General features: G+C 40.3%; 6 protein-coding genes, 3 non-coding genes and 1 pseudogene across 10 annotated transcripts in view; 4 read left to right on the forward strand and 6 right to left on the reverse strand.

Moving 5' to 3' along the window:
• The window catches only part of LOC139310170 (L-amino-acid oxidase-like), a gene marked incomplete at its 5' end in the record, with an annotated part of 25530 nt that extends 10017 nt beyond the window's left edge, over nucleotides 1-15513 (forward strand). Inside the window, 6 exon segments of the mRNA XM_070934332.1 lie at nucleotides 1564-1778; nucleotides 4130-4242; nucleotides 5599-5800; nucleotides 9075-9143; nucleotides 11293-11429; nucleotides 14712-15513. Coding sequence (XP_070790433.1) covers nucleotides 1564-1778; nucleotides 4130-4242; nucleotides 5599-5800; nucleotides 9075-9143; nucleotides 11293-11429; nucleotides 14712-15513 — 1538 coding nt within the window.
• Nucleotides 15514-25139: 9626 nt separating this feature from the next.
• LOC139310171 (L-amino-acid oxidase-like) lies at nucleotides 25140-44096 on the forward strand (annotated as a pseudogene).
• A 5752-nt stretch (nucleotides 44097-49848) lies between these two features.
• LOC139310172 (L-amino-acid oxidase-like) lies at nucleotides 49849-69888 on the forward strand. Its single transcript, XM_070934334.1, has 8 exons — nucleotides 49849-49857; nucleotides 52012-52123; nucleotides 58170-58384; nucleotides 60693-60805; nucleotides 62178-62379; nucleotides 65419-65487; nucleotides 68191-68324; nucleotides 69087-69888. The coding sequence occupies exons 1-8, from the start codon at nucleotides 49849-49851 to the stop codon at nucleotides 69886-69888; spliced, it is 1656 nt and encodes a 551-aa protein (XP_070790435.1).
• Nucleotides 69889-73604: 3716 nt separating this feature from the next.
• Nucleotides 73605-73676, reverse strand: TRNAE-CUC (transfer RNA glutamic acid (anticodon CUC)). The gene has a single exon. It is a non-coding gene; the product is annotated as a tRNA-Glu (tRNA).
• A 1234-nt stretch (nucleotides 73677-74910) lies between these two features.
• Nucleotides 74911-75360, reverse strand: LOC139309428 (uncharacterized). Its single transcript, XM_070933495.1, has one exon. The coding sequence runs from the start codon at nucleotides 75358-75360 to the stop codon at nucleotides 74911-74913; it is 450 nt and encodes a 149-aa protein (XP_070789596.1).
• Nucleotides 75361-80626: 5266 nt separating this feature from the next.
• Nucleotides 80627-80698, reverse strand: TRNAE-CUC (transfer RNA glutamic acid (anticodon CUC)). The gene has a single exon. It is a non-coding gene; the product is annotated as a tRNA-Glu (tRNA).
• A 523-nt stretch (nucleotides 80699-81221) lies between these two features.
• Nucleotides 81222-81331, reverse strand: TRNAL-CAA (transfer RNA leucine (anticodon CAA)). Its single transcript has 2 exons — nucleotides 81294-81331; nucleotides 81222-81267 (listed from the first exon to the last, which is right to left on the reverse strand). It is a non-coding gene; the product is annotated as a tRNA-Leu (tRNA).
• Nucleotides 81332-82004: 673 nt separating this feature from the next.
• LOC139309429 (uncharacterized) lies at nucleotides 82005-82757 on the reverse strand. Its single transcript, XM_070933496.1, has one exon. The coding sequence runs from the start codon at nucleotides 82753-82755 to the stop codon at nucleotides 82306-82308; it is 450 nt and encodes a 149-aa protein (XP_070789597.1). The 5' UTR covers nucleotides 82756-82757; the 3' UTR covers nucleotides 82005-82305.
• A 1546-nt stretch (nucleotides 82758-84303) lies between these two features.
• LOC139310173 (histone H2B type 3-B-like) lies at nucleotides 84304-84615 on the reverse strand. Its single transcript, XM_070934335.1, has one exon. The coding sequence runs from the start codon at nucleotides 84613-84615 to the stop codon at nucleotides 84304-84306; it is 312 nt and encodes a 103-aa protein (XP_070790436.1).
• Nucleotides 84616-89609: 4994 nt separating this feature from the next.
• Nucleotides 89610-116356, forward strand: ZNF692 (zinc finger protein 692). Of its 2 annotated transcripts, none has more exons than XM_070936731.1 (11): nucleotides 89610-89716; nucleotides 102348-102780; nucleotides 103935-103966; nucleotides 104523-105050; nucleotides 106428-106479; nucleotides 109692-109832; nucleotides 110989-111051; nucleotides 112125-112254; nucleotides 113012-113126; nucleotides 113345-113444; nucleotides 114456-116356. In XM_070936731.1, the coding sequence occupies exons 2-11, from the start codon at nucleotides 102590-102592 to the stop codon at nucleotides 114772-114774; spliced, it is 1671 nt and encodes a 556-aa protein (XP_070792832.1). In that variant the 5' UTR covers nucleotides 89610-89716; nucleotides 102348-102589; the 3' UTR covers nucleotides 114775-116356. The 2 variants fall into 2 exon arrangements, with proteins under 2 accessions (XP_070792832.1, XP_070792833.1); XM_070936732.1 differs by having other exon boundaries at nucleotides 112125-112203.
• The last annotated feature ends 18548 nt before the right edge of the window (nucleotides 116357-134904 follow it).

Genomic DNA, 134904 nt, shown 5'->3' on the forward strand with positions numbered 1-134904 from the left:
TAACAGGGCCGATCTGGTGTCTGCAACGGAGAGCAAAAAAAACACCTCGGTATATTTGCGGCGCAAGGCAGCCCTCGTTTCCTGCCGACTCGGAGCGGTAAACAGCGTCTGGTTCGGGGAGCAGCGGGATTTTGCTCTCCATTCCTCTCTCGGCCCCCTGCAAGCTCTCCATCTCTCAAGAAGCCCAACCAAAGTTTCCCGCGCCACTTCAGGGAGCGCTCCTCGAGAGATGAGAGCTTGCAGGGGGCCGAGAGAGCAATGGAGAGCAAAATCCCGCTGCTCCCCGAACCAGATGCTGTTTACCGCTCCAAGCGACAGGAGATGAGGGCTGCCTTGTCCCGCAAATATGCCGGATTTTGCTCTCCATTGCAGACACCAGATCGTAATGCACCACCTGCAAAAATGCGAAAATTTCCAAATGTAGCCCTGCCCTCTTACAGCTCTCCTGATGTTCAACTGTTGTCTTTCAAGGAAGATACTTGGCCAGCTTCATGCTTGATGTCTCCCACCTTGGCAGCTTTAAGACTTATGGGCTTCAACTCCTAGAATTCTCCACAATTCCCCAGAATGGGCTAGGCGGGACTTGAAGTCCACAGGTTGTAAAAGAGCCACAATTGCCCAGCCCTGGGCTAGGGTAGGCTGACGCCGCGCGGATGGGAGATGGGAGGTGGGGCAGGGCGAGGGTCAGGCGAGCCAGCAATTTAACAAACGGTTCGGTGTGCTGCGGGGCCAATAAATTACAAAAAAACCACCGAACCGTTTGTTAAATTGCTGGCTCGCCCGCCCCATTTATTGGCAATAAATAGTAGTGCGAAGGGGCGGGGCGAGCCAGTAACTTAACAAAGGGTTCGGCGGAACCCCCAGAATCCCACCACTGCTTTCGCCCCCCCCCCAAGCGGTGTTCTTTTTATACAAAGTCAGCTTATTGCCCCCACAATCCAGGTTATATATTAAGAAATATTGTGGCTGAAGACAAAGGAAAAGACTTTGGAAGCACACTTTTTTCTTCGTGTCTTTTCTATCTGCCAGTAAAAACCCGAAAAGATGAGAGGGGAGTTGTCCACAAATGGAAACATATCCGGGGAAGCACTAACATCTATTTGAGCAGCATTTTCAGGCCAGATTAATTTCTTTTTAACTGTTTTAACAGCTACTTAAAAGGATTATCTTAAAAAAACTAAGCAAGTAAGAATTTGAATAGGAGTCCAATAAGAAAATCCTTGGATAGTGGACTAAATTGGGAAGCAAAAACCCTTCAAATTGTAACCCCTTTCCCACTGTTGCCAAGAAAAGAAGATGTTAAGGAGTTAAGGTTGAAGAGGACATATTTGTTATCAGATCCTTTGTGTGACCAGAGAAGCGGAAGGAATGACTGTGTGTCCATCTTTGCTTGTTTTATTGCGGTTTAGATGTAGTGTAGGAACTCTGGTTAGAAGTTGGTTCAATGACACACATAAAAGAATGGGACAAATGAACAGAGCAAGAGGCAATAAATCCAGAATAAGAAAAGCCAGGAAAATGCTACCCTCATACATATTCCATTTTTGTATGTGTTTTATCCAGTTATTTTCTCACTGCTATTCTTGGCTGCCTTGGGAAGCTGTGCAGATGACAGAAGCCCCCTAGAAGAATGCTTCAAAGAAGATGATTATGAAGAATTTCTAGAGATCGCCAGAAATGGTCTGAAACAGACATCAAATCCAAAACATGTTGTGGTTGTAGGTGCAGGAATGGCTGGGCTTAGTGCAGCCTACGTTCTTGCAGGGGCTGGACATAAGGTAAGCCATTGAAGAATTACTTTAGAATGATGCCTCTTAGTCCCAACTCTTGGGTAATCCAGAAGGATAACATGATGGCACCAAAAGCCAATGAAAGGTCGACCAGGATTATGAGAGCTGCATTCTCCCCTCCCAGGTCCCAGAAATTATACTTTAGAGCAAATCAGCCTGTTTCTATCACAATCATGAGTCTAGACCTCGGCTGAAAGGGATATAGATAATCCACTACCTCTAGGATCCTATATTATTAATATCTTCATCCTTTTCAACAACCTTCCTCACAACAGGAAGGTGGTAGACAGTGCAAAAGTCATCACACATAGCCAAGTCAAGAGAATTGTTTTAGGAGAGAAGTTCAAACCGACCGCCCTTTTAAAGACAATGGCATAATAACTTCCCACAATAAATCATTGACTACCTCCTAAATCCAGCCACCTATATACCCACCTGGCTGCTTATAAGAGCCAGGAAGGTCCTGGATCTAGCTGAGAAATGGAAGAATTTATGCTACAGAGAACTCAGTTCATTTCCTTGGGTTCCACAAGCTCAAATATATCCCAAATCATAACGCAAAAAGCTGCCTTCCCTTGATCTTGTCCAAATGGCATCCAAGAATAAAAATCAAGCAACTATCTGCAAAAATCCCTGCAAACTCATATGTGCCATTGCAGGTGTCCTGTTGTAACCACATTTTTTAATAAGGAGTTAGGTCACTCTGAATGGGTTATCAATCAGAAAATTCCAAATGCAATAAGCACAAAGAAGTATTAATGAGTTGCTGTTCTTAGTGGCAGTGACTCAAGTGTGGGTTCAAAAACACCTAGTAATCTCTAGTTTTACTTTTGTGCTATTTATGCTCTAAGAGTGTCTTCAGTTGCTTCATTCCTGTAGGAACCTAGAAAACAAAAGAGTTGCTTGGCCTAAGAAACTGGAGAGAGACTGTGAAGGGGCAATCTTCTCCATTGCCCTCCCATCTCTAGGAATTCACAAGGTGTAAGACCAAGCTGTCCAACTGTTTGTCAGGATAATCCCCAAACATCATCTGGAAACCCTGTAGATCAGGGGTCTCCAATCTCCAACTTCAAGCCTGGCAGACTTCAACTCCCAGAATTCTCCAGCCAGCAGAGAATTCTGGAAGTTGAAGTCCACCAGACTTAAAGTTGCCAAGGTTGGAGACTCCTGCTGTAGATCCATTAGACACTGAGATGGACATAGACCATTCAAATAGGGCATCCTACCTAGCAGAGATCCAGGATAATACATTTTGACCAGAAAGTGATCTGACCACAACAAAGCGTAGAGTCTTGTGACTGAATTTGAGGCTTTAGCATAGAACCTATTTTTGTGGCTGCAGAGATATGGGGCTATGAGTTTCACAGGAGGACGAAACTCAGTTTCTATTGCACAATGACTGCAACTGTCATCATGCTGTTTAGAATACTTTTCAATAAATAAAGAAAAGGTGACTAAATAAAGTTTAAATAGATTAAAACAATGAAGACAAAGAAAAGAAAAAGTCCTCCTGATTGCAAAGAATAGATCTCCTTAGATTCTAAGACACATTCAAGTGAGATATCTGAAGATGAAATGCTATTTCACACAAAATGTTCCCCGCACAAAATAAGGGTGGAAAGCAAATCCATGTGATAGAACTTCCAATAATCGTCAAGCGTACACATTTCAACATTGCAGTTCTGCTATTTGAACTGCTGGCTCTATTGGGGGAAGGTGCCTCAAAGAACATAGTGAGAAAGGTCTCTAGGTGTCAGAAGGGAAAGATGTCAAATGTTGAGAAGAACAGGTACCAGAGGTGGATTTCAGCAGGTTCTGACCAGTTCTGGAAAACCGGTAGCGAAAATTTTGAGTAGTTCGGAGAACCGGTAGTAAAAATTCTGACTGGCCCCGCCCCCATCTATTCTCTGCCTCCCAAGTCCCAGCTGATCAGGAAGAAATGAAGATTTTACAGTATCCTTGCCCTGGATTGGGGTGGGAATGGAGATTTTACAGTATCCTTCCCCTGGAGTGGGGAGGGAATGGAGATTTTACAGTATCCTTCCCCTGCTACGCCCATCAAGCCATGCCACACCCACCAAGCCACATCCACAGAACCGGTAGTAAAAAAATTTGAAACCCACCACTGGCAGGTACCGTAGAAAAATGCCAACTTGTGCTAAAGAACCTTAGGGGTGGGAAGAGGTGCCAACAGCCATACAATACTGACATCTCAAAGCCAAATCAATCATGCTATGAAGAAAAGTCTCCCCAAAATAAGTCATAAAGCAACCAAGCAGAGAAGTTTTAATAAGAAACAATTGTCAAAATGATGCCATGGCTTTCCTATTTGCCTCCAGGTGACGGTTCTTGAAGCTAGTGAACGTGTGGGAGGACGAATGACCACTTATCGAAATGACATAGAAGGCTGGTATGTCAATCTGGGACCCATGCGTCTCCCTGAGAGACACAGGTGAGATGTGAGATGATCATGTTTACTTATCTCTTCTCTTTGCATACCAAGAAGACTGGAGGGTCGTGGAGGTATGTCCCAAAACAACATTGCTATTTTAGATTCTGGGAATCCAGCATTAAATTCCACATATTTGTAAGGGTAGTTCATTAGCCACTTAAAACTTGGCAACAGAACCTACAGCAATTTATACTGAGTGAACATGATAAACGTGATGAGGCATGGAATGGAGTATTGCTGCTGGAGCATTCACAGGGTTGGTTAAGCTAATTTCCTTCAGAATTAAGAGGACAAATTAGCTGGAAATATCTAGCTTGGCTTTCAAAAAGCTAAGCAGGCCCAACCTGATATTGCTTAGTACTTGGATGGCAGACTATTAGGAAATCCTAAGATTGTATGCTCCACGGTGAAGTCAAAAAAAGCATCCTAAAAGCCAGGGCAAATAATTGAGAATAAAACAAGTTTAATTTGGATTGGAATCATTCTGTTTGATCTTATCTTTCTTCCAAGTATCTATTCATGGGAGAAAAATAAGCCCGAATGATTTTGGTAAGACAAATGACTTGTAAGAGTTTATCAAGCAATTTGAGAGTTGTTGTTGTTTTTCTGTACCGTTTTCTTCCCCTCTTCTCAATTGGTAGCTCTTTTTTACGGAGGGAAAAAGTTGTGTTGAAACTGGAAATTCTGGCTAAATGTGTGCAGTTTTTCTTTCTATATGTAAAGCAAAGTGAAAGAGAGACAGTGATACTCCAGAAATCATTATCATTGGCATCTTTCAGTCTCAAGAGACTATGGTATCGTGCTCTGGAAAGAGGTCCTAAAACAGCATCTAGTGTGACTAAAAAGGCCAATTCGTGAGTGGCGATCCCTTCCACACTGAGGGCAGATACATTCTGTCCCCTGCCCAGCCCCCAGATTTCACTGGTTCTGGGACTGCCTCTTTGCCTCAGCCTGCCGAACAAGTGTCTCTTCGAATTGGAGAAGGCCATGCTGCGTCTTTAGCCTCTAAGCTGAACGATCGGAGGTCAAGGTTTCCCAGTTGTTAATGTCCATTCCCTCTTGCAGATATCCTTATATCGCAGCTGTGGTCTCCCTCTGAGGTACTTTCCCTGCACTAATTCTACATACAGGAGATCTTTCGGAATTTGACCATCAGCCATTCTCATGACATGCCCCAGCCAGCGTAGACGTCGCTCTTTCAATAGTGTATACTCCAGAAATAATGCCAGAATAATTATTTCACCTTCACATTTACATGTTAATTTTCCTGATAATCGGATACTTTTCAGTGCACAGAACTACACATCATTCTATTTTTATTTTTATTTTCACTGTTTTCTCCTTTCCTCTCCCCAGAATTATCCGGGAATATATCAGAAAGTTTGGTCTCCGGTTGAACGAATTTTTTCAGGAAAATGAGAATGCCTGGTATTTTATTAAAAACATCAGGAAGAGAGTATGGGAAGTCAAAAAAGACCCCAGCGTCTTGAAATATCCTGTGAAGCCCTCAGAAGAAGGCAAATCTGCTTCACAGCTATATCGAGAGTCCCTCAAAAAGGTTCAGATAAGTCGTAAAATTTATCTTTAATTAGGAAATTTATGCTATGGCTTGTTTCAAGCATACATAGACGAAAGGTACCAAAAGCATTCGCCAAAACTTGTTTCTCTATCATCCAGAGCTGTCCTCAGGGTACGGTCAAAAAAGCCAAAATGAAGGCCATAATGGAGTGATTGAGGTTCTGTTTTTTAATGTGCAGGGAGGATTCCCATCTTGACAAAATGATAGCTGTTGAATTCTTGATTGTTTTCCTGCAGGTGCTTTGTTACCAGACAAAACTGATCACCGCAAGGGGAGAGTGGAGTTTGTTGGGCGATAATAGATGGTAGTTAGTCCCAGCAATCATGGTTGGAATGTGGTTTCTTCCTTGATAGTTTTTGATTGGGCTATTGTTTCTTCTTTGGTGAAGTTTACCTGGTCTTGTTTTGGCTTCTCTAGGTTTATTGCTAGGAAAGAATTATCCTGGGCTGTTTATTTCACTTAAAATGCATAAACTAAAGTCAAGGAAGGAATAGCCCATCTGCTTGATTTTGGCCCAGCCAACCCCTCTCTCTCAACCCAACCCATTTCACAAGGTTGTTGTGGGAAAATAGGAGTGAGCATTAAATATACTGTCTTGAGCTGTACAAAAATAAAGGTGGTATATAAACAGAAAAATAAGTAAAATTACTACTAATAAAATAATAAATTGGTTCTTATTTTAACAAATGTTATACTTGCTAGAATGCATGTATCAATACTACGTTCTTTTAATAAATCTTGCTCAGGAAAGCTCTGAGAGATCCTTGCTTAGGAATAAACCATTTTATTTCAGAGTAATTCCTAAAAACCAGCTTTCAAATGTGGGACTAAGAAAAATGGCATTCAGAAGCTAAGGCCTTAGCATCTGGGATTTCTACACCTCTTAATGTTGTAAAGGTTGGGAAACTCTGGTCTAGCCACTCTATGCATCTGATGGATTTATGTCTTTTAATAAAATGTGTTAGTCTGAAATGATGGTTATCAGACTCCATCTATCTGATTTTTAACATTATCCCTAGGTGTCTCTTGAAAATACAACTCCAGTTACCATCCTAAATACACCCTGAGCAATATTTAATTGCCATTGGGAGCAATTAAAAAGGCAACTCCTAGACTCATCTCCCTTTTCTGATCAGAATGTTCTTGCAACTGCTGGCCATACCAATCTCCACGACTCACAGAGAAAGGTTAGGGGGTCGGCCACTCAAAGCCAATACAATCTGGTATTTGTAGCCTCAGCAAATTAAAAGATGACCAGATGTGGATAAAGTTATTCAATCAGACATCAATGGTATTTGCACAGCTCTCAACCCACTTGCCAAATTAATCCATTTTCTGAATGGGTTTCAATTTGATACATTGAAAAGGAAATTATCTTAATGAACTATGTTTACATAAATATGGAATGGAATGGAATAAGTTTGGATTTCCCACCTGTATTCATTGGCTTATGTGCTGCAACTGTCATAAATGATCACTGGTTGCCAAATGCCCAAATCATGGTAATGTGACTCCAAGGATGCTGTGGCCAATGTAAGGACCTATTGCAAACCTTCTTTTTCAGCATTTTAGTGGCCATTCAAAGTTTCACTGTAAGTTTGAATGTTCACTAAATAGTGGAATTGTTAACTAAGGACTACCTGTAAAAGCTATGTGGGAACCTTGATCTTTTCTAAGTTTGGTTGTTTGCTTGCATCATTACCTGACTAGGTAATATCATCAGTGCTAATGAGTGTGTAGTTTGCTCCCTGTTTACATACAGTACTGTGTCCTGCCAGTACTGGCAAAACTGTGGTTTCCTCCTTGATTAGTTTATTTTTTTTTCCTGCTTGATTGTTTGTCTGATATCAATACTTGCTTATCTGGGTGTTGTTTGCTGGACAGGATATGTTCTGGTCTTTTTTATTTCTTTTTCAGCTTTTTTATTTGAATGGTATGTAAATGTGATTTAAGTCTATGTGTCTAGTGATGGCTGCTTTGTAGAATGCCAATCTTCCAGGAATTCCCTAGCATTTTTGGATTTAGTTTGGTCTAGGATACTCACAGTTTCCTAGTTGAAAATATGACTGAGTCAGTCTATTAAGATTAAGGAGATTGCTAGTTGGTATTCATGGATGCGCTCTGCTAGTCTCCTGACTGTATGTCCTACACGTTGGCTGTAACAGTCCTTACAATGTAAGTTGTACATGACACCTGTTTTTTGTTCTTGGATTACTGGATCTTTTGCTTTATTTAGGATGGTTTTGGAGGGCCACACAAGCACAAGTTGGCTTGTGTGCTATTGCAATGGCATGTGGTTGTAATAGTCTGTTGGCTGTTTCTGAGATATTATTGGTGTATGGTAGCGTTATTCTTTTCACAGCTTATGTCAGTTGTGCTGTGGTGGGTTGAGTGGTCAGGCACTTTTTGATAAAATTGCACAATTATCCATTTTGTTGGAAGGTGGTTCATTTTCCCAATGTTCAAGGTTGCTGCAGTGTGTTTGTGCTTAACTAGTGTTCTCACACAGCTTTTCTTATGGGAGGTTAGATTGTTACTGTAATAATGGATCACTTGTTTAGTATTGGTTGTTTTTCAATAGGCTTGGGTTTCTAATTTGTCATCGTTTCCTGTGCTGTTGAGGATATCCAGAAAGGGTAGCAACAGGGGTGAAATGCAGCAGGTTCTGGAGAACCGGTAGTGGAAATTTTGAGTAGTTCGGAGAACCGGCAAATACCACCTCTGGGTGGCTCCAGAATGGGGTGGGGAATGGAGATTTTGCAACATCCTTCCCCCACGAGTGGGGAGGGAATGGAGATTTTGCAGTATCCTTCCCCTGCCACGCCCACAGAACCAGTAGGGAAAATTTTGAATTTCACCCCTGGGTAGCAACATATTGTTTTTTCTCCCCATGTGAATTTTATCACTTGGAATATGTTGTTGATTGTTTCATGTGCATTCTCTACTTGTTCCTTTTTTATTATAACAAAGCTGTTATCTTCATATTGGATCCATACTTTTGGCTGTATGTGTGGGAGTGCCATAGTTTCAGTATAGCGCTATAGTTTTATTATACCATACTGACTTTAATAATTTTTCCCATTTATCATAAACATAGTTCTAATCTGTACAATATAATGATCTATCAATATTGAGTCGACATTTGTCCTTTTTCGGTGTGGCTTTTTTGTTTGGTTTGATGTAATACATTTTTAACAAGATACTTTCTTTTCCTTCTCCTATGTCTCCTTTCTCCTTTCCAAATCATTCTCAGGTTATAGAAGAATTGAAAAGGACTAACTGCAGCTACATAATAAATAAATATGACACCTACTCAACGAAGGTATTTGGATTGTGCCCTGAAACCAAGTCTCCAAATAGTACAGTTTGAGGGGGGGGGTGTTTGGGGGAGGAGTAAGAGGGGTGGGCTTCAAAAGTTTTAGCAAGGGATTCTCTGCCTAGTTGCTGTGTGGGCGTGGCCATGGTGGGCATGGCCTAGTCAACCTCCTGCACCACGGCGAGGGGGGGGCACTTTTGCACTCCCTGGACTCTGGAAGCTCTCTTTGAGCCTCTGGAGGGTGAAAATAGCCTCCCCAGGCTTTGGAGGCCAAAAACTGGTCCCAAACTTCTGGTAGGCCTGTTTTTTGCCCTCCCCGAGCTTCCGCGCGCACCCTGCACTTACCTGCATCCAAAACAGGCCGCGTTGGGACTCCTGGGGGGGTGGGCGGGGCAGGGCCAGCCATGAGTGGGATTTGGGGGTTCTCCAAACTGCACAGAATCTTAGCTAGAGGTTCTCCCGAACCCCTGCGAACCCCTAGCAGCCCACTCCTGGCGAGTCATGTTTAAGATGTATTATCATGTTCTTCTTACTGTATTATTAGAATATGAGACAAATTACTTACTGAGCCTGAGAGTTTCAAATACTAAAACAGATTGCGATCCAAAGGGCAAGATGGCAGTCAATGACAATGGTGTCATTTGAAGATCCACCTGTATTTTGATGAGGTTTTTATTTTGCACATGCAACACACCTGTAGTAAAACACAGGTTGGAGGGACCTCTTTGTCATGCCTCTGATGATCGCACGGCTCAGCTGGGATTGTCAGAGGCTTTTCAAAGCATTTTTTTCTGCAACCTCTTCGGCCGAAGAGGTGGTAAAAAAAATGCTTTGAAAAGCCTCTCTGACAATCCCAGCTGAGTTGCCTGATCGGCAGAGGCTTTTCAAAGCATTTTTTTTGCAACCTCTTCAGCCAAAGAGATTGTAAAAAAAATGCTTTGAAAAGTTAAAAAAAAAAAAGTTGGCCACGCCCACCCAGTCACATTAACCCCCCCCACACACACACACCACGCCCACAGAACCGGTAGTAACAAATTTTACATTTCACTCCTGATTTGATCTAATGGAGAGGGTGGCCATATTATACAGTATTTAATGAATGAGATGGAATATAATTAGGTTAAACAGCAGGCTACCATGTTGACTCACAGACTGAACAATCCCCTTCTGTTTTCTCCTCCCAAATTCTGGGTCAGAATTGTCAATACTTTCTTTTTTGTGGGTAAATCTTAATAGGCATATACACTTTTATAAGTGTATCATTAAATTAAATGTATATATGCAAAGTTAAAGTAGTGAAATGCAGGCACAACTACAAAATTTAAAATATAGACTACCTTCCTATTATAACCCTACTTGAGATTTCCTCAGGCATTGGTCATATCATCTCAAGCTTTATCCCCTTTATTGAACATAATGTAAAGGTAGTCCTCAACAGTGGTGGGATTCAAATTTTTTTACTACCAGTTCTGTGGGCGTGGCTTGGTGGGCATGGTGTGGCTTGGTGGGTGTAGCTTAATGGGCAAGGCAGGGAAAAGATACTGTAAAATCTCCATTCCCTTCCCACTCCAGGGGAAGGTTAGTGCAAAATCCCCATTCCCTCCCGATCAGCTGGGACTCGGGAGGCAGAGATAGCATCTCTGTGGTCATGTCATCAAAATTCAGACACATGGCAACTGACTCCTATTTATGATGGTTGCAGTGTGCCAGAGTGATGTAAATCACCTTTTGCGACCTTCTCACAATCAAAGTCAATGGGAAAACCAGATTCACTTAACAACTGCAGTGATTCACTTAACAACTGTGACAAGAAAGGTCGTAATATGGGGGGAAACCCATTTAACAATTGACTTGCTTAACAACAGAATTTTTGGGCTCAATTGTGGTCGCCAGTCGAGGATTATCCGTAAATTGCTTTCAACAAAATGGAAGTTATTTAAGAGACAGATTATTTCCCTGGAGGTCATTAAGTGGAACAATAACAGAATGATTCTGCTTTGTTCTTAAACCTCTAACTCAACATCTCCTCAGAATTAGAAGAATTTGTCCGATTTGCAGCCCACCAGTTTCAATCTGAAATCAAGCTCCTTTCTCTGAAATGATGTTTTTGAACAATGTATTGCAGACGAATTTAAGGATTTCTCTCCTCAAACAGGAGTATCTAATTAAAGAAGGAAATCTGAGCCGCGGAGCTGTAGATATGATTGGAGACTTACTGAATGAAGATTCTGGCTATTACTTATCTTTTATTGAGAGCCTGAAAAACGATGATATCTTCTCTTACGAAAAAAGGTAAGCAAACTTATATCACTTGGATTAGATGACTTCCTCATCATTGTCTCAATTTAAAGATGAAACCCTTGTTTATCCATTGAAGGATCCATGGGAATCTGCAAGGAACTGGAGATAAGAAATCTTCGGGAGGGCAGGCACATACACGGTCACAGTCAAATCCTCCCTATATTGGTGAGGGAATGTACACAAACTCTTAACTCTTTGCTGCCAAATAAAGTCATGGCATAGCTATGTTGGGCATAGGTTATTATTTATTTATTTATTTTATTAGTTCGATTTATATGCCGCCCTTTTCCGGGGACTCAGGGCGCCTTACAATGTGTTAAGCAATAGTCTTCATACTCTTGTATATACCTGCTTAGTAGGTCTTTTCCCCCCCACCCCAACCCTAACCCAAACCACAAGCTGGCAACTGAAACCAAAGCTAACATACTATTGCAGTTGCAAGAAATGGCAATTATCAGTAATCAGTAATTATCTTTTAATTTTCAAAGTTTAAATCTGTTTTAAATTGATTGGGGTTTTAATCTGTCTGGGCCAAATTATTTAATTTGATTTTATTTCTGTTTTTTAATTTTTTTTTAACATAAACAAACGTAAAACATAAATACATGCAAACACATATACATTAACACAGTACTAAAACAAAAAAGAAACAAGAAGTCTATCGACTAGCTCTTAAGAAACTCTCGCATCAGTGGTTAATTTCTATTTCCCTTATTTTTCCCTTATCTTACAGTTTTCAGATTAGTTTGCTTTCACTTTGATATATTTATACATTTTGAGCTGTATCTTTCTACAGCCATGTTAACCATTTATTTATACCATCATACAACTCTTCTCATGTGTCTAGTTCTATGTTTCTTAATTTAAGTTCTCCTAGTGTCCTATGTTGTTGGCCCTATCCTTCCCTCTAGCCATAAGTACCATCTTTGCCAAACTAAATAATAATCGGTATCCTCTTTTTCTTGAAGCTCCTTAGTGAGCTTATCCATCTCCACACATTGTTATTTTTGCAATTATTTTTTCTTCTGTTGGTAATAGTTCGGATTTCCAATTTTGAGCGTACACTATACATGCCGCTGTCAAAATGTGGATGATAAGATATTTTATCTCTTTAGTGTATTGTGGTGTAGTCATTCCAAATAAGAAAAATTCCGGTTTCATTTCTACTTTTTGCCTTGTTATTTCTTCAATTATTCTCTTAATCTCCTGCCAGTAGTGTTGTGCCTTCCTGCAAGACCACCAGAGATGGTAGTATGTCCCCTTTTGTGTCTTGCATTTCCAACACATTGGTGATGTACTTGGAAACATTTTAGCCAAACGTGCCGGTGGGAGATGCCATCTATGGAATATCTTGTATAGATTTTCTTTGTATGGGATTGACATTGTCATCTTGAGATTTTCTGCCCATAGCTTATCCCATCTGTCCAATTCTATATTGTGACCTATATTTCTTGACCAACTTGCCCAAAGAAAACATGATGTTTTCTTTCACCGTTTCCTTCTCTAATTTATACTTTATTACATATCCATAAATTTTAGTTATCATTTTCTCATCCTTGCCTTTTAATATTTTATCCAATTCGTTCGGTTGGCTTTGGAATCCATATTGTGTCCGGTCTGCCATAAATCTTGACTCTATTTGGAGATACGGCCACCAATCGATAATTATACCCCGTCTTTCCAATTCTTGTCTCGTACATAGGTCTTTTTAAATTTTGTATGTATCTATTTTATTGTTGGCTGTTCACCGCCCTGAGTCCTTCGGGAGAAGGGCGGTATACAAATTAAATAAAAGTAAAAGTAAAGTAAAGTAATGGTAACATTATCAGTAGATATTAATTTTTATATCAGTTAGAAATGGCATATGAAGTAGATTGTCATTTGTGCGGACTTGTTCTATATGTAACGTCTCCTCTGTGTTAGTTTAAAACAGGGGTCTGCAACCTTAAATACTCAAAGAGCCATTTGAACAGAAAAGAAAACACTGGGAGCCACAAAACCTGGGTGGGCGTGGCCAATTTGATATCACTCACTTCCACCAGTCACATGACTCCCCCTAGCCACGCCTACCCAGACGGTCATTGGGACAGAGAACCACTTGTTAAAAAACACCACAAAATCATTTTGACATATCTCTCTTTCCCCTCTCTCCCTCCCTCCCTCTCTCTCTGTATCTCTCTATGTCTCTCTCTCCCCCAATCTCTGCATCTCTCTGTCTCTGCCCTGGCCACTTCTCCATCCCCCATTGTCGCCCTTACCTTCTCAGGCCAGGCAAGGAGTGACTGAAAGGGGATGGCGAGGGGCGGGACCAGCCAGTGGTGGGATCACCTGACAGGGAGCCACAGCAGAGGGCCCAAAGAGCCGCATGTGGCTCCAGAGCCGCAGGTTGCTGACCCCTGGTTTAAACCATTAGGTTAACAGTTGCCAGATATCCTTTTTGAAGCATTCTGTAAAACAAACCTTGGGACTAACATTCTGGATTGTAAAGACAGCATTTCATGTTAAATCATTCTGCAAGGCTTAACCCATTACTCTTTGTATTTTATTAAAACACAATTAATTCTAAAATAGACAAAAAAGGTATCGGAATTTTGCAAACTTTGCTTAGTATTGCAAATATTCACACAGTCAGTTTCTATATCAAGACTTGTATAGTATTTGCTTATCCAAACTATACACAACTCAATAAGAACTAAATTGTTCATTTCAGCTCAGGTATAAATTTCCCTTTTTATATTCTCCCTCCTCTCAGATTTATGGAATCATATTTGACAGCTATTGCTGAGTAGACAACTTGAGATAATGCCATCTTCTCTTCCAAACATAAAATGTGTTTACATAAAATACATTAAAAATATAAAATTATTTTATCAGTGTATATTTTTCTGGGATAAATTTGTATAGATAAAATAATATTGCCAATAATTTTGAAAGGCATTTTTAAATCAAACTTATTTCATATTTCAGGTGTCTGCTTATCGAAGAATTAAACAAAAGCATTATGATAGTGGTATCTTTTGTTTAATGGCCCTTCCTGGTGAGATCCCTGATATGGTATCACTAGATATTGTAACATTGTAAGCCGCCCAGAGACACCTCGTGGTGAAATGGGTGGCAAACAAATCTGATAAGCAAAAATAAGAAATAATAGATAGCAAATTCAAAGTAAGAATAAAGCATGTTCACTAATATCATTATTATTATTCACTAATATCATTATCCAATTTTAGGAGAGCAGGTTTTTACTTCCTCTGTCCCATTTTGGTCTTGCAGATTTGATGAAATTGTTGGTGGATTTGATCAGTTGCCTATATCCATGTATCAAGCCATTGCGGGAAGTGTGCATCTCAATGCCCGAGTAATCAAGATACAACAGAATGCTGAGAAAGTCAGAGTGGAATATCAAACCCCGGCAAAGACCTTGTCAAATGTGACAGCTGATTATGTCATTGTGTGCTCCACGTCAAGGGCCACCCGTCGCATCAATTTTGAACCACCCCTTCCACCAAAAAAAGCACACGCTTTGCGGTCTACCCACTACAAAAGTGGCACCAAGATCTTCCTCACTTGCACTAAGAAGTTTTGGGAGGCTGATGGCATTCATGGTGGGAAGTCCACAACTGATCTTCCATCCCGATTCATCTACTACCCTAACCATAACTTTACTAGTGGTGTTGGGGTTCTCGTGGCCTATGTCCTTGCTGATGATGCCGATTTCTTTCAAGCTCTTGATATCAAGAGCGCTGCTGATATTGTCATTAATGACCTTTCATTCATCCATCAGCTGCCCAAGAAAGAGATCCAGGCCCTCTGTTACCCCTCAGTGATTAAAAAATGGAGCCTGGATAAGTATGCTATGGGTTCTTTAACCGCCTTCACTCCCTACCAGTTTCAAGATTTTAGTGAACCACTCGCTCAACCTGTAGGCAGAATCTACTTTGCAGGGGAGCACATTACCAAAGTTCATGGTTGGTTGGACAGCACAATTAAGTCAGGGCTGACAGCAGCAAGAGATGTGAATCGTGCTTCTGAAAAGCCATCAAAAATCCGCCTGATCAGTGACAATCAACTTTAAGAAGGAGGTCAACAAAAGGAGAATTATAAACAGAGAACTACAGCCACTTTCCCTATTCTAGCAACTTCCAGATGTTTCAGACTAAAATTTCCAGAATACTAACTGGGAATTCTAGGAGCTGTAGTCCCAGGAGTTTGGAGCCAGAAGGAATTGGGGGAAGTAAGCTGATTTGACTAAATTATCAAGTTATATCAGCCAAAACATGTCAAACTATCTAAGAGCATTTTAGAGGAAACAAAAATAAACCACAGAATGAAAAGGATTATTAGCGTCCCACCCCAATTTGGAAAGGAAATCCTCTCAGGAAAATCTATATGTATTACTAAAACTCTCATTTCTGTCATCTTTAACAATGGCGAAACAATGCATCATAGGGCAAGAATTTTCAAACCAAAATACCTCTAATGGGCTAACTTACAAAACACACCCAAAATCCAGAACCCATGATTCTCCTAGTACTAAAATTTGGCAAATTTTATGGAACATTTTATGTCATTTGTTTGAAATGGTATAGCATTTCCTGCTTGAGCAGGAGGTTACATTAGAAGACCTCCAAAGTCCTTTCCAACTCTGTTATTCTGACAGAAAAATTATCATAAAAACAGCTTATGTTATAATACAAGATACCATAAAACATTTCCTGTGCTGATGTTTTACTGTGCTATAAAGTTCACCATGCACTATTTTCAAGCCAATTGTATCTGTGAATGTGTCCCAACTTTTCCGTGAAGATAGTACATTAGCTCTGCCATTGTTCAAGTGATTGAGGAATCTAGTAAAGAACTGTCTCTAACGGGATGACCAATAAGTCATGGTTGTCTAAAGATAGGGTCCTTCTGTTGCCCTTTTCAAAAAGGAATGGAAAAGAAACAGACAGCTGTTATTAAAAGTGGCTTTGTGAGTTTATGCTACTACTTCATTTTAAAAGATCTCGTATGTATGACCATATTTCTTTGGTACGTCAAGCATCTACTGTTCCTAAGCTTTGATTCTATATTTCCTGCAACCATCAAAAATTGTCAGAGCTACAGGTTCACTGATGGGGAAGAAAACACATTATGGCATCAAGCAGGCCTGTAGACAGCCTTAATTTGTAATTTCTCCAGTTTGCAACCCTCCTCTGATTAGAGTTCTGGAAAACCAGGAATACAGAAAATGATAATAAAAGCATACATTATAATTTTCCCTGCCTCTTCAATTTTTTGGTTTGTTCGTTTCTACTTTAAATTGGGCCTAGAGATGGAGAAATCCCTGGGACTCTAAACTGCATAAACCAGTTTAAAATAATCTGGTTTTAAATTGAAATAAAATTATTTTTTAAAATTTATTTATTATTTATTTATTTTGTCGCATTTCTATGCCGCCCCACTCCCAAGGGACTCTGGGCGGCTAAAATTAAATTAAAACCACTTTAACAAAAATGCAACATGCTGACTGCACCCTTAAAGAGATAAAGTTATCTGGCTAGTACTGCATGTTGTCAACGTTCACAATCCAATTGTGCAGCCCAACTGTCAGAATACCCAGGAGTAGACAGAAGTGAACAGCTAAAATAGGAGAAGTTACTGTCTCCTTGAAGTTTCTCCAAACAATTATGTATCTTCTTGTTAACTTTCAACCACGTTACCTTTTCTGATGAGCAACTTTTGAACCACCTGATGTGCTATTGTAATTGTGAGTTTTTCTAATAAAGTTACTGCCTGCATTAGAATTTATATATGGTCAGGGTGGCTACTTTTGTGCTTTTAATAGATATTTTATATGATCTTTGATATGAAGAATGGCAAAGAACTATTCACAAGGCAGTTCCTTTGCTTTGGAGGAGCTCTTTATGTTTCTGCAGGTTAATTCTACAAAATTATTTCTCAGTTGTTTATATACTAAACTTTATATGCCAATAAAGACAATTGTTGAAGTTATCATCATGATTCCATGGTCCTTATCTGCCATTATAAGGACCAGAAAATCATGATAGTGACTGGAACAATTGTCTTTATTGGCACAGTATAAAGTATTCTAAAGTTTAGTATCTATTAAAAGCACAAAGGTAGCCACCCTGGCCATACAAAAATTCTAATGCAGGGTGCATGTGAATGTGACCCTATACAAGTAGTCCTCAATTTACGACCACAATTGAGTTCAAAATGTCTGTTAAGTGAGTTTTGCCCCATTTTACTATCTTACTTGCCGCAGTTGTTAAGTGAATTACTGCAGTTGTTAGTAACCTGGTTGTTAAGTGAATCTGGCTTCTTGTGAGAAGGTGAGAAGGTCACAAAAAGTCATCACATGACTTTGGGACACAGCAATCATCATAAAGATGAACCAGTTGCTGAGCATCTGATTTTTGATCGTATGATCATGGGAATGCTGCAACTGTGAAAAACAGTTGTAAATCACATTTTTCATTGCTGTTGTAACTTTGAACAGTTACTCAGCGAACTGTTGTAAATCAAGGATTACATGGATAGCCCATGTAATTGTTTTGGCAAGTTTATGGAAGAGGTTTACCGCTTTTTTCTCTGATTTTTCAGTAGTCTCCCACCCAAACACTTATCAATTCCCACCTTTCTTAGCCTGCTTGGGATTAGCGAGAGGGGGGGGGGGGGGAGAGTGAAAGAAAGAGAGGGAGAGAGAGGGGGGGGGAGTGAAAGAGAGGGAGAGAGAGATGGAGAGAGAGAGATGGAGAGAGTGAGAGAGATGGAGAGAGTGTGTGTGAGAGAGATGGAGAGAGTGAGCAAGGGAGAGAGAGAGAGAGATGGAGAGAGTGAGAGAGAGAAAGAGAGAGATGGAGCAGAAAACTAGAACTACTGAGCAAGGGGAATTACTATTATTTGTATACTATTGTAAGATCACCTGCTACAGGAAAAATACCATGCATTGCATGCAAACCTGGCCATAGTTTTATCTGGCTTTTTTTTTTAGATATTAAGTGACTTTTAAGTGATCTTGTTTTGGTGATGGATTCTTTACTTTCATGCCTTGTTTTGTGTGGTGAGTTCTAGCAGGAAGGAGTGATAGAAATTGTAAAAAATAAATTATTCTGAGTAAGGAAAAGATAATCCATTAAGTAACCCATGGTTATAAAATGTATACATTTAAGAAATGAACTCTCCAGAAATCTGTTGAAGTTGTTATTGATACTTGAAAAGAAAATTGATAAACAACTCTTACGTTTCAGAAAACAGCACCTCGAAGAATTACTCCATTTTATAAAATGTAAACTCGCACTCAGGGTCTTGAAGGATTATCCCTATTTCATAAAAATATACCTTTGGGCTTTTTCCAAAATGTGTTATTTATTATTTATTATTTATTTATTATTTAAATTTGTATACTGCCCTTCTCCCGAAGGACTCAGGGCGGTGCACAGCCAAAATTAAAATACATGCAATACAAAATTTAAAATAATTTAAAAGCAGAATTAAATCGAATTTGCTTCCCAAAATATTAAAACCCATTACCCTTAAAATAACCCATTAAAATTTTAAGCCAGCCCAGTTTGCTGAAATAGGAAGGTCTTCAAAGCTCAACGGAAGGTACGGAGATCCGGGATTAGTCGTATTCCTGGGGGTAGCTCGTTCCAGAGGGCGGGTGCCCCCACAGAGAAGGCTCTCCCCCTGGGGGTCGTCAGTCGGCATTGCTTGACCGACGGCACCCTAAGGAGGCCCTCTCTGTGGGACCAAGTTGGCCGGTGGGAGGTTATCGGTGTTCCCTGACCGGGAATCGAACCCAAATCTCAAATGACTCTCCCCAGACTCAACTTCCTCGCAAGCGCCAGTGCGGCAGCCTCTCTGTTTCCAAAGAAAGCTACAGGATTTCTATTGCCCGATCACACCCGCAGACTGTTGCTCTCTTTTATTTAGCAAACAGCTCGAACACAAAGCAACACTCGACTTAGGAAAAACGGGGGCCAAAGAAAGCCAGCAGCCCTGCAGATATCGCAGCTGAACCTCTCGTTCCGGCGAGAGTTGATTTAACAAGCTGTAAATTCGCTCTTGTCTCGAGTGATCCCTCCGGCGCGTTCCTGGGGGGGAGCGGGAGGGGGCAGGTAATCCGGAGGCAGTTCTATGGGCCATTTGGTCCCTTAACATGGATGGTTGAGTGAGCTTTGATACCTTCTTTTCCAAAGAGAGAGAAAAGGTGGATTCAGGATTTAGGATATTTTTGAACCAAAATAAGATAACGAGCCAGTTATCCAGTGCATACCAACCAAAGGCTCTCTAGCCTCTCCTGGAACGCACGTGGGAAATGATTTTACTGCTAGCCCGTTGGGTTTTTGTTTTTTTCCCTTCCTTAATTTGCATCCTTTCCTAAAGAAAAATCAGCCCTGACAGTCCTTTGGAAGGACAAATATTGAAGCTGAAATACAAAAGGAAAGCAAAAGGAGAAGGAGACGGGGACAGCAGAGGATGCGATGGTTAGATAGTGTCATTGAGGCAATGAGTATGAATTTAAGATTGCTTTGGGGAACAGTGGAAGATGGCGGGGGGCTGTTAAATTGGGTGATTGAAGAGGGAGGACGCAGAGTTCCAAATAAACAGCTCTTTATTCTGCAAACAGATACAATACAAACTCTCTGCCTGTCCGACATCTTGCCCTTTAAAGGGGAGCTGTCAGACAGCTCAACCAATCAGATTTACTTATTTTCCCGCCGGATAGGTGGACCTGAGTGAAGACTACGTTCCTTGGCTTGACTCCTCATTAGCATACATAACGTGGGGGAGGAGGAGGAGGGTTGTGCTATGGTCCGTGGTGTCGGGAAGAGCTGCGCACAATGTAGCGACTGAATAACAACAAAATTTGCCTCCCTGCATTTCAAATTCATTATTCCGTGGTTCTGAAATCTGGGACCAAGTGAGTTAGCTCTCCACCTGCTCTGGCCCACCTTGCAGAGATTGGTGAAGTGTTATAAGTGTATATTTGCAGTTCTGCCAATCTCTCTTCCCAGGATTTAGTTCCTTGTAGTTTGGGATGCTGCAGATTGGAAGGAAAATTGTTCTCTGGATTACAGATAGCCCATGATTTATAACCATTTATTAATTAACCATTCAAAGTTAAAGTGGCACTGGAAAAAAACAGGACTAAACACCCTTTTTCACGCTGTTCTGAGCAACAACAATACATACACAAATTATATGCAGGGAGGCAAATTTTGTGGTTGTTCAGTCACTACATTGTGTGCAACTCTTCGCGACCCCATGGACCACTGCAGCATCCCCACAGCCATGTGATCAAAATTCAGGTGCTTGGCACCTGGCATGTATTTATGACAGTGGTCCTGAGATCATGTGATCACCTTTTGCGACCTTCAGACAAGCAACAGTCAATGGGGAAGCCAGGGTCACTTAATAATCGTGTTATTAACTTAACTGCAGTAATTAATTTAATAACTATGGCAAGACAGGTTGTAAAATAGAGCAAAACTCATTTAACAACTGTCTTCTTTAGCAATGGAAATGTTGGGCTCAATTGTGATCGTAAATCAAGTTCACACAGCACTTCCCAGCTCTCTTTAAAGCAGCCACCACCAATCTTCTCAGGAAACATATTTTGGTTTACTGTAAAGGGTTCCCAACTTTATTCTTCCAAATAACCTTTTTCATCATACACTGCAAGGATTGTCTGCAAGGTGTAGTCAAAACGTCAAGATGGTGTCCTCAATGGTGCGACTGAAGCTCTGCATATAAGAACAGAGTCTTGCTAGCACCACTACAGCCATCATCTTGACTTTTTTGACTGCACTTTGCTAGGGGCGGCAAGTTCTACTTTCTAATCTCCTCATGGTCCCTATTGCTCTTTTTGTAACGTTTTCCAATCATCTGAATCCTTCTTAAAGAATGATGCCAAACTGGACAAAGTACTTAAGGTGGGAGTTGGACTATTAACGTGAAGGAAGTTATTATCTGTTTTTTGTTTTTTGTTTTTTAATTTGATTTATATGCCGCCCTTCTGAGACTCAGGGCGGCTTACAATGCATTAAGCAATAGCCTTCATACTTTTGTATATTTATACAAAGTCAGCTTATTGCCCCCACAAACTGGGTCCTCAATTTACCCACCTTAGAAAGGATGGAAGGCTGAGTCAACCTTGAGCCTGGTGAGATTTGAACTTGCAGTAATTGCAGGCAGCTGATGTTAATAACAATGCTTTAGTCTGCTGCGCCACCAGGACTCTGGGGGAAGCAGAAGAGAGGGAGAGGTATCAAGTCAACCAGTACCTATTGCTTCAGCCACAACGTTTCTAGGAACACCCTGGCACAGTAAGATTTGGAACGCAATCATGGAAAGGCCTTTTAACAAAAGAATTGATGATGTTTTCTAGTTGGGAAATGCAAATTTGGTTTGCAAGTCAACAACCAAAAATTCCCCAAGGCAAATAGCCTATTTTCTCAGGTAAGGACAATCATAATTTATTAAATGTATATGCTGCCTGATTTCCAGTTATTCTGACGGTTATTTGGGAAGCACAGGTAGCCCTTAAATTATGATGTTAATTGAACTCTGCAATTATGGTCATAAGTGGTGAAAGTCATTAAGTGGATCACTCCATGATTGGACCTGATTTTATAATAAGGATACACAAAGGACTAGAGACTGTCATAGGAATGATTGCCACAACACAACGCTTCTTTTGCAAATGATCAAGGTGTTACACATTGAGAGGCTTTTCAGAAATTGTTTGCCATTGCCTTCTTCCTAGGGCTAAAACAGTGTCTGATCCAAAGTCGATATTCTTTACTTTATAATAATACTGAGTCAAAGGTTACTGGAGAAATCGCAAAGCTGCTTTTTCAAGAGGCAACTGGACTCTCTTGTTTTTCCTTTGAAGACATTTCACTTCTCATCCAAGAAGCTTCTCCAGCTCTGACCGGGTGGTGGGCAATGGAAGGATTTATATTCCTTGCAAACAGCTAGTCATTTGCATGGGGCAAGGCTTTTCAGAAATTGTTTGCCATTGCCTTCTTCCTAGGGCTAAAACAGTGTCTGATCCAAAGTCATTTAGCTGGCTTTGTGCCTAAGGTGGAATTGGGATTCCCAGTTTCCCACTTTCTAGCCTGACGTTTTCAGAATTTAAGAACTAAGCCAGACTGTGTGATCTTTACATACATTAAATAACTGATTTGGAAAAATCATACTGTCAAGTTTTAGCTGCCTAATTTTCTTCTAAATATAAATGCCAACATTTTGGCAAGGCCTTGTTTATCCATCCTATGCGGTCTAGTTTTAAAAAATGAAACCAGCTTTGAATAATGATAGAATGCAAACTGATAATTCTGATCTTCCTTCAGAAAAAAAATGAATTTATTAGTGGCCTTGTTAGATACAAAGCATATTCCTGAACAAAATACAGAGAGCTTTCTATTTTTGTTAATTGGATTCAAACATATTCCTCTAATCCTTCAACCAAGATAATTTACTCACCAATTAAGATGTCTCATGAAATTTATCGAGAACATCCTTAATCTCTCATGTTTAATATGTTTATGTTAGAAAGCTAGTTTAGTCTAATGGCTAAGACTGGAGTACTAGTCCTTCCTTAGGCATGAAAGCCAGCTGGGTGACTTTGGGCCTGTCACTAACCGACCTCACAGGGTTTTTGTTGCGGGGAAAGTACAACAAAAAAAGAGCATGAGATATGTTCTTTGACTTGAGTTATTTATAAAAATATTAAAGGCAGGATTTTTATAAACAAATAAACAAATGTTCAATGTAGCAATATTTATCAACATTAAGTTATGTTTAATGGAATATTGACTGGCTTTGTCTGATCAGAGTATCAAAGCCACCCTGAGCATAAACAAAGCTGAGCTGGTCATAGATTGTTCTCTGTGCCAATAATACATTAAATCTTATTCACTGTTACAGTATAAATGATCCATACCAAAATAAATTGATACAGCTTTTGCATATTATTAGGTTACTCAGGTAATTAGTCACATAAATTTCCTGTAGCCTCTAAGATATTTATGCAAATCTAAAACCTGGGGCTTTATTTGATGTTTTAAATTTCCTTTATTGTCTCAGATAAATTTAAATATAAATAAATGGTTAAAATCTACAGTAGTGAGATTTTGGGAAAAGCTAAAAGTTGTAAAATAAATATATTATATTATATATATATATTTATATTATATATTATATTATATATTATATTATATATTTATATAAATATAAATATATTATATATATACATGTATAGATTTGGAGGAATCCCCATATTGATTTATTGATTATTTATTTATTTATTTATATTTATTGGTTCGATTTATATGCCGCCCTTCTCCGGAGACTCAGGGCGGCTTACAATGCATTAGGCAATAGCCTTCATACTTTTGTATATACCTGCTTAGTAGGGCTTTCGGACCCTCCTAAGCAGTGTTCTTTTTTATACAAAGTCAGCTTATTGCCCCCACAATCCAGGTCCTCATTTTACCTACCTCGGAAGGATGGAAGGCTGAGTCAGCCTTGAGCCTGGTGAGATTTGAACACGCAGTAATTGCAGGCAGCTGGCATCTAAGTGGCTACTTAACAGCACTTTAGTCTGCTGCGCCACCATTATGTTCCATCAATTTAATGGAATGACAAACCATTAAATTTTCTTTATCTTAATTATAGCTAGAATACAACAACAGGATTTTTTAAATCTTTCCATCATTCATTTTTTTCTGATTGGCCATATATACCGGTATGACCTCTATTTTTCTAAAGAATCCAATCTATTAAGTTTGAAACCCACTATGGACACAGTTAGAAATATATTGTATGACCTCTCTTGTATCATCACAGAAATTGTTCTGTATTTCCTATATTAAAGTTTGCAACATATATTTGGAGGGTATTGGAACAGATGTATAATTTTGACTCTTATCAATATACTAAATTTACTTTCGAATAATCCCAGTCTGAAAATTGAAGGGGGAATTTGGAGGGAATTCACAGGACATTAATACTGCAGCTTTTCTCAACTGGGATTCCTCAGACCCAGAGATTCTACAAGAGATTATGACAGAAAAGAATACTGTAAATCTGATTTTTTTTTTTAACTTTTCACATTGAACTATGCTATTGCTCACACTGGTGGACATTTTTAAGTGCTGTAACTTAGCTGCTAGCTCTTGTAAAATATGTATTATCTAGGTTAGAAGTTAACTATATTGCAATGTTTTTATATTTTTGTTATCTTTATGCAGACGTTTTTCAAGTAAGACTTGAAATTTATTATAAGCATTCCTCCAAGATAAAAAGATTGAGAAAGGTTCCGGTAAATCAGTGTTTTTCAACCTTGGCAACTTTAAAATGTGTGAACATTTAACTCTCAGAATTCCTCAACCAGCTTGCTCAATCAAGTGTTTTAAACTATTTAGATTATTGCAAGAGGAATTAGGATGTGAAATGACAACTGAAACTTATTTTCATTTTACACTTAGATCCAGATATATAAGCAGCATCTAAAATTGCTTAATTCTGTAACTCTCTGAATTAATATGTTCCTTTCATGTGTGTTCCTCATGGGTGTAAATCCAAAAGAGCTGACTTCCTTGTTCCTTGTTTTATGTATCATTAGAATGGGAGGGGAGGATAAAAGTGTAGGCGAGAAGGTTAGGGTATAAAAGCATTCTCCAATGCATGCTCTCGACATGTGAATCAAAAGTGTTTTGAACACTTTACATAGCATCAGTAAATCTTCTTCCAAGCATTGCCATTGACAGTCTCCAAGCCAACAAGATGAAAGTCTTCTGTAAGTACCTTTTTGCCTAAGACTCACTAACTGAATTATGGCTTGAATGGAATGTATTATTTAATATATTATGGCTCAAAGCATAGTCAGGCAAATGTTTAGGCTAGATTAGACATTTTTAATTACTGGTTCATCACACAATCAGCCAGATGTTCAGATGGATTTGGCATTTTTGTCCACTTATCAAGTCCTTCCTAAGGACTTGGGATAGGCAGATACCAATGTTTTATGATGTTAGAGCAGGGGTGTCAAACTTGCGTCGTCATGGAATCATCATGTGACATATCGGGACTTTTTCCCCCTTCGCTAAATCAGGTGGGAGCGGGGCCAGCACATGACGCATCCAGACTGCGGGCTGCGAGTTTGACACCCCTGTATTAGAGGTATTTTCACAGGATGTCAGCTGTTCCAAGTAAAGCTGCCTTTTGCAATTGACTGATGGTGAATTGATCCATGATGATGATGATCATGATGATGATGATGATGATGATGAAGATTAGTTCACCACAATGTGAAGTCAAAGGTGTATTATTATTTATTCCATAATTAGATTTCAAAATTTCATAACCTTTTATCATTTAAAATCAGTTGACATTTAATCAAGTGGTCAAATTCATATTAATGAGATGGGTTATAGTCAATTTGCCTTGATACATTTCCAATATTTGTAGTAATAAGAGAAGAGCATACTAAAAACTAGTAAGTTAGGTTTGTCACAAAGTCTTTGGTGGTACAAATGATCTTGGTCTGCGCTCGGCCTCCCAGGTCCTGCCCCATCCTCTGAGGCATCCCTTGCATGCTCACTTACAAATGCTAGGAATGAGATTGTCCCAAAGGTGCTTTTTCAGGAGGCAACTGGACTTTCTTGTTTTCTCTTTGAAGACGTTTTGCTTCTCATCCAAGAAGCTTCTTCAGCTCGGAGTGGATCCCTGCAGCAGATCCTTTTCACACTGAATTGAATTAGTTTTAAATGGGATTTTTAAAGGTTATTGTGTTATATAACGATTTGCCTTCTTGTAGTTGGACCCTCCAATTCTATTAATTAAATTTTATGTATGAATGTAGAAACTTGTTCTGTAAGGCAATTCTAATTGTTATACAAAAGCAAACTCTTGCAGTCAATGCAACAAAAGGACAATAAGCTACGTAATAAAATAAATACATAATTACAATTAAAAGGTAAAGATAAAGGTTCCCCTCACACATATGTGCTAGTCATTCCTGACTCTAGGGGGCAGTGCTCATCTCCGTTTCAAAGCCGAAGAGCCAGCACTGTCCGAAGTTGTCTCCGTGGTCATGTGGCCGGCATGACTAAACGGCAAAGGCGCACAAACGCTGTTACCTTCCCACAAAACGTGGTCCCTATTTTTCTACTTGCATTTTTTACGTGCTTTTGAACTGCTAGGTTGGCAGAAGCTGGGACAAGTAACGGGAGCCCACTCCGTTACGTGGCACTAGGGATTCAAACTGCTGAACTGCAGATCTTTCAATCGACAAGCTCAGCGTCTTAGTCACTGAACCACCTTGTCCCTATTAATTATAATTAAGCACTACTTAATTAATAGAAACTGAATAACTGCAAATCCCAAAGATCTTTATCTTTTAGTTACATTCTGACATTGTTTCTGGGCTTTGTTGAGGGGCACTTTATCCAGACACGGGTGGTGATTAGAGTCAAAAGTCAGGAAAAGAATTTAGACAGCAGAACATGAGGAAACAGGGTGGGGAGTGCAATTTAGAATTACAGATTATAAAGTTTCTAAGATGAAGAAAACAGAAGTCATAACCACCCTTTATAGAAATTTCTTCCTCAGGGCTTTTAGGTAACTTCCCCAGGTCTGACATATTCCGGGCACCTCTAATGAAATTCTTTTAAGAAAGAAGTTGGGTTTCGACATCAGCAGCAAGAAGGAACAGTCATCATTTCAGTTCAGTCGGGTCATCAGTTGGAGCCTGGAGCGATTTTCTGGAAAAGTTCAAGACCTTCTTTGCGTTTGTGGCCAAATGCCATCTGACTTTGCTTATAAAGGGAGTGAGTATGTGACTGAAGAAGCTAACTGCATAAGCAGCAAAACGCTTCAAACCAAAAAGAAAAGAAATCCAGTTGTCATGATTCAACTTTCAGACTTATAAAGGGAGTTTTTTAAAAATGCAGAAGGCATCCATCTCATGGAGGAGAGGAGACGGGTTAATTCCCAGGACTGAAACAAACATGGAGAAGGAATGTAGTTATTTTTTAACTTGGAACGCTTGGATAGAATTGCTTTGAACATAGAAGGAAACATGTCCAAGGAAACAATGTGCATTCCACATTGGGATGCTTTGGAAAAACATTTGGAGCCATCAGCAGTCCTAGAAAGCTGCACCTCTATTTTAGAATGGAATGGAATGGAATGGAATGGAATGGAATGGAATGGAATAGAATAGAATAGAATAGAATGGAATGGAATGGAATGGAATGGAATGGAATGGAATAGAATAGAATAGAATAGAATAGAATAGAATAGAATAGAATAGAATAGAATAGAATAAACAGAGTTGGAAAGGACTTTGGAGGTCTTCTAAACCTTTGGATTAGGATGAGCAAAAATTCCAATTTCCAAGAGCTATATAGATGGTCCTCAGCTTACAAATGAAATTGAGCTGGCCATTTTGGTCATAAATTGTGACATTCATAAAGTGTGGTTTTTCAGCTTTTTTTGCAGTGGCCATTAAGCAAATGCCACTGTCATTATGCAAACTCATTGTTTGCTATGCATTGGTTTTTCCAGGAACCAGAAATAAATGCCAGTTTCCAGGAAAAAAACCACCGTAAATCGCAGTCACTGCAAATGATCCTAAATGCAGGTTCGTTGCTGAGTGCCCAGAATGTGGGCATGGAAATAGGCAGATGTTGGAACTTTGAATCCAGCTCATAAGTCCCTTTTTTGCTTTGTATCATAACTTTGACAAGGACTACCTGTAGTATATTTCAGTTCCAATCTACATTTAATTGTTTCAGTTTTTGATGTGTGCTGTTTTCTTTTGTGTTTTATGCTTTTTGTACATCTCCCAGAGTCTCAACTCTTTCTGAGTTGGACAACCTTTCATATCAGTGCTTTAAATAAATAAATGTGGTCTGCAGGTAACATAAAATCCAGATGCCTTTGAATCTTTTCTGAGAGATGTCAGTAATTGTTCAGTGTAAGGAAATTTTTTAAGACAAATATTCCCAAATTTGTTTAACCAGAAAACGGATGTTGATTAACAGCTCAATGAAAATATCAGCCCAGGTGAATTGAATGCATGGGATTTGTTAGGAGAAGAACTGAAAATATAACTGACAGTATGATAATACTTTTGGAAATATCTGCGAAGGAAACACACTTGGTATATTATGTACCGTTCTGACTATCACTCCTTAAAAAGGGTAGCATAAAGCTAGAAAATAGTTGTGTTCAAAATCAATTAGCATCAATACATAGGCAGTTTGAATGATAGTGCTGGAGGAGTGTCAAAGTAGCCAAATATCCACTTGGCAAGAAATACGTTGAATAGAACGATGTCTTGAATTCTGTAATCTTTGCAGAAATATAGGAATCAGGATTGTCCCACAAATCAACTTTCAAGTATTATACACTAAATGGCACATCATGAGACGTAGCCAATCAGAAATCGTCCAAGTGGCGTAGCAGCATGAGACCTAGCCAATCAGAAAACCTACAGATATAACAGGATAATAGAATTGGAAGGGACCTTGGAAGTCTTCTAGTCCAACCCCCAGCTCAAGCAGGAAACCCTATGACATTTCAAGGCAAATAGTTGTCCAAACTCTTTTTAAAAACCTCCAGTGTTGGAGCACCCACAGATTGGAGGCAAGTTGTTCCACAGATTAATTGTTCTGTCAGGAAATTTCTCTTTAGTTCTAAGTTTTCTTCTTTTATTAGTTTCCACCCATTGTTTCTTGTCCTGCCTCTGGGTGCTTTGGAGAATATATTGACCCCCCTCTTCCTTGTGGCAGCTCTTTAGATATTGGAACACTGCTATCATATCACCCCTAGTCCTTCTTTTCATTAAACTAGACATATCCAATTCCTGCTCCTGTTCTTCATACGTTTTGGCCTCCAGTCCGCTAATCATCTTTGTTGATCTTCTCTGCACTCTTTCCAGAGTCTCAACATCCTTTTTATCTCATGGCAACTAAAACTGGATGCAATATTCCAAGCGTGGTCTTACCAAGGCATTATAAAGTAGTATTAACACTTCACATGATCTTGATTCTACCCCATCCAACCCATCCTGAGGGTACTAGGTGATAGAAACCTGACATAGATCTGCCGGTATATATTTGGAATTGTACTTTTTCTCTGATGTAGCATCCATGCCAACGTTCCTTAACCTGGTTCCTTCCTCCATAAAGAAGATAGAAGCCTATCAGGGGCAAATGCCTGGTCTTATGGCATCTGGATGGATTTTCTTTCTGTAACCAAATTATTTATTTATTTATTTATTTATTTATTTATTTATTTATTTATTTATTGGTTCAATTTATATGCCGCCCTTCTCCGGAGCCTTCATACTTTTGTATATACCTGTTTAGTAGGGCTTTCGCCCCCCTCCCCCCAAAGCAGTGTTCTTTTTATACAAAGTCAGCTTATTGCCCCCACAATCCGGGTTATATATTAAGAAATATTGTGGCTGAAGACAAAGGAAAAGACTTTGGAAGCACACTTTTTTCTTCGTGTCTTTTCTATCTGCCAGTAAAAACCCGAAAAGATGACAGGGGAGTTGTCCACAAATGGAAACATATCTGGGGAAGCACTAACATCTATTTGAGCAGCATTTTCAGGCCAGATTAATTTCTTTTTAAGTGTTATAACAGCTACTTGAAAGGATTATCTTAAAAAAACTAAGCAAGTAAGAATTTGAATAGGAATCCACCAAGAAAATCCTTGGATAGTGGACTAAATTGGGAAGCAAAAACCCTTCAAATTGTAACCCCTTTCCCACTGTTGCCAAGAAAAGAAGATGTTAAGGAGTTAAAATGAAGAGGACATATTTGTTATCAGATCCTTTGTGTGACCAGAGAAGCGGAAGGAATGACTGCGTGTCCATTTTTGCTTGTTTTATTGCGGTTTAGATGTAGTGTAAGAACTCTGGTTAGAAGTTGGTTCAATGACACACATAAAAGAATGGGACAAATGAACAGAGCAAGAGGCAATAAATCCAGGATAAGAAAAGCCAGGAAAATGCCACCCTCATACATATTCCATTTTTGTATGTGTTTTATCCAGTTATTTTCTCACTGCTATTCTTGGCTGCCTTGGGAAGCTGTGCAGATGACAGAAGCCCCCTAGAAGAATGCTTCGAAGGAGCTGATTATGAAGAATTTCTAGAGATCGCCAGAAATGGTCTGAAACAGACATCAAATCCAAAACATGTTGTGGTTGTAGGTGCAGGAATGGCTGGGCTTAGTGCAGCCTACGTTCTTGCAGGGGCTGGACATAAGGTAAGCCATTGAAGAATTACTTTAGAATGATGCCTCTTAGTCCCAACTCTTGGGTAATCCAGAAGGATAACATGATGGCACCAAAAGCCAATGAAAGGTCTACTAAGATTATGAGAGCTGCATTCTCCCCTCCCAGGTCCCAGAAATTATACTTTAGAGCAAATCAGCCTGTTTCTATCACAATCCTGAGTCTAGACCTCGGCTGAAAGGGATATAGAAAATCCACTTCCTCTAGAATCCTATATAACTAATATCTTCATCCTTTTCAACAACCTTCCTCACAATGGGAAGGTGGTAGACAGTGCAAAAGTCATCACACATAGCCAAGTCAAGAGAATTGTTTTAGGAGAGAAGTTCAAACCGACCGCCCTTTTAAAGACAATGGCATAATAACTTCCCACAATAAATCATTGACTACCTCCTAAATCCAGCCACCTATATACCCACCTGGCTGCTTACAAGAGCCAGGAAGGTCCTGGATCTAGCTGAGAAATGGAAGAATTTATGCTACAGAGAACTCAGTTCATTTCCTTGGGTTCCACAAGCTCAAATATATCCCAAATCATAACGCAAAAAGCTGCCTTCCCTTGATCTTGTCCAAATGGCATCCAAGAATAAAAATCAAGCAACTATCTGCAAAAATCCCTGCAAACTCATATGTGCCATTGCAGGTGGCCTGTTGTAACCACATTTTTTAATAAGGGGTTAGGTCACTCTGAATGGGTTATCAATCAGAAAATTCCAAATGCAATAAGCACAAAGAAGTATTAATGAGTTGCTGTTCTTAGTGGCAGTGACTCAAGTGTGGGTTCAAAAACACTTAGTAATCTCTAGTTTTACTTTTGTACTATTTATGCTCTAAGAGTGTCTTCAGTTGCTTCATTCCTGTAGGAACCTGGAAAATGAAAGAGTTGCTTGGCCTAAGAAACTGGAGAGAGACTGTGAAGGGGCAATCTTCTCCATTGCCCTCCCATCTCTAGGAGTTCACAAGGTGTAAGACCAAGATGTCCAACTGATTGTCAGGATAATCCCCAAACATCCTCTGGAAACCCTGTAGATCGGGGTCTCCAACCTTGACAACTTTAAGCCTGGTGGACTTCAACTCCCAGAATTCCCTAGCCAGCAAAGAATTCTGGGAGTTGAAGTCCGCCAGGCTTAAAGTTGCCAAGCATGGAGACTCCTGCTGTAGATCCATTAGACATGTTGCGTATTTTTGAGGATCAGACTCAATAAATGATTCAGGAACAGAGTATTTAAACAAAGCACTATTTATTTACATTAGGCATTCTATATTCTCTGAATTATCGTAGATAGAAGCGAGGAAGGAGGTGCATACATCCCCTTTTATATCAATGAGGCAGAGTAAAGGATGGGAGTGGTTACATATGAATATATTAAGGAAGGAAGAATAAATTAACCCCTGATACCCTGTGTATGTACATTTTCCCCTTTTGAGAATAAGGCATTTACTTGTGACAAGACACTGAGATGGACATAGACCATTCAAATAGGGCATCCTACCTAGCAGAGATCCAGGATAATACATTTTGACCAGAAAGTGATCTGACCACAACAAAGTGTAGAGTCTTGTGACTGAATTTGAGGCTTTAGCATAGAACCTGTTTTTGTGGCTGCAGAGATCTATCTTGATATGGGGCTATGAGTTTCACAGGAGGACGAAACTCAGTCTCTATTGCACAATGACTGCAACTGTCATCATGCTGTTTAGAATACTTTTCAATAAACAAAGAAAATAAAGTTTAAATAAATAAATAAAGTTTAAATAGATTAAAACAATGAAGACAAAGAAAAGAAAAAGTCCTCCTGATTGCAAAGAATAGATCTCCTTAGATTCTAAGACACATTCAAGTGAGATATCTGAAGATGAAATGCTATTTCACACAAAATGTTCCCTGCACAAAATAAGGGTGGAAAGCAAATCCAATGTGATAGAACTTCCAATAATCGTCAAGCGTAACACATTTCAACATTGCGGTTCTGCTATTTGAACTGCTGGGACTCTATTGGGGGAAGGTGCCTCAAAGAAAATAGTGAGAAAGGTCTCTGGGTGTCAGAAGGGAAAGATGTCAAATGTTGAGAACAGCAGGTACCAGAGGTGGGTTTCAGCAGGTTCTGACCAGTTCTGGAGAACTGGCAGCGGAAATTTTGAGTAGTTCGGAGAACCGGTAGTAAAAATTCTGACTGGCCCCGCCCCAATCTATTCTCTGCCACCCAAGTCCCAGCTGATCGGGAGGAAATGGAGATTTTACAGTATCCTTCCCCTGCCATGCCCACCAAGCCACGCCCATTAAGCCATGCCACACCTACCAAGCCACACCCACAGAACCAGTAGTAAAAAAATTTGAAACCCACCACTGGCAGGTACTGTAGAAAAATGCCAACTTGTGGTAAGGAACCTTAGGGAAGGGAAGAGGTGCCAACAGCCATACAATACTGACATCTCAAAGCCAAATCAATCATGCTATGAAGAAAATCTCCCCAAAATAAGTCACAAAGCAGCCGAGCAGAGAAGTTTTAATAAGAAACAATTGTCAACTTGATGCCATGGCTTTCCTATTTGCTTCCAGGTGACGGTTCTTGAAGCTAGTGAACGTGTGGGAGGACGAGTGACCACTTATCGAAATGACATAGAAGGCTGGTATGTCAATCTGGGACCCATGCGTCTCCCTGGGAGACACAGGTGAGATGTGAGATGATCATGTTTACTTATCTCTTCTCTTTGCATACCAAGAAGACTGGAGGGTGTTGGAGGTATGTCCCAAAACAACATTGCTATTTTAGATTCTCGGAATCCAGCATTAAATTCCACATATTTGTAAGGGTAGTTCATTAGCCATTTAAAACTTGACAACACAGCCCACAGCAATTTATACTGAGTGAACAGGATAAACATGATGAGGCATGGAATGGAGTATTGCTGCTGGAGCATTCACAGGGTTGGTTAAGCTAATTTCCTTCAGAATTAAGAGGACAAATTAGCTGGAAATATCTAGCTTGGCTTTCAAAAAGCTAAGTAGGCCCAACCTGATATTGCTTAGTATTTAGATGGCAGACTACTAGGAAATCCTAAGACTGTAGGCTCCACGGGGAAGTAAAAATAAAGCATCCTAAAAGCCAAGGCAAATAATTGAGAATAAAACAAGTTTAATTTGGATTGGAATCATTCTGTTTGATCTTATCTTTCTTCCAAGTATCTATTCATGGGAGAAAAATAAGCCTGAATGATTTTGGTAAGACAAATGACTTGTAAGAGTTTATCAAGCAATTTGAGTGTTGTTGTTGTTTTTCTGTGCTGTTTTTTTCCCCTCTTCTCAATTGGTAGCTCTTTTCTACGGAGGGAAAAAGTTGTGTTGAAACTGGAAATTCTGGCTAAATGTGTGCAGTTTTTCTTTCTATATGTAAAGCAAAGTGAAAGAGAGACAGTGATACTCCAGAAACCATTATCATTGGCATCCTTCAGTCTCAAGAGACTATGGTATCGTGCTCTGGAAAGAGGTCCTAAAACAGCACCTAGTGTGACTAAAAAGGCCAATTCGAGAGTGGCGATCCCTTCCACACTGAGGGCAGATACATTCTGTCCCCTGCCCAGCCCCCAGATTTCGCTGGTTCCGGGACTGCCTCTTTGCCTCAGCCTGCAGAACAAGTGTCTCTTCGAATTGGAGAAGGCCATGCTGCGTCTTTAGCCTCTAAGCTGAACGATCGGAGGTCAAGGTTTCCCAGTTGTTAATGTCCATTCCCAGAGCCTTTAGGTCCCTCTTGCAGATATCCTTATATCGCAGCTGTGGTCTCCCTCTGAGGTGCTTTCCCTGCACTAATTCTCCATACAGGAAATCTTTCGGAATTTGACCATCAGCCATTCTCATGACATGCCCCAGCCAGCGTAGACGTCGCTCTTTCAATAGTGTATACTCCAGAAATAATGCCAGAACAATTATTTCACCTTCACATTTGCATGTTAATTTTCCTGATAATCGGATACTTTTCAGTGCACAGAACTATACATCATTCTATTTTTATTTTTATTTTCACTGCTTTCTCCTTTCCTCTCCCCAGAATTATCCGGGAATATATCAGAAAGTTTGGTCTCCGGTTGAACGAATTTTTTCAGGAAAATGAGAATGCCTGGTATTTTATTAAAAACATCAGGAAGAGAGTATGGGAAGTCAAAAAAGACCCCAGCGTCTTGAAATATCCTGTGAAGCCCTCAGAAGAAGGCAAATCTGCTTCACAGCTATATCGAGAGTCCTTCAAAAAGGTTCAGATAAGTCATAAAATTTATCTTTAATCAGAAATATATGCTATGGCTTGTTTCAAGCATACATAGATGAAAGGTACTAAAAGCATTGTCCAAAACTTGTTTCTCTATCATCCAGAGCTGTCCTCAGGGTACGGTCAAAAAAGCCAAAATGAAGGCCATAATGGGGTGATTGAGGTTCTGTTTTTTAATGTACAGGGAGGATTCCCATCTTGACAAAATGATAGCTGTTGAATTCTTGATTGTTTTCCTGCAGGTGCTTTGTTACCAGACAAAACTGATCACCGCAAGGGGAGAGTGGAGTTTGTTGGGCGATAATAGATGTAGTTAGCCCCAGCAATCATGGTTGGGATGTGGTTTCTTCCTTGATAGTTCCTTGATTGGGCTATTGTTTCTTCTTTGGTGAAGTTTACCTGGTCTTGTTTTGGCTTCTCTAGGTTTATTGCTAGGAAAGAATTATCCTGGGCTGTTTATTTCACTTAAAATGCATAAACTAAAGTCAAGGAAGGAATAGCCCATCTGCTTGATTTTGGCCCAGCCAACCCCTCTCTCTCAACCCAACCCATTTCACAAGGTTGTTGTGGGAAAATAGGAGTGAGCATTAAATACGCTGTCTTGAGCTGTACAAAAATAAAGGTGGTATATAAACAGAACAGTAAGTAAAATTACTACTAATAAAATAATAAATTGGTTCTTATTTTAACAAATGTTATACTTGCTAGAATGCATATATCAATACTTCATTCTTTTAATAAATCTTGCTCAAGAAAGCTCTGAGAGATCCTTGCTTAAGAATAAACCATTTTAATTCAGAGTAATTCCTAAAAACCAGCTTTCAAATGTGGGACTAAGAAAAATGGCATTCAGAAGCTAAGGCCTTAGCACCTGGGATTTCTACACCTCTTAAGGTTGTAAAGGTTGGGAAACTTTGGTCTAACCACTCCGTGCATCTGATGGATTTATGTCTTTTAATAAAATGTGTTAGTCTGAAATGATGGTATCAGACTCCATCTATCTGATTTTTAACATTATCCCTGGGTGTCTCTTGAAAATACAACCCCACTTACCATATGAAGGCTTATGGCATCCTAAATACCCCCTGAGCAATATTTAATTGCCATTGGGAGCAATTAAAAAGGCAACTCCTAGACTCATCTCCCTTTTCTGATCAGAATGTTCCTGCAACTGCTGGCCATAGCAATCTCCAAGACTCACAGAGAAAGGTTAGGGGGTCGGCCACTCAACGCCAATACAATCTGGTATTTGTAGCCTCAGCAGATTAAAGATGACCAGATGTGGATAAAGTTATTCAATCAGACATCAATGGTATTTGCACAGCTCTCAACCCACGTGCTAAATTAATCCATTTTCTGAATGGGTTTCAATTTGATACATTGAAAAGGAAATTATCTTAATGAACTATGTTTACATAAATATGGAATGGAATGGAATAAGTTTGGATTTCCCACCTGTATTCATTGGCTTATGTGCTGCAACTGTCATAAATGATCACTGGTTGCCAAATGCCCAAATCATGGTAATGTGACTCCAAGGATGCTGTGGCCAATGTAAGGACCTATTGCAAACCTTCTTTTTCAGCATTTTAGTGGCCATTCAAAGTTTCACTGTAAGTTTGAATGTTCACTAAATAGTGGAATTGTTAACTAAGGACTACCTGTAAAAGCTATGTGGGAACCTTGATCTTTTCTAACCTTGATTGTTTGCTTGCATCATTACCTGACTAGGTAATATCATCAGTGCTAATGAGTGTGTGGTTTGCTCCCTGTTTACATACAGTACTGTGTCCTGCCAGTACTGGCGAAACTGTGGTTTCCTCCTTGATTAGTTCATTTTTTTTCCTGCTTGATTGTTTGTCTGGTATCATTACTTGCTTATCTGGGTGTTGGTTGCTGGACAGGATATGTTCTGGTCTTTTTTATTTCCTTTTCAGCTTTTTTATTTGAATGGTATGTAAATGCAGTGGTGGGATTCAAGTAATTTAACAACCAGTTCTCTGCCCTAATGATTTCTTCAAACAACAATTGCTCAGAAAGTTAACAACCGGTTCTCCCGAAGTGGTGCGAACTGGCTGAATCCCATCACTGTGTAAATGTGATTTAAGTCTATGTGTCTATTGATGGCTGCTTTGTAGAATGCCAATCTTCCAGGAATTCCTTAGCATTGTTGGATTTAGTTTGGTCGAGGATGCTCACAGTTTCCTAGCTGAAAATATGACTGAGTCAGTCTCTTAAGATTAAGGAGATTGCTAGTTGGTATTCATGGATGCGCTCTGCTAGTCTCCTGACTGTATGTCCTACACATTGGCTGTAACAGTCCTTACAATGTAAGTTGTAGATAACACCTGTTTTTTGTTCTTGGATTATTGGATCTTTTGCTTTATTTAGGATGGTTTTGGAGGGCCACACAAGCACAAATTGGCTTGTGTGCTATTGCAATGTCATGTGGTTGTAATAGTCTGTTGCCTGTTTCTGAGATATTATTGGTGTATGGTAGCGTTATCCTTTTCACAGCTTATGTCAGTTGTGCTGTGTTGGGTTGAGTGGTCAGGCACTTTTTGATAAAATTGCACAATTATCCATTTTGTTGGAAGGTGGTTCATTTTCCTAATGTTCAAGGTTGCTGCAGTGTGTTTGCACAGCTTTTCTTATGGGAGGTTAGTTTGTTACTGTAATAATGGATCACTTGTTTAGTATTGGTTGTTTTTCAATAGGCTTGGGTTTCTAATTTGTCATCGTTTCCTGTGCTGTTGAGGATATCCAGGAAGGATAGCAACAGGGGCGAAATTCAGCAGGATCTGACCGGTTCTGGAGAACCGGTAGTGGAAATTTTGAGTAGTTCGGAGAACCGGCAAATGCCACCTCTGGCTGGCTCCAGAGTGGAGTGGGGATGGAGATTTTGCAATATCCTTCCCCCACGAGTGGGGAGAGAATGGGGATTTTGCAGTATCCTTCCCCTGCCACGCCCACCAAGCCATGCCCATAGAACAGGTAGGGAAAAATTTTGAATTTCACCCCTGGATAGCAACATATTGTTTTTTCTCCCTATGTGAATTTTATTCCTTGGAATATGTTGTTGATTATTTCATGTGCATTCTCTACTTGTTCCTTTTTTATTATAACAAAGCTGTTATCTTCATATTGGATCCATACTTTTGGCTGTATGTGTGGGAGTGCCATAGTTTCATTATAGTGCTATAGTTTTATTATACCATACTGACTTTAATAATTTTTCCCATTTATCATAAACCTAGTTCTAATCTGTACAGTATAATAATCTATCAATATTGAGTCTACATTTGTCCTTTTTAGGTGTGGCTTTTTTCTTTGGTTTGATGTAATACATTTTTAACAAAATACTTCTTTTTCCTTCTCCTATGTCTCCTTTCTCCTTTCCAAATCATTCTCAGGTTAAAGAAGAATTGAAAAGGACTAACTGCAGCTACATAATAAATAAATATGACACCTACTCAACGAAGGTATTTGGATTGTGCCCTGAAACCAAGTCTCCAAACAGTACAGTTTTTTTTGGGGGGGGGGATTTGGGGGGGCCTTCAAAAATTTTAGCAAGGGGTTTTCTGCCTGATTGCTGGGTGGGCATGGCCATGTTGGGCATTACCTAGTCAACCTCCTGCACCATGATGGGGGGGTGTCGTTTTTGCCCTCCCTGGACTCTGGAAGCTCTCTTTGAGCCTCTGGGAGGGCGAAAATGGCCTCCCCAGGCTTTGGAGGCCCTTTGGAGGCCAGAAACTGGTCCGTTTCCGGCCTTCCCAAACTTCCGGTAGGCCTGTTTTTCGCCCTCCCCGAGCCTCTGTGCACACCCTGCAGTTACCTGCATCCAAAATGGGCTGCGTTGGGACTCCTGGGAGGGGTGGGCGGGGCAGGGCGGGGCGGGGCAGGGCAGGGCCAGCCAGGAGTGGGATTTGGGGGTTCTCCGAACTGCACAGAATCTTAGCTAGAGGTTCTTCCGAACCCCTGCGAATCCTCAGCAGCCCACTACTGGCGAGTCATCTTTAAGATGTATTATCATGTTCTTCTTACAGTATTATTAGAATATGAGACAAATTACTTACTGAGCCTGAGAGTTTCAAATACTAAAACAGATTGCAATCCAAAGGGCAAGATGGCAGTCAATGACAATGGTGTCATTTGAAGATCCACCTGTATTTTTATGAGGTTTTTATTTTGCACATGCAACACACCTTTAGTAAAAGAAGGAGCCTGGTGGAGCAGTGGACTAAAGCGCTGTTAAGTAGCACTTAGCTGCCAGCTGCCTGCAATTACTGCAAGTTCGAATCTCACCAGGCTCAAGGTTGACTCAGCCTTCCATCCTTCCGAGGTAGGTAAAATGAGGACCCGGATTGTGGGGGCAATAAGCTGACTTTGCATAAAAAAGAACACCGCTTAGCGGAGGCTGAAAGCCCTACTAAGCAGGTTTATACAAAAGTATGAAGGCTATTGCTTAATGCATTGTAAGCCGCCCTGAGTCTCCGGAGAAGGGCGGCATATAAATCGAACCATTAAATAAATAAATAAAAACACAGGTTGGAGGGACCTCTTTGTCATGCAGGATTGATGGCAAGTGATTGTGTCTCCCCTAAAGCCACACAATGGCCTTCTTAAAAAGTATCCAAGCCTGACTCAGACACAGCCAGAGATAATGCCTGTTTGGCCTATTTGAACTAAGTTCTTGAAGTGGTGAGTGAGAACTTGAGACTCCCCAAATCAATTTGAATTCTAATTACAACAGGCTTGCCATAAAGCATCACAGTTGATGACAAATGTAGTAAAGCACAACAAAAAAGTCATTAAGGGCATCACAGAAGTACCAGATTTTCGTTTTAGGACATATAGTAATTACATTACATGCTTAACTTTTCTTTGCTCATGCTGGCTTATCTCTAAACTGGCTAACAAGCATTCTGTCTGGACTGAGACACTTGGACAACAGTTGGTAAAGGATTTGGTCTAATGGAGAGGGTGGCCATATTATATTTAATGAATGAGATGGAATATAATTAGTTTAAATAGCAGGCTACTATGTTGACTCACTGATTGAACAATCCCCTTCTGTTTTGTCCTCCCAAATTCTGGGTCAGAATGGCCAATACTTTCTTTTTTGTGGGTAGATCTTAATAGGCATATACACTTTCATGAGTGTATCATTAAATTAAAGGTATATATGCAAAGTTAAAGTAGTGAAATGCACGCATACACATGGATGCATAAGAACAAATTTTAAAATATAGACTACCTTCCTATTATAACCCTGCTTGAGATTTCCCCAGGCATTGGTCATATCATCTCAAGCTTTATCCCCTTTACTAAACATAATGTAAAGGTAGTCTTCAACAGTGGTGGGATTCAAAAATTTTACTACCGAATCTGTGGGTGTGGCTTGGTGGGCGTGGTGTGGCTTGGCTTGGTAGGCGTGGCTTAGTGGGTGTGGCAGGGAGAAGATACTGTAAAATCTCCATTCCCTCCCCACTCCAGGAGAAGGTTAGTGCAAAATCCCCATTCCCTCCTAATCAGCTGGGACTCGGGAGGCAGAGAATAGATGGGGGTGGGACCAGTCAGAGGTGGTATTTACCGGTTCTCCGAACTACTCAAAATTTCCACTACCGGTTCTCCAGAACTGATCAGAACCTGCTGAATACCACCTCTGGTCCTCAACTAAAAACAGTTTGTTTAGTGACTGTTTGAAGTTACAACAGCAGTGGAAAAAGTGACTTATGATTGTTTTTCACACTTATGACCGTAGCATCTCTGTGGTCATGTCATCAAAATTCAGACACATGGCAACTGACTCCTATTTATGATGGTTGCAGTGTGCCAGAGTGATGTAAATCACCTTTTGCGACCTTCTCACAATCAAAGTCAATGGGAAAACCAGATTCACTTAACAACTGCAGTGATTCACTTAACAACTGTGACAAGAAAGGTCGTAATATGGGGGGAAACCCATTTAACAATTGACTTGCTTAACAACAGAAATCTTGGATTCAATTGTGGTCGTCAGTCGAGGATTATCCGTAAATTGCTTTCAACAAAATGGGAGTTATTTAAGAGACAGATTATTTCCCTGGAGGTCATTAAGTGGAACAATAACAGAATGATTCTGCTTTGTGCTTAAACCTCTAACTCAACATCTCCTCAGAATTAGAAGAATTTGTCCGATTTGCAGCCCACCAGTTTCAATCTGAAATCAAGCTCCTTGCTCTGAAATGATGTTTTTGAACAATGTATTGCAGACGAATTTAAGGATTTCTCTCCTCAAACAGGAGTATCTAATTAAAGAAGGAAATCTGAGCCGCGGAGCTGTAGATATGATTGGAGACTTACTGAATCAAGATTCTGGCTATTACGTATCTTTTATTGAGAGCCTGAAAAGTGATATCTTCTCTAACGAAAAAAGGTAAGCAAACCTGTATCATTTGGATTAGATGACTTCCTCATCATTGTCCCAATTTAAAGATGAAACCCTTGTTGATCCATTGAAGGATCCATGGGAATCTGCAAGGAACTGGAGATAAGAAATCTTTGGGAGGGCAGGCACATACACGGTCACAGTCAAATCCTCCCTATATTGGTGAGGGAATGTACACAAACTCTTAACTCTTTGCTGCCAAATAAAGTCATGGCATAGCTATGTTGGGCATAGGTTAACCCAAACCACAAGCTGGCAACTGAAACCAAAGCTAACGTACTATTGCAGTTGCAAGAAATGGCAATTATCAGTAATGGTAACATTATCGGTAGATATTAATTTTTATATCAGTTAGAAATGGCATATGAAGTAGATTGTCATTTGTGCGGACTTGTTCTATATGTAACGTCTCCTCTGCATTAGTTTAAACCAGGGGTCTGCAACCTTAAATACTCAAAGAGCCATTTGAACCCGTTTTCCACAGAAAAGAAAACACTGGGAGCCACAAAACCTGGGTGGGCATGGCCAATTTGATGTCACACACTTCCACCAGTCATCCACATCCCCTCCAGTCATGCCTACCCAGCCAGTCTTTAGGGCAGAGAACCAGTTGTTAAAAAACACCAGGAACCACAAAATCATTTTGACATATCTCTCTCTCCCCTCCCTCCCTCCCTCCCTCCCTCTCTCTCGGTATCTTTCTATGTGTCTCTCTCTCCCCCACTCTCTGCCCTGGCCACTTCTCCATCCCCCATTGTCGCCCTTACCTTCTCAGGCCAAGCGAGGAGTGACTGGGAGAGGAAGGCGAGGGGCGGGGCCAGCCAGTGGTGGGATCACCTGACAGGGAGCCACAGCAGAGGGCCCAAAGAGCCTCATGCGGCTCCAGAGCCACAGGTTGCTGACCCCTGGTTTAAACCATTAGGTTAACAGTTGCCAGATATCCTTTTTGAAGCATTCTGTAAAACAAACCTTGGGACTAACATTCTGGATTGTAAAGACAGCATTTCATGTTAAATCATTCTGCAAGGCTTAACCCATTACTCTTTGTATTTTATTAAAACACAATTAATTCTAAAATAGACAAAAAAGGTATCGGAATTTTGCAAACTTTGCTTAGTATTGCAAATATTCACACAGTCAGTTTCTATATCAAGACTTGTATAGTATTTGCTTATCCAAACTATACACAACTCAATAAGAACTAAATTGTTCATTTCAGCTCAGGTATAAATTTCCCTTTTTATATTCTCCCTCCTCTCAGATTTATGGAATCATATTTGACAGCTATTGCTGAGTAGACAACTTGAGATAATGCCATCTTCTCTTCCAAACATAAAATGTGTTTACATAAAATATGTTAAAAATGTAAAAATATTTTATCAGTGTATATTTTCCTGGGATAAATTTGTATAGATAAAATGATATTGCCAATAATTTTGAAAGGCATTTTTAAATCAAACTTATTTCATATTTCAGGTGTCTGCTTATCTAAGAATTAAACAAAAGCATTATGTTAGCAGTATCTTTTGTTTAATGGCCCTTCCTGGTGAGATCCCTGATACGGTATCACTAGATATTGTAACATTGCAAGCCGCCCAGAGACACCTCGTGGTGAAATGGGTGGCAAACAAATCTGATAAGCAAAAATAACAAATAATAGATAGCAAATTCAAAGTAAGAATAAAGCATCTTCTTTGCTTTCTATCAAATCTGCTGCCAACTTCTTTCCAGAACTGTTTTCATTTCATTGTCCTGTGACCTTTTATTCACTAATATCATTATCCAATTTTAGGAGAGCAGGTTTTTACTTCTTCTGTCCCATTTTGGTCTTGCAGATATGATGAAATTGTTGGTGGATTTGATCAGTTGCCTATATCCATGTATCAAGCCATTGCGGGAAGTGTGCATCTCAATGCCCGAGTAATCAAGATACAACAGAATGCTGAGAAAGTCAGAGTGGAATATCAAACCCCGGCAAAGACCTTGTCAAATGTGACAGCTGATTATGTCATTGTGTGCTCCACAGCAAGGGCCACCCGTCGCATCAATTTTGAACCACCCCTTCCACCAAAAAAAGCACACGCTTTGCGGTCTACCCACTACAAAAGTGGCACCAAGATCTTCCTCACTTGCACTAAGAAGTTTTGGGAGGCTGATGGCATTCATGGTGGGAAGTCCACAACTGATCTTCCATCCCGATTCATCTACTACCCTAATCATAACTTTACTAGTGGTGTTGGGGTTCTTGTGGCCTATGTCCTTGCTGATGATGCCGATTTCTTTCAAGCTCTTGATATCAAGAGCGCTGCTGATATTGTCATTAATGACCTTTCATTCATCCATCAGCTGCCCAAGAAAGAGATCCACGCCCTCTGTTACCCCTCAGTGATTAAAAAATGGAGCCTGGATAAGTATGCTATGGGTTCTATAACCGCCTTCACTCCCTACCAGTTTCAAGAGTTTAGTGAACCACTCGCTCAACCTGTAGGCAGAATCTACTTTGCAGGGGAGCACATTACCAAAGTTCATGGTTGGTTGGACAGCACAATTAAGTCAGGGCTGACAGCAGCAAGAGATGTGAATCGTGCTTCTGAGAAGCCATCAAAAATCCGCCTGATCAGTGACAATCAACTTTAAGAAGGAAGTCAACAAAAGGAGAATTATAAACAGAGAACTACAGCCACTTTCCCCATTCTGGCAACTTCCAGATGTTTCGGACTAAAATTTCCAGAATACTAACTGGGAATTCTAGGAGCTGTAGTCCCAGGAGTTTGGAGCCAAAAGGAATTGGGGGAAGTAAGCTGATTTGGCCTAACTAAATTATCAAGTTATATCAGCCAAAACATGTCAAACTATCTAAGAGCATTTTAGAGGAAACAAAAATAAACCACAGAATGAAAAGGATTATTAGCGTCCCACCCCAATTTGGAAAGGAAATCCTCTCAGGAAAATCTATATGTATTACTAAAACTCTCATTTCTGTCATCTTTAACAATGGCGAAACAATGCATCATAGGGCAAGAATTTTCAAACCAAAATACCTCTAATGGGCTAACTTACAAAACGCACCCAAAATCCAGAACCCATGATTCTCCTAGTACTAAAATTTGACAAGTTTTATGGAACATTTTATGTCATTTGTTTGAAATGGTATAGCATTTCCTGCTTGAGCGGGAGGTTACATTAGAAGACCTCCAAAGTCCTTTCCAACTCTGTTATTCTGACAGAAAAATTATCATAAAAACAGCTTATGTTATAATACAAGATACCATAAAACATTTCCTGTGCTGATGTTTTACTGTGCTATAAAGTTCACCATGCACTATTTTCAAGGCAGTTGTATCTGTGAATGTGTCCCAACTTTTCAGTGAAGATAGTACATTAGCTCTGCCATTGTTCAAGTGATTGAGGAATCTAGTAAAGAACTGTCTCTAAAGGGATGACCAATAAGTCATGGTTGTCTAAAGATAGGGTCCTTCTGTTGCCCTTTTCAAAAAGGAATGGAAAAGAAACAGACAGTTGTTATTAAAAGTGGCTTTGTGAGTTTATGCTACTACTTCATTTTAAAAGATCTCATATGTATGACCATATTTCTTTGGTACGTCAAGCATCTACTGTTCCTAAGCTTTGATTCTATATTTCCTGCAACCATCAAAAATTGTCAGTGCTACACGTTCACTGATGGGGAAGAAAACACATTATGGCATCAAGCAGGCCTGTAGACAGCCATAATTTGTAATTTCTCCAGTTTGCAACCCTCCTCTGATTAGAGTTCTGGAAAACCAGGAATACAGAAAATGATAATAAAAGCATACATTATAATTTTCCCTGCCTCTTCAATTTTTTGATTTGTTTGTTTCTGCTTTAAATTGGGCCTAGAGATGGAGAAATCCCTGGGACTCTAAACTGCCTAAACCAGTTTAAAATATTCTGGTTTTAAATTAAAATAAAATTATTTTTTTAAATTAAAACTACTTTAACAAAAATGCAACATGCTTTGCATTTAGAACTGCTAATTGTTAGAAATTCTGTATAAAAGCACCACATACAGCAAACAAAGAGTACAGTCACCATGTGCCTTACTGCTCAACTATGTAACTGTAACAGGAAACAGGAAACTCCTTAGACCAAAAGAGCATAGAGTATATACCATGGATCCAAATCTGTAACCATTGACTATCATCTACTGACTAAATACTGCTGTAGTTGTTGCATAAAAATATATTCCAACAATGAGTTCCAACACTAATGGATAGTCTATGGGTGGGAAGAAATCTTAAATGAATGAAGACTGCACCCTTAAAGAGATAAAGTTATCTGGCTAGTGCTGCATATTGTCAACGTTCACAATCCAATTGTGCAGCCCAACTGTCAGAATTCCCAGGAGTAGACAGAAGTGAACAGCTAAAATAGGAGAAGTTACTGTGTCCTTGAAGTTTCTCCAAACAATTATGTATCTTCTTGTTAACTTTCAACCACGTTACCTTTTCTGATGAGCAACTTTTGAACCACCTGATGTGCTATTGTAATTGTGAGTTTTTCTAATAAAGTTACTGCCTGCATTAGAATTTATATATGGTCAGGGTGGCTACTTTTGTGCTTTTAATAGATATTTTATATGATCTTTGATATGAAGAATGGCAAAGAACTATTCACAAGGCAGTTCCTTTGCTTTGGAGGAGCTCTTTATGTTTCTGCAGGTTAATTCTACAAAATTATTTCTCAGTTGTTCATATACTAAACTTTATATGCCAATAAAGACAATTGTTGCAGTTATCATCATGATTCCAGGGTCCTTATCTGCCATTATAAGGACCAGAGAATCATGATAGTGACTGGAACAATTGTCTTTATTGGCACAGTATAAAGTATTATAAAGTTTAGTATCTATTAAAAGCACAAAGGTAGCCACCCTGGCCATACAAAAATTCTAATGCAGGGTGCATGTGAATGTGACCCTATACAAGTAGTCCTCAATTTACGACCACAATTGAGTTCAAAATGTCTGTTGTTAAGTGAGTTTTGCCCCATTTTATGATCTTACTTGCCGCAGTTGTTAAGTGAATTACTGCAGTTGTTAGTAACTTGGTTGTTAAGTGAATCTGGCTTCCCCTGCTTGTGAGAAGGTCACAAAAAGTCATCACATGACTTTGGGACACAGCAATCATCATAAAGATGAACCAGTTGCTAAGCATCTGACTTTTGATCACATGATCATGGGAATGCTGCAACTGTGAAAAACAGTTGTAAGTCACATTTTTCACTGCTGTTGTAACTTTGAACAGTTACTCAGCGAACTGTTGTAAATCAAGGATTACCTGCATTAGCAGTTTTCGGTTCTTCACATTAACAAAAAGTCAGTTCTCCCTCAAGTCAGTCTCAACTCCTGATGATTATATGGATAGCCCATGTAATTGTTTTGGCAAGTTTATGGAAGAGGTTTACCGCTTTTTTTCTCGGATTTTTCAGTAGCCTCCCATCCAAACACTTACCAATTCCCACCTTTCTTAGCCTGCTTGGGATTAGCCAGAGAGAGAGAGAGAGAGAGAGAGAGATGGAGAGAGAGAGAGATGGAGAAAGAGAGTGAAAGAGAGAGAGATGGAGTGAGAGAGAGATGGAAAAAGAGAGATTGAGAGAGAGATGGAGAAAGAGAGATGGAGAGAGAGAGAGAGAGAGAGAGATGGAGAGAGAAAGAGATGGAGAAAGAGAGATGGAGAGAGAGATGGAGAGGGGGGAGAGTGAAAGAGAGATGGAGCGAGAGATGGAGAGAGACAGAGAGTGAGAGGGGGAGAGTGAAAGAAAGAGGGAGAGAGATGGAGAGAGAGTGAGAGAGAGAGAGAGATGGAGAGACTGTGAGAGAGAGAGATGGAGAGAGTGAGAGAGAGAGAGAGAGATGGAGCAGAAAAACTAGAACTACTGAGCAAGGGGAATTACTATTATTTGTATACTATTGTAAGATCACCTGCTACAGGAAAAATACCATGCATTGCATGCAAACCTGGCCATAGTTTTATCTGGCTTTTCTTTTTAGATATTAAGTGACTTTTAAGTGATCTTGTTTTGGTGTTGGATTCTTTACTTTGATGCCTTGTTTTGTGTGGTGAGTTCTAGCAGGAAGGAGTGATAGAAATTGTAAAAAAATAAATTATTCTGAGTAAGGAAAAGACAATCCATTAAGTAACTCATGGTTATAAAATGTATACATTTAAGAAATGAACTCTCCAGAAATCTGTTGAAGTTGTTATTGATACTTGAAAAGAAAATTGATAAACAACTCTTATGTTTCAGAAAACAGCACCTCGAAGAATTACTCCATTTTATAAAATGTAAACTCGCACTCAGGGTCTTGAAGTATTATCCCTATTTCAAAAAAATATACCTTTGGGCTTTTTCCAAAATGTGTTATTTATTATATATTTATTATTTAAATTTGTATACCGCCCTTCTCCCGAAGGACTCAGGGCAGTGCACAGCCAAAATTAAAATACATACAATACAAAATTTAAAATAATTTAAAAGCAGAATTAAATCGAATTTGCTTCCCAAAACATTAAAACCCATTACCCTTAAAATAACCCATTAAAATTTTAAGCCAGCCCAGCTTGCTGAAATAGGAAAGTCTTCAAAGCTCGACGGAAGGTCCGGAGGTCTGGGATTAGTCATATTCCTGGGGGTAGCTCGTTCCAGAGGGCGGGTGCCCCCACAGAGAAGGCTCTCCCCCTGGGGGTCGTCAGTCTGTGGGACCGAGTTGGCCGGTGGGAGGTTATCGGTGGCAGGTTATCGGTGTTCCCTGACTGGGAATCGAACCCAAATCTCAAATGTTTCTCCCCAGCCTCAACTTCCTCGCAACCGCCATTGCGCAGGCGACAATACAGCAGCCTCTCCGTTTCCAAAAAGAGCTACAGGATTTCTATTGCCCGATCATACCCGCAGACTGTTGCTCTCTTTTATTTAGCAAACAGCTCGAACACCAAGCAACACTCGATTTAGGAAAAACGGGAGCCAAAGAAAGCCAGCAGCCCTGCAGATATCGCAGCTGAACCTCTCGTTCCGGCGAGGGTTGATTTAACAAGCTGTAAATTCGCTCTTGTCTCAAGGGGGGGAGCGGGAGCGGGAGGGGGCAGGTAATCCTGAGGCAGTTCTATGGGCCATTTGGTCCCCTAACATGAATGGTTGAGTGAGTTTCGTTACCTTCTTTTCTAAAGAGAGAGAAAAGGTGGATTCAGGATTTAGGATATTTTTGAACCAAAATAAGATAACGAGCCAGTTATCCAGTGCATGGCAACCAAAGGCTCTCTAGCCTCTCCTGGAACGCACATGGGAAATGATTTTACTGCTAGCCCATTGGGTTTTTGGTTTTTTCCCTTCCTTAATTTGCATCCTTTCCTAAAGAAGAATCAGCCCTGACAGTCCTTTGGAAGGACAAATATTGAAGCTGAAGGTGAAATACAAAACGAAAGCAAAAGGAGAAGGAGACGGGGACAGCAAAGAATGCAATGGTTAGATAGTGTCATTGAGGCAATGAGTATGAATTTAAGATTGCTTTGGGGAACAGTGGAAGATAAGGGGGGGTGTTAAATTGGGTGATTGAAGAGGGAGGACTCAGAGTTCCAAATAAACAGCTCTTTATTCTGCAAACAGATACAATACAAACTCTCTGCCTGTCCGACATCTTGCCCTTTAAAGGGGAACTGCCAGACAGCTCAACCAATCAGATTTACTTATTTTCCCGCCGGACAGGCAGACCTGAGTGAAGACTACGTTCCTTGGCTTGACTCCTCATTAGCATACATAACGTGGGGTGGGGGGGTTGTGCTATGGTCCGTGGGGTCGAGAAGAGCTGCGCACAATGTAGCGACTGAATAACAACAAAATTTGCCTCCCTGCATTTCAAATTCATTATTCCGTGGTTCTGAAATCTGGGACCAAGAGAGTTAGCTCTCCGCCAATATAAATTTGATTTATATGCCGCCCTTCTCTGGAGACTCAAGGCGGCTTACAATGCGTTAAGCAATAGCCTTCATACTTTTGTATATTTATACAAAGTCAGCTTATTGCCCCCACAATCCGGATCCTCATTTTACTTATCTTAGAAAGGATGGAAGGCTGAGTCAACCTTGAGCCTGGTGAGATTTGAACATGCAGTAATTGCAGGCAGCTGGCAGCTAAGTGGCTACTTAACAGCACTTTAGTCTGCTGCGCCACCATTATGTTCCATCAATTTAATGGAATGACAAACCATTAAATTTTCTTTATCTTAATTATAGCTAGAATACCACAACAGGATTTTTCAAATCTTTCCATCATTTATTTTTTTCTGATTGGCCATATATACTGGTATGACCTCTATTTTTCTAAAGAATCCAAGCTATTAAGTTCGAAACCCACTATGGACACAGTTAGAAATATATTGTATGACCTCTCTTGCATCACGTCAGAAATTGTTCTGTATTTCCTATATTAAAGTTTGCAACATATATTTGGAGGGTATTGGAACAGATGTATAATTTTGACTCTTATCAATATACTAAATTTATTTTCGAATAATCCCAATCTGAAAATTGAAGGGGGAATTTGGAGGGAATTCACAGGACATTAATACTGCAGCCTTTCTCAACTGGGATTCTGAGATTTTTTTAACTTTTCACATTGAATTATGCTATTGCTCACACTGATGGACATTTTTAAGTGCTGTAACTTAGCTGCTAGCTCTTGTAAAACATGTATTATCTAGGTTAGAAGTTAACTATATTGCAATGTTTTTATATTTTTGTGATCTTTATGCAGACGTTTTTCAAGTAAGATTTGAAATTTATTATAAGGGTTCCTCCAAGATAAAAAGATTGAGAAAGGTTCCGGTAAATCAGTGTTTTTCAACCTTGGCAACTTCAAAATGTGTGAACATTTAACTCTCAGAATTCCTCAACCAGATTGCTCAATCAACGTGATTGATCACGTGTTTTAAACTATTTAGATTATTGCAAGAGGAATTAGGATGTGAAATGACAACTGAAACTTATTTTCATTTTACACTTAGGTCCAGATATATAAGCAGCATCTAAAATTAATTCTGTAACTCTCTGAATTAATATGTTCTTTTCATGTGTGTTCCTCATGGGTGTAAATCCAAAAGAGCTGATTTCCTTGTTCCTTGTTTTATGTATAATTAGAATGGGAGGGGAGGATAAAAGTGTAGGCGAGAAGGTTAGGGTATAAAAGCATTCTCCAATGCATCCTCTCGACATGTGAATCAAAGTGTTTTGAGCACTTTACATAGCATCAGTAAATCTTCTTCCAAGCATTGCCATTGACAGTCTCTAAGCCAACAAGATGAAAGTCTTCTGTAAGTACCTTTTTGCCTAAGACTCACTAACTGAATTATGGCTTGAATGGAATGTATTATTTAATATATTATGGCTCAAAGCATAGTCAGGCAAATGTTTAGGATAGATTAGACATTTTTAATTACTGGTTCATCACACAATCAGCCAGATGTTCAGACTGGATTTGGCATTTTTGTCCACTTATCAAGTCCTTCCTAAGGACCTGGGATAGGCAGATATTGATGTTTTATGATGTTAGAGCAGGGGTGTTAAACTTGCGTCATCATGGCATCATCATGTGACATATCGGGACTTTTTCCCCCTTCGCGCCACGGGCTGCGAGTTTGACACCCCTGTATTAGAGGTATTTACACAGGATGTCAGCTGTTCCAAGAAAAGCTGCCTTTTGCAATTGACTGATGGTGAATTTATCCATGATGATGATCATGATCATGATCATGATCATGATGAAGATTAGTTCACCACAATGTGAAGTCAAAGGTGTATTATTATTTATTCCATAATTAGATTCCAAAATTTCATAATCTTTTATCATTTAAAATCAGTTGACATTTAATCAAGTGGTCAAATTTATATTAATGAGATGGGTTACAGTCAATTTGCCTTGATACATTTCTAATATTTGTAGTAATAAGAGAAGAGCATACTAAAAACTAGTAAGTTAGATTTGTCACAAAGTCTTTGGTGGTACAAATGACCTCCCTTAACCGCCACTTACTCAGTAACCATTTGAAATTATGAAGGTGATGGTCAAAGGAAGTTATGACTCATGCTGCCTAGAACTACTTAAAACTAAGGAGAAATTTCCTAACAGTTAGAATAATTAATCAGTGGAATGACTTGCTCCAGAAGTTGTGGGTGCTCTGACAATGGAGGTTTTTAAGATGACATTGGACAACCATTTGTCTGAAATGTTATAGGATTTCCTTCTTAAGCAGGGGGTTGGACTAGAAAACCTCTAAGGTCCCTTCCAACTGTTATTCTGCCCAGAGTTACAATTTTGCCGCAACCCTGCCGTTGTGTGATAAAATGTTGAGCCCTTGAAGGCAGGCAGCATAAAGCAGAGGCAATAATGCCCTTCTCCAAGGCACATGAGCTTTGGAAAATTATGTGATTGTCCCCACCGCCCAGCCCTCTGATCTGCTGGACACTCCGGGCACTTTGCTCCTGCTGTTGAGAAGCCCATGCAGGCCGATCTGATGCTTTAGAAGATTTTCAAAGTCCTGTTGGAATTGGCTCCAAGGCAGCTTTGGGAAAGGAGGCCTGGTGCATTGGATAGGCCACATGAGCCTCTCAACAGCAGGAGAAAAACACCTGAAGGTAAACTATGTGTGGCATATTCTTGGGAGCGCTGGGTGATGGGGGCAAACACGCTATTCCCCAATGGTCAGATGCCTTGGAGAACAATGCGAGCTGGCATTTCTGAGGGGCAATGGTGGTGCTAGGACTAATGTTGGGGCCTGGGTAGTGGCAGCAGGCTGAGACTGCAGAAGGCCCTAAGGACATGGACTGTTCTGCTTGGTGGACTCGATAAGAGAAAAATAGGCGGATATGTAAAATTAGGCAGCGCTCCTTAGAAGCAATGGTGGCACTAGGGCTGAGATTGAGGCCTGGATGATGGCAGTTCACTGAGACTGCTGAAGGCTCCAGGCTTCTACTTCAGGGCTAGGCCCAGTGCTTCCACCGAAAGCGCTGCACTGCAAGGCCAGACTGGGGCGGCTTATGCTATATACTGCATTGCAGCATCTCTCCAGCTCATGCTTGGTCTGCCCTCGGCCTCTCAGGTCCTGCCCCATCCTCTGAGGCATCCCTTGCATGCTCACTTACAAACGGTAGGAATGAGATTGTTCCATAGGTGCTTTTTCAGGAGGCAACTGGACTTTCTTGTTTTCTCTTTGAAGACGTTTCGCTTCTCATCCAAGAGGCTTCTTCAGCTCGGAGTGGATGGTGGGAACGGAAGATTGCTGAAGAAGCTTGTTGGATGAGAAGCAAAATGTCTTCCAAGAAAAAACAAGAAAGTCCAGTTGCCTCCTGAAAAGGCACCTTCAGGACAACCGTGACCTGGATGACTGGGAATCTCCATAGACTTTTAGGAATGCGATTGTTGAGCAAAGCAGTCATATGGGCATCTCGCTTAAGGACCGCAACAACTCACAACTGCAATTCTGATCTCAGTTGTGGTTGTAAATTGAGGACTACCTGTAAAAAATGAAAAAGCCATTCTTTGATGAGCATCAACTGAACAAGGGAGAACTTAAAAGTAAAACGGCTCAGCAACCTGTTCACAAATTACATTTCAGATAATTGAATCAAAATTTTAGAGTGGTGGTTCAAGCTGAGCTAGAAAAACAATCGTCAGAGAAAACATTTAATCATCTGCACAGTGTTGTACCTGCTATTTTCAGACTCTGTTTCCCACATTTCCAGTTTTACGTCGAAGAATCAAACCAGTCTTAGAAGTCTTTTAATGCACCCATATATGTTACAGTTCTGTTAATAGGGTAAATAGAGTTTAAAGGATGTTATTTATTTTATTTTTATTTATTCATAGTCATTTGAGGTCACTCATAGCCATTGACATATCTGTCCTCCAGTTTGGCCATGCATCTCTTCCAGGATTTCTCAAGCTTGGCAACTTTAAGAAGTGTTCAACTCCCAGAATTCCCCAGCCAGCTTGGAATTCTGGGAGTAGGAGAATTCTGGCAGTTGAAGTCCACACATTTTAAAGTTCATAAAGTTGAAGAACTGATTTATTCTGTTAAGTAGATTATTCAGTGAAAGTCAACCTAAAACATCCACTAAGCTTCATGACTGGAGGCTATTACCTCTAAGGGACAGCTACTTAAGTGGGAATTCTGCTTTTTTTAAAATTTCTTTTCTCTTTCCTTTTCTTTTTTCTTCACCCTTAGCCTTTTGCCTATGTCCTTTGTGCCCAAAAGCTGGAATCAAGTGATCCCTGCAGCAGATCCTTTTCACACTGAATTGAATTAGGATCTTGTTTTAAATGGGATTTTTAAAGGTTATTTTGTTATATAACGATTTGCCTTCTTGTAGTTGGACCCTCCAATTCTATTAATTAAATTTTATGTATGAATGTAGAAACTTGTTCAGTAAGGCAATTCTAATTGTTATACAAAAGCAAACTCTTGAAGTCAATGCAACAAAAGGACAATAAGCTACGTAATAAAATAAATACATAATTACAATTAAAAGGTAAAGATAAAGGTTCCCCTCACACATATGTGCTAGTCATTCCTGACTCTAGGGGGCGGTGCTCATCTCCGTTTCAAAGCTGAAGAGCCAGCACTGTCCGAAGTTGTCTCCGTGGTCATGTGGCCAGCATGACTAAACGGCAAAGGCGCACAAACGCTGTTACCTTCCCACCAAAGGTGGTCCCTATTTTTCTACTTGCATTTTTTACGTGCTTTTGAACTGCTAGGTTGGCAGAAGCTGGGACAAGTAACGGGAGCTCACCCTGTTACGGGGCATTAGGGATTCAAATCGCTGAACTGCAGATCTTTCAATCGACAAGCTCAGCGTCTTAGTCACTGAACCACCGTGTCCCTATTAATTATAATTAAGCACTACTTAATTAATAGAAACTGAATAACTGCAAATCCCAAAGATCTTTATCTTTTAATTACATTCTGACAATGTTTCTGGGCTTTGTTGAGGGACACTGCATCCAAACACGGGTGGTGATTAGAGTCAAAAGTCAGGAAAAGAATTTAGACAGCAGCACATGAGGAAACAGGGTGGGGAGTGCAATTTAGAATTACAGATTATAAAGTTTCTAAGATGAAGAAAACAGAAGTCATAACCACCCTTTATAGAAATTATCTTCCTCAGGGCTTTTAGGTAACTTCCCCAGGTCTGACATATTCCGGGCACCTCTAATGAAATTCTTTTAAGAAAGCAGTTGGGTTTCGGCATCAGCAGCAAGAAGGAACAGTCATCATTTCAGTTCACAGTCAGGTCATCAGTTGGAGCCTGCAGCGATTTTCTGGAAAAGTTCAAGACCTTCTTTGCGTTTGTGGCCAAATGCCATCTGACTTTGCTTATAAAGGGAGTGAGTATGTGACTGAAGAAGCTAATTGCATAAGCAGCAAAACGCTTCAAACCAAAAAGAAAAGAAATCCAGTTGTCATGATTCAACTTTCAGACTTATAAAGGGAGTTTTTTAAAAACGCAGAAGGCATCCATCTCATGGAGGAGAGGAGACGGGTTAATTCCCAGGACTGAAACAAACATGGAGAAGGAATGTAGTTATTTTTTAACTTGGAACGCTTTGATAGAATTGCTTTGAACATAGAAGGAAACACGTCCAAGGAAACAATGTGCATTCCACATTGGGATGCTTTGGAAAAACATTTGGAGCAATCAGCAGTCCTAGAAAGCTGCACCTCTTATTTTAGAATGGAATGGAATGGAATGGAATGAGAATAGAATAGAATAGAATAGAATAGAATAGAATAGAATAGAATAGAATAGAATAGAATAGAATAGAATAGAATAGAATAGAATAGAATAGAATAGAATAGAATAGAATAGAATAAACAGAGTTGGAAAGGACTTTGGAGGTTTCTAGTCAAACCCCCTACCATTTCAGACAAATGATTGTCCAATCTCTCCTTAAAAACTTCCAGTGTTGGAGCATTCACAACTTCTGGAGGCAAATTGTTCCAATTGTCAGGAAAATTTTTCTTAGTTCTAGGTTCTGAATCAGTAATTGTGCTGCTTTAATGATACAATTTATTAAAACAGAGCCATCTTTTTTACACCCAGACAATAGGTTGAGAATCCTACAGGCTTTCAAAAAGGCAGAGAAAACCTGGCTCTTTCCCCAAACCTTTGGATTAGGATGAGCAAAAATTCCAATTTCCAAGAGCTATATAGATGGTCCTCAGCTTACAAATGAAATTGAGCTGGCCATTTTCGTCATAAGTTGTGACATTCATAAAGTGTGGTTTTTCAGCTTTTTTTGCAGTGGCCATTAAGCAAATGCCACTGTCATTATGCAAACTCATTGTTTGTTATGCGTTGGTTTTTCCAGGAACCAGAAGTAAATGCCAGTTTCCAGGAAAAAAACCACCGTAAATCGCAGTCACTGCAAATGATCCTAAATGCAGGTTTGTTGCTGAGTGCCCAGAATGTGGGCATGGAAATAGGCAGATGTTGGAACTTTGAATCCAGCTCATAAGTCCCTTTTTTGCTGTCTATCATAACTTTGACAAGGACTACCTGTAGTATATTTCAGTTCCAATCTACATTTAATTGTTTCAATTTTTGATGTGTGCTGTTTTCTTTTGTGTTTTATGCTTTTTGTATATCTCCCAGAGTCTCAACTCTTTCTGAGTTGGACAACCTTCCATATCAGTGCTTTAAATAAATAAATGTGGTCTGCAGGTAACATAAAATCCAGATGCCTTTGAATCTTTTCTGAGAGATGTCAGTAAGTGTTCAGTGTAAGGAAATTTTTTAAGACAAATATTCCCAACTTTGTTTAACCAGAAAAGGGATATTGATTAACAGCTCAATGAAAATATCAGCCCAGATGAATTGAATGCATGGGATTTGTTAGGAGAAGAACTGAAAATATAACTGACAGTATGATAATACTTTTGGACATATCTGTGAAGGAAACACACTTGGTATATTATGTACTGTTCTGACTATCACTCCTTAAAAAGGGTAGCATAAAGCTAGAAAATAGTTGTGTTCAAAATCAATTAGCATCAATACATAGGCAGTTTGAATGACAGTGCTGGAGGAGTGTCAGAGTAGCCAAATATCCATTTGGCAAGAAATACGTTGAATAGAACGATGTCTTGAATTCTGTAATCTTTGCAGAAATATAGGAATCAGGATTGTCCCACAAATCAACTTTCAAGTATTATACACTAAATGGCACATCATGAGATGTAGCCAATCAGAAATCGTCCAAGTGGCGTAGCAGCATGAGACCTAGCCAATCAGAAAACCTACAGATATAACAGGATAATAGAATTGGAAGGGACCTTGGAAGTCTTCTAGTCCAACCCCCAGCTCAAGCAGGAAACCCTATGACATTTCAAGCCAAATGGTTGTCCAAACTCTTTTTTAAAACCTCCAGTGTTGGAGCACCCATGACTTGGAGGCAAGATGTTCCACAGATTAATTGTTCTGTCAGGAAATTTCTCTTTAGTTCTAAGTTTTCTTCTTGATTAGTTTCCACCCATTGTTTCTTGTCCTGCCTCTGGGTGCTTTGGAAAATATATTGACCCCCCTCTTCTTTGTGGCAGCTCTTTAGATATTGGAGCACTGCTATCATATCACCCCAGTCCTTCTTTTCATTAAACTAGACATATCCAATTCCTGCTTCTGTTCTTCATACGTTTTGGCCTCCAGTCCGCTAATCATCTTTGTTGATCTTCTCTGCACTCTTTCCAGAGTCTCAACATCCTTTTTATCTCATGGCAACTAAAACTGGATGCAATATTCCAAGCGTGGTCTTACCAAGGCATTATAAAGTAGTATTAACACTTCACATGATCTTGATTCTACCCCATCCAACCCATCCTGAGGGTACTAGGTGATAGAAACCTGACATAGATCTACTGGTATATATTTGGAGTTGTACTTTTTCTCTGATATAGCATCCATGCCAACCTTCCTTAACCTGGTTCCTTCCTCCATAAGGAAGATAGAAGCCTATCACAGGCAAATGCCTGGTCTTACAGCATCTGGATGGATTTTGTTTCTGTAACCCAATTATTAAGAAATATTGTGGCTGAAGACAAAGGAAAAGACTTTGGAAGCACACTTTTTTCTTCGTGTCTTTTCTATCTGCCAGTAAAAACCTGAAAAGATGACAGGGGAGTTGTCTACAAATGGAAACATATCCGGGGAAGCACTAACATCTATTTGAGCAGCATTTTCAGGCCAGATTAATTTCTTTTTAAGTGTTATAACAGCTACTTGAAAGGATTATCTTAAAAAAACTAAGCAAGTAAGAATTTGAATAGGAGTCCACCAAGAAAATCCTTGGATAGTGGAGTAAATTGGGAAGCAAAAACCCTTCAAATTGTAACCCCTTTCCCACTGTTGCCAAGAAAAGAAGATGTTAAGGAGTTAAGGTTGAAGAGGACATATTTGTTATCAGATCCTTTGTGTGACCAGAGAAGCGGAAGGAATGACTGCGTGTCCATTTTTGCTTGTTTTATTGCGGTTTAGATGTAGTGTAAGAACTCTGGTTAGAAGTTAGTTCAATGACACACATAAAAGAATGGGACAAATGAACAGAGCAAGAGGCAATAAATCCAGGATAAGAAAAGCCAGGAAAATGCCACCCTCATACATATTCCATTTTTGTATGTGTTTTATTCAGTTATTTTCTCACTGCCATTCTTGGCTGCCTTGGGAAGCTGTGCAGATGACAGAAGCCCCCTAGAAGAATGCTTCGAAGGAGCTGATTATGAAGAATTTCTAGAGATCGCCAGAAATGGTCTGAAACAGACATCAAATCCAAAACATGTTGTGGTTGTAGGTGCAGGAATGGCTGGGCTTAGTGCAGCCTACGTTCTTGCAGGGGCTGGACATAAGGTAAGCCATTGAAGAATTACTTTAGAATGATGCCTCTTAGTCCCAACTCTTGGGTAATCCAGAAGGATAACATGATGGCACCAAAGGCCAATGAAAGGTCTACTAGGATTATGAGAGCTGCATTCTCCCCTCCCAGGTCCCAGAAATTATACTTTAGAGCAAATCAGCCTGTTTCTATCACAATCCTGAGTCTAGACCTCGTCTGAAAGGGATATAGATAATCCACTTCCTCTATAATCCTATATAACTAATATCTTCATCCTTTTCAACAACCTTCCTCACAATGGGAAGGTGGTAGACAGTGCAAAAGTCATCACACATAGCCAAGTCAAGAGAGTTGCTTTAGGAGAGAAGTTCAAACCGACCGCCCTATTTAAAGACAATGGCATAATAACTTCCCACAATAAATCATTGACTACCTCCTAAATCCAGCCACCTATATACCCACCTGGCTGCTTACAAGAGCCAGGAAGGTCCTGGATCTAGCTGAGAAATGGAAGAATTTATGCTACAGAGAACTCAGTTCATTTCCTTGGGTTCCACAAGCTCAAATATATCCCAAATCATAACGCAAAAAGCTTCCTTCCCTTGATCTTGTCCAAATGGCATCCAAGAATAAAAATCAAGCAACTATCTGCAAAAATCCCTGCAAACTCATATGTGCCATTGCAGATGGCCTGTTGTAACCACATTTTTTAATAAGGGGTTAGGTCACTCTGAATGGGTTATCAATCAGAAAATTCCAAATGCAATAAGCACAAAGAAGTATTAATGAGTTGCTGTTCTTAGTGGCAGTGACTCAAGTGTGGGTTCAAAAACACTTAGTAATCTCTAGTTTTACTTTTGTGCTATTTATGCTCTAAGAATGTCTTCAGTTGCTTCATTCCTGTAGGAACCTGGAAAATGAAAGAGTTGCTTGGCCTAAGAAACTGGAGAGAGACTGTGAAGGGGCAATCTTCTCCATTGCCCTCCCATCTCTAGGAATTCACAAGGTGTAAGACCAAGATGTCCAACTGATTGTCAGGATAATCCCCAAACATCCTCTGGAAACCCTGTAGATCGGGGTTTCCAACCTTGACAACTTTAAGCCTGGTGGACTTCAACTCCCAGAATTCCCCAGCCAGCAAAGAATTCTGGGAGTTGAAGTCCGCCAGGCTTAAAGTTGCCAAGGATGAAGACTCCTGCTGTAGATCCATTAGACACTAAGATGGACATAGACCATTCAAATAGGGCATCCTACCTAGCAGAGATGCAGGATAATACATTTTGACCAGAAAGTGATCTGACCACAACAAAGTGTAGAGTCTTGTGACTGAATTTGAGGCTTTAGCATAGAACCTGTTTTTGTGGCTGCAGAGATCTATCTTGATATGGGACTATGAGTTTCACAGGAAGACGAAACTCAGTTTCTATTGCACAATGACTGCAACTGTCATCATGCTGTTTAGAATACTTTTCAATAAACAAAGAAAATAAAGTTTAAATAAATAAATAAAGTTTAAATAGATTAAAACAATGAAGACAAAGAAAAGAAAAAGTCCTCCTGATTGCAAAGAATAGATCTCCTTAGATTCTAAGACACATTCAAGTGAGATATCTGAAGATGAAATGCTATTTCACCCAAAATGTTCCCTGCACAAAATAAGGGTGGAAAGCAAATCCAATGTGATAGAACTTCCAATAATCGTCAAGCGTAACACATTTCAACATTGCGGTTCTGCTATTTGAACTGCTGGGACTCTATTGGGGGAAGGTGCCTCAAAGAACATAGTGAGAAAGGTCTCTGCATGTCAGAAGGGAAAGATGTCAACTGTTGAGAACAGCAGGTACTAGAGGTGGGTTTCAGCAGGTTCTGACCAGTTCTGGAGAACTGGCAGTGGAAATTTTGAGTAGTTCAGAGAACCGGTAGTAAAAATTCTGACTGGCCCTGCCCCAATCTATTCTCTGCCACCCAAGTCCCAGCTGATCGGGAGGAAATGGAGATTTTACAGTATCCTTCCCCTGCCACGCCCACCAAGCCACGCCCACTAAGCCATGCCACACCCACAAAGCCACACCCACAGAACCGGTAGTAAAAAAATTTGAAACCCACCATTGGCAGGTACCATAGAAAAATGCCAACTTGTGGTAAGGAACCTTAGGGGAGGGAAGAGGTGCCAACAGCCATACAATACTGACATCTCAAAGCCAAATCAATCATGCTATGAAGAAAAGTCTCCCCAAAATAAGTCACAAAGCAGCCAAGCAGAGAAGTTTTAATAAGAAACAATTGTCAAAATGATGCCATGGCTTTCCTATTTGCCTCCAGGTGACGGTTCTTGAAGCTAGTGAACGTGTGGGAGGACGAGTGACCACTTATCGAAATGACATAGAAGGCTGGTATGTCAATCTGGGACCCATGCGTCTCCCTGCGAGACACAGGTGAGATGTGAGATGATCATGTTTACTTATCTCTTCTCTTTGCATACCAAGAAGACTGGAGGGTCGTGGAGGTATGTCCCGAAACAACATTGCTATTTTAGATTCTGGGAACCCAGCATTAAATTCCACATATTTGTAAGGGTAGTTCATTAGCCACTTAAAACTTGGCAACAGAACCTACAGCAATTTATACTGAGTGAACAGGATAAATGTGATGAGGCATGGAATGGAGTATTGCTGCTGGAGCATTCACAGGGTTGGTTAAGCTAATTTCCTTTAGAATTAAGAGGACAAATTAGCTGGAAATATCTAGCTTGGCTTTCAAAAAGCTAAGCAGGCCCAACCTGATATTGCTTAGTACTTGGATGGCAGACTATTAGGAAATCCTAAGACTGTAGGCTCCACGGGGAAGTCAAAAAAAGCATCCTAAAAGCCAGGGCAAATAATTGAGAATAAAACAAGTTTAATTTGGATTGGAATCATTCTGTTTGATCTTATCTTTCTTCCAAGTATCTATTCATGGGAGAAAAATAAGCCCAAATGATTTTGGCAAGACAAATGACTTGTAAGAGTTTATCAAGCAATTTGAGAGTTGTTGTTGTTTTTCTGTGCTGTTGTTTTCCCCTCTTCTCAATTGGTAGCTCTTTTTTACGGAGGGAAAAAGTTTTGTTGAAACTGGAAATTCTGGCTAAATGTGTGCAGTTTTTCTTTCTATATGTAAAGCAAAGTGAAAGAGAGACAGTGATGCTCCAGAAATCATTATCATTGGCATCCTTCAGTCTCAAGAGACTATGGTATCGTGCTCTGGAAAGAGGTCCTAAAACAGCACCTAGTGTGACTAAAAAGGCCAATTTGAGAGTGGCAACCCCTTCCACACTGAGGGCAGATACATTCTGTCCCCTGCCCAGCCCCCAGATTTCGCTGGTTCCGGAACTGCCTCTTTGCCTCAGCCTGCCGAACAAGTGTCTCTCCGAATTGGAGAAGGCCATGCTGCGTCTTTAGCCTTCAAGCTGAACGATCGGAGGTCAAGGTTTCCCAGTTGTTAATGTCCATTCCCAGAGCCTTTAGGTCCCTCTTGCAGATATCCTTATATCGCAGCTGTGGTCTCCCTCTGAGGCGCTTTCCCTGCACTAATTCTCCATACAGGAGATCTTTCTGAATTTGACCATCAGCCATTCTCATGACATGCCCCAGCCAGCGTAGACGTCGCTCTTTCAATAGTGTATACTCCAGAAATAATGCCAGAACAATTATTTCACCTTCACATTTGCATGTTAATTTTCCTGATAATCGGATACTTTTCAGTGCACAGAACTATACATCATTCTATTTTTATTTTTATTTTCACTGCTTTCTCCTTTCCTCTCCCCAGAATTATCCGGGAATATATCAGAAAGTTTGGTCTCCGGTTGAACGAATTTTTTCAGGAAAATGAGAATGCCTGGTATTTTATTAAAAACATCAGGAAGAGAGTATGGGAAGTCAAAAAAGACCCCAGCGTCTTGAAATATCCTGTGAAGCCCTCAGAAGAAGGCAAATCTGCTTCACAGCTATATCGAGAGTCCTTCAAAAAGGTTCAGATAAGTCATAAAATTTATCTTTAATCAGAAATTTATGCTATGGCTTGTTTCAAGCATACATAGATGAAAGGTACTAAAAGCATTGTCCAAAACTTGTTTCCCTATCATCCAGAGCTGTCCTGACGGTACGGTCAAAAAAGCCAAAATGAAGGCCATAATGGGGTGATTGAGGTTCTGTATTTTAATGTGCAGGGAGGATTCCCATCTTGACAAAATGATAGCTGTTGAATTCTTGATTGTTTTCCTGCAGGTGCTTTGTTACCAGACTAAACTGATCACCGCAAGGGGAGAGTGGAGTTTGTTGGCCGATAATAGATGTAGTTAGCCCCAGCAATCATGGTTGGGATGTGGTTTCTTCCTTGATAGTTCCTTGATTGGACTATTGTTTCTTCTTTGGTGAAGTTTACCTGGTCTTGTTTTGGCTTCTCTAGGTTTATTGCTAGGAAAGAATTATCCTGGGCTGATTATTTCACTTAAAATGCATAAACTAAAGTCAAGGAAGGAATAGCCCGTCTGCTTGATTTTGGCCCAGCCACCCCCTCTCTCTCAACCCAACCCGTTTCACAAGGTTGTTGTGGGAAAATAGGAGTGAGCATTAAATACACTGTCTTGAGCTGTACAAAAATAAAGGTGGTATATAAACAGAACAATAAGTAAAATTACTACTAATAAAATGATAAATTGGTTCTTATTTTAACAAATGTTATACTTGCTAGAATGCATGTATCAATACTATGTTCTTTTAATAAATCTTGCTCAAGAAAGCTCTGAGAGATCCTTGCTTAAGAATAAACCATTTTATTTCAGAGTAATTCCTAAAAACCAGCTTTCAAATGTGGGACTAAGAAAAATGGCATTCAGAAGCTAAGGCCTTAGCACCTGGGATTTCTACACCTCTTAAGGTTGTAAAGGTTGGGAAACTTTGGTCTAACCACTCCGTGCATCTGATGGATTTATGTCTTTTAATAAAATGTGTTAGTCTGAAATGATGGTATCAGACTCCATCTATCTGATTTTTAACATTATCCCTAGGTGTCTCTTGAAAATACAACCCCACTTACCATATGAAGGCTTATGGCATCCTAAATACCCCCTGAGCAATATTTAATTGCCATTGGGAGCAATTAAAAAGGCAACTCCTAGACTCATCTCCCTTTTCTGATCAGAATGTTCCTGCAACTGCTGGCCATACCAATCTCCAAGACTCACAGAGAAAGGTTAGGGGGTCGGCCACTCAACACCAATACAATCTGGTATTTGTAGCCTCAGCAGATTAAAAGATGACCAGACGTGGATAAAGTTATTCAATCAGACATCAATGGTATTTGCACAGCTCTCAACCCACTTGCCAAATTAATCCATTTTCTGAATGGGTTTCAGTTTGATACATTGAAAAGGAAATTATCTTAATGAACTATGTTTACATAAATATGGAATGGAATGGAATAAGTTTGGATTTCCCACCTATATTCAGTGGCCAATGTAAGGACCTATTGCAAACCTTCTTTTTCAGCATTTTAGTGACCATTCAAACTTTCACCGTAAGTTTGAATGGTCACTAAATAGTGGAATTGTTAACTAAGGACTACCTGTAAAAGCTATGTGGGAACCTTGATCTTTTCTAAGTTTGGTTGTTTGCTTGCATCATTACCTGACTAGGTAATATCATCAGTGCTAATGAGTGTGTGGTTTGCTCCCTGTTTACATACAGTACTGTGTCCTGCCAGTACTGGCGAAACTGTGGTATCCTCCTTAATTAGTTTATTTTTTTTCCTGCTTGATTGTTTGTCTGGTATCATTACTTACTTATCTGGGTGTTGTTTGCTGGACAGGATATGTTCTGATCTTTTTTATTTCCTTTTCAGCTTTTTTATTTGAATGGTATGTAAATGTGATTTAAGTCTATGTGTTTATTGATGGCTGCTTTGTAGAATGCCAATCTTCCAGGAATTCCCTAGCATTTTTGGATTTAGTTTGGTCTAGGATGCTCACAGTTTCCTAGTTGAAAATATGACTGAGTCAGTCTATTAAGATTAAGGAGATTGCCAATACAAGTTGGCTTGTATGCTATTGCAATGTCATGTGGTTGTAATAGTCTGTTGGCTGTTTCTGAGATATTATTGGTGTATGGTAGTGTTATCCTTTTCACAGCTTATGTCAGTTGTGCTGTGGTGGGTTGAGTGGTCAGGCACTTTTTGATAAAATTGCACAATTATCCATTTTGTTGGAAGGTGGTTCATTTTCCCAATGTTCAAGGTTGCTGCAGTGTGTTTGCACAGCTTTTCTTATGGGAGGTTAGATTGTTACTGTAATAATGGATCACTTGTTTAGTATTGGTTGTTTTTCAATAGGCTTGGGTTTCTAATTTGTCATCGTTTCCTGTGCTGTTGAGGATATCCAGGAAGGGTAGCAACAGGGGCGAAATTCAGCAGGTTCTGACCCGTTCTGGAGAACCGGTAGTGGAAATTTTGAGTAGTTCGGAGAACCGGCAAATACCACCTCTGGCTGGCTCCAGAGCGGGGTCGGGAATGGAGATTTTGTAACATCCTTCCCCCACGAGTGGGGAGGGAATGGAGATTTTGCAGTATCCTTCCCCTGCCACGCCTACAGAACCAGTAGGGAAAAATTTTGAATTTCACCCCTGGGTAGCAACATATTGTTTTTTCTCCCCATGTGAATGTTATCACTTGGAATATGTTGTTGATTGTTTCATGTGCATTCTCTACTTGTTCCTTTTTTATTATAACAAAGCTGTTATCTTCATATTGGATCCATACTTTTGGCTGTATGTGTGGGAGTGCCATAGTTTCATTATAGCGCTATAGTTTTATTATACCATACTGACTTTAATAATTTTTCCCATTTATCATAAACCTAGTTCTAATCTGTACAGTATAATAATCTATCAATATTGAGTCTACATTTGTCCTTTTTAGATGGGCTTTTTTCTTTGGTTTGATGTAATACATTTTTAACGAAATACTTCCTTTTCCTTCTCCTATGTCTCCTTTCTCCTTTCCAAATCATTCTCAGGTTAAAGAAGAATTGAAAAGGACTAACTGCAGCTACATAATAAATAAATATGACACCTACTCAACGAAGGTATTTGGATTGTGCCCTGAAACCAAGTCTCCAAACAGTACAGTTTTTTTTGGGGGGGGGGGATTTGGGGGGGGCTTCAACAATTTTAGCAAGGGGTTTTCTGCCTGATTGCTGGGTGGGCATGGCCATGTTGGGCATTGCCTAGTCAACCTCCTGCACCATGATGGGGGGGGGGGCGTTTTTGCCCTCCCTGGACTCTGGAAGCTCTCTTTGAGCCTCTGGGAGGGCGAAAATGGCCTCCCCAGGCTTTGGAGGCCCTTTGGAGGCCAGAAACTGGCCTGTTTCCGGCCTTCCCAAACTTCCGGTAGGCCCATTTTTCGCCCTCCCCGAGCCTCTGTGCACACCCTGCACTTACCTGCATCCAAAATGGGCCGCGTTGGGACTCCTGGGAGGGGTGGGCGGGGCAGGGCGGGGCAGGGCCAGCCAGGAGTGGGATTTGGGGGTTCTCCGAACTGCACAGAATCTTAGCTAGAGGTTCTTCTGAACCTCTGCGAATCCTCAGCAGCCCACTCCTGGCGAGTCATCTTTAAGATGTATTATCATGTTCTTCTTACAGTATTATTAGAATATGAGACAAATTACTTACTGAGCCTGAGAGTTTCAAATACTAAAACAGATTGCAATCCAAAGGGCAAGATGGCAGTCAATGACAATGGTGTCATTTGAAGATCCACCTGTATTTTTATGAGGTTTTTATTTTGCACATGCAACACACCTGTAGTAAAAGAAGGAGCCTGGTGGACCAGTGGACTAAAGCGCTGTTAAGTAGCACTTAGCTGCCAGATGCCTGCAATTACTGCAAGTTCGAATCTCACCAGGCTCAAGGTTGACTCAGCCTTCCATCCTTCCGAGGTAGGTAAAATGAGGACCCAGATTGTGGGGGCAATAAGCTGACTTTGCATAAAAAAGAACACCGCCTAGGGGAGGCTGAAAGCCCTACTAAGCAGGTATATACAAAAGTATGAAGGCTATTGCTTAACGCATTGTAAGTTGCCCTGAGTCTCCGGAGAAGGGCGGCATATAAATCGAACCAATAAATAAATAAATAAATAAATAAATAAATGAAAAAACAGGTTGGAGGGACCACTTTGTCATGCAGGATTGATGGCAAGTGATTGTGTCTCCCCTAAAGCCACACAATGGCCTTCTTAAAAAGAATCCAAGCCTGACTCAGACACAGCCAGAGATAATGCCTGTTTGGCCTATTTGAACTAAGTTCTTGAAGTGAGAATTTGAGACTCCCCAAATCAATTTGAATTCTAATTACAACATGCTTGCCATAAAGCATCACAGTTGATGACAAATGTAGTAAAGCACAACAAAAAAGTCATTAAGGGCATCACAGAAGTACCAGATTTTCATTTTAGGACATATAGTAATTACATTACATGCTTAACTTTTCTTTGCTCATGCTGGCTTATCTCTAAACTGGCTAACAAGCATTCTGTCTGGACTGAGACACTTGGACTACAGTTTGTAAAGGATTTGGTCTAATGGAGAGGGTGGCCATATTATATTTAATGAATGAGATGGAATATAATTAGTTTAAATAGCAGGCTACCGTGTTGACTCACTGACTGAACAATCCCCTTCTGTTTTGTCCTCCCAAATTCTGGGTCAGAATGGCCAATACTTTCTTTTTTGTGGGTAGATCTTAATAGGCATATACACTTTCATGAGTGTATCATTAAATTAAAGGTATATATGCAAAGTTAAAGTAGTGAAATGCAGGCATATACATGGACGCATAACAACAAAATTTAAAATATAGACTACCTTCCTATTATAACCCTGCTTGAGATTTCCCCAGGCATTGGTCATATCATCTCAAGCTTTATCCCCTTTACTAAACATAATGTAAAGGTAGTCCTCAACAGCGGTGGGATTCAAAAATTTTACTACCGAATCTGTGGGTGTGGCTTGGTGGGCGTGGTGTGGCTTGGCTTGGTAGGCGTGGCTTAGTGGGTGTGGCAGGGAGAAGATACTGTAAAATCTCCATTCCCTCCCCACTCCAGGGGAAGGTTAGTGCAAAGTCCCCATTCCCTCCCGATCAGCTGGGACTTGGGAGGCAGAGATACCACCTCTGGTCCTCAACTTAAAACAGTTTGTTTAGTGACTGTTTGAAGTTACAACAGCAGTGGAAAAAGTGACTTATGATTGTTTTTCACACTTATGACCGTAGCATCTCTGTGGTCATGTGATCAAAATTCAGACACATGGCAACTGACTCCTATTTATGATGGTTGCAGTATGCCAGAGTGATGTAAATCACCTTTTGCGACCTTCTCACAATCAAAGTCAATGGGAAAACCAGATTCACTTAACAACTGCAGTGATTTCACTTAACAACTGTGACAAGAAAGGTCGTAATATGGGGGGAAACCCATTTAACAATTGACTTGCTTAACAACAGAAATTTTGGGTTCAATTGTGGTCGCCAGTCGAGGATTATCCGTAAATTGCTTTCAACAAAATGGAAGTTATTTAAGAGACAGATTATTCCCCTGGAGGTCATTAAGTAGAACAATAACAGAATGATTCTGCTTTGTGCTTAAACCTCTAACTCAACATCTCCTCAGAATTAGAAGAATTTGTCCGATTTGCAGCCCACCAGTTTCAATCTGAAATCAAGCTCCTTGCTCTGAAATGATGTTTTTGAACAATGTATTGCAGATGAATTTAAGGATTTCTCTCCCCAAACAGGGGTATCTAATTAAAGAAGGAAATCTGAGCCGCGGAGCTGTAGATATGATTGGAGACTTACTGAATCAAGATTCTGGCTATTACGTATCTTTTATTGGGAGCCTGAAAAGTGATATCTTCTCTAACGAAAAAAGGTAAGCAAACCTATATCACTTGGATTAGATGACTTCCTCATCATTGTCCCAAATATTCACACAGTCAGTTTCTATATCAAGGCTTGTATAGTATTTGCTTATCCAAACTATACACAACTCAATAAGAACTAAATTGTTCATTTCAGCTCAGGTATAAATATCCCTTTTTATATTCTCCCTCCTCTCAGATTTATGGAATCATATTTGACAGCTATTGCTGAGTAGACAACTTGAGATAATGCCATCTTCTCTTTCAAACATAAAATGTGTTTACATAAAATACGTTAAAAATGTAAAATTATTTTATCAGTGTATATTTTTCTGGGATAAATTTGTATAGATAAAATGATATTGCCAATAATTTTGAAAGGCATTTTTAAATCAAACTTATTTCATATTTCAGGTGTCTGCTTATCTAAGAATTAAACAAAAGCATTATGTTAGCAGTATCTTTTGTTTAATGGCCCTTCCTGGTGAGATCCCTGATACGGTATCACTAGATATTGTAACATTGTAAGCCGCCCAGAGACACCTCGTGGTGAAATGGGTGGCAAACAAATTTGATAAGCAAAAATAACAAATAATAGATAGCAAATTCAAAGTAAGAATAAAGCATCTTCTTTGCTTTCTATCAAATCTGCTGCCAACTTCTTTCCAGAACTGTTTTCATTTCATTGTCCTGTGACCTTTTATTCACTAATATCATTATCCAATTTTAGGAGAGCAGGTTTTTACTTCCTCTGTCCCATTTTGGTCTTGCAGATATGATGAAATTGTTGGTGGATTTGATCAGTTGCCTATATCCATGTATAAGGCCATTGCGGGAAGTGTGCATCTCAATGCCCGAGTAATCAAGATACAACAGAATGCTGAGAAAGTCAGAGTGGAATATCAAACCCCAGCAAAGACCTTGTCAAATGTGACAGCTGATTATGTCATTGTGTGCTCCACAGCAAGGGCCACCCGTCGCATCAATTTTGAACCACCCCTTCCACCAAAAAAAGCACACGCTTTGCGGTCTACCCACTACAAAAGTGGCACCAAGATCTTCCTCACTTGCACTAAGAAGTTTTGGGAGGCTGATGGCATTCATGGTGGGAAGTCCACAACTGATCTTCCATCCCGATTCATCTACTACCCTAACCATAACTTTACTAGTGGTGTTGGGGTTCTTGTGGCCTATGTCCTTGGTGATGATGCTGATTTCTTTCAAGCTCTTGATATCAAGAGCGCTGCTGATATTGTCATTAATGACCTTTCATTCATCCATCAGCTGCCCAAGAAAGAGATCCAGGCCCTCTGTTACCCCTCAGTGATTAAAAAATGGAGCCTGGATAAGTATGCTATGGGTTCTTTAACCGCCTTCACTCCCTACCAGTTTCAAGAGTTTAGTGAACCACTCGCTCAACCTGTAGGTAGAATCTATTTTGCAGGGGAGCACATTACCAAAATTCATGGTTGGTTGGACGGCACAATTAAGTCAGGGCTGACAGCAGCAAGAGATGTGAATCGTGCTTCTGAGAAGCCATCAAAAATCCGCCTGATCAGTGACAATCAACTTTAAGAAGGAGGTCAACAAAAGGAGAATTATAAACAGAGAACTACAGTCACTTTCCCCATTCTGGCAACTTCCAGATGTTTCAAACTAAAATTTCCAGAATACTAACTGGGAATTCTAGGAGCTGTAGTCCCAGGAGTTTGGAGCCAGAAGGAATTGGGGGAAGTAAGCTGATTTGGCCTAACTAGATTATCAAGTTATATCAGCCCAAACTATCTAAGAGCATTTTAGAGGAAACAAAAATAAACCACAGAATGAAAAGGATTATTAGCGTCCCACCCCAATTTGGAAAGGAAATCCTCTCAGGAAAATCTATATGTACTACTAAAACTCTAATTTCTGTAATCTTTAACAATGGCGAAACAATGCATCATAGGGCAAGAATTTTCGAACCAAAATACCTCTAATGGGCTAATTTACAAAAGGCACCCAAAATCCAGAACCCATGATTCTCCTAGTACTAAAATTTGGCAAATTTTATGAAACAATTTATGTCATTTGTTTGAAATGGTATAGCATTTCCTGCTTGAGCAGGAGGTTACATTAGAAGACCTCCAAAGTCCCTTCCAACTCTGTTATTCTGACAGAAAAATTATCATAAAAACAGCTTATGTTATAATACAAGATACCATAAAACATTTCCTGTGCTGATGTTTTACTGTGCTATAAAGTTCACCATGCACTATTTTCAAGGCAGTTGTATCTGTGAATGTGTCCCAACTTTTCAGTGAAGATAGTACATTAGCTCTGCCATTGTTCAAGTGATTGAGGAATCTAGTAAAGAACTGTCTCTAACGGGATGACCAATAAGTCATGGTTGTCTAAAGATAGGGTCCTTCTGTTGCCCTTTTCAAAAAGGAATGGAAAAAAACCAGAGAGTTGTTATTAAAAGTGGCTTTGTGAGTTTATGCTACTACTTCATTTTAAAAGATCTCCTATGTATGACCATATTTCTTTGATACGTCAAGCATCTACTGTTCCTAAGCTTTGATTCTATATTTCCTGCAACCATCAAAAATTGTCAGTGCTACAGGTTCACTGATGGGGAAGAAAACACATTATGGCATCAAGCAAGCCTGTAGACAGCCTTAATTTGTAATTTCTCCAGTTTGCAACCCTCCTCTGATTAGAGTTCTGGAAAACCAGGAATACAGAAAATGATAATAAAAGCATACATTATAATTTTCCCTGCCTCTTCAATTTTTTGGTTTGTTCGTTTCTGCTTTAAATTGGGCCTAGAGATGGAGAAATCCCTGGGACTCTAAAATGCATAAACCAGTTTAAAATATTCTGGTTTTAAATTAAAATAAAATTATTTTTTTAAATTAAAACCACTTTAACAAAAATGCAACATGCTTTGCATTTAGAACTGCTGATTGTTAGAAATTCTGTATAAAAGCACCACATAGAGCAAACAAAGAGTACAGTCACCATGTGCCTTACTGCTCAACTATGTAATGTAACAGGAAACAGGAAACTCCTTAGACCAAAAGAGCATAGGGTATATACCATGGATCCAAATCTGTAACCATTGACTGTCATCTACTGGCTAAATACTGCTGTAGTTGTTGCATAAAAATACATTCCAACAATGAGTTCCAACACTAATGGATAGTCTATGGGTGGGAAGAAATCTTAAATGAATGAAGACTGCACCCTTAAAGAGATAAAGTTATCTGGCTAGTACTGCATGTTGTCAACGTTCACAATCCAATTGTGCAGCCCAACTGTCAGAATTCCCAGGAGTAGACAGAAGTGAACAGCTAAAATAGGAGAAGTTACTGTCTCCTTGAAGTTTCTCCAAACAATTATGTATCTTCTTGTTAACTTTCAACCACGTTACCTTTTCTGATGAGCAACTTTTGAACCACCTGATGTGCTATTGTAATTGTGAGTTTTTCTAATAAAGTTACTGCCTGCATTAGAATTTATATATGGTCAGGGTGGCTACTTTTGTGCTTTTAATAGATATTTTATATGATCTTTGATATGAAGAATGGCAAAGAACTATTCACAAGGCAGTTCCTTTGCTTTGGAGGAGCTCTTTATGTTTCTGCAGGTTAATTCTACAAAATTATTTCTCAGTTGTTCATATACTAAACTTTATATGCCAATAAAGACAATTGTTGCAGTTATCATCATGATTCCATGGTCCTTATCTGCCATTATAAGGACCAGAGAATCATGATAGTGACTGGAACAATTGTCTTTATTGGCACAGTATAAAGTATTATAAAGTTTAGTATCTATTAAAAGCACAAAGGTAGCCACCCTGGCCATACAAAAATTCTAATGCAGGGTGCATGTGAATGTGACCCTATACAAGTAGTCCTCAATTTACGACCACAATTGAGTTCAAAATGTCTGTTGTTAAGTGAGTTTTGCCCCATTTTACGATCTTACTTGCCACAGTTGTTAAGTGAATTACTGCAGTTGCTAGTAACTTGGTTGTTAAGTGAATCTGGCTTCCGCTGCTTGTGAGAAGGTCACAAAAAGTCATCACATGACTTTGGGACACAGCAATCATCATAAAGATGAACCAGTTGCTAAGCATCTGACTTTTGATCACATGATCATGGGAATGCTGCAACTGTGAAAAACAGTTGTAAGTCACATTTTTCACTGCTGTTGTAACTTTGAACAGTTACTCAGCGAACTGTTGTAAATCAAGGATTACCTGCATTAGCAGTTTTTGGTTCTTCACATTAACAAAAAGTCAGTTCTCCCTCAAGTCAGTCTCAACTCCTGATGATTATATGGATAGCCCATGTAATTGTTTTGGCAAGTTTATGGAAGAGGTTTACCGCTTTTTTTCTCGGATTTTTCAGTAGCCTCCCATCCAAACACTTACCAATTCCCACCTTTCTTAGCCTGCTTGGGATTAGCCAGAGAGAGAGAGAGAGAGAGAGAGAGAGAGAGAGAGAGAGATGGAGAAAGAGAGTGAAAGAGAGAGAGAGAGAGAGAGAGAGAGATGGAAAAAGAGAGATGGAGAGAGAGATGGAGAAAGAGAGATGGAGAGAGAGAGAGAGAGATGGAGAGAGAGATGGAGAGGGGGGGAGAGTGAAAGAGAGATGGAGAGAGAGATGGAGAGAGACAGAGAGTGAGAGGGGGGAGAGTGAAAGAAAGAGGGAGAGAGATGGAGAGAGAGTGAGAGAGAGAGAGAGATGGAGAGACTGTGAGAGAGAGAGATGGAGAGAGTGAGAGAGAGAGAGAGAGAGATGGAGCAGAAAAACTAGAACTACTGAGCAAGGGGAATTACTGTTATTTGTATACTATTGTAAGATCACCTGCTACAGGAAAAATACCATGCATTGCATGCAAACCTGGCCATAGTTTTATCTGGCTTTTCTTTTTAGATATTAAGTGACTATTAAGTGATCTTGTTTTGGTGTTGGATTCTTTACTTTGATGCCTTGTTTTGTGTGGTGAGTTCTAGCAGGAAGGAGTGATAGAAATTGTAAAAAACAAAATTATTCTGAGTAAGGAAAAGACAATCCATTAAGTAACCCATGGTTATAAAATGTATACATTTAAGAAATGAACTCTCCAGAAATCTGTTGAAGTTGTTATTGATACTTGAAAATTGATAAACAACTCTTACGTTTCAGAAAACAGCACCTCGAAGAATTACTCCATTTTATAAAATGTAAACTCGCACTCAGGGTCTTGAAGGATTATCTCTATTTCACAAAAATATACCTTTGGGCTTTTTCCAAAATGTGTTCCCTGACCGGGAATCGAACCCGGGCCGCGGCGGTGAGAGCGCCGAATCCTAACCACTAGACCACCAGGGAAGTTAAAGATTGTTCTTCTTAAAGGTCTTATCAGGAAATATTGCCATTTTTTAAAAACCTGCTTTTTAATAGTTTCCTCTTTTATAGCAGCGTTCTTCTAAAATTCATTGTCTCCTAAATCAGTTCTTTTATGCTATAAGTAGGTAACAAAATAGATCTCTAACCAAGGCATTGCCAGTTTAATAAACTCACCAGCTTAACTACTAACACTGTAACCTTCCTTCCGGGAATATCACTTTAACCTACAAATTAATGGAAAGAAACGCTTTTTTTCATCCATCCAGGAGATACTTATTTTTTTTTTCGGAGGCAGCTACATCCATTCCCACATGGATCGACTGCGGGGGTGGGGGGGAGGGGGGAATGGATCAGGAAAAACGTGGGCCGTCTGGGAACGGCGCTTATCTTTGAAGAAAAAGCCAAATTCTAAATAAGTTCCAAAAGTAAATGTTTTTAGAACCCCCATTTCTCAGTATTACAGGTTGAAAGTATTTTAAGACTTGCATTTGTGATTCCCATTTCATACCTCTCCTATAGTTCCTATTCTCATTTCCTTTTTATTATTATTATTATTATTATTATTATTATTATTATTATTATTATTATTATTATTATTATTATTATTATTATTATTCCTATTTGTCGCAATATGAGAACACCAAAGAGATTGCCAAACAGACCAGCTGAATGGGTCAGTGCCCTCCCTTAGGAATGGAGGACGCATTGAAACAGGCTTTTATTTTTAATTAAATGTTAAGTCGTCTTGCTCCTATTTATGATCAATCAGCAGTCATCTTTATCTCTCGGCAGGAAGTATAGATTTTCAGTAATTAAGGAAGAAAAAACAATTGAATTAAAGCTGCTAAAAGCCCGATTTATTTGGAAGACATGAATAAAGCCACTCAAATCCTGTTGACCAGAAAACCAATGCTACATTTCCTTTCTCTGTTGGAAGCCCCCTCACGAACATCTTCCACATCTGTTTATCCAGAGCAGTGGTCTTTCTGCTCAGCTGATTCCATTCAACAATGAGGAGAATTTGCTGGCAATCACCATAAATGTGGTGTTTGTGTTGTCTTTGAAGATGATTGAAGATGGGCATCTTGGACAGTGATGGGTTACAGGATTCAGTGGATTTCCTAAGGCAGCAAAATATTTTAAAGTCTCTAGGATATTTTTTAAGATCTTTGGTCTTCTCCCTTTGGCTCCCTGAGGGAGAAGGGCGGATGCTTCTCTAAGCACATTCAGTGCTGGTGGACTCGGCCGAATGCTTGGCCAATTCCTTTGTCATGGCTTCCTTCAAGGCAGCTTGCACATCTGTGCCACTGATGTTGGACAGCTCGTTCTTCTGGCTCAAATTCTCCACCTCTGTGGCCACATGGTCATAGACATCGGTCAGCAAGGTCTTCATCAGGCTCCTGGCCTTGGCCTCCATCCGCACTTTGGGCATCTGCCGAAGGACCTTGGCAGCAAAGAGCCTTGGGGAGCAGATCCTCTCTGGACCACTGTCCACTGACTTGGTGGCCGAGGACTGCTTGACCCGACGCTTAGGACGAGCCTGGTGCTTCTTCTGTTTCCTAGGCTGCAGTTTCTTCTGCCTCCGCTTGGCTAGTTTGTGCTTCTTTTGGATTTTCTTTCTCCTTGCATCTCTGACTTTCCTTTTGCCTTGCTGTTTGGCAGCCATTGTTCTTTTCTCTTGAAGCCTCTGCCTGAAATGTCACCAGGCTTTTGCCAGACAAAGTCACTTATAGACAATAACATGCAAATGAGAGATCTGTATGGAGTGTGCTGATTGGGTAGCCTTACCTTCATCGTATCCATGGAGCCATTGTTACAAAGGACAGGATTGTGATCTAATTTTTTTAATCTTCAAGAAATGTAGTTTAACTCTGCCACCATTTCCTGGTTCAAGGATTTCCTGACCATATTTAAATTTTTGCAATGAAAAATTCATTTTTGCCATCTTCACTGAATGCCCTAGTTTCCAGTTCTTCACCCTCAAATCTTGTTCTTATTCCCAAAATCGATTTGATTATCTTTAACCACAAAAAACCGTTGTCAGCATTCGGATGCTGCCATAAAAAGAGGAGGCTTGACTTTTCACCTACTTATTTCTCTGTAGATAATATCCCCTAGGAGATGGGATGGTTGGGGGAACATTCCTGTGGGATGAGATCAGAAGCTGGGGAGACTGACTTGGAAGATGGCCAATGAGAAGATGAGAATTGGGGAACGGAAAGGGAAGGGTTTGGGGGTCAGAGGGTTAGTATCAGCTACGACGAAGTCGGGGTTAGATCTGTCATACTCAATAAATGGAATATTTCAGCAAAGATTAATTGTTTGGGAGTGCAATTTATTTGAGATGACATCGAAACCTGACAACCATAGTATTTTGAGTTTATGGCCATCTTTACGACTTGTTTACCATTTTCTTGGCTCACTGCAAATGTAGTCTGCAGTAGCCTAATATTTGGGGTGAATGCTATTTTACCAAATGTCTCTGCTATATTTCAGTGAGCTGTTCAACAGACAAAGCATCTTCTTAGAAAGAAAGTAAAGATAAAATCCACAGAAAACAATTTTTCACATGGAAAAATTCCAAGAAAGGTATTTGTTCCCCCTTCACGAGGAACTGAAAATAAGAGATAGAAGCTGCTGTGTTTATTCAGACATATTTAAAATATCATAAAAAGCAATAATTCTAAGACAATTTATATGCTAAAGTTTGAATAACTTCTATCTTTATTTACTTCAGAACAGACTTGAGCCCCTCCTGTTCTTCTTTCCAGTTGTTAATTGCTACAAAGAGCAAGTTTCCATACTTCAATTCAGCATTTGAAATGCTAATTTGTAGATGAGCAATAGCTATAATGAGATTCCAAATAACTATGTCAAAGATCTGATCAAGCATTCCATTCTCGATAGAAATTCCAAAAGCATTAGGTAATTTATATGAACGTGTAATTAAAACTTTCATTATACCATCTATAAGGGGCAGCTTTATCACTATCTACACATTAGCTTTCAGGAGAATTTTGGCAAATATTCTGATTGTATCATTTTGAAGTGGTGTACACCCAATCTGTATATCTAGCAAAGCTTTGTTGATGCTAGAAATGATCCCAGTGTCTATTCTAGCTAGTATTGCTTATGTATGTTCCTTTATGTTTCATAACCAAAGCAAAAGAACTACAAGATTTCACATACCTTTATTCCATTTTTCAAGTTAATTTTGCTCTTTTGATAGCTATACCATCAATGTGTGATATAATTAGGTTTGTCATTACCATCTGCCTGCCCATGATTCTTAGAGTCTATTGATTCTTAGATTCTTAGATTCTATTGTTTTAATTGAATATTTTAACCTCTAGTGATGACTTCAAGATTTTTAAACTGGAAATGGTGTACAAGATTTTAAACTAGAAATAGTATATGAGACACAATATACACATGAGAGTGATTAAAGCTGCTAAAATCCTGATTTATTGGAAAAGCAAGATACATAATATACGATGTTCCTTTTCTGATCAGAAACCACTGCACAAATAATTGAAATAAGGTTGATTGGTCTGATTCTTCTTTATAGTATGGAATATCTCTAGTACAGATAGAGCAGTCCAACATTTGTTTCATCACCAGGTAGTTCAGTTGATTATGAATATGCACAATGTTGTTTAGCTCATCCCATAAACTCCATTTTCTAAGCTACTGTTAGAAGTGAAGCTGGAAGTTTAGTAAATGGGAGATCACAGGATTTCTTGGATATAATAAGGCAGCAAAATATTTTAATGTTTCTTAGGTCTTTCTTGAAATGATCCTCTTCCTTTTCGCCCCTACGTGGGGCCCTTCCAAGGAGAGGAGAGGGCTATTTCTTCTAAGCACTGCTGATGGGCTCAGCCGTGTGGCTGGCCAGCTCCTTTGTCATGGCTTCCTTCAAAGCAGCCTGCACATCTGTGCAGCTGATGCTGAAGGGCTGGGTTTTCTGGCTCAAGCCCTGTACTTCTGTGGTTACGTGATTGTACACATCTGTTAGTAAGGTTTTGACCAGGCCCCTGGTTTTAGCTTCAATGTAAGACTTGAGCACCTGTCGGACCATCTTGGAGGCAAACAGTTTAGGGGAACTGAATCTCACCACCTTGCTGCTGACAGTGTTAGTGGCATATGCATGCTTGACCCCATGTTCTAGGTGAGAATGGAGTTTCTTCTGATTTCGAGTTCTTCGACTTTGCCGGGTGTACTGATATTTCTTCCTGAGCTGGTTTCTTTTCACAGTTTTGGCCTTTCTTTTCACTTGCTGTTTAGCAGCCATTGTTCTTTTTTTTTTTTTTCTGTTATTGTTTTGGTCCTACTCTCAGCAAGTCCCTGCCTTCAAATGTCACCAACCCATTGTGAGCGAAGCCATTTATAGGCAACAGTATGCAAATGAAGGAATTAAACTGAAAGTGCTGATTGGACAGTTCAAACCTTTGCTGTAATAAAGCAACCATTATCACTTCAGGTGTGGTTATGATCTGGGCAGTTATGAAGTCTTATGATGTCACAGCTGAGTGGCTCACGGCAATAAATGTTACGGTTCCAACTCTAAGTAAAATTAACACCAAAATTAAAGGTATAAGTCAAGAATTCAATTTTTTTAAACAATCATTCACACTCTCACACTCACATGTATCCAATCAAATATATTCCTCAAATAATCTATCACCATTAGAAATTAATTAATATTTATTATTCCCAGAATTCAGGGCACCTCTATTTTCTGTTTCAGAAATCACTGAAGTCTTAAATACTATTCAAAATGTCTATGGAGATTCTCAGTCATCCAGGTCATGATTGTCCCAAAGGTGCTTTTTCAAAAAGCATCTGGACTTTCTTTATTTTTCCTTGAAGGCATGAGAGTGCTAATGACCAGATGACCACAAGGAATATGAATCCTTCCTTTCTCTTCAGTCAGAACTGAAGAAGCTTCTTGAAATTTGCATAGCAAATTTCTGTTGCTAGGCAAGACATTTGTTAAGTGAGTTTTGCTCCATTTTACAATCTTCCATGCCACATTTGTTAAGTGAGCCACTGCAGCTGTTAAGTTAGCAACATGATGGTTAAGTGAATCTGGCTTCCTCCTTGATTTTGCTTGTCAGAAAGTCACAAAAAATGATCAAGTGACCCAGGGATACTGCAAGCATCATAAATATCATAACATCATAAAAGCCGCCCTGAGTCTTCGGAGAAGGGCGGCATATAAATCAAATTAAAAAAAAAATATGAATCAGTTGCCAAGTGTCTGAATTTTGATTATGTGTCCATGGGGATCTGCAACGGTTGCAAGTGTGAAAACAGTCGTAAGTCACTTTTTCCAGTGCCATTGTAACTTTGAACAGTCACTAAATGAACTATCGTAAGCCGAGAACTATCTGTACTTCATTATTTAGAACAGAGGTCTTCAAACCTGGCAGCTTTAAGACTTGTGGACTTCAACTCCCAGAATTCATAGCTGGCTGTAGAATTCTGGGAGTTGAAGTCCACAAGTCTTAAAGTTGCCAAGTTTGAAGACCTCTGATTTAGAACAATCAAAAGGAACAATTTCAAGAATGTATATAGGTTATTTTTGCAATTAGAAATACTGGATCCACAGTACAGTTTAAAATAAGCTTGGGAAACTGATCTTGGTAATCCCACACAGGAGACAAATAAGCAAAAGTTATGGAAAGCAGGAGGATTCACGTCAGCTTCAATGCAAGAAATGCAGTGGGAGATTATATAGGCTCCTCTAAAGCTGGCACATATATTTCAAAATTATTCTTCCAAGTGTTGTCCAAAAAGAGGTCATTTTTTTTCCACTTGTGCTGATCATGTCATAAAGTTCTAGGTTTTTGGTGTAACATTTCTGGGAAGATAAGTTCTAGTGCTTATTTTTTAAAAAACCCTGAATGCTCCTCTCAGCTAAAGTTACTGCATTTATTTACAGGAATAAATAAAAAAGTTTAAACATAAGAAACCTATTATTTAATCTTATTAGCCAAAATATAATTATGTAACATGACAAACTCTAGATCACATAACAACTAAGTTGTGGATTAATAAGGTGTCTTTCATGGCTACATTAGAAAAAATTAAAAGTTAAATTAATGAGACATCAGAGGCCGGAACAGGAATGTTATCAAACTTTGTATGGTTTATCTTAATAGCAGTAGATTATAATCTTATTCTACATCAGACTGTTGTACAGCTTCCTTGCAATTTTTTACAGAAGTTCTTACAAGCATTTGAGTACTTTTTATAGAAAACTCTTTCCTCATATAAATAAAACACACAATAATGTGTTTGAAATCATGGGCTTCACACCATTTTTTAAAATTTTGCTAACTGGACTTTTGACATAATTGAGTAGAAACTGTAAGCAGAGCCAAATGTCATTGAGCAGCAATATCACCAAGCATTTAATACTGTTTTAAAGATGAAAGTATATATCATGTTTATAATTAAATATTAAATTAAATAAATAAATATTATTACATTTAATTATATTAAATCTCTTAATAGGGTTGTTGAGCTTTTCCTTTTTCAATATTTAAAGGATTTTCTTACTAAAACATCTATCTGCGTCTATTTCCATCTTACTATGCAAACAAACAAACAAACGTTCATTTCATATTTAATTTTAATATTTGTTTCATTTTAAAATATATTCTTGAGGAATATATTCCTCATTCTTGAGGAAATATAAATACAAAACTTTAAATACAAATCTGAGGAATCTTCAAACATTATCGTTATTTACTCGTGTTAAAAAAAACTTGAGTGATAGGTTTTGTTTTGTTTTTCTTTTCCTTTCTTCGGCTGAAATTGATGCAACTACTACAGCAATTTTTTAGAAATGTATGAAAAGAGCTTTTTAAAAAGAGAATAAAAGAGGCTTCTCGTTAAAAAACAATTTAATGATGAAGAAAAAGACATTCCCTGACCGGGAATCGAACCCGGGCCGCGGCGGTGAGAGCGCCGAATCCTAACCACTAGACCACCAGGGAACCTGTTATAAGTCTTTTCTTTAGTCCTAACATAGTCCAAATACGGCATTCTATATTTTCTGATAAACGCAATTATTTTCTATCAAATTACAATGAGACCCAATGAAATGTAGTATTATAATCATTCAGAAATTTTAAACTTGGTTTTTTTCCCAGCAAGCAGAAATATAACCTGAGGTTCCTTTTCTATGAAACGCTATGATAAAGCATTCAGGAAGAGCTGGCGATTTTCATTTCTAAAATTCAGAGAATCTTAAAAGGAAAAGGGCGAAATGGGGAGCGGAATTCTTTTCTTTGCATTAAAATTCTCTACCCCGCAAAATGCTTCTTCGCTAGCAAAGGGAAATTGAAAGTGGGGGAGAAAAAAACACGTGAACGCGTCCATAAAATAACCAGGATGAAAAACGTTTAAAATGTATCGTTCACTTGTTTTCTAGACATATAAGTTTAATACGCCTTTTTTTGGACATATAGAAAGAATAAAAGATCCATATAATATAAGAGGGCGAAAAAAAAAGGGAGTTGTCAGAAGTGGGATTTGAACCCACGCCTCCATTCGGAGACCAGAACACCCAGCACAGGGAAGGAGCGAAGCCTTGAGTCTGGCGCCTTAGACCACTCGGCCATCCTGACACTCGCTTAATAAGCTTCTGAAAAGAGGCCCTTTATACTTCCATTTCCTTTTGCCAACATACGAACCGAGATTTGATTCTGCAAAGCCATTGTGACACATGGAGATTCCTTCACGTTTCCTCGGAAAATTAATGCGCCAAGGTAAATCTCTTAACTATTGAACTCCCGGCAGCCACAAAGCATAACTGCATTGCAAATGGAAAAGTAAACATCCAGTCAAGCCGCTAGACCTTTGGACGATGTTTATAATTCCTGGGGCCAAATAGTTCCAGTTCCAACTGGGTTCTTTTTTTTTTTTGTAAAATTAATTGACTCCTTTTTTAAAATAATCCTTAGTGCTGCCACCTCCCAATGTACTGATATTTATTATTATGTATAGTTGGTCGCAGCCGTAATTGGATAGGCTGTAGGGCAAACTCAATGAAAATTCATTTTCATGGCATGACTATTGCGAATTCCTAGTATTAGCCTTTTGATACAACTGTAAATCAAAATTTTGGGTAGCAGATTAAAATAAAAACCCAGAGACAAATCCCCTAAAGAGAGAACACTAAAAAAAAATCATTCATGCAACTCACTGAATATAGTTGCTAAAATCCTGATTTATTGGAGATACATACATACATATTGTACATAATACGATGTTCCTTTTCCTTTTTGCAAACACCTCACAAACAATTATTTCAAACATCTATTTAATCACGGCTCATCTTTCTTAGCCTTGAGGTTCTGGTTTACAAGATGAAATTCTCTTAAAAAATACAGGCCATTGTCCAGTCATCACTTTTAACTTCCTTCCTATTGTTTCATAGTAACAATTGTGGAGGTGAAAAGATGGTGTCTTAGGAAATGTAGACGGCAGGATTTCTTACGCTTAAAAGGGCAGGAAAATATGTTAAAAGTTTCTTGGATATTTTTTAAAGATCTTTGGTCTTCTCCCTTTGGCTCCCTGAGGGAGAATGGAGGATGCTTCTCTAAGCACATTCAGCGCTGATAGGCTCGGCCGAGTGCTTGGCCATTTCCTTTGTCATGGCTTCCTTCAAGGCAGCTTGCACATCTGTGCCGCTGATGTTGGACAGCTCGTTCTTCTGGCTCAAATTCTCCACCTCTGTGGCCACATGGTCATAGACATCGGTCAGCAAGGTCTTCATCAGGCTCCTGGCCTTGAACTCCATCCTGACCTTGGGCATCTGCCGAAAGATCTTGGCGGCAAAGAGCCTTGGGGAGCAGATCCTCTCTGGACCACTGTCCACTGACTTGGTGGCCGAGGACTGCTTGACCCAACGCTTAGGACGAGCCTGGTGCTTCTTCTGTTTCCTAGGCTGCAGTTTCTTCTGCTTCCGCTTGGCTAGTTGGTGCTTTTTCTGGATTTTCTTTCTCTTTGCATCTCTGGCTTTCTTTTTGCCTTGCTGTTTGGCAGCCATTGTTCTTTTCTCTGGAAGCTCCTGCTTGAAATGTCATCAGATTTTTGAGGCAATGTCACTTATAGACAGCATCATGCAAATAAGGCTACACAGGGAGACCTGATTGGTTGGCTATCTTTGCCTTTGTTATAGTAAACTGTCATTGTTACATTAAAATGGTTATGATCAACAGCTTGATGGCCACTGCTATCATAACGATATAATGCCATGCAGTTTTACCCCCTTCATCAGCTATCCTAAAATATGTTCTAAGCTACAATATACTTTGCTATTCGTTCATGAATAGCTTGCTACCCTTATGTTTTCTAACTCTCAAACAGGAAGTATTGAATTGGCACTGACACTGGGAAATTACTACAGTATTAGCAGCTTCCTGTTTTCTTCACATTGACAGGTCCTGCCACAATCCAAACCAATTTTTGTCATGTTTTTCAAACCCACGGTGTATGATTTAACTTGGAAATCTGATCTGGGTGCAAGGGCTGAACAGACGTGCTGATTATACAATTGTAACTAATGTAGACACATGTAATAGAGAATATGAGGTAAATATAGTTATAGCGTCAGAACAAGTTCAAGATCGTGCTGGTATGGAATTTGGATTTAAGAAAGGTAGGATCAATTCAATAAATGGATTGTGATCAAGATGGCCTCTGTCTTAGAGCTGAGGTACCCTCAACCATTTTCCACCCATCCCATAACCGCCCTGAATATAGCTGTTTTTACATGTAACACATGTACTATGTTCATATAAAAGGCAAGGGCCTCACCAACTTGACTTTTTTGAACCCACTGCACACACCCCTGGTTCTCAGTGCAATATACTGAACAATTTGCAAGTCTAAATTTGTTTGTTTCAAGAAGCCACTTAAGACTGTGAACCGATTGTTTCCTAGGAACGGAGAACAATATTATTTCTGAGACACACCAATCATTTCCATTCACACAGGGTTTGAAGGGCTCAAAGCAGTACTGTAGTTACCTAAGTAATCCCATTCCTGTTTCTAAACAAACCAGATATCCAAGTTATGTTGCAAGTATGAAATCTTCCATTGGGTAATCATCATCAAACTCACTAGTGGGTGACTTTAACTAAACCTCCAACTCTCATAACAATTTTCAGAAGGGCTACATCTACTTTTTTTGTCCTTGCCCTCTAATGTTCACTGTGCAAGAGGGTTTGGGTTCAAGTCACACTGCAGCCGACATTATGTAAAAGGAAAGAAAACCACATGAGCATTAAATGACCTGATAAAACCCCATTTTATTATACTCCTAAGAATAAGATGTTTCTTTGCCAAAGATTTTTTTTTCCAGTGATGTGAGGAGTTTTCTGCAGGTCTGAAGGTTGTTGGCTCCTGTGCTTACGTGAGATGTTCCTCAAAAAGGAAGAGATTCTCAGTATCTTTAGAGTATTGTCAGGACTTTTCATCAGGTGGAAACTAGATTTTGGAGGCGGGGGCGTTGTTTTGAAGGCTGGCTCACTCTCCCCTCCTCTTGTTTGTAGATGTCACAAGGGCCAACCAAAGGAAACGGGAAGGGGCAGTTCTAATAGCGTCGTGGCTCTTTGCGTATAGTTTGGACCAAATCCATGGCGTGCTTTTTGCGCATCACTTTCTTTAATGCATTTTGTAATTCCTTGGAGCCGATGGTACAGCTCTGCTTGACTTTCTTGTTACACTTGGCCTTCTCAGACACGTTGTTGTAGAACTTCCTTATGAAGGAGATCATCTTTCCCTTTGCTTTGGTTGATATGGGTATTTTGTCCCGATGCAGCCGACGCAGGACTTTAGAAATAAACTCATCATAAGGTCGCTTCAGACCTGGCTTTTGAGGCCCACCTAGCTTTCTCACCACCATTGTTCCCTGCTTGCCTTGTTTTCTACGTTGCTTTCTGCACTTTGGCAACAGCTTCCGGTGTGTTCCCTTCCTGCCTCTGGTCTGCTTCTTTCTCCTTGGAAACTGAGTCCTGCGCCTTGGTCTGCGAGCAGCAGCCATTGCCCCAATGTCTCCAAGTTATTTCAGTTTTTTCCACCTGACAAAGCCACTGTGGCTTTGAGCTTTGGTTTCATTTAGTGTCTGGAGCTCCAGTGCTCTTCATCCCACGGATAGTCTGCTGGTGTACTAAGAGTTGCAAGTTCTGATGTAGGAAGGATAGCCAATCAGGTTCCAGCACCTCATAATGTACTTCCTGAGCTTTCTCTTTGACAGGGGCCAACAGAAGACATTGTGACACCTTAGATGCTCATTGGCCCTGGGCAGGATCAAGATGATACTCAAGCAGGACCATGACAAATGTTAATCACTGTGGATCAATTTTCAGAGATCATAAAGAAGTGTTAATATTTAGTTTCCAAAGCTCTCCCCTAAGACTAAATAACCAAATTATGGTATAATGTTTTTAAAAAGACACTTAAGTAGTAAAATATAAATATTAAGTTTCTAAGAGGGTTGTATTTTCTATTTGAACTGAGAATATTTGCAAGCAGAACATGTTTGATCACTGAACTACAGTATCTTCTTATCTTAAATCTTCTTTCAAAGTTCCTGCTGCAAATTTCGTTCTACTTCAGAACTGAATTAGAAATCCAAGTTGCAGACCAATACTTGAAAATAGAATAAAACATGCTTTATTTTACTGAAAAGCAATATTGTTTAATGCTGGTTTCCCAGATTCTAAGACTTCCTGAGCATACTCAATGAAAAAAAAGTGAAATTACTATATTTCTAAATCCTTGCAGCTCGGGAAAGATTGAGTGGAAAGATGTTTTCATGAAAATAATATAATACCTGCACACTATGCAAAGTTTTTACTTGAACTAAACTTTGTGCGAACCCCCTCCCACCTTTGTAGTTTAGAAGAGCCGAGAAGACCTGCCTTTTCACTCCAGCCTTTGGTGTGGGAGAGTGAGACCCCTTATTTCATCATGCTTGCCATTTTTTATCTTTACTTTTTTATTTTATTGTACTTTATTTCATTGTAAAATCACTGAGTCATGCAGCATACTCGTTTAATGAATTATTGTTTGTCACACATCAGCCAGATATTCAGCCTTTGGAATTTTTGTCCACCTATTGAGTCCTTCCCAAGGATCTGGGATAGGTAGATGTGAATGTTTGATTAAACCAAAGGTATCATCATCACAGGATGTAAGTTCTTCCAAATAAAGCTGCTTTTTGCAATTGATTGATGGTGAACTTGTCAATGCTGATGGTGTCCAAGTGGTGCTCCAGTTCTTTGGGGATTGTACCCAAGGCACATATTACTATTGATACTTTCTTTGTTTTCTTCTGCCACTGCCATTGTATTTCTATTTGCAAATCTTTGTATTTTGTTATCTCCAATAGTTTTTTTTTCTCTTTCATTCTGCTCTTTCCAGGTACTGCCACATCCACCATTCAGACTTTTTTGTCTTTCTTATCAACAATTAGTATTATTATGACAGAGAAATGTTTTCACACTTCCAAAAATTATAATGAGCAGCAAAAATCATAATCTTTCCACATCTTGCTTATCATCCATCTGAAATTATGGATCTTGAAAGGGCATTGCTCCATGGCCAGACAGAAAATAAAACTATGGGAAACATCAGTTATTGACAAGTAACATACTAATCTCAATTTATACAACTAAAAAGAAACACAAGGCAGAAAAATTGGAGAAAGATTTGGATTGCAGGAAAAGATATCTGGGCATCTAGCACTGGATCCGTTTCAATAGTCCTTGACAGTTATATGGTGACCATACAAAGTTCCTACCTCAGGGCTAGTTAAAACTTGGATTTGAGGTTCCAATGGTCATCCCCTCTCCGGTCATGTGACCAAACTTTGCGCACTTGGCATAATTGTGTTTTACAATGGTTTTGTTGACAATTGGCACTTACTTCTGGTTTTCAACAAAACTGCACCCACAGCAAATCATTGGTTTGCTTAACAACTACTGCAAAAAAAGGTTGTAAAATTGGGTCAGATATGCAGGCTCCATTATGATCATAAGTCGGAATTCTTAAAACTAACACCATGGAAAGAAAGTAATAAAAATGTTCAAACTATGTAGAAAAAAAATCCCTGCCCTTCTAAACCGTACTCTCACCACACATTGAAAACATCTAGTCAAGCTGAATATTTGTACATACCAGCTCTATTGTATGGCTGAGCATTTCCAGACTGCTAAGACTAGATACGAGAATTGTTTTGTTGCAAATAACATTGTGCAGGATGATGACAAGAGAATACTTAAAAGATCCACAGATAGTCCTGAAGTTACAACCTTTCATTTAATGACAATTTAAAGTTACAACAGCACTTGTGACTTCTGACTGGTCCTCACACTTACGACCATAACAGCATCCCCATGGTCACATGATAAAAATCCAGGCATAAGTTCACTATGGTTGCAGCGTTCTGGGTCATTTGATCACTGTTAGCTTCCCAGTCAGCTTCCAACAAGCACAAGTCAATGGGTGAAGCTGGAGTCACTTAATAACTGCATGATTCATTTAAGTGCAGTGATTCACTTAACAACCATGGCAAAAGAGATGGAAAAATCTGTGATTGCACAGTGGCTAGAATGCAGTATTGCAGGTTAATTCTGCCAACTGCCAGCAATTTGATCCTGATCCTCCCAAGGTTGACTCAGCCTTCCATCCTTCCAAGATTAGTAAAATGAGGACCCAGATTGTTGGGGGCAATATGCTGACTCTGTAAACCACTTAGAGAGGGCTGTTAAAGCACTGTGAAGTGGTATATAAGTCTAAGTGCTAAAATCAGGCATGACTCACTTAACAACTGCCTTAGTTAGCAATGGAAGTTCTGATGCTGGTTGTGGTTGTAAGTTGAGGACTATGATTAAATTTTTTTCCCTAAATTGCCACTTTTCTTTTTTTTAAAAATAATTTTTATTGAACATTTTTAATACAAACAAACAACAAACAAAAAACAAACAAAAATAGATATTTAAATCTTCTTTTCAACATCTTCGCATCAGTAATCTATATTTATACATTTTCTCTTTCTTATCTTAATTTATGTCTTATATATATATTCCTAGTATATATATATATATATGTATATGTATATGTATATGTATATGTATATGTATATGTATATGTATATGTGTATATATATATATATATATATATATTTGTTTTCTCAGGTTTTCGCGGGTGTTTGTATGTAGGTCTTTGGTTATTCGGGTCTTCTCCCACGTAAAATTGGAAGTGTCTTGGCGACGTTTCGACGAAGTCTCATTCGTCATCTTCAGGCTGGTGTTCTCGGCTTCGTGCTTCCAGGAGCAATGTGAGATCGCAGCTGTCTCTTCCTTTTAACTGCTAGTGGGGGTGTGAGCTGATTGGGTGGGAACTTGGCTGTGTTCTGATTGGGTGGAGGTGTGTTCTGATTGGTTAGGGGCTTGGCTGTGCTCTGATTGGCTGGGGTTGTGTTCTGTTTGGGTGGGGGCTTGGTTGTGCTCAGCTTAGTCTGAGTTGCAGGGGGATTTGAGCTGGTGAGCTGCGTTGTTGTTGTTTGGCTTCGTGTTTGTGGCCGTGCGAGCTCTTCATGGTGGGTGTCAGTCTGCTTCATGTATGGATTGGAGGGGTTTAAAGTGGCTAATGATGCAGCTGCGGTCTGGCTTCTGGTCCTTGGTCGTGGCTCATTATCAGTGTGGGTTTGAGTCTGCTTTCTGCGTGGATGTGTGGTGGTGACATCAGGTGTGGCACTCGTGAGTGTGGGTCTGGTGTCATTCGTCGTGTTAGGGACTCGTTTGTCAATAAGGGCGGGTTTCCAAATGGCTGGTAGGCGGGAGGTATCGTCTCGTTTGTTCATGCTGTGTGGGCGTTTTTCTATCTCAATGGCTTCTCTGATTATTCTGTTGTTAAAGTGTTCAGTTTTGGCGATAGTTCTGGTCTTTTTAAAGTCAATATCATGTCCTGTGGCTTATATATATATATATATATATATACACACACACATATATATATATATTCTCTTAATCTAAATATTTTATTTACATTTAACATAAACAGGTACCTAGTTTCCTTTCCATAATTTATATCTTTCCATTTGTTTCCATATCTCTCCACCTAATTTAACAATTGTTTAGTTTTCTTTTGTCCCCTTTTTTTTTCTTTTTCCCCTTTCTCCTCCAACCATTTATACCATTTCTCCCAAACTAAGTCATAATCTGTTTCATCTTTTTCTTATATCTCTTTTGTGAGCTTATCCATTTCCGCATATTCCATAATTTTTCTAATCACCTTGTCTTCTGATGGTATGTCATTGTTTTTCCAGTTTTGGGCGAAAACTATTCGTGCTGCTGTCAATATGTTTAGATTAAACAGTGAACTAGCTCTTTGAAATGTGAGGTTGTCATACAATTATTTAAATAATGAAAGCAGAGCTTGGTGGATACTGATGGTTACAATTTTTTTTTAAAAAAAAAATAAGACCAACATCTTAATTTCAAAAATGGATTCAGTGACTGTATACTTCAAGACATCAACGTTAACCTGATTTTAAAAAATACAGAAATATTATTTGAAGGACCAGTCTTTTTCTTCTTCTTTTTCCCATCAAGAGACTACCAAGAAAGTCCTAATAATTGTGGCTTTTTCCATCTGAAAGAGTATTACACCAAAGGGCATGTGTGCTGTTCAGATACTGAATTATAGTGAATTAGTTACCCTAAGAATTAAGAGCTGTCTCCTTAAGAGATTGCATTGTGGGAGATGTAGAGAGATTGCATTGTGGGAGATGTAGTCCATGACATGTGACCACATCTGTGTGTCTGATTGGCCACTGAGGCTCTCTGCCTGGGGTGTAGAACAAAGCTCCAGCCATTATGAATTGCGGAGGAGAGAAGCATGATTTCTGAACAGGGAGACAGATCTACCGTCATTTTACACTAGGAAATGGGACAGATTATGAAATATACAGATGAATTTCACCTTGACTCACCATGATTGTAAGTCTATGTTTTGAGGATACACAAAATAAACTTGATCTGTATGAAACCTGTTTGCTAGAGTTTAACTGCCTGTTCCCAGTGGAGCCAGATGCTTTGGGAACAGAACAGTAACATGACATAGACTGCCTGACCCCCTCCTTTTCTTTCTCTTGGAGCAATGAGGGACATTCTGTTTGAGTGAAGAAAAAAAAAGTGCATCTCTTCTCTACGCACAACTTAAAAAAAAAAAAAGACTTTGTTTGCACCCAATTGAGACCTTTGAATAGCCACGGAAGTGATAAAACCTGCTTTCCTTCTCTTTGCATCCCAAACTCCGTTTGGATTTAACTGAGAAAAGTATTCTGCCTGGCAGTAAAAGGACAGAGAATGGATAGCCCCCCCCCTTCTCTTTTTGGAATAAAGAGGAAAGACCTTTCTTGTGTTAACTAAGAAGATTGCCCTGCTATAAAGGGGTCCAGGGATGCATGTTAGAATCACCTTTGCAAAGTTTTTGTGTGTATGTTGCTTTAGAAGCTTACCTCGGCAGTAAAAGGAAAAAAAAACACTTATTTTAGCAGAAAGCAAGCCGAGCCACATGGTCTCCCTGGAGATAGAATTTGCATGATACACTCTGCTTCTCCCAGCCTAACCAGCTCAATCTGCATTTGAAGAGCAAGCTGCAAAGGCATTTTGTAAGGGAAAGATCTGATGCAGAGTAACAATCCAGCTGCAGTGCATGCTGTTACTTTGACTCTTGCTTGAAGAAAATACTGGAAAGCTAAATCCCGTTTATAGGGCAAGCAATTAAAGTCCAAAGGAACCCAAGTTTGAGGAAAGCCTCTTACGGTCCCCAAATCGGACAGTTGCTATGCAGCTCTGTACAAAGGAACACGCTAAAACCAGTTTAACCCAAGCATTAGTTAGGTTACAGCACCCTGGTGGCCAAAAGGTGTACTGCGCCAACCACGCAGCTACGCAAGCAACACACTCTAGTGGCCAAAAGGTGTACTGCAATGACATCTCCTAAGGTTTGCAACGCACCCCCATGGTCAGAAGGCGAACTGCAATGACATCTTCGAAAGTTTGCAACGCATATTTGCTTCAATAACGGTGAACAGATTGAAGAAACTATTAAATGAATTTATTCATATGGACCAAAATGGGATTTTACCTAAAAGGCAAATTAGAGAGAATATGAGGATAATTTTGAACACTTTGGAGTATTATGAGATACATTCAGAAAAACAAATGGTGATGATATTCCTAGATGGACAGAAAGCTTTTGACAATGTGAACTGGCAGTTTATGATAAAGCAATTACAGATAATGGACTTTGGTGAAAGATTTATGAACATTATAAAAACAATATATAATGAAGAATTAGCCAAGATAATGATGAATGGAGAAATGACAGAAAAAGTTAATATAACAAAAGGAACAAGACAAGGATGCCCATTATCCCCATTGCTATTTGTATTGACTTTAGAAGTGCTAAATAGAAATATAAGAAGAAATGAAGAAATAAAAGGGATGAAAATAAAAAAAGAGGAATACAAACTACAAACCTTTAGTATTTATTCTTGAGGAGCCTCAAAAGACGGGACCAAAATTATTAAAACAAATAGAGGAATATGGCAAGGTGGCAGGTCTAAGAATAAACAAAGAAAAAACAAAAATATTGGTGAAAAACACTACAGAAAAACAAAAAAGAGAATTAAAGGAGAAATTAGACATACAAATTGTGAAAAAAGTGAAATATCTAGGAATACAACTAACTTCAAGATGTGCAATGATAAAAGAAGATAATTATTACAACATAAAAAGACAAATTGAGAAAGATCTGGAAAAATGGAAAACTTTGCAACTATCACTTAGGGGAAAGATTGCAATAATCAAGATGAATATACTACCGAGATTATTGTTTTTATTCCAAACAATTCCAATAAGAATTGAAAGACCTATTTTCAACAACTTAATAAAATAATGAGGAAGTTCATATGGCAGGGGAAAAAGGCGAGAATTAATATAAAGTTGTTACGATGTAAGAATAAGGGGAGTATTTGGACTGCCGAACTGGGAATTATACTACCAGGCAGCAACACTGACTTGAATGAAAGAATGGATAGAATTAAGAAATACAAGATTATTAACTTTGGAAGGAAATGATTTACAATTGGGATGGCATGCGTTTTTATGGTATGGTAGAAGTAAGATACATAGACATTATGTAAGAAATGCATTGTTATTAGTATGGGAGAAGATTAGAGATAAATATTATGTGAAAATTCCAACATGGCTATCAATAATGGAAGCACTAATACACCCAAATATGGTTAATTTTAAAAATATTTTTAGATATAAAGATTTACTTACAGATAAGGGGGAATTGATAGAACAAGGGATTGTGATGGACTGGTATATGTATATGCAAATACAAGCAAGATATGAAAAAGATGCAAAATTATATGGTTTCTATTTAGAAATGACAGATCTGGATAGGATATTCGAGGGAACAGAGGACAAAATAATTTTAAAAATTTATAACTTTCTGCTTAGTATTGAATTAGAAGAAGAGCAAGTAAAAGAAATGATTGCATGGGCAAAAAATTGTGGATACTCAATTGAGCTTGATAGATGGCAACAGTTATGGGAAAGGAACTATAAACTAACAATGTTGGCTGCATATAAAGAGAATCAATATAAAAGTTTTACAAATGGCATATGAGTCCTGAAAAATTGGCAAAACTGTTTAAAGATAAATCAGCTAAATGTTAGAAATGCCACCAAATACCAGGATCTTATTATCATATGTGGTGGACTTGTCCAAAAGTTAAAGATTATTGGAGCAGAATTAAGATATGGATAGAAGAAATGACTCAACAACATATTGATTTAAAACCTGAGTTGTTCCTACTGGGTATCCTACCAGAGAAAATTAGTAAAGAAAATGTTTATTTGATTATACATATAATAACTGCAGCAAGAATAGTATTTGCACAAAGTTGGAAAGCAGAGAAAATCTGGGAAGTAATTAGAAAAATTTTGGACTGCTCAGAGATGAATAGATTAACTTTAATGATTAAAGAAAAAGAGGATATGGAATATTTTAAGATATGGGGGAAATTTTATGATTGGATAGAAAAGAGATATAGATAAAAAATTTGATAAGCAAACAGGAGAAAGTTACATTAAATTTATGTATTTGAGGGGAAATATTGAAATAGAGGAATGGGATTTATTAAGGAAGAAATAAAAAGAGGAGTAACAAAAAGAAGTAGTCACCGAAGAAACATCGAGATGACACACGAAAGGACTGATGTATTATATGTTTGTTTGTCTTAAAAAAATAAAAAACTTTTTATAAAAAAAAAAAAGTTTGCAACGCACCCCAGTGGTCAGAAGGCAAACTGCAATGATGTCTCCTAAAGTTTGCAATGCACCCCAATGGTCAGAAGGCTAACTGCAACGACGACTCCTAAACTTTGCAAAGCACCCCAGTGGTCAAAAGTGAACTGCATCGACAATGCCTAAAGTTTGCAACGCACTCTAGTGGTCCTACAGTATCCAGGAAATCCCCTGAGTTTTCCCTGTCATGGCTGAGGCCTCTAATGTGTCAGCAGAGTTGGTCCTCCCAGCCAATCTAGACACGTCTGAAGTATCAAATGCCATGGAGTCTTGTCGAATCATGGCAGAAGCATCTGATTCATCAGGAAAGATGATCCTCCCCCCACCTAACCTCGATACAAACCCAGAATTGGACGTCGAAATTCCAAAAGAAGCCGAGGCACATCAGAGAACCTATGACCTCAGGCAGCGTAGGAAGCTTACTGATGTTATGCAGTCAAGCCTGAGGGAAGATTGGGACAAGCATTATCGTTGCAACAAAGAGTATTGGGAGAAGCCCCTGGATGAGCTTTCACACAAGTGCATCCACTCGTTGGTGAATAAAATGGATGAACTTTACACACAATGGAAGGGTTCTGAAAGCCATCTCATCAACATCCAGCAGCAGCTAGAAGAGCTCGTGGGGGACATGCAACACTTAGAGATGTTGAATGCAGATTGTGGGAAGATATTTCAAGGTTGTAAGGACTCCTTCCACACCGCACTCCAGGTGAAAAACACATCAAGGGAGGAAGCCTCCCCACCCCAATGCTCACATGCGTCTGCCGCTCATTCTTCCAAGAAAGCTGTGAGCGAGAAGGCTGAATCCAAAGCTACCCATCGCTCACATGTGCCATCTCATTGGTCATAGGTGGTCCCCCCTTACAAGTCATCCCAATCTCGGCTGGGTAGCAGCATCTTACAGCAATCTTCTGCCTCAAGCTCCCTCCATTCTTCCAAAGCATCTTCTCATCACAGCCAGTTGTCTCAGGCCTTCACAGCAAGGAGTCTCGCCGCCCGGGTCGCCGAAGCACGAGTCGAAGCTGCAGAGGCTGCTGCAGCTCTACATGTTGCAAAAGCAGAGCTACTGCAGAAGGAAGAGATGGCGGTTGAGATGGCTGCCGCAGCTCTACATGTTACAAAAGCTCAGGCCAATCTTGAGTTTCTTCAGCAAGAACAGGAGGCTGCAATAAGGGCAGCATGGGCCACAGCTTTACAGGTGGAGACTAAAACTACCATATCCAACTATGACACTGGAAAGACGGTGAAAGCTCGTACAGCCGGGTCAAAGCCTATATGGATGACCAGAATGTGTTACGGCGCAAGCAGGAAGGAGCGACACGGTCGATCGAAAGACCCGCAAAACCAAGCGAACGAGGAGGAGAACCTCACCCGCCAGGTTTACAAATTACTCATGCAGCTGATATTGTACGATCTGGACCATAAGAATCCTCCCCTGGGAATGGACATCCTACCCTGACTAACCAGAGTACTCCATCAGTAGCAGCGAAGGTGCCTCAGCAGGCAAGCACACAAGCAGCCACGATATACAACCTCAACGTTGAGGCTAAGGAGTTCTTGTCAAATCCTCAAGGCCTCTTGAGTGAGGACGCACAGTCCAATGAACACAGCCTGCCTGTTGACAAGGTATACGACCCTTCTCCATATCATGGAAAGATGACCTCCTCATAAAATACTTGACAGGAAAACACCAGCACATGCCCGTCACCTCCCTGGGGCGTAGGTCACCACATCCAGAGTACGACGATTCTGAAACCCAGAGGGATTCTACAAGAAGAAATGTAGATCACCCCGATGGGGAAAGTTGGATTTGGCAGCTAGTGGTATGCGGAAATTCTCGGACAACCTGGGAAGAGACTACTTGCTATGGAAGCTCATTTTCACGAGTACCATCCGCAACGAAGGGTTGCGGCCGGCCAAGGAACTCAAGCATATGTTGCCATGGCTGGGACCAAACTCTGCAGAATTAGTAAGTGACGTCTACGCAGTCGACCTAGAGAGCCCGGTCATGAAAATGTATGTGATACTGGACACACAGAGCAACCAATCGTTAGCCAGATCAGTTTTCTTCGACCACTTTGACGTCCATACCGAGAACACACACTTCACAATTTCAACGTGCACTGGATTACAGCACATGGCGGGGAGGAAGGTTATGGGACCCTGCATAGAATCGTTAGACGGAAGTGCAAAATTCACAGTGCCACCATTGCTAGAATGGGACGCTTTACCAGACAATCACAGTCAGATCACGACACCAGAGGTAGCAAGCAATATGGCTAAACTCTTTCCTGTTCTAGACTCCGAAGCCGAAATCTTGCTCTTGTTGGGAATGGACACCCCCGAAGCTTTCCCTCAGCACGCAGTGGTCAAAGGCCCAGCAGGCTCTCCACTTGCCCTCAAAACAGCACTCGGATGGGCTATCTTAGGAACAGTCTGTGTCGACCAGCTGCAGGCCCCAAACCAGGGGAGTCTCAGCCCCTCTGGAGCTGCCAGTGCTTCACCTGGCGCAAACGAACATGCACACACGAAAAGGAGGATTCGTTCCAAAACCCAGTTTAATGGAGACAACACAGCAGTATACAGTAAAGACTGAGCTGCTAAGCAAAACAAAGTCGGAGGCACCCTAGCTCTCCATCTGTATTGTTTTATAGGGCTTGGTTACAGTTAACTATCATTAGGCAGGCAATGATTTCTCACAGCTGTCACAATCAAAGCTGCTACTTGTTCCATTCATGCTTGTCGCAGGCATAGGACATCATTCCCCTCCACACTATTATCTCTTCAGCAGTTGATTTACATTCCCATTCCACTCTCCCTCTTCTTGCCTTCTGTCCATCACCCACTATTAGTGTACATGGTGTCCTAATGCAACACCCCTCTCCACCGTGTTTTGTTGCTAGAATCCGTCAGCATTCTCCGGATCCCCTCCATGGTCTTCAACACCATCCATCAGGGTGATGTGTTGTCGAGGGGCTTTTGACACTTGACAGCGAGTATCTTCACAACCTCCATTCTGAGCAATGGGAGAGCATCCCACTTGAAGCCATGTTGAGAACACTTCACAATTTTGACGAACTACCTGACCTAGGTGCGACAGTGTTCCAGACCAGCAAAGAGGACAACGACTTAGCCTTGTCAATAGAGGACAATTTCTGCAGTTCATGGAAAAGGAATTTCGGAAAGACGCTAGAGGAACTGGGTAGCCCCATTGCCCTTTCGTACACCCAGACAGCATCTGCCAAACAATTATGAACAGGCTCTCTCTCGCCTCTTCAGCTTAAGACAACTCATGAACAGGAAGCTAATCTGGTGGAGTTCATGGACAAGATGGTCCAGAACGGGCATGCCAACCTTGCCTCTGCCCTGGAGAAAGGTGAGGAATGCTGGTACCTGCCATTCTTTGGAGTATACCATCCACAAAAACCAAATCAGATAAGAGTGGTTTTCGATGCCAGCACACAGTTCCACAACCTCTCCCTGAACAAAGTCCTTCTCACAGAACCTGACCTTGCCAACAGGCTGTTAGGTGTGCTCATCCGTTTCAGAAAGGAAGCTATAGCCATCATGGCCGACATCCAGCAGATGTTTTACTCATTCCTTGTCAGGGAAGATCATCGCAACTACCTGCACTTCCTGTGGTTCAGTGATGGACAGCACAACCAACAGGTCACAGAATACAGACTGCGAGTGCACGTATTTGGGAATGGTTCTTCCCCTGCAATTGCCAACTATGGCCTACAACACACCACTCGCGTAGGTGAAACCAGGCATGGTTCAGATGCCAGGTGTTTCATGGAACAAGACTTCTATGCTGATGCTGGCTTGAAATCTGTATCCACCCCAGCAGAAGCCATAGACTTATTAGACAGAACATGTCAGATGCTAGACGCACACAACCTCAAGCTACACAAGATCGCATCCAACAGTGAAGAAGTGCTAGCAGCCTTCAAGCCTGAGGACCACGCCAAGGGAGTACAGGACCTCGATTTTAGCATTGACACTCCCCTTATCCAATGGAGCCTCGGTCTGTGTTGGGACTTGAAGAAGGATGTCTTCACCTTTAGAGCCCCAGCCCAGAAAACTACCTTCACAAGGAGAGGAGTTCTGTCAACAGTGAACAGTCTGTTTGACCCTCTAGGATTTGCTGCACCGGTAACGATTCAAGGGAGGCTCCTTCTGCGTATGCTGTCCCAAAGCACCAACGATTGGGATGAACCGCTTCCACCAGAGCAGAAGGAAAATTGGGAGATTTGGCATACTTCCCTGCTGCCTCCAGAGCATCCATGTACAGTGCACGTATGTTCCCATCTCACCAACCGCCACACTGAAAAAAGAACTGCATATCTTCTCAGATACGTCAGTGAAGACTATAGCAGCCATGGGATACATCAGGGTCTATGGCGAGGAGAGCAACGTTCACATCGGCTTCATCATGGGAAAAGCAAAACTAGCACCACTACAAGGTCACACCATACCAAGACTGGAACTCTGTGGTTCCGTATTAGCTGTGGAGCTCACAGACTATGGATCTTGAATTCCAATCCACCACCTTCTACCCTGACAGCAAAGTAGTGTTGGGCTACATTCACAACCAAAGCAGACGCTTTTAAATCTACGTCAGTAATAGAGTAGACAAGATCAGAAAATCTTCAAGCCCGCCCCCTAGAATCAGCTCATTTCGAACACTTCTCTAGATTGAATCTCTGGTATGGGGAGCAACACCACTTGTACGTATACTGTATCGTGATATAACCTTCTCAGGCTGCCAGCTCGTAGCAGAGAGTGTAATTCTACAAAGTGTGCAGTGAGAAGCATACCCGGTAATGGTGGAGTGCCTAAAAGCTGAGAAGCCTGTCCCGAAATCCAGCTGATTGCTGAAGCTGAACCAGTTCCTCGACAGCAACAATGTATTTCAAGTAGGAGGGCGTCTAGACAAGGCAGAATTAGCCTCAAATGTCAAACACCCTATCATCCTCCCTGCTCACCAACATGTGACAAATCTGATAGTCCTACACTACCACGAAACTGTCCACCATCAAGGCCGCCACTTCACAGAAGGAGCTGTCAGAGCTGCTGGATTTTGGATCAGGGGGGACCATCTCCTCTGTCCTGCACAGGTGCATGCATTGTCGCAAGGAACGAGGTGTGACACAACACCAGAGGATGGCCGACCTACCTCCTGAATGTTTCAGCACAGGACTGCCATTCACCAGTGTAGGTGTGGGTGTCTTCGGCCCTTGGTCAGTGTCTGCCCACCGGACCAGAGGCAGCCAAGCTAACAGCAAACGTTGGGCCATTCTCTTCACATGTCTTGGCATTCGAGCTGTTCACATTGAAGTCATCGAATCTATGGACACCTCCAGCTTTATCAACGCTCTCCAAAGGTTCCAAGCCTACAGAGGCCCAGTCGCGATGTTTAGTTCTGACTGTGGAACTAACTTTGTAGGAGCCTGCAAGGAGTTATGGATCGGTGAGGGGACTCGCCTTGATCGGCAATCGATGACTATCTGAAGGCCAAAAACTCTGTATGGACATTCAATCCTCCTCATGCCTCCCATATGGGAGGAGTATGGGAACGAATTATCGGAATAGCCCATAAAATTCTAGATTCCATGTTGATGAAGACACCCACATTAACCTGTGAAGTCCTCACCACCCTCATGGCAGAGGTAGCAGCTCTCATCAATGCTAGACCCTTGAGCCCGGTTTACTCGGATCTGGAGAATCCTACTATCCTCACCCCAGCCACTTTGCTGACCCAGAAGATAATAGTAATAATAATAATAATAATAATAATAATAATAATAATAATAATAATAATAATAATAATAATAATAATTTTATTTCTATACTGCCCTTCTCCCGAAGGACTCAGGGCAGTGTACAGCCTATTTAAAAACAGAATAAACATCAATTTAAAATAATTTAAAAATATTAAATAAATTTGGCTTAATTTAAAACCCCAAAAATTTAAAACATCCAATTTAAAATTATGTTGCTAACCCAGCCTGGCGGAACAATAGGGTCTTGAGTGCGCAGCGAAATACCCGGAGGTCAGAAATCTTACGAATTTCCGGGGGCAGTTCATTCCACAGGGCTGGGGCTCCCAGAGAGAAGGCCCTCCCCCTGGGTGTCGCCAGCCGACATGACTTGGCCGATGGCACCCTGAGGAGACCCTCTCTGTGGGAGCGGACTGGCCTGTGGGAGGCTATGGGTGGCAGAAGACGGTCTTGAAGGTACCCGGGTCCTATGCCATGGAGCGCTTTAAAGGTGGTGACCAATACTTTGAATCGCACCCGGAAGACCACTGGGAGCCAGTGCAGCTTGCACAGGAGGGGTGTCACGTGGGCGCAATGGGTTGCACCCATAACCACCCGCGCGGCCGCATTCTGGACCAGTTGGAGCCTCCGAGTGCTCTTCAAGGGGAGCCCCATGTAGAGAGCATTGTAGTAGTCCAACCGGGAGGTAACAAGGGCGTGAGTGACTGTGCGCAGGGCATCCCGATCCAGAAAGGGCTGCAACTGGCGAATCAGGCGGACCTGATAAAAGGCCCCCTGGCCACAGCCATCATATGTTGTTCTAAAGACAGCCATGCATCCAGGAGGACACCCAGATTGCGAGCCCTCTCTGTGGGGGGCAAAGATTCACCCCCAATAGTCAGCGATGGCACCTGCTGACTATATCGGGACGCCGGAAGCCATAACCACTCGGTCTTGGAAGGGTTGAGTCTGAGCCTGTTCCTCCCCATCCAGACCCGCACGGCCTCCAGGCAGCGAGACATCACATCAAGGGCATCGTTGGGGTGGTCTGGGGTGGAGATGTACAGCTGAGTGTCGTCAGCGTACAGGTGACACTTCACCCCAAAATCACGGATGATCTCACCCAGCGGCTTCACATAAATGTTGAACAGGAGGGGCGAGAGGACCAACCCTTGTGGCACTCCCCATGCGAGATGCCTCGAGGTTGACCTCTGTCCCCCTGCCAACACAAACTGCGAGCGGTCGGAGAGGAAGGAGGAGAACCACCGCAGAACGGTGCCCCCTATTCCCAACCCCCTCAACCGCCGCAGCATGATACCATGGTCGATGGTATCAAAAGCCGCTGAGAGATCTAATAGGACTAGGATAGAGGAACAACCCCTGTCCCGAGCCCTCCAGAGATCATCCACCAACGCGACCAATGCCGTTTCTGTGCTGTGCCCCCGCCTGAAGCCCGACTGGCACGGGTCCAGATAGATAGCTTCATCCAGGTGTTGGGGAAGCTGTCATGCCACCACGCTCTCAACAACCTTCGCCACAAAATGAAGGTTGGAGACCGGACGATAGTTGGCTAATTCAGCCGGGTCCAGGGAAGGCTTCTTGAGGAGGGGCCTCACTACCACTTCTTTCAAGGCGGTGACTGGCCAGCACCAGCAGGGAACTTTGTCCCAAAGGACATGTATGCACAACAATGGAGACACGTTCAACTGTTGGCCAACACCTGGAAGCGCTGGAAACAAGAATACTTGCCTATTCTACAGGAATAGGCAAGTGGAAGACTAAAGAACCTAACCTTGAGGAAAGGGACCTTGTCCTGTTAAAAGACAAGGACGCGCATCGGAACCCATGGGACTTGTGCACCAAGTTCTACCCAATTCTGATGGACTAGTTCACTGAGTCAAAGTTCAGATTGTGAAGCCAGAGCAGTTACCCACTGGTCAGATGAAATCTGGGAACAGAACAACATAGTCCTTGTCAAGGCAAGGTTCCGATCTCTTTCCTCCTTTCTAAATGGTAGCTTCGAGTGAGTGGCTGTCACGATTTAGCTGGAGTGCTGAAACAATCCGAACCTAGTCTAGGATGCAGAAGTTCTCACTCTGGTCCGGCTCGCGTTTGAAAGCTGCTATCGGACCCGTGGAAAAGTACTTTGGCGACGGAACTTCTCCAAGGGGAATAACTTAATGTATAACTAAACACACCCGCAGCTCAATTTACAGCGGGCCGCATTTTTCCTTTTGCTGCTTCTTCCAATTTGCCCGCCGTTGCAGGCCACGCACAGCTCTGACCCAGAGCTGATCCAACCCCTTCCTGTGCCATTGCTGTTTCCAAGCTGGGTGGCAACTGTCTCCACTTCAGCGGTGTAGCGGCTTTTCGAGTCTATCCGGGATTTGCAACCTGACCCTTAAAGGAACTGGACGGTTGGATAGACATCCTCAAGGTTGCCTAATAAGCAAAATCTCGAGATGTTCATCTTCACTCAGAGGCAAAGGAGGAGCCATGCGCCCAGCCATGAAACTATCCCGAAGAGAGGAAAGCTCGCCTGGCAACTTGGGACAACAACGTAGGATTTCTGCATGTAAATTCATGGAAACGTGAGGAACGAAGTGGAAAGCCAAAGCTGCTCATGCATTTTCGGTTTTGCCATCGTAAGAACTACCGCCTTTTCCGTCTCCCCCCCACTCTACTTCTACGTGCGTTTCGTATTCCAAGCAACTGGTTTGTGCTGCAAATTCGGCTTGGAAGGCAAGAGGAGTGGATTGACCGCCGAGATTTGATACGAACAAGCTCAGAATTGGTATTTTCCTTGTGTTAGTAGCTCTTGGTACAAGTTAAAATCTTGTCTCCTGATTAGGACCACAGGTTTAACTTACATCGATCTTATTCCAGAGTTAAATATGCCTCTGATAGTGGAAAAAATAAAAGAATTGTGGATTCAGTAGAACGCGGTCCTTCATAAATATTTGTTTATTTAAAATATCTAGTGTACCTTATCTTAAGACTATTAGATAAAGATTTTGAGGCTTTTTCACTATGTGCTGGAACATTCTTTTCAACTTCATCTTGTTTTTTGTTTTAGCTCACTCTTAATTTTAAAAAAGAGGCTGCTAACGATTACCATTAGGCACTTCTTGAAGATTCATCTACCTTGCAAAAAAAAAAAGGGGGGGTGTCAGATAAATTTATGGAAGTGATACTGGTGACTTTGAAAAAATATTCAGTTTTGCTGTCATATCTGCCTAGCACATAACTCCAATGATTTCCATTTTGCTTCCTGCAAATGAATTTTATATGTGCACCCAAGTAGGAACACATTTTATGATGTGATACTATAGTTTTCTTCCATGAGCATGAGGTGCTCTTTATAAAGCATTATTACAGTGACAAAAATCCAAAATTGGGGTCTACAAATATGGAACAGAGATTTTAGTGTTTATGTGTGGCCAGGAACATGGGATAACATCCTGTCCTCTTCCTCGGCTTAGGTTGCCCATTGATCACCTTTTTCTAGGCAGTGGTGCCATCTAAAGTCTTCTGATATTGGAGTCACAGCTGGAATATTTACAACCCCTGAAACAGAAGGCAGAACTGTCCATGCTGGCCAGAGCCACTGGATCCTTCAACTATGGATGGAGACAAATCTCTCTTCGTGGGCATGTAATGTACTTATGATCCAGTAGCTATTCTATGCAGATTCTTAATCTGCCTGTCTGTCCAGTTCAGTGAGATGATGCGGCGTGGACGCAAGGGCCGCCAGCGGGCCTCCGAGATTATTCGCAAGCAGAAACGTAAAGACCTGGATGCCCGACGCAGCAAGTGCCGAATCCGTATCGGATGCCACCTGGAGCAGTGGTGTCAGCTCAAAGAGCAGCTGGGTTTTTCTCTCCATTCCCAGCTGGCCAAATATCTGCTTGACAGGTGAGACTTTGTGTACAATGACTATCTCTGCTTCGGTTAGTTTTGTCCAAATATTTTTGTCCAAATATACTCTATGAATTTAAGTGAAGGGCTGTGTGACATGTCTCATGCTACTGACCTGAAGACATGGCTTTTCCAACAAATTTGCTGATCTGATGGGTGATTCTTAATTGGGAGATTTTAAATTGACTGTTTTTAGTAGTTTATTTTTATTGTTTTTAATAGTTTAATTCTGTGAGCCGTCCCAAGTCCTTTGGGAGAAGGGCGGCATATAAGTTTAATAAAATAAATAAATAAATAAATAATACTTTAACGGGAGGTTGAACTGCTTGATTTTGGGCAAATGTCACAACCTTTCTGCTATTTTAGAGGAAGAGAATATCGAGCTGAGATTTCACAGTGTAGAAAATATATTAATAAGCTCACAGAGAAAGAGTCGCTCCCATCATCAGCTGCTCCCATCCTCATTTTGGGATATTCCAACGCCTTTCTTCCTGTTCTTATTTTGTTCCAATCTTTAATTGGCTAGGACAGGGGTCAGCAATCTTAAACACTCAAAAGAGCCATTTGGACCCGTTTCCCACAGAAAAGAAAACGCCGGGAGCCACAAAACCTTTTTGACCTCTAAAATGAAGATAACACTGCATATATCATTTTTTACCTTTATGTTATGTATAAAAAAAAACGTATTTATCCATGATTGGCTTACTGGGGGTCGAAAAGCTCAATAAATTGTGTGCCGGTGGGTGTCGCACATGGGCGATTGTGACACATATTTTGAGTGACAGGGAGCTGCAGCAGAGGGATAAAGGAGCCACATGCGGCTCCAGAGCCGCAGGTTGCTGACCCCTGGGCTAGGAGAACCTTAAAAGAGAAGCTGGCAGAAACAGTAGAAAATGTTCGGTGTTTCTTAAATTTGGCAGCTGTCAGATAAGTGGACTTCAACTCCCAGAGTTCCACAGGTAGTATAGTTACTCCTCAGAATTCTGATAATTGAAGTCCATACCTGTGGAAGTTCCACATTTGAGAAGCACTGCTGATTTTTATTATTAAAATTATCTTGTATGCTGAATGCAGTTTAGATATTATTATTGCTCATGTGTGAGCACAACTTATTCTGTCTGCTCACTCTACCTCTTATCTTTCTTTTGTAGGTACAGTTCACATGCCTCAGTATTGAAAACAGGTAAACGCCCTTACAGGTTATTGATGGTCTAGAACAGGCTTATACTGGTAGTCCTTGAGTTACGACTGCAATTGAGCTCAAACTTTCTGTTGTTAAGTAAGACAGTTGTTAAGCAAGTTTTGCTCCATTTTATGACCTTTCTTACCCCAGTTATGAAGTGAATCACTGCAGTTGTTAAGTTAATAACATAGCTGTTAGGTCGCAAAAGGGGATCACATGACCCTGGGACACTGCGACTGTCATAAATGTGAGTCAGTGGCCAAGTGTCTGAATTTTGCTCACGTGACCATGGAGATGCTGCAACAGTTGTAAGTGAAAAATAGTCATGAATCACTTTTTTTCAGTGACGTTGTAACTTCAAACAGTCATTGAATGTTATAAGTCAAGGACTCGGTAATTATATACTTCCTTGAACTGAAATTCAGTTTCTCCTTTTAAGATCAAAAATAGGATAGAGAACTTAAGAGGGGGGAATTTCACACTGAAGTTTTGCTTCCCTGTTAAAGCTGAGTCTCTCTCTCTCTCTCTTTTTTTTTTTTCCTCCTCCTCTCTTCAGGATCAGACAGCTCCGATGCTGATCCCATCGCTTTTCCTTCGGAGGCATTGCAACGTCTGGTTGTCCTTTCTCACAATCACAGCCAGGAATGTGGCTTCATCCCTAACGTGAAGACTGCTTTCCTGGAGCAGGAAAGAGTCTGCAGTCAGCTGGAATGGGAGTGCCTGGCTGGTCATACCTTCGCCTGGTGTCCCCCTGTCTCAAAGATCAGCCCGCCACCCTTTTGCCAAACAGCCTCAGGTGGCAGACAGGAGCAAGAGGAGGAAGCAATCACTTCCAAGCTGAGTCCTCCACCTGCCCGGGTCACCAGATGCCGGCGCTCCCTTCGCAAGGCAGCAGCAGCCCATGCCATTTCGTTAGCACTTGCTTCCAACTCGCCCTGTCCTGTGGACGAGCCAGAACCATCTTCCCAAGCGGACGAGGAATGTGGTACAGATAGAGAGAGGACCACATGTATGTTTCCTGCCAGTGGCCCAGGTCTGGACAAGGAGACAGAATTACTGTGCAATACAGATTCGGATGAAACAGGTGAGGAGAGTGGGTGAAGGAGCCACTGATGGTATTGGGAGGCTGGAAAGCTAGACTTGTGTTGGGCAAAGGTGATAGATTGGTAGCATATGCAAACCATGCACGAGGCAGGGAGGGTTGACTATAGGGCAGAAGTGGGTCAGAGTCAAGTTTTTATCGTTGGATACCTGGGTTGTGGCTAGAAGATTATTTCAAGCTTTTGAGCCTATCAATAACACTAACTGTGTGTCCAGTAATCCTAAATAATCTTAGTCCAAAATTACTAAGAAAGAGGAAACCCTGCAAAATACCAGTGAGGAAGCAAGCTCTTTCTTCCTTCCCGCCTCCCACTAAAAATTAAGACTCTAGTTTTTACAACAGCGAGGGCAAGGGACATGCATTTTGAAAAAGAAAGGCAGCCTGAAGTTGGAAGTGGGAGATATTGAGACCAGAAAGAATGTCACTGCTCTTGAATAAAGAACCAAACAAATGCACTTATAGGGAATACTAATCTATTAAGCAGTGGTGGAATTCAAATTATTTTACTACCGTTTCTGTGGGCGTGGCTTGGTGGGCGTGGCAGGGGAAGGATATTGCAAAATCCCCATTCCCACCCCACTCCTGGGGGAAGGATATTGCAAAATCTCCATTCCCACTCCACTCTGGGGCCAGCCAGAGGTGGTATTTGCTGGTTCTCTGAACTACTGAAAATTTCCGCTACTGGTTCTCCAGGACCTGTCAGAACCTGCTGAATAGCATCCCTGCTCACCAAACATATATTCTGGGGGAACAAGAAAGAAAGGAAGTTCTTTGTAGTTTTCAAAAATATTTCTGTCTGATCCCCTAAAGGAGATTCTTACTCATCGGTGCTAACCAGGCAAGAGATTATTAAAAGCGAACCAAGTAGGTTTCTGTATTTTTAAAAAAAGAAATATGGTCCAGGGTGTCAAACTCGATTTCATTGAGGGCCGCATCAGGGTTGTGTTTCACCGTGAGGGGGTGGCATGGATAGGGTGGGAATGGCCAGCTCGACATCACCCCTGTCAGGGGTGCCTGTGGTGGCCCAAGTGCTTTGCCAGCGAAAACAGGCTCCCGAGCTCCATTTTTGGCTGCCACTGCCTCCTGCAATCTTCTGCCAGTGAAAACGGAGCTTGGGAGGGCTGCATGGGGCCGCTCCTTGGCTGTTTCCAGGGCGGCCCCATGGGCCAAATCTAAGTACCCCGCAGGCCAGATTTGGCACCTGGGCCTTGAGTTTGACACCTCTGGTCTTGGAAGCGATTTTATGTCCATTGTTGAGCTTCAGCTTTCAAGCTCCTTTTAAATGACTTATCTTAAAAAGACTGCAGTTTTGCTGATTCTCTTCTCTCAATCTTACACTGCTGTGTTTTTCTCTTGTAGAAGCTGCACCAGATGAGATTCCAGGTAGCACTGAAGCTCCAGGGCCTGAAAGGTACATCTCTTCTCTCATGCCATCATAGCAGGGTCCAAATGGAACTTGCTTGCCATGCTATGTGTTGAGGGCAAATGGCTTTTCAGATTTACAAGATTGACGGTGTCTTTTGTAAAAATGACATTTGCCAAAGAAACCTGGTGCAAAAGACATCTTGGAAAGACATTGAGGAAGAATAATGATCCCATTATTTGTTCTGAGCTTCATCGTGAACATTCACAACCGTTCTATACAAAAATCTATTCCTGGTTTTCCTTTGTGTGTGTGGTTGTTGTAGTTGTTGTTGTTGTTGTTGTTGTTGTTGTTGTTGTTATTATTATTATTATTATTAGTTAATCTGTAGTGAGATTCACAGCCTTTGAGGCTGGTTAATAGCTCAGCAGCTCGAGTCCTAACCAAGGACCTAGGAACTGTTAAGGTATCGTCGGAGGATGTAAGCTGTTCCGAGTAAGGTTGCTTTTTTGTAGAGTCAAAATTTTCAAGTCCAGTAAATTTAGAATTTCTAAATAGCGGGGTAGCCCTTTGGGTATTGCTCCAAGGGCTCCAATTACAATCGGGACAACACACAATTTCTTTTTCCACAGTCGCCCAACTTCAATTTGCAAGTCCCGGTACTTTGTGATTTTTTCTTGCTGCTTATCTTCAATCCGTGCATCACCAGGTATTGCACGGATACCATTATTATTATTATTATTATTATTGTTGTTGTTGTTGTTGTTGTTGTTGTTGTTGTTGTTGTTGTAGAATAAATTCCTGAAATTTTTAAATTTATGTCCTTAAATGATTGGGGCTTGGCCATTTTTAATGATTGATTGACTGGCTATGTGCTATCTAGTTGATGTCAACTTTTAGCAATCACATACATAGACCTTTCCAGAATGATCTGTCCTCAGCCTGATCCTTCAGAAGGTCCACTCATGACAACAGTAATCAATATGTGAATATGTCGAACCTCAGTTTGGACATCTTTTTAAAGTCTTTCCGTATTTTGTTGTGTCTATTTCCATCTTTTATTTCAACAGATGTCATTGTAATATGGCTTCATGCCTCTTCTAACCTCAATAAGAGCCTTGGTAGTACAAGGGTTTAAGGCACCCTGTTATTAAGCTGGTTATTAAGACCAGCTGCCTGCAATTATTGCAGGGTTCGAATCTCTCCAAGGCTCAAGGTTGACTCAGCCTTCCATCCTTTCTAAGGTAGGTAAATTGAGGACCCAGTTGTGGGGGCAATAAGCTGACTTTGTATAAATATACAAAAGGATGAAGGCTATTGCTGAGCACATTGTAAGCCGCCCTGAGTCTTCGGAGAAGGGTGGCATATAAATCAAATTTAAATATATATATATATATATGTTTTTCTTCTAGCCAGGTTTTATATATATAAAATTCTTTGTTTCAGTTTTTTAATGCAATCTTCATTTTTTTGGTTTGGACATCTCTTCTCGGCAATTTCCACCATTTGTTCTGACATTGAATGTTATTATTTGGTCATTGACTGCACTACTATATCCTTCCTGCCTCTGAAAGCTATGCCAAGCCTTCTTTGTTTTCATGCCCTCAACAACAGGCTGTGTAATCTTCTGACTGAAAGTGTCCAATTCTGGCCCATTTCAATCTGCTGGTGTAAATGTGTGTGTAGTCAATTTGTTTCATCATTCATTTCATTGAGCTTTTCCATGTTCATGGTTCTTAGGTTCTATATTCTCACCATAACTCTCTTTGCAACTTCAGGTTTTCTTTTTTTCTGTATGGCAACATCCACAACTAAATCCTGAAGGCTTTAATCTAGCCACATCTTAAACCCCATCAGTACTTCTCATAATATATTGAGTGCCATCTGACATGAGAGAGTCATTTTATCTTGCTATTTAATGTGATTTTCTTTGTAGAAAATCATTGGCTTATCTCCTGCAGTACTTAGTTATGCCTTTGCCATTGTCACTAACATGATAATCTGCCTGCAGCATTTTATCATATTATAACTGCCTATATTGCTGTCCTGCTTAGTTTAGCTGGGAGCTAGGATGACCTTAATGTCTTGAGTAACCATGCTAAGAATATATTCTCTTGGCATATTGTCTCAGTGTTCTTTGCTCATCCTTCCCAGGAACACATACAGACCCACCAACTCTTGCCACAGTGAGGCTCAGTGGTGAAATGTAAAATTCGTTTGTACCGGTTCTGTGGGCGTGGCTTGGTGGTGGGGGTGGGGGTAATATGACTGGGTGGGCGTGGCCAACTTTTTTTTTTTTTTACTTTTAAAAACATTTTTTCTACAACCTCTTGGGCCGAAGAGGTTGTTAAAAAATGCTTTTAAAAGCCTCTGATGATCAGGCAACTCAGCTGGGATCGTCAGAGGCTTTTAAAAGCATTTTTTTCCCTATAACCTCTTCAGCCGATGCTTTTTAAATGCTTTTAAAAGTAAAAAAACAGCCTCTGATGATTGCGCGGCTCAAATGGGCATGGGCGGGGGGGGGGTGCAGGGATTTTTGCTACCAGTTCTCCGAACCACCTGTTGCCATCGCTACCGGATCAGCTGATCCGGTCCGAACCAGGAGCATTTCACCCCTGATGAGACTGCATAGCAGGATTTGAGTTCTACCAGATTTTTCCACCCCCACCCCCCATTTATCACCAATGGGGGAAGATAGGAGTGCAACTAACCTAATAATTTTCCTAATTGCCTCAAAAGCTAGTGCAAGAAATAAAAACTAATCCTCCAGGTACTGTTGCTCACAACATGACCAGCTGCACAGAAGGATTCCAGGTTTAGTTGTTAGCTCAGGCTTTCCCAACTTTGTGTTCTCTAGATATTCCAGTAAATTCAGCAGTGACTACATATTGGTAGGGGAATTCTGGGAGTTGAAGTCCATGTGGTGTGAATGGGTTTTAATATTTTAATTTTAAATGTTTTTATAATGGTTTTTTAGATGCATTGTAAGCCACACTGAGTCTCCAGAGAAAGGCGGCATATAAATTGAACTAAATAAATAAATAAATATCTCTGGAGGATGACCACTAGGGGAAAGCTGCTTTAGATCTCTAATAAAAATAACATGAGGCTTGACTTGACTTATAACCTCCCATTCTTGACCCAATAACCACATCAGCTGAAAAGGAGGAATGTACCAAACTAAACAAGCCAAAGTTCATCCAGAATGAAGGATGTTTGTGGACTGAATCTTGGCCTTTCATTTTTTGTATTTTCTTCAGGATTTTAACTCTACCAGGGGAGACACCAGAATCGGTGTCTGGTCCACCAGAGGAGGAGGAAGCAGAAGATTTCACAGAGGAAGATAATATGGTATACATGGATGACCTGCAAGATGAAAATTATCAGCCTTCCATGGATAGGTAATGAAATTAGAAGATTTTAAATGCAGCAGAGTCCATTTCAGTGTGGATAATGAAAGATCAGCAAGGAAGTACTTTCTTGAACGCTTCTGACCAGAACCAAATCGGGTTCTGATCAAAAAAACTCACAATTTTTTTTCTGCAGCCGATTTCCCCTTCCGTGCCATTTTTTTTGTAAGCGCCAAATTTCCAAAATTAGGTTCAGGTCACAACCAGGGGTGAAATGCTCCCGGTTCGGACTGGATTGCCCGATCCGGTAGCGATGGCGGCAGGTGTTTCGGAGAACCGGTAGCAAAAATCCCTCCCCCCCCCGCCCCATTCCCAGCTGAGCCATGCGATCATCAGAGGCTTTTTTTTTTTACTTTTAAAAGCATTTTTTCTACAACCTCTTTGGCTGAAAAAATGCTTTTAAAAGTTAAAAAAAAAGCCTCTGATGATCGTACGGCTCAGCTGGGATCGTCAGAGCCTTTTAAAACTCACCTCTGGTGTCAAGGAACAGTCTAGGCTATAATCAATACATCTGGAGTAGAAGTGGGTTTCAGCAGGTTCTGACCAGTTCTGGAGAACCAGTAGCGGAAATTTTGAGTAGTTCGGAGAACTGGTAGTAAAAATTCTGACTGGCCCCGCCCCCATCTATTCTCTGCCTCCCAAGTCCCAGCTGATTGGGAGGAAATGGGGATTTTGCAGTATCTTTCCCCTGGAGTGGGGTGGAAATGGAGATTTTACAGTATCCTTCCCCTGCCACGCCCACCAAGCCACACCCACCAAACTATGCCACGCCCACCAAGCCACGCCCACAGAACCGGTAGTAAAAAAACTTGAAACCCATCACTGATTGGGAGCCATGTTCTACCCTGGGGTTTCAGCTTTTGAACCTCTGTCTTAAAGAATAGAGTACCATTAAAGTACTGATGCAGTATAGTTTACAGTATAAAATTGATTTGACCCATCCAAGGTCCTAGACAGGTTTATTCAGTTCCTTCATTTTTCTGCCAGCTTTCCAGGGAGTTCCTTTCCCCATATTTGTCAGCCCGAAGCCCTTGTGTAGAAATGTTTGCTTTATTATTGACTGATTTGAGTCATTGATTGATTCTATGTTTTTTATTGCCATTTTAGCCCAGTTTTCATGAAAAGCAATCCCAATCTCTCTTTCTAGCTGCAAGAAGCAGGCACAGCCAGGAGATGAAGACTTGTCCCAAATTGGTCCTAAGAGAATCAGGTAAGTTCAGGTCTGTGGTTGCTCATGATATCCTCAGCCAACATGGGCCAAAAGTAGAAAGGGAAGCTTATAGGAACTTTAGGTAGGTTGATTAAAGCTGCAAGAGTGGCAAAGATTATTGGCTTGTCTATCTATTTATTGCCTGTCTGTCCGATTATCTGTCCATCCATCCATCCCACTTACAAATTGCAGTTTATATGCTGTTTAATCCAACAAGCTCAAAGCAGTTTACAACAAAAATAATGCATCATCAAATAAAAACCATCATTAGCCATAGCAATAGCACTTAGACTTATATGCCGCTTCATAGTGCTTTACAGCCCTCTCAAAGTCAGCATATTGCCCCCAACAATCTGGCTCCTCGTTTTACCGACCTCGGAAAGATGGAAAGCTGAGTCAACTTTGAACCGGTCAGGATCAAACTGAAGGCAGTTGGCAGAGTTAGCTTGCAGTACTGCCTTCTAACCATTGCACGCCCATGGCTGTTGCTCATTAGAATAAGACAGAGCAGCTTCACCCAAAGGAACAACTACAAGATCCAAAGAAGGAGAAGAGCAGCTAGGAAGGCCCACCATAGCTTGTCAGGATTAGCAAACCCGGAAATTATTTTAAAAATTCATATCCGTGAAACCTTTACCTAATAATACAAAAGTTATTAAAAACCTAATGGATTATTGTAATTGCCTTCTCTTTGGAAACATGGAGACTTCAATAGTTATAGACTGAAAACATCTAGTGAAATATTTTGGGAAAAGCTGCTTCCCCAAAACTCTTAATTAATCTATTTTGCTATCAAATTAATTTGATTAAAATCACACTGGTTATAGTTTAAGTAAAATGATACATTTAACTCTCTTTGCCCAAATTATTTTTGACCTATCAAGATCTCTAAACAATCCAGGGTTGTTTACTTTGGGGTGGGGGAGAGATGTCTATAAAATACTTCTGTATGTTAACACAAAGGTTGTGTTAATAGTTCTACAATTCTGTTGCATATCTTCAGCCTGGAGATTTGACATGTTTCCTCTTCCTTTTGGCTTCCCTGTCTCTTCTCTCTTTGACTTTCTTCACAGGAAGGCAGCCAAGCGAGAGATTCTCCTTTGTGACTATGATGGTTGTGGGAAAATTTTCTCCAATCGCCAATACTTGAATGTAAGTGAAGGAGGAACAGCAGTGGTCACCGGTCTCTTGGGCTGGATACAGGTGACTTGACAGAACTTCCATGTTTCGTTTAAATTTTCTGAAGTGTCAGTACTTTGGAGGCAAGCAGCAGGGTGACACTTTCTATAATTCCCTGTTTGTTGGCATCTGGCTGGACCAGGAGAACTGAAGTTAATAGCAGACTACAAATTTTAAAATTTGTACCAGGAAAAGTTCCCCCCTTTGCTTTAGAAGCATCATCCAGAGAAATAGAAGAGATGCATGGTCCAGCTGCTACAGAATCTCATCATTGTGTACGTCTTATTTATTTATTTATTTATTTATTTATTTATTTATTTATTTATTTATTTATTTATTTATTTATTTATTTTATTCGGCTTATATGCCGCCCTATCTCACAATGGACTCAGGGCGGCTCACAACAATAAAACACAAGCCACAATAAAAATAAAGACTAAAATCTAAAAAAATTAAAATTAACCCATTAAAACCCTTAAAACTCCGTCATCAGACCAGGTCAACGGATTTGACCATATGCTGCTAAAAAAATCTTCCTTTGGTTTATCTATGCTGGTGGTCCACGGATCCCTGGGGGCCTGCAGTGTCATTAGAGGGGGGTCCATGAAGACTTGAAGAAAGATTATGATTTAAATCTTGGGGGGGGGGTCTGTGGCCACAAAAGGCATTTAAAGGGAGTCCATGGTGAAGAAAAGGTTGAGAACTATTGATCTAAGCTAAGGACCCATACAGATTTTAGAGCCTTATATTCTCTGTGGGCTATTTTTTCCCCATCTTCCAGTACCACAAGAAATACCAGCATGTTCACCAAAAGACTTTTGCCTGCTCTGATCCAAGCTGTGGCAAATCCTTCAACTTCAAGAAACATCTCAAGGAACACGAGAAGCTGCACAGTGGTGAGCTGTCTAACCATGTGTCTTTCATCCGTCTGGTGCCTGCTAAAAGTTTTGAACTACAGCTTTCGTTGCCCTTGTAGTCTGTCTAAATCAAAACGTCTTGGACCAGTCCTGACTAGTATTGGGGAGAAAAGATTTATAGGTTGCCCATATCTATTATGAAGGATGTGCCTTTAGGATCAGGCTGGCCAGTGACTTATTGTGCCCTTTACTTTCAGATAAAAGGGACTACATATGTGAGTTCTGCGCCCGCTCCTTCCGAACAAGCAGTAATTTAATCATCCACAGGCGGATCCACACCGGAGAAAAACCCCTACAGTGAGTATGCCCCACAATGCTTTCCCCTATTGCAGAAATGACTTAAGCACAATCAGGGTCACTCCCATCAAATCCAGCCTCCTCCTCACAATCATCAACTGAAAAGCCTTTCCAGTAAATCATAAAGCAGATAGTTTTCTCAAATCTCACTTTCTAGGATACAGTCAAGATAGTCCTTGATTTACGATCATCCCAACATATACCATATTTTTCGGAGTATAAGACGTTCCGGACTGTAAGACGCACCTACCTTTTTTGGTGAGGAAAACAAGAAAAAGAAATTGCCTCTGCCTCCCAGCAATTTGCTTTGTTGCAGCAAACAGCAAGCAGCCTGCTTTAGTTTCACTTTCAGCACAGCCTGATTAGCACAAGAAAAAAAAAATCTGCCTCCCAGCAATTTACCTCCTTGCAGCAAACAGCGGAGGCTGGCACGGCAATAGGCAATGGCAATCCCTGCAGCCTGAAACAGCTGAGGGTCGGGAGGCGGATCCAACCGACAATCAACTGCTTGCGCTAATTAGGCTGGGCTGAAGCTGAAATGCGCTGTTTGCTGCTTGCTGCAAGGAGGTAAACTGCTGGGAGGCAGAGGCCAAAGGGTGGGGGCCAGCGGGTGGGCAGGGCTATATTCGGTGTATAAGACGCACCCAAATTTTCACCCTCTTTTAGGGGGGAAAAAGTGTATCTTATACCCCGAAAAATATGGTATATATTTATGGTGGCTCCATTAATTTAACAGGTTTTTTTTAAAAAAGACAACCGACTAGCTTCCACATAGGGAGCAAAGATATTTTACTTGGTGGCTGCTCCTGAGGTAACCCAAGTAATCTTACATTGTATCGATTTTCTACTCTGCTTTACCAAGTCATTCAGCCAGAGCCAGTTGTTGTACAGAGACGACTTTCCCTGTTGTCAGGAAAGGGTGGTGGGGAGAGCCAAGGCTGGATTTATCACCTATTTCTGGCAGCCCCCTTTCCTCTTTGGTGAACCCCTCCTCCCTTCCTTTTCATCCAGGTGTGAGATCTGTGGTTTCACCTGCCGCCAAAAAGCGTCCTTGAACTGGCACATGAAAAAGCATGACGCCGACTCCTTCTACCAGTTCTCCTGCGACCTTTGTGGCAAGAAGTTTGAGAAGAAGGACAATGTCACTGCGCACAAGAGTAAGAGCCATCCTGAGGGGGCCACTGGGCCCCTCCCGCCAACACAGGAGCCGCCCCCTCCGAGTTCTCCACTTGCAGCAGAGCCAATGGCAAACCCGATTCAGACTCAGCCATGTGACATGGGGAAAAAGGTGGAGCCTCCTGCCCTTGCAATTACCGTCATCATTGAATAGCGGACTGAGCAGAAAGAGAAAAAGCAACAGTAGAGAGAATTCCTGACATTTCCTGCAGGCCAGTTGCAAAAGCAGCAAAGACACATGGGCCCTAGCCTCTTAGAATAAGGTCCCACCAATCACAATCTTTCACTCAGTTCCTCTGGGCTCAGTTCTGGAATAAAAAGACAATCTTGGCATTCTGCCATGCCTGGCTCCAGAATGTCTAGTGGTGGCACAGTCAGTTTGATGTGTTTTCTTTCCATCTGTGGTTGAAAAAGTACACCTGCATAATTTATTCTGTCTACACAGCTGGTCTCTCTTGTGTCACGAATGAGGCCAGTGAGTGGTGCTAGCCTAATTGTTTACTGCAGGGCAAGTTAAGTTGCAAGAACCGAGGGGTTTCTCAGCCAGTGGGAAAAACATTGGCTGTATTAATTATGCCATTTAACGTGGGATGATGCTAGAGCTGGGGGCAGGACGAATGGGTATAGCAGTGAGTTTAGCCTCTATCCTCACCTGTACTGGTCTACAGATCTTGGGACAATCTGCTTGTCAGACTGTAGCAGAGCCACCTCCATGTCTGGATATTTGTTTTACATAATCTGACAGGTGAGCTGCTGCTCTGATCAGTAGATTGGAGCCTCTGTATGGTGACTTACCTGTCAGAACTCTGTAAAAATAAATACCCTGGCCAGGAGGCCACTGCAACATTTCTCAGAAGGATATAGGTGTTGTTTTGGCCCGCCAGCAGCCACAAAGGCAGATTTGGACAGTGAGGAGGTTGGGGAGGAACGTGGGCCAGTCCTGGAGTCTGGGGAAGGCTCAGACAATGGCTCTGAGTCGGAGGCAGAGAGGAGGCCAAGGCCATCTGGTAGTTCTTTGCTGCCTCCGGAGTCTCCGGAGTCTGATATCAGTGAGGCAGAAGAACAGTGTGAGCCTGTTCCCAGTGTGTGTATGTGCAGAGCTGCCAGGAGACAGGAACAATTAAGGAAACAGAGTTGACTTGGGAGTAAGGCTTGGAGATGATTGGCTACCAAACCTTCATCTAGATTGTGAGTGTAAAGGGAGGGGCTACAGAGACATGGAGAACAGGTAACTGACATAAACACGCTATGTACAGTCCTGACTTTACATAGTGTTGTCAGGCAGTGATCGTGGAAGATATGGAGGGATCTGCTGTAGCTTCTGGAAACAATCTCTTTTACAGCCTGCATAAATGATGCAATGTTTTATATACAGGGCAGTGGAGCAGGGTTGGGTTCTACTTACCTTTACTACCGGTTCACAACGGGATCGTGCGTGCTTGCTTGATTTGCTCGCGCATGCGCCTTGCTTCTCCACATGTGCAGAAGCTTCTGCGCATGTGCAGATTGCTTCTGATGATGTCAGAGTTGGTGGGCGGAGCCTCCCGCCGGTTTTACTACCGGTTCTATAGAACCGGTCCGATCCGGGAGCAACCCACCACTGCAATGGAGGTACTGTATGCATATTTTATGCCATTATGTTTTACTAACCACGATGATCAACTTTGCCAGGGGCAAAATATTGTGTCAAGTATTTAAGTCTTAGCTCCGGCTACTTGAAATGGTGTGTATGAACTTCTGACAGCCACATGGCATTGTTCATGAACATTGAAGCCTATGGCTGCATAAAAAAAAGTTACAAGGGATTTTGTAATGTACTTTTTAAGTGGAAACTGAGTTTCTTGGAAGGCCGTATTCCACGGACAATTTCATACGCTACTATTTTTCTATTTGTATGTCACTATTAAATACACATTATATTGATTAATTTTCCACTCTTGTCTAGCCGGCCCAGATTTTAAATTGTAATAACAGCCATTAATAGGAATAGCTTTCGCTGTTGTGCTCCACGGAGCCAGAAAGATGTGTCATATTTGCAGAGCAGGGCTGCACTTCCCTGCTTCTGGAAACTGGATGTTGCCATTCAGAAAATTTTTAAGTCAAACCAGGAGCCAGAAAAACAGTTTACAAGTCAAAAATGGAGGGAAAGAAGCTGCAATTTCAAGATGCAATCTAGCATTTGTGCCAATCTTGATTCTTCCTTCCTGATAAACTGTATTTTTGAACTGCTTAGTCATCATCAGCCTCAATTCCTACCTGTTTTGGATATTCCTATCTGGACATTTAGGGTGAAGTCAGCTTCCAGGACGTGGAGCTCTGCCACCAAAAGATGAATAAGAATTGTATTGGGTGGTGATAATTAAAAGGCAGCTTTCTTCATACTCTCGGGATTATATAAACACTGAAAAACAAAACATTTTGTGATGAGGGCTTCAGGTTTATCCCCTGAATAACATGGGATCTAGATTTCTCCTTTTTCAGGAGGCCCAGAAGATAGGTACTTGGGAAACTTCATGTGTCTTAATATAATTACTCCTTTGACTCATTTCTAGGATGTTGAGAGAAATATATGTATTAAAAGGCTGTTGTTGGAGGGCTCTGAGCATTCCTCAGGTAATGGTGCCGTCTCTGCGGCATATGCATCTCCCGTCATAAAAGGAATACTTCCGCTGCTTCTCTGTATGAGGTTCTGCTCTGCGTATGCCTCATTTTGGAGTAGAGGAGTGAGTGATTCCTCACAGTTTCATTTTTCTTAAAATAAAATAAAAATTTTAAAAACTCAGCTTTTATAAGTTTGGGAAATATGCTCCAGTGCAGGGGTGGGTTCTAAATTTTTTTACTACCAGTTCTGTGGGCGTGGCTTATTTTATCGGCGTGGTTTGATGGTCATGTGACAAACAATTCTTTAGGATTTAGCAGAAGTACTGGTCTACCAGGCTTTTAACTGCGTACCGGTCTACCTATTTGTTTCTGGAGCGCACTGGTCTACCACCACACTGCCTTTTACCGCTGATCAGCTGTAGGGCGGCCCTTTGAAGTGCTGCAGCAAGAGTTTAAGCAGTTTTTTGCCGCTCTGTCACCACCGAGAGCATCAGAAACCGTTTTCAGGCAGCTTGGCCTCAATTGCCAATCTACCACCACGGAGCGGTTTATAAGGAGCGGATCGGTTCTAGCTGATCAGTTGGGAGGCTTCTTGGCTTCTCAAGTTAAAGCTAAGGTGTCTTGTTTTTTTTTTCCTCTTCTTTGTCAAGTTAGCCCTGGTTTTTTTTCTTCTAGCCGATCAGCTGGGACTCGGGAGGCAGCGAATATATTGGGGGCAGGGCCAGGCAGAGGTGGTATTTACCGGTTCTCCAAACTACTCAAAATTTCCACTACCGGTTCGCAAGAACCGGGAGAACCGGTAGCAACCCATCACTGCTCCAGTGTATCTATAAGTATAGTGTTTTAATTTCATAAGATTTTGGAGAGTTATGCCCAGTTTTATGTCAAGCCATGCCAAACGCATCCATACTGGAGTCCTAGAAATGTATAGATCTAAATCCAAGGAGTTTTCTTACCAAACAGCTATAGTGAGACTTCACACCCAAGAGCTTTCAGTCCATATAGCTTTGTTCTATATGTTTCTGGAAACAAATGTTGATCAAAGGGTTAAAACTAAATTTACTGAAACTATTTTTATCTTGACAAACTTCAGTTTAGCAAAAGTTATTTCACTTCTGTGAATTGTGGGAAAGGATGAGAAAGAGCTATGCAGAGTAATCACTCCTGCTTTCTATGACTGCTTCCAATGAATTGGGGATTTCAGACATTGTGTAGGTATAACGTCTCATAACCCTAGTGAAGATTTAAAAGTTGTGTTATGTTTGATAAGAAGGCTGAGGTTCTTAGGAAATTGGATTTAGCTTTTTACATTCCCGGGGTTTTTCTTCATTTACATGGAGGTAAAACAAATGCTAAAAGTTTAAAGTTCTGAATTTCTAAATTTTGTGGTGTCAAAATGAAATGGTGGCTGCTGTTTTGATTTCTTCTGACCAGCCACTGTAAGGCTGTGGACCAGGATGAGTCAGCAGGATTATTGCTGCTTTAAGACTGAGGATGAGTCAGCAGGGTTATTGCCACTTTAAGAAGCTGTCTATATAAGGGAGGCCATGAGAGGGCATCTCTCTCGTGTATCACTCTCCTCGTTCTGTTCTATCTGCATTGTAGTTCTTTTTTTTTAATATTTTATTTTCAAACTTTAAAAAAACACATAAATACAAAATTACAAAAAGAAAAAAAATTTCTTGCAAGACTGTGACCATTTACACAACATATCACTACGAAATTCTTATACTCTATACATTTTACTTCATCTAATTCTACTATGTCTGAGTCTGTTTTATTTTTCTGTTTTCAATCCATTTGTACCATTTCTCCCATGATACATAATACTCCAAGTCTGTCATTCCTTTCAATTCCAATGTCAGTTTATCCATTTCAGCGCAGTCAAAAAAAAATTTAATTATTAAGTAATCGGAGGGCATCTTTGCATTCTTCCAACATTGTGCAAAGGCCAATCTTGCCGCAGTTGTTACATGTAGAATGATATGTCTTGTCTTCTTATCCTAAGTCTTTTTCATTATCCTGAGAATATGAAGAAAGCTGCCTTTTAATTATCACCACTCAATACAATTCTTACTCGTCTTTTGGTGGCAGAGCTCCATGTCCTGGAAGCTGACTTCACCCTAAACATCAGGGTAGGAATATCCAAAACAGGTAGTGTCAGGGTAATGATTTAAAGCTGACCAGCCGCTGTAAGGCTGTGGACCAGGATGATGGACTGAGGATGAGTAAGCAGGGTTATTGCTGCTTTAAGAAGTTGTCTATATAAGGAAGGCCATGAGATGGTCTCTCTCCTCGTGTATCTCCTCGTTCTGTTCTATCTGCATTGTAGTTCTTGTAGAGTTGATGACTGATTGATTGATTGCCTGGTATGTGCCTACCACATGTATGTATGTATATAGAAGTCTTGTATATAAACCACTGTAAGACAAACCTAAGTGTCCTGTATTTTGCTCCTGGGTTGTCTCAAAATAGTAGTCACACTGTAAACACTCCGACAAATCTTAAAGGTTTGTTGGAAAGTTGGAAACAAATAAATGGATCTTCCCCTATAAAAATGAAACAAAACAGTGGGAGTTATTTGCAAATAAACTAATGTTTGGGTCCCTTTACTTTCCTACTGATCTAAAATGTTTGTCTACTATTAAATCACTATGTGTAGGTCCTGTAATACACACAGGAAAGAATAAAAAAGAAAGATGACAAAATATAATTAGTCATATGTCACATAATAACCACATTTTGACATGTAGACTTAAAATAAGGTTCTTAAAAAGAAGGACCTTTGCTAACTTTACAATACAAGCCACCGTGACTGCAATAACACAGTGTTTTCGCTGGGTTCATACATGGTGCTAAGCCAAAATCTGGCATGTTTGCTTCTGACATTTTCTTCTTTGAATCCAAGCCTTGTGGCTTGTAAACCCTCAGCTTATACTGTACTGTAATGTTGATAACTTTTGGCAACCATATAAATAGACCTTTTCCAGGATGACTTGTCTTTTTTCTTTCCCTCTATTAAAACTTATTCAAAAAGCTAAGTCTTCATATAATGAGTTCATTAAAGCTTTGAGTATTCTAGATAGATTTGATTTCTCTCTGTTCATTTTCTTGGCTATTCTTGTAAATTGTCTCTACAATTCAAGTTATTTTTAAAAATGAGCACCTCAGGCACTCTCCAATCTAAAATTCAGGATCCTGTAAAGATTCAAAGGAAAGGTGCTATTAAGTTATTTCCATATTGCATTAGGCCCTACTGGTTTAATCAAGATGTATTTAATAAAAAAATAAACTAACTGATTTTGTACAAAAGTATGGTTTACTAACCACAGTCACTAAACCAAAAAAGCAAATCATCTTTTGGGCAATACGTGATCCTAAACAGGTTTATGCCACAATCCAATATAATCCTTCCTTCCCAAAAATTAAAACTTGAAGTTCAAAGGATCTGTTCAAAGGTAAACGTGTACAATTACAGAGTATCCCCACAAGGAGGCTCTTTAAATATCCTGGCAAATTTTCCTTCGCACAGGATTACTTCCAGTCGCTCATCTACAGTATTCACGGCTGGGTAGGCAACACCCATATGATGGGACTTCCGCCTTTATTCCTTTAAACTGGAAGGGGGCGTGGCTACATAGGGTATCTCCGGTTATTCAGCTAATTACGGTAGATTCGGACCGGAGTGAAAACTGTAGGAGTATCGCTAACCGGTTCTAGGCTCTTCATTTCCAAAGAGAATTTAAAGCGCTAGACTCACGACATTTAAGTAACGTGACGGACAACAAGATCTGACACGGAACGAGGAAGGCTGCGTCGAAAGGTCGTGGCAGCTTCTTTTGTGCTCTGCAAGGAGCCAATTTACTGATCTGGTTCGGCTGTCAACCTTAGGACCTGGGGAAAAATGGGAGCAGCATGATTCACGTTCGCCTCTGAGGGGGAAAACGGGAAAGCCTGAGCGGACCAGAAGGAAGCCTTTCATTCTTCGGTAACTATTCAACAAATCTTCCCTTGTATTTGAATTTTTCTCTCCAGAAGAGCCGTCTGTGCACGTCGTTATAGCAAGGGATTTCTTTCATTACATGTCTGGTTTCTTCTGTCTCTTATCTCTTACCTTGTGGCAAAGCCATTGTCTCTTACTCCTCCACATATACAGGGCGTCACTGTGAAAATGTCCTTGCAGTATATCAAGGATGACAAAGGTAAGGATCAGCTCCTTTATAAGGGATATCTGTATAAGAAAGTGCGTGCAAGCGGGAACAAAACATTTTGGAAGTGTGCTGAATACCGCAAATACTGTTGTACAGGAAGGGCTCACACAAGCCACAACCAAGTTATAAAGTCTTTGCCACATCTCCATCCTCCCACCAGGATGTCAACAGAAGCTGAACAAGTGCCACATGGCATGAAGAAAATCACCATGGACCCAGAATCAATCCCTAAAATGAATACAGCAAGTTGTAATGCATTGTCAGATGTTCGTACCAAGAAATGGTGTACAAACCATCCAAGTCAGACAATACAGCGTTTGAGAGCATGTCTGAAGGCAACCCGCCAACCTTCACCCCATTTACAGGAACCCGTCACTTCTGTTGAAACGACTATTAAAGAGCCAATTATACCATCAGCTGGCTTTCATGAGTTCACTGACAGCTCTATGGACAGAACTTACATGCCAAACCCTGCTCTTTGTAAAGAGAAACACACTCTGAACTCGCCTTCAATCCAAGCTAATCGGGAAGCTGGTCGACAGCGATTCCGCTTATCCACCCTCCTGCCTGGAGAAACTCTGCAGGAGATTCTGTCCAGGCTGAGTACCACAGCTCTGCAGTGGCTCTGTCCTCAGGAATACAGCAAGGACCAGATTGTGGACATGGTCATCCTGGAGCAATTTCTCAATGTGCTTCCAGCAGACATGCAGACATGGCTGAAAGCCCAGGAGCCAGGCAGCAGCAAGGAGGCCATTCAGCTGGCTATGGCCTATCATAAACAGGAACCTGCCAAGCCCATTCAGGTGCTGGGGAATGGGGTATACTAAGGATGTATTGGAATGACATTATCTTTAGAATGTAAAGCTGTCAATGTAGTTGATATTTAAACATGCTGGAAGTTCTGGTGATGCCCTTGCTGCTCCTGAATTCACAGGGAGCAGTGCAGGCAGTTGTGAATGGAGAAAAATGTTTGGCCTCTCTGGCCAGAGAGCTTCTAATGCTGTAATCCTTTACTTACAGCTAGAACATCCATAAGGAAGTATTTTGAAAAGGAGGGGAGGGGACTGGTGAGTACAAGGAATTTATCTGAGGTCTGCAGCTTAAGGAAGGAAAAGGCTTTATCCGGAGTAAGATATTCAGAAAAGCAAGGGATGACTCATCTATCCTCTAAAATAGCCAGCCTTAATTTGCTGGCAGACTCTATATGCTTTCTTCATTTAGAAATTGGGGAGAGTGAAAGCTGGTTTAGAATGCATATATTGCAAAGAAAGGTTTTTATCCTGCTTCCTTTATTGCTCTCAAAGGCCCATGTACATTGGAAAAGGAAAATGCTTCCTGTCCATGTGTTGATACAGGCTAATTGGTAGATTCATGCACAGATTGTGCTGCCTACATGTAATCTGGTTGTGTAACCAACATGGATGCTATGGATTTGATATCTTTGCTGATACGCAAAAGGTGGGGTCTTTTATCAAAGACATGCAATGAAAAGATTGCCCTCAGTCCTCAGCTTTTCAGTAAATGTGTAGTTCCACAGTAATTGTTATCCAACATTCAGTATTTTTGTAAAGAAATATGGATGTGGCAGCAAGATGCTAATATTTGGAGTGGTGGAGGAAGCTGGAGCTAAAATAAAATTAGAATTCAGTAAAATAAGTATTGGAATAAATATATCTATAATAAATGTATACATATTCCCATGTATAAATGGCAAATTTGCCAGGCTGTTTTAGGTTAGCACTTGGGCAGGGAGAGAAAAAATTTTTTAGTGTGTTCTTTTATTTATATATATATATATATAAATATATATGTTTTATCAACAGGAATAATATGCAAAACAGAAAACAACAAAAAAATAATGTGTAGAAAAAAAGAAAAAGTGACCCAAACATCCAAATAACTCTAACATAGAACATATCAAAAAAATCTACCCTGGCTGGATGCTGAAAAGAAAATTTTAAAACCCTGATAATTTCTCCTCCTCTTACATAACAGATTTACAAATAATTGTAAGTTTTCTCATCCTTATTTAGCAAGAAAAATATATAAACAAATATTTCAGATTAGGAAATCTGTAATAATTAAATAGACCCAACATCTAATTAGAATATATATTTTAAAAATGAAAAAAGAACAGTCAACATATTAGCCCGAATATTACCCTAGTCTTCAAATCCCTCTGTTAACCATCTGTTATTGTACTGTAGAAAGTCCACAAATGGCTCCCAGTCTCTTACAAAGCTGTCTTGTCCATTGTTTGATTGTTGACTTGATCAAGTTTATAATTTGTTAAGAATACACTAGAAGTTTTTCTTCTAGTATATTCCTAACAAATTATGCACATGATCAAGTCCATAATCCCGATGTAGAAGTCTAAAGTCAAACTGGCTGATTCTGGTCATTAATACATATGGTCCAGAACTGCCTTTTCCAAGTAGCACCAACTCTCTAGTAACTTAGTTTTTGTCATGGTTGTTGAGGGAATCACTGCAGTGATTAATTGAATAACATGGTTGTTAAGTAAATCTGGCTTCCCCCATTGACTTTGCTTGTTGGAAGCCAGCTCGGAAAGTCACAGATGACAATGCTTACCAATGGAAATTCTGATCCCAACTATGTCCTAAGTCAAGGACTATCTGTATTCAATATCATAGTGCCTCTAAAATTTAGAGCAATACTTGCCAAACCCTTTCCTTCATTACTCAAAACCACTTATCAAGAAGTCTTAACAAACTACAAGGACTGGTCATAAGTCCTTTCCTTCAGTACCATCGTGACTTCAAATGGTCACTGAATGAATGGTCATAACTCAATGACTACCTGTATTATAATACAATATTATTGAATGATTTTATGTCATTTCAACAAATTTCCATTACGAATTACATCAATTTTAATCTTAATATGAATACTTCGGGAGGTTTTTTAATATAATTTAGTACATATGGCAAAGGTAATTTAAATATCCCTATTGTAATGAGTTTATGTGTCATTATCCAAAAAAAAATACTTTTGACCCATTTTGGGTAATTTATTTAAATTTGGGAAGTGCTGATTTAGAGAATCCATTTAGCTGTTATAGTTAATAGCTGTTGCTAGACTTGTAATCCATAAATGGTTAAATCCTTTCTTTGAGCCATCCAAACCAGTTGCCAATTATGGCAATATTTCCTGAAACAAAAACAGTGGCTGGAGAAAAGAGTTTTATTTATGAGTTATATCAGTGAAGTGGATAATTATCTAGATGGCAGCAAAATCAAAAAAATTGGGGAATATGAAAAGTTTACTTATCATATTGATAAATTTTCATTGCTTTGTTATTTTCAGTTTGCATTTCATATCTAGCCATCCAGTAATCATGTGTAGTACATTGCTTATTCCCCTCTTACAAATTGGGAATAAAATTGGACTTGACCTGGGTAATCAAAGAAATTGAGGCTAGTGCTGATATTTGATCAGTAATCCCATCTCGAAGTCTTTGCAAAATATTGTGCAATTAATAGACTAACCCCTCTGATTATTTTAGGATATGATAACCTTTGAAGATGTATCTATTCATTTCACTGCAGAAGAATGGACTCTACTCGACCATAAAGAAAAAAACCTTTATTGGAATGTCATGCATCAAAATTATGATAATGTAGCCTGTCTGGGTAAGAATTCTGAGGAAATCCTAGAACGGAGCTCTTCTGAAGATTAGAAAACTAAGGCAACTTGTTACTTTTTAGTATAGTATATTTATAACATTTTTGCCAAAAACCAGTGCTTACTTTCAAACCAGCCCATAACAAACAATCGATTTGATTAATTACTGTGGCAGTTGCTTTATAATTGCCACGTTTGCTTAATGATTGCTGCAAAAAAAAGGACGTATAATCGGGTCACTCATGTGGGTTGACCCATTTTATGACCGTCATGACTTACAACCGTAATGGACAGGCTCTATTACGGTCATAAATTGAGGATTACCTGTGCACAGCAGAATATTAAAAAGTGAGCTGAAGTATTATTTGGTTGCATACAAAGAGCAATATAACCATCCAGAATAACTGAGAATAAGTTATGGTGGTATACAAATTTAATAAAATAAAATAATAAAGAAATTCTACCCATTTGGTAAAAATTTTCATATACTTAGAATGCAGAGCTTTTTATAAAATTACCATATTTAACATTATGATTGATATTGAAAGAGTTTTCACTGCAAACAAATATTGATAGGCTTAAGGAACATTTTGGTTGTTTCTTTCCTTCAGCAAGTGATCAGATCAAAGGAAAAAGCCAAGAGGAAGAACCTTTGCAGGAAGTCTTTGAACCAACAGTGAAGTGGTTGGAAAAATCCAAGGAGACAGTTTTACAACATCCTGAACAAAAGTTGAATAACAACTGTCTGAAGGACCAGCAAAAGAGAACCTTGGAGAAGGAAGAAATATTCACTGGTTCTGAAAGAAATGTGATGGGACCAGACAAAGACATCATTTTTCTAGGCACTGAAGTAGGGCTGCAGAGTCAATGCATACATATTGATTATGGAGAAGGTGGTGCATCTGCAATACCTATCAATGATCAGAAACGCCTGAAAGAGGAAGATCTAACAGGCTCATATGGAATATCCAATAAGATACATCCCCAGAATTTTCAGCAAAATTTAATCAGAGAGGAAGAGAATGATACTGAAAAGCAACAGTCAGAAAAAGAGAAATTTTATGGAGGCCATTGGAGAAATCCAGTCCACCACGAAACTAGAACAAGTTGGAATGCTGAGTGCGTAACCATTGATGATACAGAACAAACTGAGCCACGGACACTCGACAGTCAGAGAGATTTTAGATATGTAGATAAATCATTGGAAACGATTATGGAAATAATTTCTCCAAGTCCTGATTCAGATCCAGTGCTCATTTGCTCAAAAATATGTTCTGCTGAATTGAATGAAAGTACGGATTTGACCAATGAAAACCAGAAGATTCTGGAAAGTGGTCTGGTTAATAGTTCAGGAAATGAAGGAGGGCTGGAGAAACTCAGTTCTTTTGGAAGTGATTTACAGGAACCAGCAACACAAATTCCTCGTTCAGATGTTCAACAAGACTCAGAAGTCCAGTATAGATATGCCAGTCATAGTAGTGAAGATGATGCTTCCAAAATCAGCCTTGGGGGCCAGTTGATTACATGTCCTAAGTATAAGCATTTTAATTCTTTCAAACAGTATGCCTGTTCCAATCCTGAGGAAATCATCAGTAGCCTTTCAGCTTTAATAAAACGCAGGAGAGTGGACAGAAAATATTTCAGCAGGAGAAATTTGAAATTCCAATCTGGAGCACATCATAGAACTCACACAAGAAATAATCTCCAGAAACGCTTGATTAGGCATAACTGGTGGTACTTGAAACAAAACCGAAGCTGGCTTCTTGAATCAGGAGTTACTCTAAAACAGTTCCCAAAGTTTGATCCTGTAACACTTAACACCCAAATGGGTGAAGCTTTGTACCTGGCTATGCAAATCATAAGGAGGTTTTCTGCAACTGGATTTTTCTCTTCGAGTTCCCCCCAAATGGAACAACAGGAGAGATCTTTTCCTCTTCCCTTTCTAGACAAAATGGCTGCTGAGCCTACCTTAAGCCAGGTAATGACTGTGCTGCAGCAGGTGGCTGAAAATATTGCAGAAATCAAGGTAGCCATCTCCAGCCTGCATTCCACTGTAACTAGCTTCCAGAATGGGTCTTTCTCTGAGTGTACAGTTGAAGCTGAAGGTGAGATTTCTGATTTGAAAGACCCCTCCCAAAAGACCAAAACTCAGCCTGGGCAGTCTTATAATGATATTAAAGCCACTGAAGTCAAACAGGTGGGAAAATCCATGCAGACCATCCTCAAATGTTGAAAAAGGTGCAAATTCTCCACATCTCTCCCCAATTCATGAATCTGGAGATTCAGGAAGAAAAGATTCAATTCCCAAACTGACAGAATATAGAATTATAGAGCTGGAAGCAGCCATTTCTTGAAGTAACATTTATTTATAGTAACATTTGTAGAAAACGTTTCAAAACTGCAAAAAGAAGCAGTAGTGATCATAGTAATAAAATGAAGTGTTTTTTGTCGGTGGATTGAAAGCTGAGCATGGAAAAAGGAGGTCTAAAGCAGTTTGCTGTAATCCCCATGTTCAGAAACAAAGAAGATGGCCTCTCACTGATCTTCTATCACACAAAACATAATATGGTGAGGTATATCTGTCAGAAAAAAAAAATTCCTCTGGGAAAAGATTATGCAAGTAGAGAGAAGCAAAATAATAGTTTAAAAAGGTTGACCCTTTTTAGAAAGAAGGAAAGAAAGAAAAGGAAGCTTATAAAATATGCATTATGTAACATGAGGAAATTGTCTCCCTTCTTAGCCAACTCCATATAACTTTCTTTTAAGCATAATGTCCTTTCAGCTTAGGTGTTAACCAAAATGCCTTTGAAAATAGGATTCTATCTCTGTATGAGGATGCACACAAATACATCGTTTTGAGTGTGCACTTCTATGCACTCTTACTTGTGAATAAGCAGTATGGTTACTGGGACTTATTTTCTTGTAAACATGCATTATTCAATTTTTAAATTCCAACATGAAATCAAAAAGAGGCTCAGTAATTGGTGAGCCAGGAGGGAGAAATGCTTCTCAGTTTCTCCATTGTGTGTCTAAGCCCTCAGCTTCTTATTCCCTTAAATTGAACTCAATCCCTGATTATAGAAAGGTGCTTTTCTTGGGAAGAGTACCAAGTGGTTTGTTCCTGCCTTCTTCTGTGATATTTGTTCCACTTCCCAGCCTAGATCAGATCCCTGGAATCTTTGGTAGTCTTCCATCCAAGCATCATCAGCCAAAGTGGTTATAGTTCAATGCAGCCATTTTGCTAAAGGAATAAACTATGAACAAATGTGATGTGTAGTCCACCAAGTAAATCCGCCTCTTTATGGGAATTCTACAAGCAGGCCAAGGCTTATAGGAAAGAGTCCTCTCTCAGAATTTGTCTCCATAACTTGAAAAAACTGCCTTTGGTCACAATGATTTTAAGAAACACATCATAAATGTGTCAAACCCTCTTTGAATTCCAGCTAGACGGTCTGCGAACAGACACCTCCTAGAGAGGTTGAACAACGTAAGGCTGCGTTTCTCAGAGCTTGGCTCTTGAGTCAATATTTTTCATTTGGTAATCTGAACACTTAGAGAAAGTAAGAGGGATTTTTTTATATATATAGAATGTGCCTTCCCACCTACATACCCACAGTAGATGCTGCCTCCAGAGACATATGCCTGGCTCTGATTATTCTCAGTGTCAGCCAAGGAAGGGTTTACTATCCCAGGGATTCTGAATGATAACTGGGTTAATTTTAAACTTTCTTGATTTTGGGGGCTGCTGCTTTTATAGTAGTATTTTATAACACTATTATAACAGTATTATGCATATTAGCTATTCCTTTCTTAATGTATATTTTGATGGCTCCAAATTTAATTTGGCGATTTTAAAGTAAAAAGGTAAGCAGTAAGGTATCCAAGTTAACACACTTTGCCTGACCAAATCTGAGTTTAAAAAGCTAAGTAGAATTTGCTTGGATAATAACATGGATGACAGAATGACAGGCTAGAATGGGAAGTCAAATTCATCCCAGTGATGAACTGTTTCTTTATTACTACCAAAACACTCCCGAATGAACACATCTATGAATTCAATAGCTGGGAAAACTAGATTTTTCAACAGTGGGATACCCATTTCAAAAATGAAATTAAGAAATATATTGACAATTTTCCCCTCTGCCCCTCCCAAGTTATTTCCCATTTCTTTAAAAAAGTCAGTCTAGGACAAAATGATTCAGGTAGTTCTCCTTTAGCGGCTACCTCATGCAGCAACTGTTTGCAGTTGCAATGGTAATGAAAAAGTAACTTTACAACCAGATCTCACATTTATGCCCTTCTCAGGTCTGTAAAGCAAAGAAAAGCTGAAGAAGGGTCATAAACAGAGTTTCATTTAGCAACTGCATTGCTCAACATCCAAGCTGCCAGTACCAATTGTGGCTGCTAAAGGCTATCCATACTTAGCACTTTATTAATAATAAGAGTTGCTGCCTAGCAACAGCCAGATCTCTTGACTTAGAGTCTTGGGAGCATCTGGGAAGAATGCTAAGCCAAGTACTGTTGCAGCAGTGCTGAATCATGTGTAGTAGTTATTGCATCATTTATACAGTAATTATTCTTACTGGGCAAAGCTGGGAGCTCAGGAAACTATTTTTTATTACCACCAAAATTTCTCGGCATTTTTTTCTGACTCTTAATGAATCCTTACTTTCTTTGACCACATTCCTTGAAACTATCTTTGTCTCTCTTAACACATTAAAATGTACTGTATTTCTAACCTGATTATCTGTCCCACACTCAAATCCTCTTTTCATTTTATCCTTTGATAGTCATCTTGGTCTTTCATTTTAAACCATCAAATCAATCATGATTTTAATCATATTTATTTGCTATACGAATACATGCATTCGTTTATCTGGAATAAAAATTCACCAAACAATAATGATTCTCATTCATTTGGACAGCCCAATTGCTTTCTCTATTCCCGTTTCATTCTCATCCATCCATTCGTATCAGTTAGCAAAATACAATTCCCTGTTTCTATGTATATCTCCAACAACTTTGATTATGTGCCATTCAGTCAGTGTCAGATCTTAGTGACCACGTAGACAGATGTTCTCCAGGATGATCTGATCCACCAATTCATACCCCTCTTACATATTTTAGCCTTTTCCTTCATAATTAAATCCAAATCTTCAATGCCCTGGGTATATTCATCAATGTCATGTGCATGTATTTCATTTTTCCATAAACAACATATTATCTTCCTTTCATTTGTTTGATTTCCTTTATTATTTGAACCTCCTTATCCCTTCCTTCTCTTGCATTCCATGTCACAATCTTCCAATATGCCATGGTTGTCATTGGAACATATTGATCTCTATGACCTACATGGCTTTGGGCAATCAAGGCTTTATAGTATGATGTTTTTCAGAAGAGAGAAAAAATGCAGACCAGGTAATAGCCTTAGTCCCACCCATTCCAGATGCAGCATTCCCTGATGATGATAAGAACAGAACAGCCAATTCAGGCACGCTGTGGCCAGATTACCACTAAGCAGTGGTGGGATTCAAGTAATTTAACAACCGGTTCTCTGCCCTAATGATTTCTTCCAACAACCACTTTGCCAAACTGCTCAGAAAGTTAACAACCGGTTCTCCCGAAGTGGTGCGAACTGGCTGAATCCCACCACTGCCACTAAACTACCCAAAGCCCAGTTTTGTACCACATGTGTTCATGCTATCCTAGGCCAGAAAAAGTCTCTAATTTAGGACGTTCTATGAAATATTAAGTTAAAGATACCAATATGTCCATGCCATTTTCATTTGTTTCATTATTTACAATAATAAGTCATACATCAAAAGCAAAGTGTCTTCTCTATGGATTATGGAATAAAGAATGGTGGATACCATTTTATTGTGTCTGATTGAATTTATTTCATATTGGGATTCTTTTGGGAAAAGTGGAGGTGTACTTTTGGGCCACATCTATTCTAGCACTTTCTGTGTCCAGACGTACCCTCCCAGTTTAGAACAGACCTTTGCTAGACAGAATCCAGCAAGAAGTTATTGTTCATCTCCAGATTTTGGGAGAACAAAATGACTTTTCAGGTCAGGTAAGAAGTTGTACAAGGCAACATGAACAATACAGTCTTGTTGTTTGAATGCTCTCATCGATTCAGAAAAGGCTAATTTTTGCATATCAAAGGAAAATGCTTTGGCTCATAGAAAAAGATGATTTTCTAAACTTCAAAAGGAGGCATAAACACTATGTTAAAATGATAAATGATAGTATCACCTTTATTTAGTAATAAACCCTAAAATTCTACATAACAAATACAGCAACTTCATAGTTACTGATGATGAATGAGGGAAGCATAGATTATCCCATCAACATTCAGTAAAGAAATTTCTTGCTTCGTTGTTTTTCTTAATTTCTGAACAGAAAACTGGATTAGATATTTATTTTTATTTTATTTGAATGTATTAGCTGCACAATTCCAATGGATTTATGACAATGACATCTAAAAGTTCCATTACCTAATTAAACATGACCTCAGAGAAGATGCACCCGCAACAACCACCACCAGAGGGCCCTGGGTACTAAAGCAGGGGAGTCTGTTCCTCACAAACTCAACCTCTATTATTTCTAACCAGGATATCAAGAGGTTGAGCTTCCTAGATCAGCTGGTCTCTTTGCCATTGTGGGGCGCTCAGGGCAATCTGATAACAGCTACTTCCGCTGCGAAATTCTGCATTGAAAGAGAATTATTTGAATTTATTAATTGTCCAACTCCAATGGCATCAGTTTCTCATAAGCACCCAACTGGAGTGAGAACTTTGACCTCATCTGCCACGACTACTACAGCAACCAACAGCCAATCAATCAATCAACCAGAGCAGGGGTGAAATCCAGCAGGTTCTGACAGGTTCTGGAGAACCGGTAGCAGAAATTTTGAGTAGTTCGGAGAACTGGCAAATGCCACCTCCGGCTGGCCCCAGAGTGGGGTGGGAATGGAGATTTTGCAACACTAACCACATTATAAAGGACTGGAAAGGACTGCAGATCAACTGAATGGGGACAGTTTAACCTACACTTAGACCTGACAGTTGCATTTCAGATGACAGCTATTACATTCTTTCCCCCTTGACTGTTGTGGCCCGCTAGTGGCCTGCGCAGATTGTGCCTGATCCCGACAAGGAGGCTGGTGTGTCGCACCAGCAGCCTGTGCAGTGGCTCTCGAGTCAGACAGCAAGGAGGCTGAAGAGGATGTGGTGCCAGAGGCAGAGACTCAGCCTGGGCCTTCAGAACCTCCAGAGGCTCCTTTAAGTGAAGAGAGTGAAGTGGAGGAGCCCCTTCTCAATGCTCGAGCACGCAGGGCTGCCAAAAGGCAGGAGTGGCTACTCAGGAGGAGGTCTCCTCGAGAGTAAGGCTTGGGGTTCATTGGCCATTCCCTTAGCCTATTTAAGTTCGCACACAGATAGCAAATGTAATAGTTTTCTGGATACCATGTAGTTCTTTTAATATGTTAAAGACTTCTGTCAAGGGAGAACCAGGAAGATATTTTCAAGTACAGTTTTGGAGATTTTTAAGTGAAAAAAGAAGAGAAGCAGGGGTGAAATGCTCTCAGTTCGGACCGGATCGCCCGATCCGGTAGCGATGGAGGTGGGTGGTTCGGAGAACCGGTAGCAAAAATCCCTGCCCCCCCCCCAGCTGAGCTGCACAATCATCAGAGGCTTTTTTTTTTTAACTTTTAAAAGCATTTTTTCTACAACCTCTTCGGCCGAAAAAATGCTTTTTAAAGTAAAAAAAAAAAAAGGCTGTGATGATCACGTGGCTCAGCGGGATCGTCAAAGGCTTTTAAAAGAAAAAAAGCCTCTGCCAATCAGGCAACTCAGCTGGGATCGTCAGTCTTTTGAAAGCATTTTTTTACAACCTCTTTGCAGAAGAGGTTGTAGAAAAAATTGTTTTAAAAGTTAAAAAAAGGCCACGCCCACCCAGTCCCATTACACACCCAAGCCACGCCCACAGAACCAGTAGTAACAAATTTTAGATTTCACCACTGAAGAGAAGGGATATTGACCCATCTGTATTTACGTATGTATTTATGTATTTTTGGAAAGTAGTGTGGGGAAATGCACAAGTAAGCTCCTTCACCTTTAAAGATTATTGTGTAGACTGAAGATGCACGTCTGGTGTTGCTGGACACTGCTCAGGTTTCCCTTGACATGGAATTGAGCCTAAATACCTGTTGCTTCTTGATCCAGAAATTGTGACCTGCAGAATGGTGGCTGCTGCTTCTGATGGGGGTTATTCCCCAGAAAGTAGCTTGCATATCATGAAAAGGCTTCTAAATCAGAATATAGTGCTTCCAAAAAAAGAGAAGCCCTTTTCCACCTTAATTAGTCATTCAGGATTACAATCTACAACATGGATGTCAAATTTGTGGCGTTGCGTTGCCGTCACGTGATGTATCATGACGTTTTTCCACTTCACAGAGCTGGGGTAGGCATGGCCTGCACGTAACACATCTGGCCCATGGGCCACCAGTTTGACACCCCTGGTGTACAAGCAAGATCAACAAAGTTTCTCAAGCCACAAATCCTAACCCACCGACCATAATAATGGCCCATCACAGGTTTAATTTTGCTCCAGAAGTTGTGGGTGCTCCAACAATGGAGGTTTTTAAGAAGAGATTGGACAACTATTTGTCTGAAATGGTATAGCGTTTCCTACTTGACGGGGTTGGACTAGAAGATCTCCAAGGCAAGGTCTGTTATTCTGAAAAGACACAGGACTACCATGAAAAGTTATCATGGCTCAGGGGTAGAGACAAATATTGAAAATAAAGTTTAAAAACAGAATACTTATAGGGCACACAGTCCACTCAGGAATTTTTGTTTAGTGTTTTGGATTTGATAAAACAATTGAGAAAAGAGTTGACTATCACTGCAATTACTGGATCAACTGGAGAGTATGCCATCTCTGGAGATGTGATTACAGTATGAAAGTGATGAAGATTACAACTTTTATGACTTCAGTGCCATTTGCTCAGTGATAATGAGGACTGGTGTCTTCCCAGTGGATCACTTATCAGAAAAATGAAGAGGCCACAGTTGTCCTAACTTGCCAAAAAACCAAGAGGGAAATGGTAGCACCACCCATACTTCAACTCTGCCCCAACCCTACTCTTCCCCTCACCCTCAGGTATTTTTTTCAGTCAACTTGGTTGGGAATGTATTTAAAACTCCAAACCTGTCATATGATTGAGCACAAGACCCCTGCTGGATCAGACCATAGTTCTAGCTAGACTAATTCCTCCCTCTCACAATGGATATGCAGAAGCTTCTGGAAAGCCTGACATGAGGGGCAAGACAACACTACTCTACACCCAATTCCCTCAGTAACTTTGGGATTCAGCAAAATAAATGAGATAGTTTACAATTTCCAATCCTCAGTGAAGTGGTCTAGTTCACTTTAAAGCCACCAAATGTTAGAGACCATCACACTGAATGGCAGCTGGTCTTGATTTTGCCAGTCTTAAAAATCTACAATCCATTGGTTTCACTGGTAATGGCCACATTAGCTGAATACCACAAAATGTTTTGTTTGGGGGAGGCCAAATATCCGAGTAAGGGCACTTACTTCCCATCCTGTCTAATCTTACAAATCACTTTCCATACCCCCAATTGTTTTCCTTTTCAACTAAAGTGCCATAAATATTTTAGCTCAGCTGTTTGGGCCTGATGCCTTCTATAAATATCAGGACTACAGATCCATGAATATGCCAGGCAACATGTTGACTGGGATTTCTGGAAGTCAGAATTCCTGAAAGAAAGTCTGATTTAACTCAAGTGAGCATTTTG

Source organism: Pituophis catenifer, unplaced genomic scaffold (assembly GCF_029215685.1).
Source record: "Pituophis catenifer annectens isolate HBS135680 unplaced genomic scaffold, rPitCat1.0.hap2 SCAF_2, whole genome shotgun sequence".
NCBI lineage: Eukaryota > Metazoa > Chordata > Lepidosauria > Squamata > Colubridae > Pituophis > Pituophis catenifer.

Coding starts and splice junctions, on each gene's coding strand:
- LOC139310172 (XM_070934334.1), top strand. Junction 60,806..62,177: donor CGTCTCCCTGCGAGACACAG/GTGAGATGTGAG, acceptor TCCTCTCCCCAG/AATTATCCGGGAATATATCA. Junction 68,325..69,086: donor ATCTTCTCTAACGAAAAAAG/GTAAGCAAACCT, acceptor TTGGTCTTGCAG/ATATGATGAAATTGTTGGTG.
- LOC139309428 (XM_070933495.1), bottom strand. CDS start 75,360: ATGGCTGCCAAACAGCAAGGCAAAAGGAAAGTCAGAGATGCAAGGAGA.
- LOC139309429 (XM_070933496.1), bottom strand. CDS start 82,755: ATGGCTGCCAAACAGCAAGGCAAAAAGAAAGCCAGAGATGCAAAGAGA.
- LOC139310173 (XM_070934335.1), bottom strand. CDS start 84,615: ATGGTGGTGAGAAAGCTAGGTGGGCCTCAAAAGCCAGGTCTGAAGCGA.
- ZNF692 (XM_070936731.1), top strand. CDS start 102,590: ATGATGCGGCGTGGACGCAAGGGCCGCCAGCGGGCCTCCGAGATTATT. Junction 102,781..103,934: donor GCCAAATATCTGCTTGACAG/GTGAGACTTTGT, acceptor TTTCTTTTGTAG/GTACAGTTCACATGCCTCAG. Junction 105,051..106,427: donor TACAGATTCGGATGAAACAG/GTGAGGAGAGTG, acceptor TTTCTCTTGTAG/AAGCTGCACCAGATGAGATT.